Raw genomic sequence first — 144,179 nt, forward strand, 5'->3', positions numbered from 1 at the left:
AGCCATCCAAGCAGCATATGAGAAAAAAAAATTCTACACAAGTGTTAAGGAAAAAAAAGTGATACATTTTAAAGTCCAATTAGAGATAATGAAGCATGACCTCAACATCTAAAACCCTTAGAAGTGATCAGAAGTCTCATTTGCCACTGTTTTGATTGCTGGAGATTTTTACTGCCATCAGGAAATAGAAATAAATTCTAAATTAAACTACCCACTGCTCTTTTACTTAGAGTGACTCTCATTTACCCATTTGAGTAATATTTTAAGGCTTTTCTGCCCTTGCTAGATCTGGGTCAGTGTAAAGTATTAAACAATAGCCTCTAATAGCTTTTCTGAGTCTTCTTAAGCTGCAATTAAAGGTTCAAAGCCATACTCCTGTCTCATACTTTCATTTATTTTCCTTTATTCCTCACTAAAACTTGTGTATCTTCTATTGTATCTTCCATTTCACTGTAAATTGCAAGGTTAACAATGTTTTCGTCATCTGAAGTTTTAGAGTCAATTTGTCCACAAGACCCAATTTATTGTATCAAGTGCTCTGTTCCAACTCATTACTATGTAAAGTATAGTGTTTTTCAATCTGATAAATCTTATATGCTTTAAAAAGGTCTTTTAAGCATGATCACACTATGCCTCTTAATATCGTTGATATGAAATATGTGATAAAAGCTCAGGTGGAGCAAGTCTCTTGGAAGAGAGTCTGATGAATGTGAAAGAACCAGATATTTATAATCTGAAATGTTCATCTTTTCTGAGCTTGAAGTCGTTTCACAGGATTGACCTGTCAAAGCATTTTATAAAATTGTGAAAAATGATACAGACCCTTTGTCCCTATCCCGTCCTGGGAACACTGTCCCTTGAGCAAACTGCACCTCAGTCCCACGGTTCGTTGAGCACAAATGAGATACTTCTCAGGATGCGAGCCCCAAGCTTCCGGATGAGATCAATCATCCCTTTGTTCAGGGGAGGTGTTCCCGAGGCCAGTCCTCACATTTGTATCATTCTTTGGCAGTTGGTTCCTTGTTTCTGTTTGTGGGTTGATTTCTCTGGTGACTTCAGAATAGTTCTTCAAGTGAAAAAGCAAAGCAGTCCACTAAAGCAACCGACATAGGTGGGTTGAGTCTTACTTCCATTTCTGTGGAAGAGCATTTGTCACTCAACAAATGCACCCACAAACAAAACTGACATCTTATTTCTGAGAACAAATATAAATTGCCAGCAAAATGAAAAAGAGCTGTAAACTTTCTAGAATGTTTATGTTGTACGTGTATGTGTGTATAAATGCAGATATGTATGTGTAAGCTACTATGGTGTCTGTCTGAAACAGCTTTAAGTATTTAAACTTCTTGAGCTATAATTCATAAAACAGGCCATATGACACCAGTTAAAACATGACATAAAGCAAATCTTTCTGGGGGCCTACTTGATGTCTTCTGGTTGGTATTTGATTTGGTTGGTAGTGGATCCAAAGAGGTATCTATGTCTGAAAAGACCATCAAATTATACCTAACACGGTTGAGCCGGGAACAACACAGGTTTGAACTGGGTGGGTCTACTTCCATACAGACTTTTTTCCACTAAATACCTACCACGGGATGTGCAGTTGGTTGAATCTGCAGTGTGTTGCATCCACAGATGTAGAAGGTACAGACAAGGAGGGCCAGTTATAAAGCTACATACGGATGTTTGCACTGTTCGCAACCACATTGTTCCAGGGTCAACTGTACATAAAATAAACACCTAAAACTCCGGGATTTAACTCTGAGGAATTTTTGGCCAATGAAACAGTTTTATCCTATCATGTAAGCCATTGTTTAATCGATCTGAATGATTCTGTTGAAATCTGAAAAAAGAATACAGGTATGACTCATCTTTATCCCCATCAGAACTGCTAGCATTCTTTTTTTTTCGCCCCTAGCTTTAAATGCCAACCTGTCAGGGTGTAGCAGCCCTATATTTCTTCTTTCTCAGATACACACTTATTATTAACTGGAAAAACCTAAATACATAAAACAAACCTCTTCCGTGAATATTGTTTGACAATTTAATGATGAAAGCAAAGAAATGTTTTTCATGTCGGCAGAATCTTGTTCCAAATTCTCAGTCTAATCATTTCCTTTCTTGTTAAGCTAACAACGTCTAGAAGCAGCATTCAACTATAGAAGGAAGGCAACTTTTATTTGCTGAGTATCTACTCTGGGCCAGAAACTTTGCACTTACTACCTTGTTTAATTCTTGTAACAACTGTGAAAGATGGATGTTTAATTTTCCTTTGTTTAGAAATTAAAAGAAATCCAGAGAATGAAATCCATGCTATACCGTAAGAAACCAGGAAGCCAAGATGCCAATCTGTTTCTGCCTTGTGTCCAAGACATGTTCTTCCTACCTCAGCCGGGTGAAGCATGCAGAGAGGAGCTGCTGAGGTTTACAGAATTATTTTCCTCAAGAGCCCAGTGAGAACCAAATCTGGACTGGGTAGTTCTCCTCAGGATTATTCAGGGAAATGGACATCCCTCCTGGAGCATGCAGATCTTTTCTTTTCTTTTCTTTTTTTTTTTAACATTTTTTATTGAGTTATAATCATTTTACAATGTTGTGTCAAATGCCAGTATAGAGCACAATTTTTCAGTTATACGTGAACATATATATATTCTTTGTCACATTTTTTTCTCTGTGAGCTACCGTAAGATCTTGTATATATTTCCCTGTGCCATATCTATTCTTGTTTATCTATTCTGCATTTTGAAATCCCAGTCTGTCCCTTCCCACCCCCCACCCCCTTGGCAACCACAAGTTTGTATTCTATGTCTATGAGTCTGTTTCTGTTTTGTATTTATGTTTTGGTTTTTTTTAGATTCCACATATGAGCGATCTCATATGGTATTTTTCTTTCTCTTTCTGGCTTACTTCGCTTAGAATGACAATCTCCAGGAACATCCATGTTGCTGCAAATGGCGTTATGTTGTCAGTTTTTATGGCTGAATAGTGTTCCATTGTATAAATATACCACAACTTCTTTATCCAGTCATCTGTTGATGGACATTTAGGCTGTTTCCATGTCTTGGCTACTGCTATGAACATTGGGGTGCAGGTGTCATTTTGAAGTAGGGTTCCTTCTGGATATTGGAGCATGCAGATCTTAAACCATCTTCTGAGTATGGGTGTCACACATGGACCAGTTCAGACTGAGTTCCAGAGATGATCAGGAAAGGGGATCTTTCATCTCATGGTCCTTCTGTGCTGTCTGGAGAGGGTTTGCTTCTTTTTCTTGTCCTTGACAGCAGCTATTACAAAGGTCCAACACTATAACTTTCTTTTCTCTTCTACTTCAAAGAAAACAGAGAATATGCAACATATACCTTTTCAACTTCCGTCTTCTAATCCTCCAACCTTATTCAGGTGCAGCTATGACTTCCTCTTGTCTCCTATCACAATGTCAAATTTGCCCACCATGCTTTTACATCTCTGCTGCCCAACTTCTCCTGCCTTCTCTGGGACCACCCTCATTTTTCTAGCCTATGTTCTGTGTTACCACCTCCCACAACAGCATTTAAACATTTGAATTTTCTCATAATAAAACAAATAACCAAAGTCACATCTTCCTCCATCTGCTGCCCAAATTTTTGCTTCTACTTTATAATCAAATTTCATGAAAGAGTCATTTACTTTCTCTTGCTGCGTTTCCTCCAGTAGGGTCTTCAAAATCTTGAAATCTGATTTGTAGCCATACTACTCCACTGAAGTTCTTCCCGTTAAAGCCACTGACGGGTTCATGTGGCTTTAGACCAGGTCTCCGCCAGCCATCACCTTCCGTGAGCTCTGGGCTGTGTCTGAGGACGCTGACCTCTCCTCCTTCTGCCACATGCTCTCGCCTTGCCTTCCCCGTGGCTGAACACTCTGCATCCTCCTCGCAGCTTTCTAGTGGCTGCTTCTCCTTTGCATTTATATCATGATTTTTCTTTACCTCTGAACACTACAAGTCCCTGGGAGAGATGACTATGGAAAGTAAAAATTAATATAATGCTTGTCTTTAGCTTTAGATTTAGGGGAATATATAAGATTGATATATACGTATGGAGAGAGAGATGTGAGGGGTTCTTAATGGCCACCCAGGATTAATCAAATATAGGAAGAAATATATAGACAAGGGCATTGTAGCTCAATAAAGTAATGGGCATTAGAGATAGCTCCTGAGATGCTTATCATTCTGTTACAGCCCATATTTCTTTCATGTTAGTTAGCTCATGTAATGGGTAAGCAGGAAAGGTGACACCAGTGTAATATGAAGTCGAGTAGTTTCATAAACAAATGTTCCTAGGCAAGGGAGGCTGCTAGAGCAGGAATAGAATGATAATATTTATTAGGAAAGGAAAAACTTTTATTTTGACTATTGCACAGGTAAGAATATTTTTAGCTGTATTGTAAGAAAATTAGTAACAAACTGCTTCCCTGGGACTCTCATCCCAGAACAGCACTCCTGAGCTTAGCTCTCTCTGCTGGTTTCTCTTCCTCCAAAGGGCAGAACTTCCCTTGTATCTGCATCGTCTCAGTGGCCCCCAGTCCCTGTTCCTACTTTGTTGTTTTTGTGCCTATTTGATATCCCCAAGATAGCATCCCTGGGCTGTTATTTTGTAACATAACAATTGTTGTTTTCATTGTTGCTTTGGTTATAAAATTGCATGGGTTTGGGGAAGTCTTTCCCCAAGCCCTATTTTCCCATAGGACTTAATATTTTTCTGTATGATTTTTCAGAACACAGAGATTTTCGGGAAGGCACACCTGCTGACATCCCAGATATGTCCTTATAAATTTAATGGGAATTAAATATGGAATATCCTGCACTTTGTGATCAGGCATATGCTTGAATATTATGCCTGTGTTTATTAAAAATTTAGAAAGTGTCATACTGTTTTCTCAATATAAAATTCCTTCAAACAAGGCCAAGCTCATATTCTTTATTACCTGTCTGTCAGGCCTGAAGCATGAAGAGAAAACTATTTTTTCATTACGTGAGTTATATGGTATGAATCTGATAAATCTCCTTCTGCCCATATTCAAAGATTGCAAAAATAGATGAGTGGATTTTAATCAAGAATGCAGAAAGGAATTCAATTTTGGCTAAATTCCAAATCCAAGAACAAGAAGTTTCACTCTCCCCTTTTTTTTTTTAAATGATAGAACTAAGGGGGTAAAAATAGGAGGTTGGAATGGAATGTAAATTTAATTTTAGCCACACTCTTCTAACATAATTTCTATGAATGAAAAATCAGCACTTGGGTTTAGCTCTTGGTGTTCAACCATTAAACTGCTGCTGATCCTTCCCTTAGAGGAGTTCTTCCCATAATCACTTGGCAGAATTTATATTCACTTCTTCTTCTCAGCTCTCTTTAACAAACATCACGTCTCCAGGTTTAATCTGCTTGTAAATTTTATTTAGACTCCAGCCCTTATTAATCCAGAGGCATTCACTGACTTCCCCAACGTGGTCTTATAAGATGTTGCCAACTGATGAATTACAGACATGCATATAATTTTAGCAGAGAAGGAAAACACTCTACTGAGATTTTTCTCTCAATTTTTTATGCTCCAAAACTGCTGATCCTGGGATTTGAAAAAGAGAACATCTCTTTTCCTTTATCACTCTCCCAGGCAGTACTAATTTCTCAAAAGAGAAAGGAAATGGGATTTTTGTTTTACTGCTAAATATTATGTAAAGAAGTTAATCACATTACTTTGAAGAAAGAATCTACCCTTGCCTGAATGGAAAGATTGCAGACAAAGGCTTGGCTACACAGGACAAAGCTTACTAGCAGTTGAAACAGGAGAAGGGATGACCATTGACAAGGAAGCAGGGAGTGAAAGTGGTAGAATTCACGTGGCCACGGAGAGATGTGGTTAAGCTGAGGTCCAGCATGTTCGGTGTTTATACGGTTTGAAGTAGGCATGTTTCACTTGAGAATTCCACTGATTCTTATAAAACTACATGCCTATGTTAATGTAACCAAGGTATTATTCACAGTAGATTTACAAAGACATAAAAATAGTTAATTTGGGGTTAGTGTGTTTTTAAATAAATTTTTTCTTTTTTCATAAATAACTTTGGCTAACCTTAGGTAAGCCCATAATAATAGTGCTTGTATCTTCTCAATTAAAGTTTGGGATGCATTGTCAAAACACCCCAGAAACAAACAAACAAAAAACTTCCCCAAATCAAATAAATGAAAAAAAAACAAAAACAAAAACAAAAACAAACAAAACCAGAGTGCACACATGAGGGCAGCAGGGCAGACGCTTTGAATCTATGCTGGCCCGCACAATCCAGCCCATGCTTTTTACTTCGCAGAACTGGTCTAACATCATGAGTTTAGAGTTGAAGCAATGCAACACAAACTTGTAAACAAACAGGATTTAAATGAGTTCGTTTTCACACACAGCTGCCACAACCTTTGGTTCCTGTCTCCCATTGTAAGGCATCACTTTGTGGGATTGTTAAATTGTCTGCTCCTCCTCCAGGATTTCCTTAAGAATTTAAAACATCTTATTAAGATTTCTAATGCAAATTAGTGCAAAATTAGCATTTGTGCACTGTGGATGCATTGTAATCTAAAAGTCATTCTGAATTTTGCCAACCATAGGTCTTCAGCCATGTTACAGTAACTGCCCTGTCATTAATCAGGTTACATATGTTTAAGGGAAAAAAAAAGACTAAGAATTTCCAGCAAGATGAAGTACCAGCCCACATTCATGACTCCTGCTAATTTCCAATGAACATAGGCTTGCTTTATTGATGTGTTAGTTGCTCAAACCTGCAAAACACAAATAAACTGTGGAGAAATCTGTTTGAAATATATTGCATCAACCTACTCCTAGCCACTCCTAGCCAGCCTGAGCTCTGGTGGTCAGTCCTAAAATGTGACGAACCAGGGTGATGATAAGCTGCTTCCGTCTTCAGGCACAGCATAACAAAGGCCCCAAGACTGCAAACTCCCATGGCCTCTAGAGGAGAAAAATCACAGAGTCACTTCTGTGATTCACCACTGGGGAAACCCAATTTTATGATCATTTGAAAGGGAATGTTGCTAAACCTAATATGTAACTTTCCTTTCATCTAAACTAACATCTATTATAATGTTTAATGTTAAGATTTTAAAAATATATGAATGCTAAAATTAGTCTGTATATTTTGGGGAGTATGGTATTATGGTGAGGAGGATGTGAGATTATGTGTGCAGAAGAACCATAAAGAAGATGCTAAAACACCTTCAATTCTCTGAGCAACACTACGTGGGCTTTTTGAAAATCATTATTGATTTTAATATTTTCTATTTCCTTTCATGTAACATTTAGCTCATGTGAGTCCACTATAGCAATCTTATCACTCGTTCTCTAGTTCAGTGGGAAATGCCATTTGTCCTGCTTTCACTGAGAGCCGTGTTCCCAGCAAAGAGAGTTTCCAGTACTGATGTCTGCCTAAGGGATAATGGTATCTCTTTACAATATCTTTGTTTTTTCTAAAATAAAAATATCTAAGTGTGATTTCCTTTTCATACAAAGTCCCTGGTTTATACACGGAGACAATTAGATCTTTTTAAAGACATTTAGATACTCAGAACTCTACTTGAACCATCAAATTGTACTTGGGAGAATTGCCATAGAAATATGAAAAAAGGCAAATTTATTTCCAGAACAAGACTGTTGAGCCCACCTTAACATAAATATTTACTATCAAAATAAAATCTTGAAAATGCTTTTTAAAAATCAAATTGAGTGAAAATTCTCCTAAACCTATATTTTCCCTCATAAGCCAATGCATTAGTGTCTCTTTTTGTCATGTAAACCTTGTCTTGACTCTTTCTAAATCCCAAGCTTAAATTAATACCACACATAGATTTTACAGAACCCCAACAGATTGTAGCCAAACTGACGGAATTTCGTTTGCTTGTCCCCAGGTTGCATGGCTCTGACCACTTGTTTAGAGAAGGATACTGCTCTGAGGTATCTCTAGAAATCCCAAAGCAGTTTATGATGTGCTGTTGTCTAGAAACCCGTCACCACAAATTCCAATCCTCCAGAACAAAATCGGGAACCCAAAGGACAATTAAATGTCTCTCAAAGAAACATAACCCTTGCAACTTGGAAGCATAGGTATGAGAGCTGTTTACTTAATCTGTTCATATCTCAGTTTCTTCAAGGGTAAAACGTGGATAAATCACAGCACCTAGTTCACAGGGTATCGTGAAGATTAAAACGCATTAACACATGAAACGTGCTTAAAGCACAGCTCCATGCATGCTAAGAACTCTTTAAGTGTTAGTGATGATAATACTGAAAAGGATGATTTACGGATGAGGAAACTGAGGCTTAAGGAGGCAGGAGGTTGGCTTAGGCCAAGTCATACAGCTGAGCCGTGAGTCTGACCCCTCAACTTTCTTACTGTAAATTTCATGCTCTGTCGATTGTGCCTCACTGAGAATCTCCAAGGAGAAGGAGGGATATGATGAGTGAGGAGCTATTGACATGAGAGTCATACGTATGACTTAGTAGCAGAGCAGGTCAGAAGCATTTAGATAGTAAAGGTAAAATTTAATTTGACCACTTTGATTACCTGATCATTTCCGACATATTTTATTGGGTAGTGAGGTACAGAAAACAGAAAAAGCAGAAGTACTGCCGTGACAGCTACTCGAAGCACACAGTCAGACAGGGAGTTACAGATAATGAGAAGGTATGAGGTGGAAGAATGGCAAGATAAGAAATAATTACACCATGGAGTCGCCTAATATAGGCGGAAATGCACGCTTTAAATCTCTCTGAATGCACCCCCCCCCAGTCTGGGGGAGCATTGTTCTCCTTTCTGTTCTAGGTGCAGCATCCTATAATTCAATAATGATGACTCACCGCCATTAGGAAAGAAATAGAGTGCATTTGGTGCGTTCTGCGTAAGAAGGCAAGGAAGTTGTTATGATGTTCAAATATTCCACAGCACTCATACATTGCTTTTATTATCAGCAAAAAAAACAAAAAAGCTCATAAACAAAAGACAGGGACGTTTATAAGCCTCTGTCTGGTATTTTTCTGTTCTGTTTTCTTTTGTTTGGGAAGATGTCTCTGCTTTGCTCTGACTATGTAATCAAATCTACAGATGTCACATTCAGTCAGACTCAATCTCTCCTCATTTTCTGAGTCACTATTTACCAAGATAGGGTCAAAATATCAATAATCCAGGTCCCTTCTCACTATCTATCTCATAGGGCTTGAAATTAATCTCCTTTCACAGGTTGAGTGGATACAAAGTCTCAGTTATGCCATTTTCTAGTCTGACACTCAGCAAACGCACCATAGTGCCATTGCCCAGCAGAAATTTCTTAAGTGATTAACTGAGCTGCACAGTATTGTAGCCAGGAGCCACACGTGGCCACTGAGCACAGGAAATGTGGCTACTGAACCTGAGAAACAGAATTGTTTACTGTATTTCATTTTAATTAGTTTAAATTTAAATAGTCACCGAGAGCTAGCAGCTACCACATCAGATAGCGCAGCACTAGAGATCCCTGATCCTGGTCCATATTCCCCAAGACGATCGTCTCCCTGCTCCAGTGCACTGGCTGCTGCATGTATTTTCTGTGACTGCATGTTTCTATCTTCTAGAAATCTCAGAGCCACTATCCCTGAATCATAATTAAGATGGCAAGACCAGATTTTCAGTGAATATTTTAAATGGACATGTTGCTGAAAAACACTTGAATCACAGAAAAGGTTTAGCAAAAATATAACATATTGAAACCATATTGTGTTCATCAAATTTTAGAGAAAAAAAATCTTCAGATGTCAGAAATGAAGAAAGAAACCAAAGTCAGAGATATGAACTGGTAGTAAATCTGAGTGGCTCATGAGGAGAGGTAAATTAGAGGGCAGGAGAAATTTTAAAGCTGTAATACAGAAAGTAAACAAGTCACCCAGGCTGCCATAGGATGGGAAGTTGTATTGGTCAACTCAGGCTTCCATAACAAAATATAGTAGACAGAGTGGCTTAACAAAAAAAGTATTTTCCTCAGAGTTCAGGAGGATGAACGTCTGAGATCGCGGTTGCCAGCATGGCTGGTTCTGGAGAGAGCTCTTTCTGTCTTGTAGGTGGTGTCATCTTACTGTCATGTGAGCTTTCCTTAGTGCAAGCTCTCTAATATCTCTTCTTAAAAGGGCATTAATCCCATCATGACATCATCTGACCTTAATGACTTTCCAAAAGCCCCACTCTAAAGACCATCATATTGGGGGTTAGGGCTTCACATACAAATGTGGGATGGGGACGCAATTCAGTCTATAATGGAAATTGTCTCTGGAGTCACAACTAAATGGAGATGAATACTATCAGAAATTGGTTTTACCCCTAAACCAATAGGAAGAGAATCAGAATCTTCAAGACATCTTCAAGAAATTAGAACTTCAAGCCTTCGTTCTTCTGAGGCCAAATTCACATAACCTACGGTACAAGGTACAAATGACCACAATACTTTGCAGCTCTTTCTACCAAGAGGTAGAGTATATTTCCCCATCCCTTGAAGTTAGGCTTGGATGGATAACTTACTTTGAATAATAAAACAATAGTTACCATGCTCACGTAGGGACTGAAAGACTGCTTATCCTTTGAGAACTGCTGTCTCTTTTCACGGAGTGATTACTCTGTTGAAGAAGTCAGTCTAGCCAGCAAGAATGAGAGACCATAACGGGCAGAGTTCATCCAACTCAGCTTAACCACCTCCCCAAACAATCAGAGTCCAGTTGACCTGGATTCTGACCACAGACGTGGGAATGAGTCCACCTGAGATCAGCAGAAAAACCACACAACTGAGCTCTGCCCACTTTACCAACCTATGGGACTGTGTAATACATTCATGGTTGCTGTTATTTTAAGTCACTAGGTTTTGAGGTGATTTCTGATGGAGCAGAGATAACTGATATACTACCCTTATCCAGCAGGAATATTGCAGTGAGAAGTTAATACAAAAGTTGATCTGGAACAGAGTCAAACTTAACAAACCAGCCTTTTGGGAAACCCAAGAGTCCTAGCTTGGAGGCACAGGAAACAGTCTCTGCTTAGATAACACTCAAAAAATCATAACCACTGAGATTAAAACACAAGGAAGTCAGCATAAACAACAACTGAAAGGTACAGAGAAATCTGAAGAACACTAGAAGGCAAAAGAGATGGAAGAAAGGAATAGAATAGAAGAACCAAGCATAAACTTAGAAAATAAAAAAAACACATAATCATTAAAATTACCAATAAAATTTTTAAACTCATGTAAAAGAGTGGACTAAGGAAAGTCACAGTAAGTAAATAACCCAAAATAAGATGATAAAAATAAGTCCAAATATCAGTAATCTCAACATATGTGAATGGATTAATCATAAAAATTAAAAGACACAAGTTAGAGACACAAATGACATTTTTTTACATTCAGAAATATGATGTTTACAAAAACAAACCTGAAAGTTATGAGGCTGAAATTTTAAAAATAGGAATAAGACAGACAGATTGAAAAACTGTTAACCAAAATTTACCTACTATCATGTTAAAAAAAAAATAGGATTTAAGAAGGAAATGGCTAAAGTTAATCACCTCTTTTTTCTCTCATGAACCTACTGAGAGCTGGATATAGAATCAGTAAGGCAGGAATAAATCGTCACCTTGATAACTCATAAGGACAATTAGGGAAAATGACTTCACTTTTGACAAAAATACTTGCTTCTATTTCTTTTAGATCAGAAACAGAACAAAACAAGACCATCAAAATCCCTCCACATCCCTGTCACAGATGGATGTGGACAAACACTGAGTAGAGCCACACTGACTAAACTCCCCATCTCCCAGAGAGAATATTAACATCACACTCTCTCCAGGAATCCCAAATCAGGGGCCAGAAGTGGTGGGGTTTGAATGACTAGCTCCTTTCCCAAATTCACTAATCAGAATAGTTCATTCTTCTTTCCTGGTTTCTATCTCTATCAATATGGCAGACTACATATTCAGAAAAATTCTCATGGCAAAGAATTATGGTGGGTATAAAATTAAATTATATACAAGAAAAGAAAACCAAACAGATGAGTGATGGAAATACTTTGAAGCCGGAAAGGACAGCATATCTGCTATTACTCTCTAATGCATGGCAGAAGCATATAGATACCCTCTATAGAGGAACACTTTAAATAGAGACCTCAAAGAGTTCTTACACATTAATTTCTAAATAATATAACCTAAAAGAAAAAAATCACAAAGCACACAAGGATACAAGTCACTATGACTGAAAGCATCAAAAACAACAAAACAATGGACAGTGACAAACTGATTCTCAAGTTTACATGGAGAGTAAAAGAGCCAGAATAGCCAATAAAACATTGAAAGGGAAGAACAAAGTTGGCAGACTGACACGACCCAGCCTCAAGACTAACTATAATTAAGACAAAATGTTATTGGAAAAAGAATAAACAAATAGATCAATGGAACAGAATAGAGAGCCCAGAAATAGACCCACATAAATATACTCAACTAATCTGACAAAAGACTAAAGGAAATACAATGGAGCAAAGATAGTCTTTTCAACAAATAGTGTTGAAAAAATTGGACATCCATCTGCAAAAAAATGAATCTAGACACAGAACTTCCACTCTTCACAAAAATTAACTCAAGATGAATCTTAGCCCTAAATGTAAAATGCAAAATGATAAAACTAGAAGGTGACATTTGAGAAATCCTAGATGACTTTGGGTATAGTAACGAGTTTTTAGATACAACACCAAAGGCAAGATCCCTGAGAGAAATAATTCAAGTCATCACCAGTGATCTTACGCTCCAGCTGCCATTATGGTTATAGATCTTTCTAAATCGCCTCTAATAAATACATCCTAGAGCTGGTCCTTTTCTAATACTGCTAAGCCCCCGGGGGTGTACACCTTTGCCCAGGGACGGTTTTGGCTTAATGATGTCACTCCCAGTATCAGAAATCTACAGCTAAATGTAGTGGAAGGTGGGGATTGGAGAGAAAGAAGAAGAATCGAAAGGACAGCATGCATACTAAAAACATTTGAAAGATGATTACATGAAAACATTTGGAACTTGAGATCTTTCATTCATATATTTAATGGCATTCTCTCCCTGTGTTGCTTTATGTGTTTATGTGCGTCCTGCTCAGTGAGATTTCTCAAAACCTTTATTTTCCAAAGCATTTTATTCCTGCTACACCTCATTAAAACCTAATCAGTATTAAACACACAGCATACTTCTGCAAAAACATTTGTCTTTCTCCCTTCTGGTAGCCAAGGCAGGCCTTTCAGTTGAACCCGCATGGGAGCAGCATAAGCCCGCCCGGCTCTCCTACCTGCCGAGCTGGGCTCCGATCTGACTGTCCTCTTCTCTCATGACATTGACTCGCAATGGTTGCTCTTCCAGTCCCGGCCCAGCCTCTGCAAAAGGAGAGTGTGATTACAGTAGGAAGTGTCACATGAGTGTAATTCAATCAGATTCTGGAGTGTCCCCATCCCCTGCTGGCAGTCGGTGCACAGACTCTCTGGCAACCTCCTGGATCCCTTACTCCACTCGGTTCAAGAGTGTTTATAGTCACCCTTGAGATACACTTGGCAGCTGCAGACTCAGCACCGAGCTGTGAAACGTGTGCCGCTGCAGCAACCGTGCCTGTCTGGCTTCCAGAGTGGACATTCTCCCCTCGGGTTTTTCTCTTGCTCTGTATGTGCTTTCATTTTATTTCGTGTGTTGGAAAGAGGAAGACGGACTAGAGAGAGGGGAAAAAGGGAGCTGCTCCAACTGCCACAAAGTCTTGAGTGGAGGTAGCATCATATGAAAATGTTTTCCTTTCTCCATCAACCATGTTGGGTCATAAGGTTTTTAATAAATCATTATAGTCCTTTCCATTCACTTTCCTAATCTCCCATTGCTATTTCCTTGTTATTTGGAAACATGCTCCCTGGTTGTATGGGTGGTTTTCTAGTTGTTTATTTTGCCCGTAACATTTGGCAAACTTTACACAAACCCTCAAACTATTGCTTTTAGATTTAAACACAGAAGAATAAAATCAAGCTAAGTTTTAAAGACACATCTACTACTTATCCAGGTTACAAGGTTGAGGCGCTGCGTATCCATTCGACCAGTATTTCCTTATGCCTCCCTCTAAAAACCAGTTGGAGCACCAGAAAATAGGAGACTCAAGAAATAAGCAAAGTGGGCCCCACCTCTTCTATCTGACTTCCTTCAGCGACTCACCAGTGTGCATTTCCAACTCTAACCACCCAAGTGGCCAGAACGCTTTCTGACATGCTCATTTTTGTTTCCAAATTACTGCTAATGTATTTTCTAATATTTAGCTATTTTTATTTTCCCAATTGATCATATTTAATTCAACCCATTTTTTTCAGATTTTTAAAAAACTTTTATTGAAGTATAGTTGATTTACAACATTAGTTTCAGGTGTACAGCAAAGTGATTCAGATATATATATATGCATACCTATATACTTTCTTTTCAGATTTTTTCCATTATATGTTATTACAAGAAATTGAATATAGTTCCCTGTGCTCTACAGTAGGTCCTTGTTGTTTACCTACCTAATATATAGTAATGTGTGTCTGTTAATCCCCAACCCTTAATTTATCCCTCCCTGCCCTTTCCCGTTTGGTAACCATAATTTATGTTGCTAATGCACTTTAACTTTGATCTCCTAACTCACATCAACTGTCAAAGAACAAAAAGCCCATTCATCATTACCTTTGTCCTTTATCATGTCTGTCCATATTAGCCTCTTCATGTTCAGTGTCAGCTCATGAACTGGTAGTCCAACGAAATCTTCCTTGAATGGTCTTTGCTATATAATACGGATCATCCCTAAGCACTGAATTATTGGCTCATTGGCTAGTAATCCAAAAGCATTTTAAATTTTTATTTTGCTCAGAGGCATAGTTTATAATGGAAAGCATTGTGCTCCTGGATCAATGATTCCACCACGACTAATATGGTACAGATGCACTCATAAGTCTCTTACTACTCTCAGACTCCTTTGCTCAGCTGTAAAAGGTACTATTTCTTAGAATGTTGGATACAAAAAGAGTTGGGAGGTGGAGGTTGCAATTTCTGCTAAATTCCATGCAGTATTTATTACTTGTGGTTATTCCATCACTACAGCCTTAACCACTGGTGTAGGCAGAATGCTTTGGGAAGCTGCCCATGGATAACTAACTGAGTTATGTGAGCAGACGCTCTTGAACTTTATGCATGCCTGCACCTTGGTGCACCTGTTAATGCATTGTCACGGTACTACTTGTGCCATGACAATGTCTGGTCTCTCTTTTCCCTTCCTTTCCACCAAGATCCTGCCCTATTCACAGAGGAGGAGCTGAAAAGAGTTCAGTTCCAGTGAAGGAAGCACCCTGCTATGTGAGCATAAGTGAGGCCCTCTGTAACAGACATACAATGCCAAGATGATTATGTGCTTCCCAGAGAGAGAGCCTCCTTAAAGCAATTTAGCTGGTATGACAAAACAGTCCTGATTAAGCTCATATAAATCAAGCTAGACAGCACCTTTAGATTTGATCTTTTAAAATAAAGCATTTGCATGTTGTATGGAAATGTGGCATTTCATACTATCAGAAAGGAACACAGCATTCCTTTTATATTCAGCATAAAAAGGTAGACATATATTGGGTCTAGGAGATAAAGTCCTTCTTGAAAAACTTATTTCAAATATAAAAGTCTGAATACTTGTATTTATATATATAATTTCTATGATCATACTAAATTAATGCATAATAAAATTCTTTGAAGAAAGTTTAGCCTTATAATTAATATGTATTAAGTGTTTCCTATGTGTTAAGCCCCAAGTCTTTTAAATGTGTTAAATTGTTATTTCCATTTGAGGACACTGTGACACAGAAAAGTTAATTTACCCCTAGTGAGACAAAATTAATAAACAAGAGACCTTGATTTTTAATCCAAAGGTTTAGCTCTAGAGTTCACACTCCTTTATGCTATGTTTGTGTGAAATAAAAACTTAAGATACAATCCTTGTTCTGGAACTTACAAATCTTATCTTCTTAAACTCCAGATGCATTAGTTTCTTCATTTCTAAAAGGGGATAATAACAAAGATACTGTCTATCTCAAGAGCTTGCTTTGTAAATTAAATAAGAAAATGCATGAAAAACTTCCTAAAATTTGCCTGCCTTTTAGATGTACCTAATAAATGATATTTTGCCTAACCTTATATCACAAAATCCTCTGGGCCATGAAGAAACACAATGAAAAGAAGCAGAATCCTTAAATTACTCCTCGTCAAATCTTCCAGATGCCAAGAAGTGTAGGTAAGAAACTTGCTCCAAAACTGACCATAAATGCATAGACTGCAGTAGGCAAATTCTCCCAATACCAAGCTTCTTTGAATGCTGTCCCTTGTAAGCCCTGCCTTTGGTATGACCTGGCATCCTGAATACGTGAATACCCTGCCTTGAGGAAAATTATCTCTAGATGTTACATTCCTGATGATCTTGATTCTCTCCATCAACGTGCTTCTGATTCTGTACACCCCAAGGAGAAAAAAAAAATGACAGTGTTAAGAAGTGAATTTAGCTGAGAAATGGAAAAAAAATTCTTTGATAGTTCAATGATGGTGTACTGGCAGAACAGGGCTTTCTCATATTATCTTTTTTTCTGAAATGAAATCACCTTTGCTAGCAACTGTAGAAAGAGGTAATGATAATGTCATTGACATTGACATTTTGACAAGCCTCATCTATTCTTTGTTGAGTAAAGTCATCTTTATCATCAAAAACAAGCTAAAAGGGCTTGTTTATTTTCTACACAATATCTCATCATATATCATCATCTCATGCTTTCCTTAAAAAGCAAACTTTCATTCTCACAAATGACCTAACATTCTATAACAAAATTGTGTCTTCAGAAATAACTCTCTATTATAATATAGCATTATATATTTTAGCACTATGTCACTATAGTGATTACATATCATTGTATTATAAATTGTATCAATTATCCACACTCTACAAAAGCATATAGCTATGAGTAGACAGCTTATAAATAAAATATGTTTCATTGAATAAAGAAAAGCAACTTTGTGAGACATATATATATTGACCCACACAACCAGTTAATGACCAGATTGTATGGAAATGTATGTTGTGAGAATTACACAAATGCTCTGTGCAAAAGGATAAAACTACTAATTCATATGCGTGTTTCTATCAGGAGGTTGTAGTGTTGCAGGAATCAGAAATCAATGGCAGTGGGATAGGCAGACCGATGGCCTCTGTGTGGAAGGACAAAGCATTTGCCTTGACAACAAATCAGCGAGAAGTAAAACCAAAAATGACTGAGATTTACCAAGATAGAGTATATGACAAGCTCCCCAGGAAACTAACTGCTTATTGAAGATCTGAAATCCATGAGTAGAGATTTGAGGTGATTTAGAAAGATCTATAGCCATAAAGGCAGCTGGAGCTTAAGATCACTGGTGATGACATGGCTTAGCCTACTTCCAGCACCTACTGGAGTACAACATGGTCCAAAAGTCATGGACTGGATTCCTTTTTTACTTGACTATGTGTTGGCCTTTGTTAACAACTGCGTTATAACTGAAAGGGAGAAGGATCTTTTTTCTTAAAAAAAACTTACAGGAGACACATTTTTCCCTTCCACTGCCAATGATGATAAAAAGACTATCTCATACAGACCGTAGCAGAGTCACATCTGTCAGAAGCACCTCTATGACTTGTGATGTTGATGTTCTACTTGCCTTAAAGTCTCATGGGTCAAAAAAGAAAATCTAACTCAAGCTTGTAAAGTTGGACGATGTGCCCTGTTAAGTCTGGTCCACAGATATTTCATCCAAGTGGTTTGTACTCTTTGTAAATATAGAGCATATCTCATAAGGTATCAATTGATAAATCTGTTTAAAGTTTATTGTTAAACATTTCAAATAAAAAAAAATTAAACAGTGAACTGAACATGGCTGTATGGGATCAAAAAATCAGTAGAAATGAAAGCATTATTGCCTATACAACAAGGTTGGAGGGCTCTCTCTCACAAGGATTTCATTTGCTTTTTTTGGCCCTAGTAGAACTTTGTCTTTAATTCTTTGGACATCAGAAACAGTCAGTATCAACACAAACATTTTTCTCTCAATGGTTGCATAGTGGTTCAGAACAATGGAAATAAATATATATACATACATATTTTCTTAACAATCCTCATATAGATTACTTTTCCTAAATTGTTTCTACTGATTCCTAAAATAGAAACAGGTCCTAACATAATGATATCTAAAAAGACTTAGAAGCATAAAGAATGTCAAAACGTTTCAGGTATTTTATCTAAGAATTTGGGGGTATAAAAACAGTTTAGAAAAAGCAAAAACAAAACCAAAAATAACTGTGAGCAAATCCTTAAAACAAGAAAGTCAAAAATTCACTTTCTTGCTCACTAAAAGCCAAAAAAGCCACTGAAGATGGAACAAAAATAGGATATTTCTGATTCGTGTCTCTTAGCTATTTTTTAATAATGCATATTTTCCTTGAAAATCAGCTGTAGTTGTTATTTTACTAATATCTATTGGAAATATTTTTTATGAAATGCTCATGCCTACTGAGTCATTTCCCCCATTTCGTGGGGCTAATTCCCATATGCTGTAGAAAAGTGTGTATATGCGGACCTGTGTGTGTCCTTGTGACAGATACAAGGAAAGGGAGAAAGCTACCCCCACCGGTGCCCCACTCCGCTCCTGGAGGACCATCTGGTTAGTGATGATTCGGGAGGTAGTTACTTTCCCCGACTCCACATAGTCAAAACTTGTTATTCTTGGGATTGTTTTGGTCTACAAAATATGTGAAATATTTTTAGAATGTGTAATAGTATCAATAGCATTGTTATTACTATAATACTGTTATAATAATTACTGAACAGAAATTGTGCTACAGTTTCAAATGAGATATTCAGTGTATGCCTATATTTTAGATGACAATCATGATAGAATAAATATACACAGAAAGAGCACTTAAAAAATCCAAGAAGGCATTTTTAAATGACTAATTGAGAGGTGCTATTTTGCTCGGTAGTAAAAGTCCTGAAGTTTACACATAGCACTGCCTGTATGAGGATCCAAGGAGGACCAGACTTTTAATTCATCAGGCAGTACCTAGGATTAGATATAGCTTTCCAAATGAAACCCAAATCCTTCACAAAACATTCTTGGTTTCAGATATCACTAGAAACCACCACACTGTAGGAAGGGTCACTGAGAGGTTTCCTGAGGTTCACAGAACTTTAAGCAAACTCAAGATGATTTTTTTCCAAGGACCAATGCCAAGTTTTTAGCCAGGCTTAGTTAAGTTTCATGAGAACTCTGCTGACATGCCAACCCTGGACCAATTAGTAATTCTGAGGAAACACTGGGCAAAACGTAGAGGCTTCAGCTGAAGTCTTGCTATTTTTCAGGTCTCAAATTGTAAATATCATACAACTGGCACAAAGATTGCTATAGTAGCCAGAAAGTTGCAATATAAAGTTTACATTTTTTCATTTTCTCTGTAATTGATGACATCTTGGTCAACATTTTCAAGAGATCACTAGACATTATCTTCCAAAGATACATTGTTGCTGTATAAACCAATTAAATACAGTGCATTCTCACTAACTGTTCCCAAATGTCTCTCTCCCTTGTACAATATCCACAGATACTCTAGACTAAGAAGGAGGAGACCACAGTCCCTGGGACAGGAGCTCAGGCAGCCTGCACAAATGCAAAAAAATTTCTAGAATTCAGCCCCCTTGGCAGGCAGAGGGCCTGGGGTCATGTGAGTTCAGCCTTTACCCTCAAAGTGGTCAGGCCTCCATCAGGCACCCGTCATCAGTTTTTATAAGTCTGTCAAAATTCTTGGTGGGTAAAATAAGCACTGATAGATCTACATTAACAAATACAACAAGATTTCTCTTTTTTAAAATAACAATGAAGAACAACGTTCCAAACTGAATGGCTTTTACCATGATATTTGGCTGACTAATCACAAATACATCAGAGTAAACTATGGTATTTACCTCTTTCCAAGCACTGTTATCCTTTGTCTTTTTCATTTAGAATAAAAATTAAAGTGGTATAACAAAAAGAATATGAAGATGACAAATTAACCTTTCGGAAGCCTGTTACCGCAACTCAATCATTTGGTGGATTTCTACTTTCTCTTTTCATTAAACACTTATCATGTAGTTTATAATCATTAGGTCCTCATAATTTTGCTTGAGCACAGGTTCTATTTTCAGAAGACATTTTCTTCTACTTTAAAAATTGTTTTTTACTCCTTAAGTATTATTCCAAAGCTAATAAAAATACGCTTTTCACTCACCACAAGTATAATAATTATTCAGAAATGCTTAAATTGGATTCATTTTTATTTAGTTATGGAGTCATACAAATGCCAGATTATAAAATGTATTGCAGCGTATTAGAGCCCAGGGGCCTCTGAAATCAAAGAATTCTATTTGAACCACTTTTAGAGATGAGAACATGGAAGATTCTCTGTGCCTACTTGAATTGAGGTCTCGACTCAGTACGAAATGCTGTCTACCATACCATATGAACTGTATTTATTCCTTATCAGTAGCAAAATGCAAAGGGCATTTATTGCATCACGCGTATGTGCAGCTTAGTGGCCAACCTTTAACGTGAATGCTCTTATGGTGTTATATGTACGGGTATACACATATATTTCTATTTATATAAAAATATACACAGTTACCCCTTGAACAACACAGGTTTGAACTGCATGGGTCCACTTATATGGGGACTTTTTTCAATAAATACAGTACCTAGCTTTTCATTTTACAGATCTTTAGATTAAGTTTGGGGAAATTTGTGTTGCATTAGAGATCACAATATGTGGAATCAAAAGAACTAGGGTTTGAGTCTCAATTCTATTCAGACTGGTACACCTTCTTATCCTTAGGTGAGTCATTAGTCAGTTCTTTCATTTTTGAGGCAGAGACAGCAGTATGTGGATTTTTGACTGAGTAGAGGGTGTGGGTGCCCCCAACCATCCTCCCAAAATTGTTCAAGGATCAATTGCACTTATATATTTTATATAAATTGTAAATTTTGTTTTTCTATATTTTTGTTTCACATTTCTGTGAAAGGTAGAAATGTCTTTTCCCTAATAAAATAAAATAAAAATTATATTTAAAAATTGTCCAATGTCTAATGAACATCCCCTATACTTATATTTTAATTGTAGACCCAAGTTTGCAAAGGTGATACAAACAGTGAAGACCAAATCAATCTGGTCCTACTCTAAATGGTCTGTTCTGTTTAAGAGCATCCTACTTAATAATCACATACCATGTCTGGCCAAGTAGCTACTAGTTTAGTTACCCTGAACTAGGTTTGCAGCAAGAGAATCACTGAAAAGTACAATAAATGCTCTGTGAAGGGGAGCTTTGTTCTAAGACACTGATACTGATTTCCTAAGTGCTTTGTAGGTGGTAAATTTCCAGCTGAACTGAGTTATTAGAAGGGTATTGTCTGAAAACAATGTAGAAATATCAAGCCCTTGTGTCCATGTGCCTTGGTGAGAGCACCAAAGATCTTCACTGAGGAGTTTATTTAGGAAAATGATGTGCTTTTTACCCCAGGTCAAACTATCTTCAGCTTATTTAATTTTTTTGTTATTTCAAAGGTTTTACAATTTTTTATTTATATACGCTATTGAGTGCTATTTTTTGCTCACCTCTGTTTATCAAACAGATATTGGTTAGGACATGTAAGATTTTTCTTATAATTTGTCTATCTAAAATAACCAATTTGGGAGTATCAACAGGGAATCAAGCTCTTTTATAGGGCACTTCTTGGCATGACTTGCCCTCTCCAAAAGGAGATGTGGGTATAAAGTGGTGGTGGTGGTGCGGGGTTAGTATTCAGAGGAGAAAGAAGAATTAGCAATGGCTGAATGATAGAAAAATAAACTGGTACATGTGCTTACTGTCCCCTCTTATAGAACAGCCAATTTAAGAAAGCGTCAACGTTGCCACCTACTTACTCGTGTGGCCCTGGGAAGTCCGTGTTTCCATTGACCAGTTTAGAGACTGTGAAAGGCCCCCAGCCCTCCTGCAAGCCTAACCCACTGGTTTTAGCTGCATGAAGTCCAAGCATTACAGAGTAGTTCCTCATTAGCTGGCTTAATCCTTTATTGCTTATTGAAAGACAAATAAATTACCTTGCAAGGGGATACACATTAAACCTTATCGATGCTCTGGGGGTTACCGTGCTTTCCCAAGAGCCAGACTGAAGCCTCTGCACAGCATGCCAATCAGAGACGCTCCCTCCCGTCCTTGTTATGGGGGACATCAAAACAGACCCAGGCACTGATCATCTGATTCAGCCCAGTGATCAGGAAGTCGGCACTATCCATCTACTCTTAGGTTTATCCCTAGAAAAAGTCCTGGTTGTGATCCTTGGATCAGAGCTTTATAATCACCTTCAAAGATGAGTTTCTTTGAACAAATGCCACACTATGGATAAATTAAAGATTTAATAAGCAGCTAAATATAAACATTCTAACAAATGTGACCTAACTTTTGAATAATATCTCCACAATAAGGACTACAATAATATCCTAAGAAAGACGAAGTGCAAAAAGCAAGACAGAGAGAGAATATACTCCTTTCCCACTGGGTGGGTAACATTTGTATTCCTGACTGTGTAAATTTCCCATCGGTGTCATTTGTTTACTTTCTGAGCAGGAGCTATATTAATGTGTCAGATTTTTTAATATGAATGATCTGAATCCTTGTTTTTCACCAGTGTGTCCAACATTTTAAAAGAAGTTCCTCTAGTATTTTAGTGTTGCCTTTATGATTCCTGACTTGGTATCATAGCTCAAAAATTCTACCTCAAAATTATGAAAAATATTCTTCAAGGTCTTCATTTTTGTGTTTTTAAATGTCTGCTATATGAATTTAAGTCATCTTCAATTTATTTTCCTAAGTATAGAGAGAAACTAAATATTCAGCACTATTTCTTGAATATTCCATCTCTTTTCATCACACTCAACTACGATAGGCCTAGAATGTGGAGAGAGTTTGCAGATAGTTTTTAATATTTATTAAATGTTTTGATTCTCACTAGAATTTAGAAATTTTGTATTTCTAAAACTCCAAAACATTCTTTCTTCTCTTTTTTTCTGTCAAGCTTTTTTATTTTTACTGATTTTCCATAATCAGTCGTTTCTGTGCCCACTGTGGTCTGTCTTCTACTGTAACATGTTTCATTTACTTTCTTTTTAATTCTTATTTTTTATCAAAGTGTAGTTGATTTACAATGTTAGCTTCATTTGTACAGCAAAGGGATTCAGATATACATATACATACTTTTTTTTCCAGATTCTTTTTATCGAAGTTTAGAAACAGCACTGTAATTAGATCCAGCCTAGACTGAGCTTGCTCTGAATTCTGGCTTTTTCATGACTAGCAAAATGAACTTGAAGAATTACCTAATTTCCTCATCTCTGAAGCTCATCCACTCCACCCATCTCAGACATTTATAAAAATTAAATTACATGGAATAGGCCTCGGTACATATTAGCTACTCAACAAAGATTATCTCCTTCAATTTTCCATTTTCCCTGCATCATTCCTCTCCTTACTGATACAAACTTTGCTCTTTATTCTGAAACGACCCTGTCTAATAGAGACAGACTGTTCTCTAATATTTTCAGGGCCCAGGACAAGAACAGAAATGTAGGTGCACACACCGTGTGTGTGTGTGTGTGTGTGTGTGTGTGTGTGTGTGTGTGTGTATGTGTGTAGTGTAACAACAAATTTTTAAAATATGTGCAGAGGTGTGTTTTTTATATGATTGAAAATTGACAAAGTATTGAGTAGTCTAAAATCAATTATTATTGTGCATGTCTGTGTGTTCTGTTGTCAGGTCTGAAATATTTTGATAAGTGAAATAATAAAGACTAACATAATTTGAATTAGTATATAGTTATCCCACAAAGTCACTTTTCTTGCCTTCATTTCTAGTAAAATCACCATCTATGAGGGGAGAGGGTAGAGCTCAGTGGTAGTGTGTGTGCTTAGCATGCACAAGGTCCTGGGTTCAATCCCCAGTACCTCCACTAAAAATAAATAAATAAGTAAACAAACCTAATCCCCCCCTAAAAAAGCCAAACTAATTATGCTATTATTAGCAAGGATTGTTTAATATAGCTTGTGTTTTATTGGCAGAAATACCAAATTAGACATTTGTTGGGTGTACTTTTATTAATTAGTTTATTTATTAATTTCAAAATTTAAAAAAAGATGTGTTCTACTGAGGTAACAGCAATTAGAAATATCAACAAAATTCTTAAATCAATGCTTTGATTCAGGAATAAGCTGTGACTTATACAAGTCATGTAAATAGGATTCCAATGATAAATTATTATCATCCCTTGTAAGCTGAAAAATACTTTAACTTCATCATTTAAATTGCTACTGCTTAGTATCACTAGTTTTACTATCTCTTATAACAATACCTGGATGCAAACAGTACTTCTTAAGTTTTTCTTCTCCAAAATTTTAAAAGCTCAGATAATATAAAAAGACAAAAATAGTAATATGTTGCTCAATCACTAATTGTTAACTATATTCAATAGTTATAATATTATTACTAATTACTAATATTGTAATTCTTAATAATTATATATTAATCCCATGGTAATAATATTATTAATTATTATAAATAGTTATGATTAATAATGATTATTCCTTGAATGATATTGGTTATAATATAATGTCTAGAAAAGACACTGGAGATTACTTGTATGTGAATGTTCTCCTTCTTGGTCATGCAAACATTTTAGTTTCCTTATACCAAATTTGTTACATGTTTTTAATGAAATGTTTGCCTTTGCTGCATATTTTACATGCAGTCTATTTTCACTTAGAGACAACAAAAAATAGTCTAAAACATTTTAAATATTTAATCCCTTTAAAACTAATGTAGCCAAATTTACATGAGTTTTCCATGGACTTTTAGTAAACTAAAATTATAACAATTCATGCCAAAAAATGTGGTTAATGCATGTTGAAAATTAATTTTATTTTCTAACAAAAAGCATGACTTCTTTAGTTGAACATCTGTTTTTTCACCTGTTTTCATGCATCTTGTATCTCGGTTGCTATAATTATATTTAGATGATATTTCAACCATAAATCCAAAGGTCAAATTTTATATGGGTTTCATTAAGATTTATTTCTTTGAACAGGTCCAGAAAAATATAGATTATAAACTTGGAATTATTGCAAAAATACAATCAATTCTGGCACAATTGAGGAAATGTTTTCTAGCAAAAATTCTAACTGTGCACATAAAATGCTCTGGCCCACTGGCCAAATTTTGGCTTCTATTCTGCTTTATTAACTATGCTAGCATCATTATCATAGGTTTGCTATCAATGACCTTTTACTAAAAAGCTAAAATTTTAATAAAAAATTTTAAATTAATCAATAATATTAAAAAGCTCTATGAGGCAAAACTATTCTCAATTCTTGCATTTAATATCTATACCAATATACAGAATTGGTATTATACTTTACATTATTGTATATTTGCAAATTTAGTAGAAATATGAACTGTTTAATGATGCAAAATGCACCTCAGTTGCTTATACACACCAGTTTTTCGGTAACACAGATTTGTGAGAGTCTCCAGAACCATTCTTAGATTATAAAGACAAACAAGAAAATAAATATTCAGCACCACTGAGAAAAATAGGTTTTAATATGAGAAGAAAACTATACCCTGTATGCTATTTCATAGGCCACATTTGACAATTTTATTGATTTTTGTTTTTTCTTACTTAAATAACTTTGGTTTCACTGCTCAAAAACCCTCTGGTCTCCAAAGTAGTGTCATTCTCAGAACTGGCGTTGGTACAATCTGAAATCCTTCATGGGATTTAGATACGGTCGCCTTTTGTTTTAAGGATCTAAGTCAAGAGATTTGGAGAAGTGTTACCATGGGGCTTTTATGGATCTGTTTTACCTGGTCTAAGGGCAGTAATGAATCCAAAAACTACTAATATTATGGAAACCTTAAGATTGTGTTTAGCTCCGATTTAATTGGAACTCTGCGAAATGGCAACTTACAAAGTAAAGGGCTTATTTCATCACATAAATAGAAGTTCAGGGGAAGACTGAGCTATTTTTTTAATAAACAAATTATTTATTTAATTAACAAATTATGGTGCATTTATTTGAGGGATTATGCAGCAATTTAAACGATGCTTACCAAAACGTTTTAATGAAAAGATACCATTATTAAGGGACATATGCAGAAAATAAAATTCACGGTGCTCTAAAATTATACAAGGTATAAAATGATACAGGAAAAACAAATGAGGGGCATGAGGAGGGCCGTGTCCCAGGTTTCGGTGGAGCCTCTGGGACGTGCGCCGCCAGATGTGGGTCCTTGGCTCCACGCAGAGACCCAGCTATTAAAAGATATTTTAAAAAAACAATCTCCCCTTTATCGTTTTGCTTTTCTCTTATGTGTGCCTCTTCTAATGGCTGCAAGATGACTATTAATCCTCCAAGTATTACATTCACATTCTAAGCAATAAGAATAAGCAACGAGGAGGAAAAGACAGAAGAGATGAGAAAAGAAAAACTATGGGAAAATGTATCGCTCAAGTGGTAGAGCGCATGCTCAGCACGCAAGAGGTCCTGGGTTCAATCCCTGGTACCTCCTCCAAGCAGAAATCAATGAGGAAACCTAATTACCTCCCCTTCAGAAAACTATAAAAATAAAATACTTAAAAAGAAAAGAAAAGAAAAGAAAAACTATCCCAGACCTCCACAATATACATCTCACTTGCTAATGCTGTGCCACTTGGAAAGGAGGATGGAAAATAGAGTTTTCAACAAGACACCCTAACACCTTGAAAAAAATCTGATCCCATTTGTGAAAAAGGAAAAGAAGAATAGATATTTATTATGCAGCTAGCAGTATCCACTTCCTAATCACAGTAGAAGAATTACAGATGCTTTCCAAGATATTCCAGTGCTTCCCTATTAAATCATTCCCTGTCATTTTATACATCAAAAGCTATAAGAAAGGAGATCCCTTTTTTTCACTTTTTGATTTTTATCATTCTTTGATTTCTAATTAAAGCTTGTTGCTATAAATTTATTACATTTTTATTTAAGAATTAGAAAATGCAAAGAAGTTAAAAGAAAGAAACTAAAAATATCTAAAAATCTACTTATCATAGTGTTATTCAGACATTTAAATGCAAAGATATAGGGATAAAAACATATTGGCTTTATTCCTTTGATAACTATGTGAGTTTAAGAAGCTAAAGATCTAATCTATTCCTAGAAACAATAATTAGTATATATATGTAAACTAAAAAAAAAAGTTCAGTATACTGTATGTATGTATTTACATGCAATATAATGTGTATGTGCAGTCAAACTGTAATAATTCTACCTAATAAAACTGAAAAAGTAGAAAAAAAGATACAAAAATCTCAAAAAATATTACATATGGCTATAGCCATCCCCCCTAAATTTTTTTTCATTTAGTGAAAATCCAGGGAAATACTCCCATATTGTTAAGGAGATAAAAATAATATTTCTGATGCACTTAACTACTTAAATGACTAACCTTACTTGAGAAGATAAAGAATATTCCCCGATTAATAACATAAAAGTCTAAAGAATAAAAATAAGATAAATAAATCAATACTTTCAATACATTATCCTATTTGTTTATATACACAGTTTTCCCTAAAAATAAATAGCTTTATGTTTTAATAATGTAGAAAGTATATGTTATTTTAAAATACTTACATTTTACCAAAACGCAGTATAAAGAAAGTTTATAGACAAATCAAAACTCTTCAACAATTCCATCATTCAACAACAATCACACAGATAACATTTTTGAAGTCAATTTTTTGCTAAGAAATGTTTTTTTAAAACATCTTAAGAATTACAATAAAAATTTGCAACACATACTATAACCATAATTTATCTTTTTAATTAAAGCAAAGTAATGTTTTATAAACTCTTTCCTTCCTCAAATAAAAATATTTTTTCTTATATCACTCTCACTTTCTCACAGGACTCATAATAATTCTTTCATACTCTCAAACTCCTCAGATTCTCTTCAGCATTGTTTTGATAGATAAGAAGCCTGTCTTGAAAGCATTAAATAGCCAATGCAAATAGTCTTTTTTGATAAGTGAATATTACTCATTTTAATGGCTCTCATCACCACTTATCCTTAATCCTTCTGACAAAAGCCTGAATACCTATAATTCTCATCTTCTTTCCCTTTCAAAGAGAACATGATAATATAGTCTAGGTCCTATCAAGGTTCTCTTGATAGGAATTATTTGATGAATAAATTCTCATATTATGATGCCTGTACATGGCTGACTGTGTATAGATGTATAATTTTGCATTTGAGTAAGAAACCAATGTCTTCCCCACTCAATTCTCTTTTTTGTACAATTATCTCATAAGTACATTTAGAGTTTTCAGGCTTTGGAGATACTAATAGAAGTAGATTCTCACTTATTCTTATCCTTTCACTTCTCTCCTTTCAATGACAATGAAAAAAGCTGGTGAACCACTAGAGTTCTTCATTAATTAGGAAAAATGAATCAGACTTTCCCATTAGGAGTGTGGCAAAATGTTGTAAAATCCCTAAGGAATCAGAGGTATGTTGCTCTAGAGACAGTTGATACCTTGAGATAAGCCTATCCTTGGCTTATAGATTGCATAAAAGTGTTCTAAGAAATGTATTCCTCAGGATGTAGAAGGACAAAGAAAATTAGCAGAATTGACTAAAAGGAAAGGTTTCTTGAAGTATATGCCCACAGGGATGTGTTTGAAGATAAGGCAGTGTGCATTCCATCTCATTTTTCTAAAGAGATTTGAAATAGGAATAAAAGCCAAGATGACTAAAGAAAATCCCTGCACCAGCGTTTGTAAGGGTATAGAAGATTTGAACACCATTATCAACTTGACTTAACATACATAGAACAAGGCACTCAATAACTGCAGAATATAAATTTTTAAAAAAATACTCCAGCCACGTTCAATGAAATAGGCCATTCGCTATAAGAACAGTTACTGATTTATTTTTTATTTATTTATTTATTTTAGCTATGATCATCAGCAGAAATGCCTACAGACTTCCTTTACAGTTTTCTGAAATTCTCTCTATATAGATACTTACATAAGATACAATTTTCAACACAACATAAAAACCTCTATTATTCTAATCAAAGATACCTGAAATTTCTATTTTCGTGTTTTCTTTCTTCTATCTTTTTTAGGAGAGTGGATACAAATAAATTCAACATTGATGGAGTTTATGAGTCTTTGGTTGATAGCGAAATGCTCACTTTTTGAAACCAAACCACAATATGATAAAGGGGGAAAAAAACACCAAGGATCCCTAAGAGTCAGAGAAGGTGAAATACTAACTTAATTGCACCTTAATGCGAAGTGGGCAAGTTACATGAACACAGCCTAGAAAGGGCCTGTATATTATTTTTACCCCTGACTAAGCCTGGCAAATTCTGCTCTAAGAACTTTCTGCTCCAATTTTCCATATGAATAAACTTACATACTCCAAAGAAATATATAAAGAATGAAGAGCTGAGGATCAAATTCTTGGAGAATTCATTAAAAATTCCTCCTGTGAATTAGACCATTCCAGTCATTTCCTGATGCTATTCATTTTTTCCACGATCGTTCTGATTGAAAAAAAAATTGTATTCACCATGTGTGAAGGCCATTTAAGGCTGTCAAGTAGCAAGCAAATACAAAAATCACTTCCCTATTGATTCTGGGGTTTTTCTCTCATACAGTTTCTCTGGCTTTGTCCATATCATAAAATAGATAAGTGATGTGAGGAAATTAAGCCAGCTAGATCTCATGGGGAAAAAAAACAATTGAGAGGAAAGAGAAATAAACTGGCATGTTTGTGGATTTAAAGATTTAGAGGGGAAAACTACAGTAAGAATAAATGTAGTATAATATACTGCATGACACTAATGATTCTTATGACCATTCACCAGAAAGAAAAAAAAAAAAAAGGTGCTCAAGAAGAGAAAATATCCAATGTCATAAACACAAGGAATGGAAAATTTATTTAAAATCACTTAGTGTCTCTATATGACAACAATTATCCCAGAATGTAAGAATATATAGTCTCTCCTCTCCTCTCCCCTGTTAGTCCCCTCATCCAAACTTTAGGTCTTTTACTTATATTCATTTCCCTCAAACAAAAAAAAAAAGCTGTTCTAAGGGAGGAACTGAATTTATACATAATCTCAGTGTGACATATAGTGAATGCCTTCCCTACATTTAAGATTCCTGCAGCTGAAGCATCACCTTGCAACTGATGCCAGATTCTCCTTGTAGTTACATTCATTTTCTTGGTGTTCAAAATAAAATACCCTAATGCCCAGACTCACATCAAGTCCACTCATCCTTGCATTTCCTTCCACAAGAAATGTCTTAATATCTTTGAGGAATTCTTCCCTAGTCTATGAATTCTGCCAGGTGGGTGATTCTTTCTCCCACTCCCACTGTCCCAACAGAGTACAAGCTTCAGAAGAGCAAGGCTGTTTTCTGTCTTATTTATCGTCATATCCCTGCAATTCCAATGGTGATTGGCACATAGAAAGTACAAAAATCAATATATGAATGGAAGAGTGAACCAGTGAAACATTGCTGCTCATGAGCTCTCCAGATTGCTTAACACATCTGTGTGACCTACAGGAAGTTGTCTCATCTCTCTTTCCCTTTGTTTCTCTACCTGTAAATCAGAGATAATACCACCTCCCTCACAGGATTATTGACAGGATACAATGAGTTGTCCTTGTTGTTAAACTCAGTTCTTCATTGATGTTTACTCCGAGCATGGACAGAGTTGTAGCCCTTAAAGCTTCGAAGCAAAGATGAGGGCAGACTATGTGCATAACTTGTATTTCCAGAATATCTGCGGTATAGAGGGTGACAGAAATAAAGTTCTTATGTCACTTCCATCAATATCACAAGGTACTCCTACGCCCCACAGAAACCCGACTTAGTCTCAAGATCCCTGCCTAGTTCTTCACGGCTGCCACCAAGCATCTCTAGGTCATTTAAAAGTGGAATCCAACAATGCCTTACTCTTAAATTGCAAAACAAGAAGAACTTGCCTTCTCCATAGTTTAAGGTGATTTCAATGAAGATATCAACCTCAAAAATAATAAATAAACAAATCAGTTATTTTTTGCCAACAAAATGTTGTTGTTGTTGTTGTTGTTATTTTTTGTTTTGTTTTTGCAAATAGCAGAGAATTGTATTCAGTACAGGCAAGCTATGGTGAATCACAGGCAAATCTGGAGAACAAGGAGAGAGGCTTACTCTCATTAGATTTTTAAGAGGAAATTGGGGAGGGGTGTTTTCAACAAAGGTTTGTTGGAGAAGAATAGGAGTTCAAGGTTGTGGCAGTGAACATTGGTTAGTGTGTTGTTGCTTGGCAGGGAGGGAATAATTCTTCTTATTATTATTTTCTTCTTCTTTTTCATTCTTCTTCCTCTTCTTCCTCTTCTTCCCCTTCCCCTTCCCCTCCTCCTCCACCTTCTTCCTCCTCCTCCTCTTCCTCCACCTTCTTCCTCCTCCTCCTCCTCCTCCACCTTCTTCCTCCTCCTCCTCCTCCTCCTCCTCCTCCTCCTCCTCCTCCTTCTTCTTCTTCTTCTTCTTCTTCTTCTTCTTCTTCTTCTTCTTCTTCTTCTTCTTCTTCTTCTTCTTCTTCTTCTTCTTCTTCTTCTTCTTCTTCTTCTTCTTCTTCTTCTTCTTCTTCTTCTTCTTCTTCTTCTTCTTCTTCTTCTTCTTCTTCTTCTTCTTCTTCTTCTTCTTCTTCTTCTTCTTCTTCTTCTTCTTCTTCTTCTTCTTCTTCTTCTTCTTCTTCTTCTTTTTTCTTAAGAGCAAGAGACAAAATTCCCATGTGATTAATGCTTCCTCGCATCAGAAGAAAAGTAACATTCTTATCTTCCTTCTTCCTGCTGGTTATGTGGGCCTCAAGAGATGTATGTGAGTGAGAGGTCCCCCTTCAGGACTTCCCAAATCCATTTAAAATGAGGTTTCTTTTGTTTTTACCAAAAAAACAAAACAAAACAAAAACAGTAGAGACATCCATTTCCTTCAGAGAATACTCTCATTTCCAATTTCCTCTTCCTATCCAATCCCTAGGAGATGATCTGATCTCTACAACCCACTAAAGGAATAAAAAGAATGATTATTTCCCCAAATCTGGCTTATTAAATCATACACCAGTTATTAAATCTTACAGCACTGTAGAACCCCCAATAATCCAGTAAAATTTAGTTATTAGGAGAGGAAAAAAATACCTTAACTGATAGATAGGTTGGTAGATTTTAAAACTCTACTGATACTAAATTGAACACTTAAAATTTTAGTCTCTAAAATCTTCATTCAAATGTGTAAATTATTGTATGTTTTCTCTAAGAGCAAGAGATGACTACGATGACCACTGGCTTTACTTTTGTGAACACAGCAGACCCAGCCCAGTAATTTTCCCAAAAGAAAGGGTGTGTGTGACAAAAATAAATGGAATTTCTACCTTCAGGAAATGAAAACTGACAGCAACCCTCAAAGGAAGCTCCCTCACAGAAACAATAATAACAATAATGAATGATTATTCTTCCACACTGGGTACCAGAACACTCATTGCAACTCTGCCTTCTCCATGGTCAGAAATGAAAGCATATTTCAAGACATACAGATTCTAGGAACTATTGAAAACATCTTTTCCCCTAGGATGGGTAACCATCATGATTAACACGTCTCAGTGAGAATCAACTTATCTTTTCAAACTCTGTCTCATGAGGAAATTACAGCATAAGAGGGGATATTCGTTAGCTCAAAGAAAACTGATAAAAATTCTGTGGACGAAAGGAAACATTGTTCCTTATTTGAAGGACATGGAAATGACATCAGCTCGTGTTAAGGTCTCAGCTAATTTGTGTCAATAGGGCAGGTGCCATTTCACTTCTGTAGCTAGAGGCAGAAGGGCTCTAAGCTTGGAAGGGGTGGGGCACTACAATGACTCAAAAGAGTGGTTTCTATACAGTGGTTAAGTTGAGAGTAAAATAGCCTCAAGTTAGAAATTCCTGTTATAAAATGTATTGCTAGAGCTACTGGAAAATTATAACCCACACATAGATCTGGTAAAAACATATCAAAGACTTCTTGTGAAATATACACCACAAGGATTCTTAGCCACACTGATACAATATAAACGTTTCCCACATGTGCTGACAAGTTTAGATCAATAGTTAAAGTAATATTTTCTAATACTGTTTAACTACATGGACCAGGTGATGCAGGAATGATGGGTACAACTGCTGTGTGAACAGGGTACTGGTCAAACTAGTGCTGATGATAGGGCATGTGTTTACTGAAACTCTCAAGAATTTAATTTCCTGACACGTAGGAGGCTAGAGTCAAGAAAGTGTAAAATTCTATGCAAACTGCAGCTCAATGCTATGAGTGACTGCAGGTTTCCAAACATTCTGGTAAATAAGGGTTTTTTTTTTCCTTTTCAATTTTCTGAAACATTTTAAAAGCTGATGTGGAACTTTCTTCAGATAAAATACCTAAATTCTTGCAATTGAAAACAGGCCTCAATCACATTTAAACATTGCTGATATGGAAAAAAAAAAAAAAGGAGCAGGTCATGTTGGCAGTAGGCTAATGCCAGGCGCACTACCTCAGAGTTTGTGCTAGTGACTCACAGAGGATTTTACCAAGGAAGCTGCACGTTAGTAACACTGAGCAAAAACCCTGCGGGGCTCTATGTAACGGAACTTACCATTTGAAAGATGCGTAACAGCATTTGAATTTTGTCTATTTCACTAAAGCTTCACACAGACATATCATCACTGCCATATGCTTGCACGTACAGAAAATGGTGGGAGTCCAGAGGGGAGCACGGTGGAAAGATTTTCTGAGTGTTCTGGGTGGCAGCCAAAGCCAAGAGAAATTTGACACCCCATAAAGTAACCTGGGCCGCCGTGCTTGGAACTCTCTGGCAGAGGCGTTTCCTAAGTCATATTTCTAATTATAAATCGAAAGCTTTTGTTCCCTCTTAAAGGAATGTCCTCAGTTGGTGAGCAGGTGTGGAAAGCAGATTTTGGAATGGGGCAAGGAAGGGGGAGGAATCAGGGCTTCTGAAATCATACCGCTCAACAGCTGTCTGTTCCACCTAAATAGAAACCCAGCCCTTTGTGGTCACTGAAAACATACTTGGGACTTCTTGAGGCATGAACTGATTTTCAATGTTTGAAAAAAAAACACTCTACAAAAGTAAGTATATTGTCAAAACGTAAGAGGAGTTTTGACAATAACCAAGAACGCTGGTCACCAACATGATATTCTGAAGAGTAGAATGCTTACAACTCCAGGTCAAAGAGAAAGGGAAGCTCACACATATGCATAAGGATGTGGACGAGGAGTCCGGGCTCAGGTCGGCAATGAGCTCCTGGAAAATGGGAAATCCAGTTACTATCGCTCAGGTTTAGCTCCTTATCTGGGACCAAGATGGCTGGAGAACTTGTGTTTCTTCTTTTTTCTTTCCATTGTATTGCAAATCTATTAATTCACTTGATACACAGAATCAAAAGGGAAATAAAAGAGGGGAAAATCCTGTGATATGTACTCTTTACTTTGCCTCGATGGTAAATGGGACGTGGCTTGAGAATCCAAGTCTATCACATCTATTCAACCTCAGTCCTCTCTTGGCTCCTCAGTAGTATCATTCTAATGAATAAATATGCTCAGTGGTCACTGTTTTTACAGAAATAATAGGCAAACATAGATTTTTAAATGATGGCAACAATGAAAGGATAATTAATAGACTACCACATCATTGTATGATTATAATCTAAAACAAAACCGATGAGAGCATTTGTGTCCCTTGAATTGCTACAAAACTGACATACTAACCTCCACAATAAAAAGAAATCCAAAAACTTTATAAAATCATGCCTTTTATCTTACCACAGCTGAATGAGTCCATTCAAAACAGAAATAATTTACCATGTGTTTGAATATTGTACAATATTAGCTTTTGTTAGATGCCAAGAGTTGTTTCTTAATATGTAATGTGATGTATGCCCCATGGAAGGACCAAAGTGAATTCTACTGCATTCCCTTTGAATATTAAAAGCAAATGCCTCCTCCCTGAAAACAAAGCTTGTTTATTTATTACAGCTGGTGGTTGCTGATTTTGTTTTTCCTCCACCCCAAATGCCCCTGGCCCGTTATTGTCTGTGTCTTGGTAGACCAAATCGAAAGCTTTAACACAAGCACGGGTCGTCCACGGTGCCCATGGTCTTGGCCAGAGCAGTCAATGCCACACAGCTTGAGACCCATTAAATATTGAACAGTCATTGCTGTAGGGAGTAAAGACAGTACAGACAGTACATATTGATCACCTCATTTCACCTTGGATGGATGGAGATTTTTCTCATATGACTCTCAAAATGAACACGATGTATTCCTTCGTCTGGGAAAACAGAAGGATACGGTGCCAGACATAGCGCGCCATCATGAGACCACAGCTCGCTGGTCTTGATTCCCATGCTGAGAAGGTGGCTCCTGGCAGCAGCACTCAGCGCTGTTTGAAACATTTCCCAGACCATCTCTGGCAGCTGTGTTGATAACGAGTGTTCAAGGAAGGCAAACACAAACTTCGACATCCACTGAGGGCCTGTAAATAGTACACCGTTAATGCGCTAACATCTGCTTGGTAAACAAGAGCACTCTTTACAATTCACCTTAAAATGTTGCAGCGAAGAGTGGGAGACCTCTGTGTTTACAGACGGAGAGACTGGGCTGGGGAACTATTTATTATTCCGCTGGGTAACTAAGCAGCTGTTCTGATTAGTTCTTGACCTTTGAGAGAGGTCTTAACCTGCGACGTTTGAGGCAGTTGCTCTGAATTATTGAACCTGCTTCTCTGCCACAGAGTGTCCTCCTGAGAAACAGCAACAACCTTCACCACAGGAGAGGAGCATGAAGTTCCGCTGGGAAACCAGCAAAACGTCATCGTTTGTTGGCAGACAAGGGTGTTAGAACCATATCATTGGCAGTTTGACCAGCTGGCCCACATAATTTCTTATACTCATATTCAAAGTCATCTTTCCTTTATCCAGGAAAGGACAAGTACCCATTCAGCATGTATGGTTTGTCCTCAAGTCTATTTAATTTCAATACACAAGAGAAAATTAAAATATATTTATAGACCAACTCAGCATTTTCTTATATCTCATGCACAAACTGTATATAATACTTACACATACATATGTATATATGTTATATATAACACAATATATGTATATATGTTATATATAATACAATATAAACTGACTGCAAATATGATAAGGAAAGTGGTAAGGAAATACTATGTTTTAATATAATTCCTGACAGGAGATTCCCAAGTATGTATTGAGAACATAGTTAAATATCAATTCTTTCACATGAGGTACTTTTCTTTTCCTTTAATGCGTTATCTTAGAAGGAACAGAAAAGTGAATGGTTCAGAAGTGCATGTCCTGTAGCTGGAGCAACAGAACACGAACATTCCCCAACTCTGATACCTCGCACAGAGACTGACTTTTGCTCTCCAAGAATTTCATCTGTAAAATTGGATGAATATACACACTTGTTTGCTAGATTGTCGTGAGGATTAAATGGGTTAATAGATGTGAGGCATTTAGCCCAGTGCCCAGCACAGAGTCCAGTACTCAGTGCCCATTAGTGGCATTAGCTTCCTTCATTTTGAATTAAATTGCTATCAATATGCTCTTTTTCAAGAAAAGATAGCAGTGTCTAGTCCACTAAGTACTGCATTTATACATACAAGAAAATTGAATTTTAAATTCTTTTTTTTTTTTTTTTGATTCCACATATGAGTGATATCATATGGTATTTTTCTTTCTCTTTCTGGCTTACTTCACTTAGAATGATGATCTCTAGATCCATCTATGTTGCTGTAAATGGCATTATTTTATTCTTTTTTATGGCATAAATATACCACAACTTCTTTATCCAGTCACCTGTTGATGGACGTTTAGGTTGCTTCCACGTCTTGGCTATTGTATATAGTGATGCTGTAAACATTGGGGTGCATGTATGTTTTCGAATTAGAGTTCCCTCCGGATATATAACTATCTTATTGTTGTCAGGGGAAAGGGGATGGGAAAGGATAATTTGGGAGTTTGAGATTAGCAAATGTTAGTCACTATATATAAAAATAGATCTAAAAAAATCAAATTTCTTCTGTATAGCACAGGGAACTATATTCAATATCTTGAAATAACCTTTAATGAAAAAGAGTATGAAAACAAATATATGTATGTATATGCATGACTGGGACATTGTGCTGTACACCAGAAATTGACACATTGTAACTGACTAGACTTCAATTAAAATAAACAAATAAACAAAAAAACTCTTGACTAAGGCTCCTTCTAACACACAGGTTAACTTAATACTGAATTGAAAGTACATAATATTTTTCAGCTCATCAACCTAAATGAACTAAATGATAAATCATGGCATTGCTATCAAATGATATTTTTAAAATGATAAAAGATAACCCTTCATTATTACAGCAATATTTTATATGTTTTGAGGAAACCTGGAAAGATTAAGCAGAACTGAAAAGCCAAAGACAGCAACTGGCAGTTTTTGGATCTTTAAGTGTTGCTTTACATATAAATATATGTATGTATGTATTCATATAATACCCCATCTTAATTGCCACCTAGTTTAAAGTAGCTATTCAATAATAATTTATTTTTCTTCAGTTTTTCTACATGAATAAACAATGGTAAGTTCAGAAAGTACTTTTCAAATTAATTCTGCATGATAACACATTGTGCTTTAAGGAGAGAAGCATCAGGGAGTTAATAATGTGAATCCAAAATCAGTGGAGTAAAAAACCAAAAAGTTAGTGCATGCAATTGATTATACAGTGTCCCAGTTCCTGGAGTTAGATTCAATATAGTATTAAAAATGTAAAGATTATAAATTATTTTTATTCCTGACTAATTTATTGTTTTGATTTCTGGTATCATTCTATCAATAAAATGTTTTCGGACTCCAGAACAATCATGATTTGTAGATAATTTTCTCCTTTTACTTTGTTATCTCAAGAAACATTAGAGACCAATTTCTGCCTTCTCTGGCACAAAATTTATTTGATCATTATACCTTCCAAACAGTGTGAGAAGTAGTTGACTAAAAGTGCATTACTATTCTAAAACAGTATTCGTGTTTATTTTGTAATGGTTTTATGCTATTTTAAATGATTTTTGTTGTGACATCTTATTAACTTTCAAAACAAAGCAAAGCAGATGATAAGCATTTTACTCTACAAAGTTCACAATAAGAAAAAACATAATTTAGAGTTTATTTATGCTTGAGATTTGTGGATTTAATCCTCATATGGAAGGATCCTGAAGTCTGTTCCATCCAACCACCTCATTTTGCTGAGAAACAGTTTCTGCTCCTTTCTAAACACATCCTTTACTTAAAAAGATGACCCAGAAGCATGCCAATTGCTCTGTCTTACCTCAAACCCACTAGGACTCCATTTTGGTGTGGTGTGTGGCATTCCCCCCAAGGTAGATTGGATTTGGAAAGAATTCTCCATTATGTCATGCCAGAAGGCTAAACCCTCACTGCCTGCACAGCCTGCTCATCTGTACCCTCCTTAGGCCGGGCACGGCTCTGTGTCTAGTCCTTCCTCTTGGCCCTCTTGGGTGCCAGGTCCCTTAGCAGTAGGGCCAACCTGTTCCCGCTAACCTAGCGGGGCCTCATGTCTCAACCATTCTTTCCAATCCTGACTCCCAGCAGCTCCAGCTTTTACCCCTACTTCCAGTGGGTCCCCAAAGATAAGTCTTGGATGTCCAGCAAAGTAGCTCTGCCTTCCAAATGATTAATTTTCAGCCTATAGCCCCCTCTTTCGATTATATTCAGTAAACATGTTGGACTTTGCCACACTCCTGGAACTCACCTTGATCCTCTCTGCCAGGAGGTAGAGTGAAAACTCGAGATGCTTCTGCCTCAGCATGTTCTTGGACTGCACTTGTGTTTCTCCTGCACTTAACTCCTCTCCTTTCAAGGATGCTGTGTTGCCAAAGAGATATCACAATTTGTGGCTGTCCCTGTCTATCTGCTGCTGAGAGAACCCTAGATCAGGAAAAATAAATTAACTTACACAGATTAGTTGGTAATCATGAATATGAGTGATAATTGTAGGTTACATATCAATTTGATCTATTTTAATAATAATGATGCGGTTGACTACAGGGGAAGTTAAGGTACAAGTCACATAACCAGATAATCTGCAGCCACACTCAGCATTGGATTAATTAATTAAATTTTTATTTTGAGATAATTATAGATTCGTATGCATTTGTAGAAGAATAATGCAGAGAAATCCCATGTACCTTTTATGCTGTGTCCCCAGTGGTAACATCTTACAAAACTATAGTACAACTTGGCAACCAGGATATTGGCATCGATGCAGTTAAGATACAGGATAGTTCGGGCACAAGGCTCAGTGGTGTTTCACTCTTTTCGAGCCACACTAAGCCCCTTTTGTCCCCCTCCTCATGGGCCCTCCTGTCCTTAATTGCTGTAACCATTTGATCAGTATTCCTTTTAAGTTTTTTTATTTCAAGAATGGCATACTAATGGAATCATACTTTATTTTTTAACATTTCTCTTAAACCCATTTTATTTATTAATGCACTTACTTAAAATCATGTTCCAAATAACTTTTTTGGATTGCATTTTTTTTTCACACAGCATAAATCTCTGGAGACTTATCCAGGTTGTTGCATGTATCAATAATTTTTTAAAATTATTATTGCTGAATAGTACTCCACGATATGTATGTTCCATGTGATGCCCACCTAATCATCCAAAATGGAACATCTGGGCTGTTTCCAGTTTCTAGCTATTATGAATAAGGTCACTATGAACATTCCTGTAAAGGGTTCTGTGTGAATTTAAGCTTTCATTTCTCCAGAATAAAGGCCCAGAAGGACAATTACTGGGTGGTATGTTTAGTTGTGTTTGTTTTTTTTTCTTTTTTTTTTTTCTGAAGAAAATGCCAGTTCTCCAATGTGGCTGTCTTATTTTACATTCCCCCCCATCAAGACAGGAGTGATTCCACTTTTCTATATTCACACAAGAGTTTCGTGTTGTCATTTTTTAAAATTTATTTTTGCAATTACGACGTGTGTAGTGATATCCCATTGTGGTTTTAATTTTCATCTCCCTAATGCCGAGTGATATTGAACATCTTTTCATGTGCTTTTTTACCATTTATCTGTACCCTCTGGTAAATGTCTGCTTTAAAATATTTGTCAGGTATATTCTTTGCCATTTTGCTGATGGCATCAGTTGATTGCCATTTCTCACCTGAGGTATTCCAGCTTCTTGGTATGATGAATGATTTTTCTACTGAAACCTGCGTATTGCTGGACTCCAGGTCTACTTTGATCCTCCTCTGGCTTCCTCTGACACTGCTCCAGTGAGCTGGGGAAGGTGGAGCCTCCTTCCTGCCAGGTGGTGGGAGAAATCAAGTTTCCCTATCAACCTACATTGACACCCAATGGGGAGAAAGAATCATTCTTCTGGACAGGGATGGGGGTTCTAGATCCCCAGTAGACCTCCCCTGACACTACCCTGAGGGGCAGGTGTGCCTCTTTCCTGCACCCCACCTGACCTCCATCACAACCATAGAAGGTGGCCCCTATTGGTAGGTTACTGGTGAAGGTCCTGACTTTCAGGTGTCCTCTGAAACCATGCCAGCAGACAGATGAAGGAGTGCCACCTTATTTCTGGGTGGGGATGAAAGTCTACGCTCCCCAAGTGGTTTCCAAGGACACTGTGTGGTGGAGCGTCTCATTGTCTGGTTCCCTACTTGGTCTTCATTAACACCTAGGAGGGAAAGGATGGAAAGGCTGGAGACCCTGGGCAAGGCTAGACTTGCTGCTAGACCTTTGTTGATTTGGATGGCAGTGGGGACTCTATTTTTCCCAAGGTGTTTGGCTGGAGTAGAGTTATTGTCTAAAAGTTTATCTCTTGCTAGACTGTCACTTTTCCAGTACTTTAGCTAAAGAAAACAGGTACTATTTGGGGGGGGGGGTTACTGGCTTCTGGAATATGTAAGGCAGAAAGAAAACCCAGGGAACTCATTCCCATTTTATTTTTGAGTCCCAGAGTCCCTGGCCAGTCCAGCCTGCAACCACGGCTCCACCTTTCATTCTTCTTACGTTTATTTTATATGCATATAAATACACTTATATGTATATGTATGTAAAACAAACATAAGAATTATATACAATATAAAATTATATGTAATTGTATTATATACTTGAATTATTTCTATATTTATGTTTGAACTATTTAATTATATTTAGATACGTAAATTTTACGTAGATATAATTTTCCAGAGCTTCTAGTCGCATTTAGTGGGAGGTATAGAGAAAAGTACACCTACTCTATGTCCCCAGAGGCAGAAGTTTCACCATGGAATTTGAAGTTTTTTTTTTTCCTCTCCAGATCTTTCTTCTGGAGATGACAAAAGTTTTCTGTAATAAATAATAATGATCCATTTATTTCTGAGCAAATTATATTCAATATGAAATATTTTTTGATTATTTGTGAAAATACTTCAAAGTAGAAAACTAGATGAGTAAATTAATCAACAACATGCATTTTATAATATTATATCATTACATTATACAAGTAGATTAAACAATAAAGATAATTCAAAGCCCCCGAAATAAGGAAAATAATGGTACAATTCCAGTACAATCTTCAGATGGATTTCAAAGTTTATCTTTTTGGTGAAACTTGTCCCAAGGGTAATTTATCACCCTTGTCTTCCTCAGTGTGCCCACTGAACATTTAATATGCCTCAAATTGTGCCCTGGCAGCCTCAAACATCTTCTGGAGTTAAGTAGGAATTGTGCGAAGTAGTAAGACAGGAGGGAGTCACAGAAACTATGATGAACTGCAGCTTCTGCCACCCAGAGCCCAGAGGCATTTAAAATCAAATAAAAAACACAATGGGCAAAGACTACCTACCCCTTTATGTTCTCTGCTCTCATTATACTTCATAAAAAAAGTAGCATTGATTGCAGACTGAATATTTTGAATTCAAAATGATTTCCCTATTCTACTTTGTATGTCTCTCAAGACCAAGAATGTCATTAAAAGCAAAAATCTTATTCCAGAGAGGAAACCAAGCTTGCCACTAAGGAATGCAAAGAAATAGTGTGACTTATGACTAGAGCAAGTTTTATGCAGAAACTTTGTTAAAATGCCTGTTTTTCTTTAGTTTGGATTCATAAATAAGGTAAAAAGCAGCTCTTCTGCTTCCTGAGAGAAAAAAAGGACTTGTGGAAGTATTGTTATTGTTTTCATTGTTATTACTTGGTGATTAAGTTATAGAAATAGACTCACTTAAATAACTCAAATTATTTTTCAAAGAGTAAGCCTCAGTAGTAACTGTAACATATTATTGATAATAGTGTATCATATATAAATTCAATCTATTTTGATAATGATGTATTGAACAAAATGATAGTTAAGGAGCAAGTTACACAACTGTGTTTTATTCACCATCGGATTTTAAGTTTATTTTCCCCTGGATCTTTTTGGAGATGATATACTCACTGACCAAATAAGTAATATTGGTTCCCTTTATATTTGAGCAGGATTCACACAGGAGTTAAGTCACCATCAAACCATACATGGACCTTGAAGATTCACTTGGTTAGATTCCCATCTCACTCTAGACCCTTCCGCCCAGGGCTTGTAGGTTTTCCTAGTGCTTTAGTGAGCCAGGTCAGTGCCAGGAGGGAAATTACTCTGAAGCAGTAGTAGCTCCCAGGTACACTACCAGGTAAGCTATCCCAGAAGCCAAAGAACTGAAATGCTTACAGACCCAATTAAAATGCTCAAATCCCACACTGTATTAAATTAATGTAATCACACAGCAAGACACAGAGGTGAGAGATGGGGTAGGATACCACCTGTAGGACAGCTTGCAAGTGATGGCAAGTCCACACTATCTCGATCTGGGATTACACGAAGTTCTATATCTTGTTCCCTCTCTGTTGCATTAACTTCTCCTGCGGCAGGTGTGATTACAAACACCAGAGTCAAGGTTTGAGCAAGGGGCCCACAGATAAGAAGTTCACCAGGCCAGTGATACACACTCACTCTGTCAGAGAGATGCAGGGACAGGTGCGCCGCCTACAGCAGGAACTTGCGATTAGCCTGCTAAACATCCATGGGTTTTACTTACATTTCCTGGTGGAGCATGTTTGGGGTCAGACTAGAACACACTGAGTGTCATCAGTGCGTGACTGACGTAGGGGTGAGACAGCTCTCAGCCCAGAAGTGGAGGGACCAGCACTTGTCTTTCCCATCAATTTCTATCTATAGCCCACCCTTTCCTTTGTCTTGCTGGATTCTCTATTGACTCTATTTTTGGCATGTTTCACATATTACTGACTTACTTTTTATACTTTATACATTAATTCTGCTCTTATTTTACAAGTTACTAGCTTTTTTATTGTGTATGTCTATCATTTATTACACTTTTTGTCTAGAACGCATGAGCTACTATCTTATACACTATCCATACTTTGTATTCCTTATACATCTACCACACTGTGTTTTTCTTGTCTTTACAGAAGAATTGAAAATTCTAAAACAATACAGCAAACTTAGATCATAGTAGTGACCTTTCTCCAGTCACAACAGGTCACACCACAGACACCCATCCAAAGGGTCACATTTCAAGAAAAGCACATGTCAATCTAAGAATGAGAATTCAAAGATGCTAACATGTACACCACATAAGATGTGCTCAGATTGAAATATATTTCTGATGTGTACTTAATTTTTGTAGTAAAATGCTAGTATAATGGGATATTTTGGAGGCATTTTGTTAAACATGGACAAAGACACTGAAGTGAAATCTAATCCTGAAGAAATAATGCCTTAGTTTTTTGAAATACTCATGTATTAAACTATGCTCCTTTTCAAAAAAAGGCGAGAAACCTAGATTGGCAAACAAATGTATCATGTTTAAAAGAAGATATCTAGAAATAAAAGTCTGCAATCAATAAGAGATATCAGTGGTAAAAATCTGGACTTCGATGGTGTTTGACTTCCAACCTCATAACAGAATTTAAAAACAACCGTTTTCTTTTCATCTTGACCATTTAAATTTGACTGCAAGAGTTAAGCTAATAATAGATGGCCTAACTTACTGTATTTCAACTTTGGCTACAGGGTATGTATATGATATTTTAAATATTTAGCTGAATAACCATGAGCTTATTTTTAAAATGAAGTAACACTGTTTTTCTCAACCATTACTATCATTTACATAATTATGAGAAATTACTACTGGAAAATGTTAACATAACATTTCTTTTCTATCCATGACTATTTTATCTCTATGTAAAATATGGTGCTGGGTAGTGTATTAGCTAGTTATGACAATTGAAACTGTCATCCAAATTGTAGATTATGTAAACTGGAATTGAAAAATTAGGAACTGTCTACTGAGAACAGAATAGCAAGCAAGAAGCTTAAATAGAAAAATAATGGGAAGAGCATTTTAGAGCAAAGGAACTTCCTGAATAATATAAAACTTTGGAAAGAATTTCAAAGACAGACTCTATTTCAATTCTAGCAGATTCTTATCAAGATTTGACAGTGCAATTACACTTCAAAATTCTGTAAAGAACTAGACCATTCTCCACTAGAGACTTCTCAGGAAAAAAAAAAAATCAGCAAATGAGTAAATGGCTCTGTGCTTGGTGAACACTGGCCAAAGGAGAACCTTCCAGAGAGACAGGACATCGTGGGATGGGACGCACTGTGCAGTCATTCCTTCCTGCGTCCTGACCTCAGTTCCACCATGTGAGAGGTGTCAATAGGAGAACTTACTGAAATTTTCTGAGCTTTAGGTTTCTCATCTTTAAAATACATATACATTTTTATGCCCCCCTCACAATTTTGGTAGAGGTCTCACTTAAATAATATGCAAAGAAATTCATTCTGGTCCTGAGCACATACCTTGGAGCTAAATAAAAATATTGTCAGTAAGTAAACATGTAAAAGGTGAAAGAGAAAAGCCAGGTCTCTACTTCTCCTTCCCAACAAGGTACTTAGAATGGAAAAATGACAGAAATATTCATGGTTCCCCTGAAATACTGTTTCTTATGTAATTAGCATGAGGATGGGCACCAGCAGATCCTTGGGTAAATCCACAAGATAAACGATTTATATTTTGCTGGTAAAGGAAGAGAATTTTCACTTTAGACTTCTCAGACATGCATTTACTTAATTAATACATACCTATGCTATGCCAAGTACTCTGCTGGGTTTTTGAGGTAAAATGTGGAGAGAAGAGAACTCTCAGTTCCTGGTAAGATGGGTTTTTCAGCCAAATTGGGAATCCACATCTAATGGAGCTTCAGAACTTTCATTGGTGAACTACCAAGATGATACTGAATCTAAAGGGGCTCCTGGAGTTAAAGATGGAGACAGAGAATGGGCCAAGGGGCCCAGAGCCACGTGTTAACTGGAGAGTCACACAGGCTGGCTACCCTCTCCCTTGGCGCTCTCAGGGGAGCCCAGGCTTTGTCTTGTCACCACTTCCATCTGGCCGAGGGAAGTTGGGGAGGTGTGGTCTCCCTGAACGCTGAACTATTTCACTATGAGCCATAGTCTCTATAGTTTCCTGAACGGATGAAATACTTCAAACTAAACTAAAAATAAAAAAGGAATATGTCTTCTAAGTTAAAAGATGTACAATTTCATTTTACTTGTTATTAACTGTGAATTTGCTGACCTTTGTATTCCATTCAATGTCTTCAAGGGGTCTCTGAAATTTACACACGAGACTGCATTAAAGCACAAGCTGACCTTCGGAGTAAAGAGAGATTCCAGCAGGAAGTGCGTCTACCCTCGAGGGAGGCAGTGAATAAGGCAAATGTACCTTAAATTCTTTGGTTATTTAGAGTCAGAGCTAGTAACTGGAGAAAATCCTTGACTTCAGATGTACACACTTGAAAAACCATTCATTGCTCTGGCACTCAGTGTGTTCTCTCTCTCTCTCCCTCACCTTCCTCTCAGCCCCAGGCATTTCCCCCTAAGTCTGAAATAAGCACGTTGATAAAAACCTATTTGTATTAGAAATAGTAGGGAACTATTGACCATTGCCTGCTTAACAATATATTTTTTTAAAGTTTCATGTTATCATATCTAAATAAATCAGAAGTGGTTAACTGTATTATCAACTTGGAAATGGTAAATACACTTTTAAAAGTTTCAGTTGTAAAATAACTGTAAATAAATCTAACTTTAAGTGAGCTATAAATGTTCAATTTTCTAGGCCTTATCTGCCCCCAAAAATCTCTCTAAGGGTGGTTGGGAGAATCAAAAGACTCATTTTTAGAAAAATAAGAAATAACACTTCCATGATACTCAGGTGTATCATATAAGAACAAAAAACATCATTTATTTTGATCTCTTCCAGCTAGCTTGGAGCCTAAATGGTGCCATAAGAATAACTTGATTCACTTTTTCAAAACATGCATGCCTGTATCCCATTCTCCAGTGATTGTCCTTCATTAAGGCATGTATATTTTGGAAAAAATAAAATGGTATCTAGATAATTCTGATAAACACTCCTGATTAAAAGGCACTGCTGGTGAAAACATAATTCGGAGAATGGCTAAATAACTTAAGTGAAAATTAAAGGCCTATAAAAATTACATTTGGTAAGGAGGTCTATGTTTTTTATAATGCCACTCAACATGTCAGTGCTATACACAGATTGATTTATTCCTCACATTCCCCTTATGACGTAGATACCATTCTAATCTCCTTTGTACCAACGAAGATGTTGAAGGCTAGAATGCACGCTGCCTTGTACAGCGGCACACAGCCAGTGAGTCCTGGGGCTGAGATTCGCTTGCAGCCATTTCCCTGCTGGAGGAGCTACGCTTTTAGCTGCTGTGAACTACAGCTTCCCACTTCCATGCTAGCATTTCTCAATTTACCAAATTTTAATCGCATTTAACTTTCCAGGAAATAATGACTTAAAAAAAGTAGATAATAAAAGTTATCACATAAGAGAAATTCAATAAATATCCATTGCTATAAAAACATGATTGAGTTGGACGTGATGCAAACATTTGAAATAATGAAAGTGGCATTAAAAAATCATAGTTTTTTAAAGACAAGAAATACTTTGAAAACTCTGAAGTCTGATTCTTTGAAATACCAGTACCCTATAGTTTATTTGATATGCCAATTTGCCTGGGTCGCAGGGTTCTCACTTATTTGGTAAAACATTATTTCTGAGTGTGTCCATGAGGATGTTTCCAGAAGAGATTAGCATTTGGACCTGTTGACTAAGAAGGTGGCATCTCCCCATCCACTAAAGACCTGAACAGAACTAAAAGACTGAGGAAAGGAGAATTCCCTCTCTCTCTCTCTCCCTCCTCCCTCCCTCTCTCTGCCTGATTGCTGAGCTGGGACATCAGTCTTCTCCTGTCCCCAGACTCCAACTTACCCTGCAGCACTCCTGGTTCTCACATCTTCACTCAGACTTGGAAACTACACCTCTGACTTTCCTGGGTTTGTGATTTGCAGATGGCAGATCATGGGACTTCTCAGTCTCCATAATCATGTGAGCTGACTCCTTACCATAAATATTCTCAATATATTCTATTACTTCTCTCTCTCTGGAGAAATCTGGCTAATACACAGGATCATAATTTTTAGGCATAAGCTAAACTTGGCAAAATAGTTCTCTTCCGTAAGAAAGATCCAGTCTCCAGAGATAACAGTATATGACCCACAAGTGTTCTATTTTCTAGATGTTACCTCTGCTGCCAAAAAATATCTCTTGGAGGATGTTTAGGGGAATCAAAGACTCGTTTTTAGAGAAGGATGAAAAAAAAACAGCACTTCTGTGATACACAGGTATATTGTACAAAGATGAAACAGTCCATTATCTTGGATCAGCTAGTTTGGATCCTAAATAGTTGCCCTTCAACTGCTAATATTCCCATGGAAACTTTTAGTTTTCTCTAGCAGGAATGGATTTCTGATTCTAAAATTATTTATAAAAATAAAAAGTTCTATAAAAATTTGATTTTCATTTTTGAAAAGGCTTGCACAAAAAATGGGAAAAAACAATGTTCAAAACCAATTGCAACTGGAGTATCAAATTAGTACCCATAAACCCAATGACTCAGTACTAAGTTTAAGAAATTCTCAAGGGTTAAAGTGGTCGACATTGTACAGTATATGAATAAAGTACACGTACATTTAATTTCAATAAACAATAAAATTTAGACAGACTTCCATGTTTGCAGAAAGGCTACCAGAAGTAAGGTTATTGGCTAGTCTGACTGATACATACACTGAGATATTAAAAACATATTTACATGCTTAAATAATCGCTAAGTATCCCTTGCACATTGTATTACTCTTGCTTGCACAGAATGATTTGGCTTTGAAGACTCCCAACTGAAATTGTTTCCTAAATTTACAAGCCAACTGATACCTAATTCAACACAATGGTTGGAAATTGAGGCATTAATGTGTCTCATGCGTCTAGTGTACTTGGAATTCTTTCTCTGATACTGCCAAGGAGCTATAAAGGGTGCAGTAACTCGGGCTCTTCTCTTTCTCTTAGTGCTCTTCTGCCTAATTTAAGGTGGTGTCCATATTTTAACTGGTGCACAGTAAGGGCTGGACATATTGAAATACCAAGAGAAAGATGGAGAAAAAAATTTGGGGAGATGGTGAAACAAATTGTAGACCAAAAAGAACAGTTAAAGAATGTTCTGAAAATGTACCTTAGAGTGTTGGTTGGATGTTCAAAGCAAAATAAATTCATGAAACTAATGACTCTGTCCTCCTGCTTTGCTGTAGAGGACTTGCAGTAATTCAAAAGTCAAAATGATATACAATTAGCAACCATCCCTCTTGCACCAATGCTTTGAAAGTCAACTTTTCCCAACTCAATATAATTCAAGTAATAAATGTTACAATTAAAAGATTTATACATTCCACCAGCTGGCAATATAAATCTATTCGGCTTTGCAGGCTGATGATCCCCTGTCTGTGCTAAGAGTGCTGGCTTAAGCAATTGTATGATACCATGTGTAAAAGTGCTTAAAGCATGACCTAATTAATTTTATATTTCTACACATCCCTATCGTCTCATTTTATTTGATTTAGATATTCTCCATTACATCATGGAACATGTGCAAATTGTAAGTGATAGTAATTAAGTTCCTATAAATAATAGTAAATCTATCAATAGTATTAAATAGATCAATACAAGTTCCTTTAAAATCTCATCAATTAAACAATGAAAAGATTTTCTACTGTCACTTGTTGGTGTTAAGTGGGGCATTTTTGTGGAGTTTTTTTGGTTTTCTGCTTGTAGATGTGTGATGTTAATAAGAATGAGCCATAAAAACAAAGTAATTCAGGCTTTTTGTAATTAAAAGAAAATCTTATTGTAATTAAAAGTCATTACGTTTTAAAGAAAAAAATCAAGCTTTCAATTAAATACAGAATTTTCTATATACATTTAAATACAAAAGCAAAATATCAGACTGAGGAGCCTAAAAGTCGTTTTTCTCCAACCTGCCCTTTCTGTTTAATCTCTGGCAGCCCTTGCTGAGGGAGGGAGCCTCTGCTTTAACCCTTTCCTGACAAGTAAGTAGCTACAAGGCACCCATTCCTCCTTACGGTGTGGCAGGTAGCAGGTCATTTGTGATAGCAGCAAGGTAAGAAGGGGTGGAATTAATGCCAGGTCTCCCCCGAGGCCTTTCTCTCATTGTTACCAACTACATTTCAATTGATTTTTCTCTTTCTGACACGATGAAGAATTAACAGCACCGATGACCTTTCAGAAGACAACATAAAATTCTTTATCTATTTGTGAGGTCTAAGGAAATTGTTTCTTTTCCTGCTAAAATTAACCCAGATCTTCCAAGCCTGGCAAAGAAATGTCCGCACATTTTGGGGTGTCTCACCTCTGAGTCCAGCATCCGTGAATCACAAGGTTCACTTTCCCCTTCATAACCTCCTGCTAATATTCTTCTGTCATTGATGTGTAAGCCTTGGAGGGGAATAAGGTTTAATTATTTACAGGCATCTGAAGTGAGGAGCATATTTTACTGAAACTTAGGTCTTGAATTTCTGATTAAAGGGTGATGTATCGATTGATAATATGACTTCCAAGACGTGACTGTCCCTAACCTTGGCCTGCTTCAATAAGGTGGAAACTTTCTACAATGTGCACAGACAGCATTTTCTTGAAATGGAACTCGGACAGCATGGTCTGTAGACAGAAATTATTTTTCAGGCCAGTCTATGATCCAGTGTAACAAGTTCTGGTTTCCTCCAATAGGATTTATTTCCACCATGGGTGGTTATCAGCAGGGATAACCATCACCACAGGGTTTACCATCTATATAAATAAGGAGTAATTTTGACATATTATGTTCTTTCTAACATTGCTTTCCTGACTTTGATACCTTTGCCATTTTTTCTTAATAAGAAACTAAAGATTTAGATTTAAATTCTCCATATCATACTATGACACCAAGAGACATTTAGAGACTAACCTTTTAAAATCAGTGCTCATAGACATTGCTGCAAGTAGGAAGTAATAAAATAGATGCTAATTTTCTCCAGCTGTTTTTTTCTATTCTTTCACATGGATAAATGGTCCACAGATACGTGATATTCTGGTGTCAAGGGATGAGAGAATTCTTTTGTTGCAAATTGGAAGGGGAAAAACAATAAAATGACAAAATATAAGCAGAATTTCAACAACAGAGTTGTATATGGTTATAAACTACCTCAGTCAGTTCTACCCTAAAGGGTGTCACCATTCAGCTCTGGGGACAACACACTGAGATTGAACGACAGCACTCCTAGGAATGTATCAATAGCCACACTTCCCAAATAGCTTTACGTGCTTCCTGGGGAGGATGGAGAGGTAGGAGCTCTACATGAAATTCTCCTATAGTCATCAGGTAGTCGAGCTCAGAAGCAATTCCTCCAAGACTGTGGGAATATTTGATATCCAGCTCTTGTGAGTGAAACGCAGTAAGTTGTACAACAGCCATGCTGCTGCTTTTCAGCCAATTTCATTTCACTAAGAATGTCCCACTAGGTTACAGGTTGGCATCATATCAGATCATCAGTTTTTCTACGGTACCAGAAAAAGCAGTTACTGATCTAGACAAGGGTCTACTCAGTGAGGAAACAGGGTCAGCAGCGCTGGACTTCTGGTCTACAAGAGGCTCTGTTTTTGCGGGGACCTTTGTGAGGGGTGATCGCTGTAGCTATGCATTATATGAGCTTTGCAGCCGTAAACGCTTTAGTGGTAACAGTGCTAATAACAACATGTGCACTGTATATAAAGTGCTAAAGACAACCAGTTAAAAGTACTGGGGAGCTCATTGTGCTCTCCTTGTAGCTTTACTGTAACTTTGAAATTATTTCAAAATAAAAGGTTTCTGGTCAAACAATGCTATTAAGGAAATAGTGAAAAGACAAGCTACATTTAATCAACAAAAAATAAAGAGCCCCAGCATACATCAAAAATCTTTACCATTTGATTATTAAAAAGGTAAAGAATAGAGAAATGGGGAAAAGACAAGAAAAGGTATTTGACAAAAGATGAAGCATAATTGAAAATACCTTTTTTATCAAAGGTGAGTATAGGGTCACTTCTCATATGGCTGGCGATATATATCCATATATATATATATATATATATATATATATATATATATATATATATATATATATCTCCATCTAATTCCTATGTTATAAAACTTACCCCAAACCTGGAAATAGGGCAAGAAGATTCTGTGTTGTTTTCAATATCCAGCATTCTCTAGCAATGCCACCTGAGGGTCATCAGATGCTCTAAGAAAATGCAACTTAGTATGACTTACTACTTGACTATTTTTAGAGCTCAGATTTTGTGACGTTAGATTTTTAACTTGTAGAGAATGGATAAGTTGCAAATAAATGTTAACAAATATAGAGCTGCAGCTGCTTTCTATCCAGTAGGAAAAAACAAAAACCCCAAAGGTTGTGGTTGTGTTGCCCTGTAGAGCAGTAACCAGTTTTGAATCTATTTTAGATGACTTATGACTAATTTCAGCCATTTCTCTTTTACTGGCTGTATGTTTTACTCTCTTGTAGCCTCTCTGAACTGACTCTGTTATCCTACTGCTCCCTTCATTAGTCTATGATATAAATGTTTGACATATGCTCACTATATCTTGTTATTAGAACTTTTCCCCAAGATTATCATTTAATACCCATAACAAGTTTCAAAGAACTGCAACTTGCATGAAAATTAACAAATGATCTTCCTTCATGTGCCCTAATGAAATCCAGGTATCACAATGTCCTCAGTATGCTTTAGTGACTGTCGAAACTGTAAGGAATTCTGACTGAGATAGCAAGTCCACTGTGAAATAGGAAGTTCTAATTCGAAAAGCATTATTTCTAAATTTGATTGAAGCAAAGGAGGGGCAAACTGTCATTACTAAGGGGAAAATAAAGATTCAAAACACATGGTAAAAATCAGAGATGAGTTTTTATTTTGGTTGCTGTTTTTTCTCAAGAGCATAAAAAGCAGCCAGTTGCATTCCAGTCTGAACCCAGGTATTCTGAAGTAATAGGATCAAAAGAGTATAAACACTCCACTGAAAGTGTAACATTCTCTAAAGTATTACTCTAGATTTTTTGGAATGCAAATATTTTTCTCATGAGACTTTGTAATTTTTGTGAGTCGATGTTTGTGTGTTTTCCGCCTCCCAATGATATTGTGCTTATATCTTCCAAAGCAGTAGTAAGTAAATATTGTATTTTCTTTTCTTTTAAAATATTACAGAAGAACTAGCTGAAGTTAAAGCAGCACAGCTTTCTCTCACTGTTTCAAGACTTGGAGACCTGGAAGAATGTTACTCTATAAAAAAGTTGACCACAGTATGAAACATCTTATTACTTGCTTGATGATTTGTAACCTACTCCTTTCATTCACTCATTTATTCACTCTTTAAAACAAATGTATTGAGTACTTAATATTCTAGATATGGAGAAGTAGAGCTAATACAAAGATTACAAAATAGTCTTACCTAGAAAGAGCTTAGGTCTATTGAGGGAAATTGAAAACCCAATCATTTTATTGAACAGTAAGGAGGATCAGGGATGAGTTGCTTTGGACAATGGTAAGAATAAAAATGAAAACAGTGAAATGAAAGAAAACACTGCATCAAAAATCACCCTTCTTTATAAAAAATCAAGGTTAACCATCACTATCCCATAACAAAAAAAAAAAGTGTTTTTTTTTTTTTTTTAGTTTTATTAATAATAATACGCAATAGCCTGGGAGGATGTGGTAAGACAAGAAAAATCACAACCTATTGGTGGTAATAGAAAGTGATACAACTTTTCCAGAAATAAATTTTGTAATGTGTGTCAAGATTCTTAAATTTTTCATCATGCTTTCTCAGTAAGTCTAATTTAAAATATTTCCTAAGTAGATATTCATAACTGCATGCACACATGTATGCGCAAATATACTAATCATAGTATTATTTATAATAATTCATATGTCCAACATGAAAGGAATGGTTAGGTAAATGGTAAAATATTCATCCTATGAAATATGAGATGTTAAATTAATGGTTTTGCTGTTTTTGACGTCATGTGAAATGCCCATGCCAAAATGCTAAGTTACAATTATACATTCATTTGAATTACAAGCTTAATTCTAAAAACATTTCAAAGTCTACCAGGCAGCATCATGAAGTGTTAGCAGGGGAGTTTGTTTTTATATTCTCAAATCCTTTCTGTGTTTCCCAGATATTTTCCAGTTGGAGCAAATACTAGTCTAAGAACTGAAGAAATATTTTATATATATAATAAATCAGAAAAAGTAGGCTATTAATATAAAAAAAAACACAACAACAACATTGAAGAGACATTCATGCTCTTCTCAAAGTATGGTGACTGCATGAATAGTTGCAGGAACAAATGCATCCTTGAATGAATGAATGATCAAATATATACAAATATATACAGTAACACTTTCTAACAGAGAAACTAAAATTTCTATGTTGCTTTTTTTTATATTACATAGCAAAAAAAAAAAAAAAAGACTAATAATCTTAAAAAGAATACGCATAGTTATAGAGAATGGTTTTATTCAACCTAAGTAAATAAACTCCTTCAAGGACTTCAGTGCTCGAAAACAAATGAGGGTTTCAACTTTAGAGATTCCTCCTTATCTACGACCAGAGGAGAATACCAGCAAGGATTATGTAAACAGTGAAGTCAAGGGAGAGCTGATACTCAACCACTGGCCACAGATAAGGCCAAAACACTTAAAATATTTGAGTACTTTCATTCTGGTTGCCTAGAGCCCCCATGTTTTCCTTTGCCCTTTTCTGATACCGTTTCTTCTCTAGGGCTTTCCAGACATTTTCCTAAACAACTCAAAAATCATTGCCTAGCAGAGCAGGGAACTCACAGAACCTGCCCCAGTTATAGCTAGCATCCATCCTGAGTGGCTGGTTCTGAGTGGCTGATGAAAAATCAGTCAGTCCATCTAAGAAAGAAATGGAAAATTTTATTTGAGCCAAATTTGAGGATTATAACCTGGGAAGAGCATCTCAGAAAGCTCTGAGAACTGCTCCACCATTTAGAAATCAAGGCACAGTATTTTTCTTTTTTAAAGTTTTAAAGTTTTATTTATTCTATTAAGTTTTTTGAGACGAAGTACTGCACATCAAATGATGTATTATCATTTATTTGTATATATATATATATATATTTTGAAGTGTAGTCAGTTTACGATGTTGTTTCAATTTCTGGTGCACAGCACAATGCTTCAGTCATACACAAACATATGTATATGCATTTTCATATTCTTTTTCACCATAAATTACTACAAGATATTGAATATAGTTCTCTGTGCTATACAGTATAAACTTGCTGTTTATCAGATTTTGTGAGAATCCTCTTGTATTTCTAAGTGAGAGACACTCAGCCAGAGTTCAGTAGGAGTTCTATGCGATTCAGTGGGTTTATAGATGCAATTTGGTGTGTTTGTGGGACAGAGTGAGCTGTGAGTCTGTCTACTCCTCCATCTTGGCACCTCTCATCCAAATGACATATTATTGACAGTTTACATAAACCAGATCTAAGCGTCCTCCTGGTGGGTCATGTGACCCCTTACAAGATCAGGAAGGAATGCTACCTTTTAAGGAGCTGTCTTGTTGATGCTGGGAGGATGCTGCTCTTTACGGCTGAGCAGGTGTTCCTGCTGATGGGGGAGGTCTGGTCCATGCACAACGCAGACACACAGCGCACAGTGAGGGGAGAGAGGGGGCCAAAGGGCAGAGGAGAAATTTTTATGTTCAAATTTTTCTTGTCTTGCCATAATTATTTCACATTTCCATGTGTTACCAATTGTTGGTTAATCTTAATTTCATCTCTGATTTGATTGTACCTGGAAAAAAATGTCTACTTTTAAAATTCTGTAATTAAGATTTTTCCTTAATTCACACTAGCGCCCCTTTCTAATTGGTCAAATGTAGTGTTTTTAAACACTATTATCAGAGAGAAAGTCTCTTGATAAAAAAATAATATCCATTAAATTTACTGACACCTTTCCATTCAATACAGATGTCTAAGTCTTCTCTACTGTGGATTTTTTTTAGTTTATTTTAATTTTTAAAGAATTTTCCAAATGTGGGAATTCATTCTTTAAAAAGCAATAATTTTCCTTTTTAAAAAATTACATTCAGCCCTTCCTTTGCAGTTCAAGTCTTTATTCTGTTCAAGTGATTTCATTCACCTCACCTCAACCCTGACTATGGACCACTGTATTTCAACTTTGCATAAAAGATGTTTCCTGAAAGAACCAATATGTGTTTTAATTTTGACTCATTCTGTCTTTCTAATTTGTCCTATACTGAACTATAATTTTTATGTTTTTCTTTAGAAAAATAATTTCTTCTCTATTCCAATTTGGTAATTCTGTGTTAATATTGTTTAGGAAATCATTTTGATGTTGTAGCTTACAGTGTATTACTAGCCAATCTAATAGTATATGTAGTCTTCCAAAAAATTTCAACCCTTCTATCAGTCAGGGTTCTCCAGAGAAGCCTGTAGAAGCTAAGAAGGATGGTGGGGGTGGGTCCTGAAGAGATGTGGCATTGGAATTTGCATGGCAACTGCCTCAGTGGAGACCATTACAGCTTCTGTAGACAATGCATTGTTGACCCCCTGGGATTGGAGGTGTGTAGAGAGCCCCCTTCCACTGGCATAAAAGACTCATCAGAACTTAGGGGCCCAATTTGCTAGCCTCATCAGAGTCTTCCCATATGTTCCCATTTCAACTTTTAGAATCCTATTTCTTCCCAATCAATGCCCTCACTTTTACAGTAGACACTCTACAAGGATAGGCATTCAAGTTGTGTTCAACCAGTCACAGGATGAGATTCTGGATTTGATTTTCAATAATTTCAGTCCTGAAGCTACAGGACCTAAGGAGCTCCTTCATGGCACACATAGAAGCTTTCAGACCATTTGTGCATTGTTGTAGCAGAGAATTCAAATCCCTGAGCTTATTCTTTTCTTTCCTTATTTTATCCAGTAACATTAAAAGCAACCAGCCAATCTCATTATCTTCATTATATGCTCTACACAAGCAGCCAGATGCTTGCTTCTCGTAAGTGGTTGATTAGGTAATGTTTGGTATGTCTCCATTGCCACGCTGTGCCACGTACTCTCTTTACTACCAGAGAGTCATTAGTGTCTTTAAATCTAATCAGTTTAGTGAGCCAATACCAGAAACCCCAGAATCAATTTAGAAACCTCCAGCGTTAAATTCTGTTCCTCTAGAACCATTCTCAGTACCAGAATTTGTATTAGTCAGGGTTCTCTAGGTAAACAGAACCAACAGAATGTGTATGTGGAGATGGAGACAGAGGAGAGAGGGAGAGAGAGAGAGAGATTAAAAGGAATTGTCTGACAAGATTAAAGAGGCTAAGGAGTCCCAGAGCTCCAGTAGGTAAGTTGGAGACCCAAGAGAGCTGATGGTGTCATTCTAGTCCAGAGAGCCGGGAGGCTTGAGCTCCAAGAAGGGCCGATGTTTCAGTTTGAATCTGAAGGTAAAAAAGGCCTACGTCTGATCAAATCATCAGGCAGAAGTTCTCATTCACTCACAGGAGGGTCAGCCTTTTTGAGCTATTCAGGCCTGCACTGACTGAATGAGGTCCAACCGCACTAGGGAGGGTGAGCTGCTTTACTCAGCCTACCAATTCAAATGTTCAACGTACTCATGATCACCCTCACAGACATTCCCAGAATGTTTGACCAAATATCTGAGAATCCCTATGGCCCATCCAAGCTGACACATAAAATTAACCATCACAACCACCTCAGCTTTGTTCAGATTTTCCTTATATAAGCACTCGATCACAGTAAGTTTCAGCTAATTGAGAACTTGTAATGATTCAGCCTGTGCCAAGCTGAAGCCTTAGGTGATCTTTCCAGAATTTTGATGTAATTGATGCTTAGATGTTTTTATTCTGCAATATGGGCTTGAGACAGGGGTGGGTAGGTGCATGCGAGGGTCTCAAGCAGTTTTTCTTTCTATTAACGGTTACAAAGTGAGGTTACTATCAATTTCCTCTTACAGCTAAATGCACAGTCTTTCTGTAGTGGTTTTGTGACTCACATTTGACGCTTTCAGAAAAATTAGAATAGTGTATTTAAGTTCAGTTACATTTTAAAACTGGGGCAGATGATGGCTCTTAAAGATCATCTAACAGACATAATACTAAGCAAATAATACCAGACATAGAAGAATACTGACAGTATGATTCAATTCGTATAAAATTCAAACGCAGGCAGAACAATTTCACGAAGGCTGAGATCAGAGAGCAGTTATTTTCTGGGAACACTGACCGTGAGGACGCTCAAGGGAACTTCAGGATTTGTGGATGCATTATCTTGATCTGGGTGGTGGTTACATAGTTGTAACAATTCATAAAGGTGGCCCACTCTACTCTATTAGTTATACCTTAATTTAAAGGTTGTTGTCACCATTGTTTAAATCATGGTGTTTTCTTAATACAGTCCTTCACAGGTAATCTGAAATACGTGCTAAGGATGGGGGGAAGGCAAGTGAGCTGGGACAGATTCTAGAGAAAAGTAAATCAACACGTCTCAGCCAGATAAGGTGAGCTCTGCAGACTAGCACCTGGACGTCAGTCAGCACATGGTCTTCAGAGCTATCACTGTAGGGGGATTCGCGTTGGCCTTCCTGCTTTCTCATCAATAGCTGTCTTTCTCACCTACTCTCTTTGGTAAGTGCTAAGGCTTTTAGAATAAGACACACTACATCAAAACTATGCGTCCAGTGCAATGTACTAAATTAAGACACGATGTGAAGGGGAGAGTGTAGCTCAGTGGAAGAGTGGGTGCTTAACATGCACAGGGTCCTGGGTTCGATCCCCAGTATCTCCACTGAAACTAAAAAAATAGAAAATTTTAAAAAATATATAAAATGTATGAAACTAATTACTCCTCAAAAAAGACTAAATTTTTAAAAAGAGGGTTTTTTTAAAAAGACACATGATATATAAAAACTGTTTTTCATTAAAATTAATATTAACGTTAAAGATGAGGTTGGCTCTCTCTACTATATTTAAGACTTGAAGCATTTGTTACACCAAGAAAGAGAAACAGAGAGAGAAAGAAAAATAAAATACAGTTTCCCCAAATCTAAATATATGGACTAATGCTAAAAAACAAACACACAAACAACAACAAATGTATTTGCAGATTCTTTACTTAAATTTTACATTATCATCCACCCAAATTCTCAAAAAACGATCTTAATCTACTGAGCATTTAACTTGTCATTTGTTTACTTCTCTTTCACCATGTGACACACTGAATAATTTCCATTTTCAATTCTGTCTCTTAAACATATCATTACTTTATGACAGCCACAGGAATAATCAGATGTCATGCTTTTGAGGGAATAAAGACAATGTGACTTTCCATTGGCTTATAAAGACAGAGAGTTGAAGGTGAGAAATTCCAAATAAGCAAAACTCCCCTCCAGATTCCCCAGTTCTCTCTTGGACTGGCTTGCACTTACAAGTCCTGAAGAATTTGATTTGCATTTTAAAATGTTTGCTGTCTCTTTGTAAATATGTAAATAGACTGGTACTGAGGCTAGCGGAAGGGTCACTGAAAGAGGGTCAGGAGATTTGCTCTCTCATATTATTCATTAATTATGAGAACCTGAATAAGAATGAAAGCAATAAAATGTCATGTAAAAAAAACACTAACGGCTTTAATGGCGCTCATAAATGCTTGACAAAGACTCTAGGAGTTTATTTGCTAATGAACTTACTCTCCTCATCACATGCAAGCTGCCTGCACATCCCACATCTTTCTAACCAGAAGGGGAGGTAGCTATCCACATGGGCATGCCTTGCTCCCAGCTCTGTGTTTTCCCTCTAGTTACACTGCCCTTCCAAATAAATAAAACCTTCATTGGATGCCTCTTTGGTAAAAGCTGGTATGTTTAAGGATGCCTATGCTTTGCTCTTCAGAGCATGTGCTTTCCAAGTTATTATGTGGGAAAGCTGCCGGAGTTCAGCAGGGAGAGCTGTGGAGCCCGGGGTTCCCCGCCGATGTCATGTGTTTGGAGGAACATGTGTGGTTTGGAATCACAACTTTCAGACACGTGCAACGCATGCCTTAACCACCTCCCTTCCCTGTGTAGAGAAACAGGTGACAGATTACAGGTGATTCTTTTCAGGTCCTGGAATAATAAAGCCTCAACCCTTCCAGCCTTTAATGTTATGATTATTATTTTCTACTGCACCTACATATCGATACATAATTCATAGTGATTTCTTTTAAGCTGAGGTTAGACTGAAAGTAAACTAGCGGTCCTGTTTCCCTTCCATGCTCTGATATGGCATCAGTTCAGATACCAGGCTATTACTAGTTAACAGTAGATGATATTTTTATATAACTATACACACTTCATGCATGAAAAGCAAGTCAGCCTGAGTCTACAGCATATTACTGAGGTGGCCGTGCAAAGGAGGAGACCAATGAGATGACTTCTTTAGGGGGTAGACAAGAGGCCAACACCTGAAACATTATGAATTCCAGGAAAAGACTGTTACGTTCAATCTTCTTCTGCAAGTGTCCAGACCTGTAAGACTCAAATTGTGCCAGGTACATTGTGAAGACATGGAAGTGAGTACTGCCCTTTGCTGTTGTCAGGTAGAAAGAGATCTCCAAGCCTCTGCTCCAACTAAGCAAGAAAGTAGAGAGCCCTGTGGAACTGCTGAGAGGGCATCAGGACACAGCATAGAAGCTCGTTCTATGTATCTCCCTGGTTGGAAATGATCAAACTTCTCTATCAAATAGTCAAGAATCATCTGAAAGTGATGAGTGCAGGGAAGATGCATGACTCAGGTTGTCTCGTGCACTCATCTCTTATTAACCTGAGCCTAGAATCAGAACAGAAAAGGAAGGAAAAGCTCATTTCATGTATTCTGTGAAATTTCTCACTTCTGGAAGTGACTGACAGAATGTTCTATCATCTTCTACAGTGAGATTGATTTAGACGGCCACACTATGATTTCTCAGGGAGTTTTGTGTGTGTTTTGGAAACTGCTGATAAGGTAATACATAGTCTTTACAAGAGTAAAAAGATTTTTTCCCCCAAGATAGTGGTGCCTATGTCTCTATTCTTCATACAAAACTTTTTGCCACATTTTACCTTCTAAATGATATTAAGTGTGAACAGACTGTACTTTCCAAGTAAAGTCTCTTTTGGGTAGAGGGCCTGATTAAACACTCTTAATTATGCACAAAAATACATGTGTGCATATATGTGGGGCCTCAGAGATTACTTCATAATAGTTTTAAAAGTTTCCTTCCTCTACTCTAACTTTCCTTCTCTCCAATTGTCTAAATGACAGCTTCTATTGGCTCAAATATATATGTATTTTTTAAGCAATCAGATTAATATTTTTCTAGACTGGTCAAGGTGAAAAAAAATCTCAGAACTGAAAGTTTTTTTCCAGAATACTTAAGGCCAAATTCTGATTTTTGTAGGGCATAAAAAATGCCCCGTGAATATTGACATACATCTAGGAAGAAATTAGTCTTGTTAAAGCAAATTTTCTATAAAAATTGCTGATGACTGGGTTTACAGGTTCTGAGTACCAGACTCTTGATCTCATGGGATTTCCCTCACCCACCGTGTCTTAATTCAAGACGTGAAAACTACCACAATGCTTTTGCACGTGACCAGGTTCTCCTCTGTCACACCCTCTTGTAGCACTGGGTGTTCTCATTTCTATTTACTACATCAACCATATCCTCTTTCCTTCTGGATCCTAGTGGGGTTTATGCAATAGGAGGCACAGGAAAGAGATGGGAGGAAGAGAGACCCATTGGATATTTATTCCGTAGTCTGCCTCCCTGTCAACACTTGGTCCGGCACCAGCTGATTTTTTTCTAATTAGAGTCATGCCTCCTGCTGGGTAGCCACTCTCCGACAACTACTCTTCTCAATGGGTCTGGTAACTGCCCAGCTGGTACCAGTACTGGGGCGCTTAACCATGCAGTGTCGGTTCCCCTGGTCCTTACCACACTTCATAAATAGTCCCTTTATAAAACTCTCTTCAGTTATCCCTTCTGAGTGTGCCATCTGAATATCATCTGGCCCCTGAGCAGCACACAATGAAAAGAGAACTACATAGATTTTACTGCACAGTTAACATAAGAAAAATTATATACCACAAACTTCAGCTAATATGGTGTGGGGTTCTGATTTCTAATTTCTTCTTTAGTAAGTTAAAATTAAGTGTCTCTCTCTCTCTCTCTTCCTGGTGTTGCTAGGTGAATGATCTCTGAGCAAGATTCTTCATTTTCTGAAGTTTTACAAGTTTTTCAATTGTGTCTATTAATAACATATTTTATTAATTCTATTCTCAAGGGTGGGCGGGGAGTGGCTTCTAATTTTCTCAGCAAAATGCCTGCCACTAAATACTTGTAACCACAGAACTCACTATTTCCTTTCTATTTGTGTGGTCCTCAAGTTTTCCATCTTTCTCTAATTTTCAGGCTTTAAGTTTCTTCAGCAACTGCTTCTGTGTCATTCCAAGATGCTGTGATGAGAATCTTTGCATCAGAACAATGACTTTACAACTGAGAAGCAAGCAGAAAATAGTTTCCTCTCCTGTAGCACCACACTTTTGCCCCCTCTTTCTAACCACCCCCTCCCGCACCTGCTTCCGCTGGTGAGCAATGTGGATGGTGTACTCATTTGCTCAGAATTATGATTTCCATTTTCACATTAAGTATTTCTGGATCACATTTGTTTCATCTGTAGACACTTTATTTTTAATATTATGAAATAAACATGTTTCATATTTCCCAGGAAACAATTTTCAGAAGTTGGTACATATATGTCCTGCCCTTTTCTTCTTTCAATTCCAAGGAAAACTAAAAGGATTTCTTTCTGCTATTTTGAGAAGTTGTATTGATTGAGGAAAATAGGGAATTTGCTTCTCAAAAAATACAATGAATATTATATGTTGAACAATATTATATATGCTTTGGCATCATTAGTTTGCTGGAGTTGTAACTGCAGAATTATCCAGACATCATTCACCTGATACGTGAGGCCATTTCCATAAAGTAACTGGTTCATGTTGACTTCCATATGAATAAATCATTTTTTTCAATCCAGAGATGTTTTTTGAAATAGTTCAGCCTATGGTTTCATATATAACATGATTGCTGAGAGCGTGGAATATTCAGCAAGGTTGGAAATTATGTCGTTTTCTGGTAAGGATCCAAGAGCTCATGGATTCAGACTATAGTCCTTGGAACCAAAACACTCAAATGTGATATATTCATGAGAATGAAGTTTCTGTCACAGAATTTCCCCATAAAAGTTAATTGGAAAACATTGTATTGCATTATCTATATAAGTGACTGGGTGCCAGTATACATTTGTACAGTGTATTATGTATGTGTGGTAAGATGTAGGGCAACTCATCAGAAATCGTTCCCGCTGGCCCATAAACAGTTGCAGATAACAAAATTCTGTCAAGATTAGCACCAAGATGCTAGTTTGTCTCCATAATTTTTAATTTTCTCTCAGCTAATCCTATTCTTTCAAGATTTAACACTTACTTTGAAGGGACATTTCTCTCTATAGACAGTACTTCCCTATGTAAATATTCTAGAATGACGAATTCTCAGTACAGCTCACCACATTCTCGGTTGTCTTCGTTAACCAGGAAAACTGAGAGTCACTCTCTTTTTCACGCTGTTCAGAAATAAAGAAGCTTTACAGATTGTTTGACAGCAATTTTCTCCTTATAGTGTGCAAAACTAAGGGGAAACATGTTAGCTTTCAAAGGTGATGAACGCAGTAAGAGCCCTAACAATCGTGGCCGCGTGACACGCAGCGGCTGTCCTCTGACAGGCAGAGTGCACGCTGGTTCAAAGTGTGGACTGCGGCACTGATCTGCCCGCTTCAAATGCTACCTTGCCAGTTCCCGACAGCAGGCCCTGGGCAAGTTACTTAACTGCTTTGAGTAGCAGCAGCTTCCTCCTGTCTAAAACAGCGATAGGAGTAACTAATTCATAGGGTTGTTATGAGTTAATATTTTAAACTACTTAAAACAGTTCTATGTAAGTGATGTAAGCAGTAAAGTCTGATTTAGAAGTGATCATCTCTCTTCTACATTAATAAGACTTGAATCCTGACAATTTCTACCCAACCATCAAGGCTAGAGTGTTTCTACATGTAAACATCTAGGCTTTTAGGTTAGCAACAGAAAACACGATCGGTATTTCCATCATGTTTTGACAAATTTCTATGTTTCTTTTATGATTCAAAATGGAGACCTTCATTAAGCAATCAGAAAGACTCTTGACTTTTGCAGTAATTCTTGTTGGCGTAAAATTTTTTAAGTTCCTCCCTTGGCCAAAGTGGAGCCTAAATCCTGAGCATACCTGAAGTACAAAATCAGTAACATTCTTTCTGTAGTGCAGTCATGTAGAACTTCGGAATGTCTCAGCCATCAGAAAAATGCTACTACTAAGAAAACGTGCATGGCTTCTTTTCAGTTGCTCTGTGTGTGTGTGTGTGTGTGTGTGTGTGTGTGTGTGTGTTTTAAATAACATTAAAGGGAAAAAAAAGGAAGAAAAAGGAAAATGTTTTCTTTGCCCCACAAAGGAGGAAAAACAAATTCCACAGTGTTCAGAATCTTCCTTTGGAAATTAGTGTTTCATAGAGTTAAAATGTTTCGGTGATGTTGTTTTGAGATCATTTGGCTTGTTTCTCATCCTATGTCACACACAAAGAATTCTCCCACATAGGATGAGAAATTGCCATCAGTTTTTCAAACATCTGCTTTCGGGCATGGCTTAAGCACTTGTTTCTCACTGGTTTAAAACAACCCAAACAGATTCCCAGACTGTGTGAAAATAGGATAATTTCTAGAGGATTATGGAGAAGCAGAATCTGGTCTCTCTGGGTCTAGCAACATTTCAATTGCCCTGATGGCTAGTTATAAATTTCGGAAATTTGGAGAAAAATACATGTAATCCTCAAGAAGTTTTCACTGTTTGGAGACTGTATTAATAGGAAGAAACATTTTTGGAAATTGTTGTCTAATTTAATATGTGAAAAAAACTTAGTAAAATGTTTGAATTAGGAATTCTAAATACCTGGATCCTGCATAACTTACTTATTTTTTAGAGTTTATAGCTTAGAATTATTTCTTCGCTATGTATAATAATTCTGTCAGAAATACCTTTTTTCCCCAAAAGCAAAATTAATATATATTCAATCACAGGCACATTATTGAACTTTAACTAATTTAGCTTACGTGGTATTGTCAGCAACATTTATTTTATCTTTATGTATAGATACTGCAGCATTTGTCAAGATTCCTGAAATCTTAATGTGGAAATTGCTCTGTTTCGATCCAATATCATGAAAATTAAAAAAAAATTTTTTACATTGATTGTCATATGTTGCCTGTATATATGCTAGTTCCTTTGTCAGCCTAGCAAAATCTGCCTGGGGTTAGTTGCTTGCTTCTTAATTCATTCTGTGCTATCAAGTTCACAGGAAGCACTTTTAAGATGATATTATTTTGCATTAAGTATTTTATATAAAGCTAACACTGTGCTTTTGAGCTTCGAACCATAGCAACAAAGATCATAAAATGCCATGACCCGAGAAGAAAATATTCATTTTTTTTAGCATTTCTGAACTCAAATACAAATTCATGTAAGCACAGCCTATTTCTGGATACTCATGCTGACAATAAATCTAGTCTTGATTTAAAAGGGATCAAAAGTTTTCAAAAGCAGTAACTACAGTGACTAGACGTCACAGTGCACACATATAACCTAAAACCTTTAAAGGAACTAATAAAAAAAGATTATCTCCCAGAGTAAGTTCTTATTTGTTCTTCAGATCAGGCTGAAGTCGATTCTGTAGCTGAAAGTTAAGCCCCTTAAAGCTGGGTAAAGGAGCAAGTATAAATTGTAAGAATCCCTATATTTTGGCAATCTCTTTTCTCCTTTATCTGCATGGTAGCCTTTTTTTTTTAAATACTGAAACTCTAAAGCCTGTCAGTGATGAATCTAACAACATAATTACAAACTTGGCAAGGCTCTTACCTTTGCTAAGTATCACATAAGTGATTCACCAAAACTTTGGGTTGCCTATCTACTGAATATGAACCACACCGACGGAATAAATGGACTGTTTGTAAATAAATCTGCATTTTCAGTCCTAACCTCCCATATGAGCCATAGAATCATAACTGCATTCCAGAGATCACCATGAAATGCCCTTCCACCCCTAAAACCTATAGTTCAATCTGCCATCTACTCCTGCAGACAGACACCATCTTCATCTCCCAGATGTGTGACCTTGATTCTGCTTTGATTTACTTTCTTAAACTTGCCGTCCTCCAAACTTTCTCATGTATAGTAAAAATGTTCTGTTCATATTGCCTTTGGTCAATCATTCTCAAGTTTATATCATTCCACTATCAATACCCAAATTGTGTTTTTTATTTCACATTTTTTTTATTATTGTAATTGTTTCTTAGCCTACTTCTCCAATTTAAAATCATCCTAAATGTGACTACTGGAGTAATCATCATTGAAATGACTACCATTCCATGTGGCATTCATATCTAAAATCACCTAAGTTGTCTTCAAGAAAGCAAGAGTTGAATTCTTCAAACTGAAATGATAAGTTTTATATTAACTGATACTCCTTTACCTGCTGTAATTTACATCTTATTTCTTCTCCCATAAAATGTTCTTTCCACCTGCTCTTCACCTGCACACCCAAGCAAAACGCCCTTGTTGGTTCTATCACATTGATACACTCTGCCAGCACTCTGCCTCTGCACTTCAGATGAGAATGTCTTCCTCCAAAATTTTCAGTTTACACCTTAGCACGCTTTCAAAAGCTCAGCTTAAACACTCACATGCTTTAAGATTTTCTAAGCACTCAACACGCATTTCTTGAATAACTACTGTATTAGTCAGGGTAAGATAAATTTTGCCGCATAACATGAAAATCTCAGCGGATTAAAATAATATAGGTAGATAACTCAATTAAGCTATATGCCCATCTCCAGTCTGTAGGAAGATCTGCCCTCCATTCAGGCACCAGGCTCTCAGACCCTAAACTATTTGCAATACACCTGCTTCTGTGGTGGGAAGAAAGGAACACAGAGTCTCATTCATGCACCAACTCTTCTAGTCTTCAATCTGGAATTGAAACACGGCACTTCTCACATTCCAGCCCTAAGTGCAAGAGAGCAAGGTTATGAAATCCTACCACTTGTCCAGAAGGAGGAAAACCCCAAATACTGCTACTTTTCCTCATGTGCCTTGAGATGAAGTGAGGGCTGATCTTAAGTGGGGGATATGTTCTTTCTCTCTCTTCACACTCCGCTACGTGTATAAATGATACATAATCAGCTTCTTCCTGGCTTCATCAAGGGCCCTCTCATTATGCCCAGATCTCATACATAATAGGTTTCTAACCTATTATGAAACTGGAGTTATCAGAGATCCAGTCAACAAACAAGCAAGCATCTTGGTGGCGACATGGTTCTTGACGTTTTATGCTTCCTCTTAGAACTTTAAATAAAGAGCTTATGGCGTTCATTAGTGGAGCTAACCCTCTTTCCAGGCACGTCATAGAACTGCACTTCCTGAAGCCGAGTGACTAATATCAGACAATAACTTTTGGCCCGAAGTGATAGGCTTCCCTACCAGATCAGAGCATAGTGTCACTGACACAAGACCTCCTAGGGCCCTCTTTCACTTGACCTGGATGCCAGCACATATGAAAGTGGATGCTTCTTTGTCAGCCTATGTCTAGAACGGCATACAATGTCATGCGCACAGGCTCCTATCAGCCTACAGTGCACATGTAGCCAAGCAGAAATAAGCTTTCATTGTTTTAGACCAGATCTTGTAAAAGCCAGAGCTCAGAGGTGCGGTAAGAGGTTTCTTCTGTTCCTCGTGGAATGTTGCAGCAACTGCGGGTTCCCTGCTTTCAGAGCTGAGCCCGGCTCTGGTCCCTGGCCAGGCAGAGGGCTCTGGGGATCCTGTTCCCCTGCAGAATTGAACTCCAGCTGCCTTTGTTTGCTTTTGGAGCCAGATCCCCGCCAGCCCAGGCTACAGCTGTGTGTTCCTATTCCATTTCTGGTCCATAAAGATTCTTATCTTGTTTACGGACACTTCTTTTGATGTTTTAGAATTAGTTTACCTGTCATTGCTCTGTGCTTGGCATGGAAAGGGTGCTTTTTAAAGCAGGCTTTCACAGTGTCACTTTCTCCTCAAATGATTTTCATGGTTTTCAAATATCGAATCCTCATTTCCAGCCAAGCATGTGCCAACGCTATGATAGAAGAATATGATTCAGGATCTAAATCGGGGTTTTCCACCTGAGTATCATTGACAATATTTTTTGCCAAAAAATTCTTTGTTGGGGGGGATGTCTTGTACTCTGTAGGATGTTTAGCAGCTTCCCTGGCCACTACTCACTAAATTCCAGTGGCCACCCTATCACCCCCCCCCACACACACACATGAGTTGTGACAACCACAGATTTCTCCAGACATTGACAGATGTCCTTCGGAGGAAGGGGGCAAAATCAGTACCAGTTGAGAATCAAAGGCATGAAAGTAACTCCAAAAGGAAAGTGACAAAAATGCACTGAATAAATTATCTGGGTAACTATTAAGGTTAAAATCTTTTCAGCTAATAATTAGGGATGGGGTGCAAATTTAGATTACAGATCAGGTGTGTGGGTTTTTTGGAAAAACAAACAAAAAAATACTATACTACCTTTTCTCCCATACTTTACAAAGAGAATGACAACTAACAATTCAAGATATTGTGTGTTAGGTGCCACGTGTGTGCCAGAGAGTGTGTCTGTGGCCCAGGGATGTAGGTTAGTTGCTTTCTGCCCTTTGTGAGAGTGGATGAGCCATCTCACTGTGCCCAGGACTTTTCAGCTCTGACTGTCCCTATCCCAGGAAAGCCTTCAGTGCTGGGCAAACTGAGATGACTGGTCATCTGACGGGAAGCTTGAGCAAAACTCCTCGTTTATCGCTTGGAGAAAATCCATGCCATCCCTAAGAATTCTGCTAAATCCTAAGGAAAAGCTATTTCTCTCGCCACCTCTCGCTCCTATCTCCTGCTCACTCTGAAGTTTAATTTTTTGCCCTAAGTCTTGAGGCTCTTCACTCATCTTCTCGCTGACATTGAAACAGATGTGGACTTTATAGTCTTTCTCCTACTTCAAAAGAAAAGACAAAGAAAATGCTCAAAAAGCTTTTTGTGCGTGGCAGAATCTACCAAAGACTTGAGTGATTAGAATAGCACAGAAACACTGTCTAAACTGGAACATCATGTATTTTGGCTTCTACAATGTCCAAAGTAAATCTACCACGTTGCACATCTGTTTATTTTGTCACCGCCCCTCCCACCACCACCACCACTCCCACACACACCCATCTCATGTCTCTCTCCCTCTTCCTGTTTATACTCGATCAGAGTATTTTAGCTCTTGGCTTTATTTCCACCACTTTAGGGTTTCACCTCTTTCCTCGGGAATTTTATCAAAGTTTGTTTCTTTTTATGCAGAGACAGTTATCTTCTTCAGTTGAATTCTGGACTATGTAGTAAGATAACAGGAGATGGGGATTTGGAGGAGAAAGAAGACTGTCTTCCGGCTGGGACGTGGCAGAAGACCTTCTTGCCAAGAGAGGAGACAGGAGAAGCAAAGGAGGGGAAAGGACGTGTTGGGCAATTTGGGGGAAGGACAAGCAGACCTGTACGGCCCTACAGAAGGATCTGTGGAGGAAGAGGAATGTGGAAGGTCAGATCGGGAGTACACTAGAGAGACACTTAAATGCCCAGATGCACACTTGGAAACTTATCCCATAGGCAGTAGAAGCTATCAAGTGATTTCAAACAATGGAGTGATATCATTAAAAAGAAAATTTCATGTATTAAGCCAATAAACAATTATTTTCCTTTATTTTAATTATTTCAGTCTTAAACCACTCTTTCATTCATTAAGCTAAAATAGAATCTCAATACTTAATTTTGTAACAGTGCAAAAGTCTCCATGTTAGAATTTGTATTGTACCTTCTTTTTTCTTTTCATAGTTTAGTTTTAAACTGACAGGAAATGTAAATTAAATTTCTTGAGTGATTTTTGCATGATTCTCTTATTATCAGGAAATTTACTGTCCACTTAGTTTTTATTTTATTAGTTTTTGTTTTCTCCCTACAGATAACCAGAATTTCTTTCCATTTTAAATAAAATGAATAAAATATAAGATTGAAATATTTAGAAAAATTCACATAGGATATACTCTTAAGCTTTGGGGGCAATATTCAGTGACATTTGAGTTTCTTCACTTGCCATGTCAGAGCTCACATGGGGATTCATTCAGAAAAATAACTGAAACCTTTTTCTGTTTGTAAATTTCCAGGTACACTGTGGAGAAGCTACTTGTAGTCTGGTGAATCATCAATGAACAAGAGTTGTTCTTCCTCTTTGATTTTAGTTCTTTGCAAGTGTTAAGATGAGAATAGCTCCTGTTGATTTTAATATCATTTATATGAACATATATATCACACACTCAAGAATAAGTGAGTGTTTTTTATATTCCTGCTACTTTTATTCTCTTTTCTGTCTTTTACTAGTTTACATATGCAATTTTGGGCTAGATCTCCAGAAATATTATACTCATTTTCAGCTGAATTTTGTCTTATGAATTTTACTAAGCAGCCAGTATTTTCCATATGTATCAGATATTTTCTGACAATAAATGAGACAGAATAAAGTTAAAAATACAATATTGCATAATGTACCCAAAAGTTGACCAAGATCTTGGGCTTGTATCTGTATGGCTCATTCATTTACATAAAAACCTGCTAACGAATTTCCATTTAAGTGAAGTTCAACTGAGAATGTAAATGACAGAGTTTGCATTATTTGGTGTCACTAAACTACACAAAATTACTATAATGTACCCACACTGCATTTGAGTGTTGAAGCATTTTTTTGTAATCATTGGTTTATTTTAATGGGTAAAAGAGAATGAAAAAAAATTCCATTATCTCACTAATATAATCACCATGCATTTGCAAAGGCTTCAAGCTGCAAGCAATAAAATTATGACCAACATATACAGATACATGTAGCCAAGTTGCTTGAGATACCCATTATCCCCAATTTTTTGTTTCTTTATGTAGGTCTAACTCAAATAATAGGACAAGAAGGATTGTTCTGAACACTAATGGGTTTGTTTCATAAACCAGCTTATGATCAGGCTAAAGCTTTTATTCTTTGAGTCAATTACCCTTTAAGAGTACTCAGAACCATTTCATATGATATTTCTAAAGTGATTTTTCTTAGAAGAAGACTGCCATTCTGATGAATCATCTGAACCTACACCCACCTGTAGGAAAGGATACAGGCATATTTGCATCCAGGCCTGGCTCATTTTCTCAATTCCTCCTTCAGTTCTTCTGTCCTTTGTGTGTTATCATCACAAGTTGGTTCCCATCATTGTTAGAAGTTGGTTACTAGCAGCCACTGAAGGCAATATGGTTCACATCTAGGCAGAGAGCAGCATGAATTCCTATCATCACCCAAGTCTTGAAATTCACAGTGATGGAACTGTCCCTGAGTAATTCCCTAGGCAGGTGACTGTCATGTACTAATTTGCTAGCCCTGGATTATCTGAACCTTTGACTGTGGCAAGTTAGATAGGAATACCCTGACTGTCTTAGATAAAGCACTCATCCCACCGCTGAGTGCTAAGCTAATTCCACCAAATGAAATATTGCAACATAGTGGGACAAGGAAAGAGTAGATGTTGGTGAGAAAACTCACAGTGTCTGCTGTCACAGACTGGGTTCCCTGAATGTAAATTCTGAGAGGAGATTTAGTATTCAGGGTGTTTTTTAGAGAGCACCCTTGGGATCAATACCTGCATAGGGAGGGTAAGTCAGCAAAAGTGGGCAGAGCTGCTGGGCCAGTGACAGGTTTTGCTGATCCCATGAGGAGTTAAGAAGCAAGAATGGCCCTTCAGATTTGTTCTCAACTGGATGGAAATAACCAGGCAGTGTCTCTCCCATACAGATCTGCCACTGGACGTGGCTGCAGGGAAAGAGGTGTGACTTTGATGGTTCTCTGCAGGGGAGACAGTTTCTGAAGATGCTGAAGGCGCCTGATGACAAGACTCCAGACAGCTGAGGCCACAGTTCCTTCACTTAAGGGGGATCTGGGCAGTACATCAGGATATCTGTGACATTCACTCCAGCCTCTAGAAAGTAACATGTGAAACTTGATTCATGAATATACTGCGTGTATTGGTGGAACCCTGAAAGTGAAGTATTTTCCAAGTTGACAACAGAGCTCAAAGATTGGTTTGATTAAGTCTATACTCTTCCAGCTGATCAGAGTTAGACTGAAACAAAATGTAAACTTCTTCCTCCTTTACTTGTCCAAGCATTCCATATCGATCTCAACCCTGTGGAGGCAAAACACAGGGCTAACATTCTTTGGAAATGTTAATTGACTTCACATTTTAGCTTTATAAACCAAACAGGAGTTTGGGGGTTACCAGAAGAGTTACACAGCAGCATGAAATCACCCTCCCCCATCCTTATAAAATGAACAGAAATAGGTTTTAAATAAGAGAGAAAGAAAGAAAAGAATCCCTTCAGAAGCCGAAACCAAATAAGGAAATAAGAACAAATGAAAGCCATTAACCACAAAAAGGACAGAAACAGAATTCTGATGTGACAGGTGGCATGGTGCAGGCCCAGAGCCAGCTTCCCTGATCCCAGAATCAACCCTGAAAAAAGAAAATGACTCTACAAAATTCCCTAAATGCTCACTAAAATCTTCCATTTGGAACAACGTGGACTGAGGAGAAGTAGGCAATGCTTTTGGGTATTTTTCCTCTCTACTCTCTAGGTAGTTTGATTTTTTTTTTAATAATGAGTGAGCATATATTATTTTTATTTAAATAAGAATTATTTATGTGAATAATCAGAATAAGAAGTAAAAAACTGCTCTATGTGTCACATAAACAGTACCTCCTTAGGAGCATCCGCACAATCCATGGAAGAGGGTTGAACTTGGCCAATGTACTTCTTGTTCATCTGATCTTCAGCAGACTACTTCCAAAAGAGAATTGTTTGATTTAAAGCAAGTAATTAAAATTATGTCACTTTCTGTATGAATTTATTCTAAAAATATGAGAATATTTCTTATATATCACCTTATTTTGTTTTATATAAGCAGTAAACATTGAAATCATAGCTTTCCTCTCTCTAAGACTTTTGTTACACCTCTTTTTCTGTAGATTTATAGTCTAGGTAGCATTAATGACAAATGAAAAACATATATATGTTTAATTCTCACTGCCCTGTATTCTTACTCTCCCAATCTTATAGACAGTAAAAACACCACTCACTCTTATCCCTCATTTTTAATTTCCAGTAGCTTAGCAAAAAATTATTTTGCTTAGCACTGTGCAAGGCGCTGTGGGAGATCCTTGGAACAGGCTTGCTCCCAGCCAGCTCAGAGCTGCTGTCCACAAAGTAGTCCCTAGAAGGTAGTGTGTCTGCCAGTGGCAGATGACCCTTGGGCAACCGCTAGCCAGTGTCTCTCCTAAGGCCGCCCCCTTGGGACTCATACTATACTACTGAAGCCCAACTGTCATGTCTCAAAATAATGGTCCAAGAAGCCTGCTTGGTTCTCAAGGGATATGAGGATGTTGAAATTCAGCAGATGATTCTTCCTCCTCTACCCCACCCCTCCCACCATGCTTTAAATAGCTAAAGCTAAAAGAAGAGAAGGGGGAGGGGGAGGGGGTGGGGAAAAGAAAACGTGGCTAAAAATAAAATAGAATGCATACAAGTACATCTAGCCCTGAAAGAATGTTCCATGTTAAATCATTCCCTCTTCATCACTGACTTTCTGTAGGGTGCCAGGAGGCCTGAGCTGAAGCTGCAGATGCACCATGTGTTAGTCAGTGTTCTCCCAGGAGACAGAACCCATAGGATAGACATGGATATAGATAGAAAATATTTATTGTAGCAATTGGCATACATGGTTTTGGAGACCATGAAGTCCCACAGTCTGCCATCTATGAACTGGAGAACCAGTGGTGTAATTCAGTGAGTCTGAAGGCCTGAAATTTGGGGGCTGATGTTGCAAGTCCTGGTCAGAGCTCATAAGCCCAAGAACCAAGGGCCCTGATGACTGAGGGCAGGAGCAGGAGATGATGACTATCTCAGCTCAAGAAGAGAGAGAGAATTTGCCCTCCCTCCATGTCTTTGCTCTATTCAGGCCTTCAGCAGGCTGGATGATGCCCAGTGCATTGGTCAGGGCGATCTTCTTTGCTTAGTTGTAAAGGCTAATCTCCCCCAGAAACATCTTCACAGATATGCCCAGAAATAATATTTTACCAGTTAGCTGGGCATCCTTTAGCTCAGCCAAGCTGACACATGAAATTAACCTTCACACACCTTTAACTCCTTCTGTGACCCTGGCAATCTTCTTGGCCTCAGTTTTCTAATCTAAACTGGAGATAGATAAGAACCTAGCATTCTGAGGGTTAATAAGAGAACTGAGTATGTGATAGCACTTTATAAATGGTAGTATGCTATAAAAGCAGAAGTGCAACAGGATGTCCCAGTTGTACCCAGCTCAAACTAATTTGGAAACTGTTTGCCAAATCAGAGAGATGATGACTGCTCCAGAAATCTATTTGCATGCATTACCGTGCAGGAGGAGTTTTATTTTCAGGCTGAAGGAGAAAAGAGAATGTGTCTCTGTGTGTGTGTGTTGAGCACTAGCACTTCTAGGATGGAAGTAAAAACAAAATAATTGAGTGAATAACTTAGTCTCTGTTCCTACTCAGTATAAGGATATTTACAACCCCAATGGGGTAGGGATTAAAGCAAATACTGAATAAAATGTTTACACGACATTCTGTGCATCTCTAAGTGCTAGCATGGTTTCTTGGCTCAAGTGACAAAATGTGACAGAATTAGGGAGCAGGCTCACTCTCTGTTTTATTGAGAAATGAACTATAACCAATGCTGGGGAATTCTCCACTTCCCTTGCTCCTACAGGAGAGTTGGTTTGTGTGTTGGTTGGAGCCAAGCATAAGTGTAATGCTTGTTACGTGTTCCTAAGACAATCTGGGAAGGAAAAAAGGAGAGAGGAGACCTACTGTGTTCATACATGCTTGGGTTCTGTGGCTTTTTTAATTGTATTAATCAATGAAACTTACAATCACATGGAAGTCAGAATTACCATACAGATTCTCAAGAGCCAAGAGACAGAGATGGCCCTGGGAATTTTCAAAAATACGTACCAGGTTTTAAATGACCAGAGTGTCTTGATTTGGTGTGGGCTTGAGCCAATTTCATGTAGGTTTTGAGTGGGAGGTGAGCCTAAACTAACATCCAAAATACTTAGTGAAAGCTGACCTTTTTGGAAATAAATGTGGGGACCTGGGCGTCTATCCGTTGTCAGGCTCAGTCCATCTGGGTGGCCCCTGAACCGTCTTCAGGGATCCTATGGGGAAAATAATGTGAAAAACAGTAAATTAAAAAACTTTAAAGTTATTTCCATAAAGAAGAGTTGACCTAAATTTTAAAAAATTTAGTGTAAAACTTTAATTTCTATGTTGTGTTTCTTTGTTGTGGTTTATGCCAAATTCAAGAATTGTGCTCTTGGGCTGTTTTCACACCCATGAACACACTGAAACTGAATGAAATCTGGTATATCATCACGCACTTTCTGTTCTCTGTTCTTTTCCCAGCCCTAATACTATGCAGGGAAGAGCTATCGTTACTATGTATTATCATGAACCTAAGCATTTTCCTACAGATTTGCAGAACTAGGCTTTGATAAGACGTGCAAACTATCACTGTGAAAGAAGTCGTTCACTTCATCATCACTTTGAGTGCTGGCAAATTCAAGATGATACGAAAAAGTCAGGGAATGGCATGGCTTTTACCTTTGAGAAATTTCCAGTCTAGTGAGGAAGAAAGGCAAAAAGGAGAGAGCTATTGTAGCATGATATGACACGTATTTCAAAAGAGGTGTAAAGATGCTATGAAAACACAGTGGAGGGAAAAAAAAAAAAAACGAAGCCTGCAAAAGGCATCACCTACCAGAAGCAACTTTCTAGATTGACCTCCAAGGGTAGTGGAGTTAGTCACCCTGTGAACAGAGAGATGATGGAGGATGGAGGGAGGCGTACAAAGTCAGCACGGACAGAGCAAGAAGAAGCGTGTCAGCCTAGCAATTGACAGTTGTCCGGGCTTTCAAGTGAGGAGAAAAATAAGGACCAATCACAAGTTTTTTGTTTTTTATTTTTAATCATCTTTACTAATAGAACCAACAAAAAAAGTGTCAACTTTTTGTTGTTGTTGTTAACTGTTAAATTCTATATTGTTTTCCTCCAGATAACACAACACACAGTCTCATGACATTTCCCTCTGTATCCTCAGGGACATCTTCTGGAATCAGGCAAATATCTTACTGAAATGTTGCCAACTTTTTGGCCAGCAAACAGCAAGAGTAGACATGACAACAGAAATCCGACACGGTAAAGTTTCCCGGCTATAGTCAAGAGAAATGGCATACATCAAGTCAGGTTTCAACGTGCTTCTACAAAGTCAGCCTTCAACCATTTAAAGTTTCACTCATCATGGCTAATTACAATTCTATATGTTTCTGAAGGCTTTATAGTTCAACCCTCACATTTTGCTCAGGGCTGACACTTGGGCTTTCCCTTCAAAACTTCATAAGTACTAGAATCAGGTAAAACCAGTTTAGCAGATTTTGTAGAGGGTGAGTTCCAACCTCCTACACTGTCCCATGCTCCAAACACTTACCCCCAAATTGATGGGTGCTGCTGCTGGAAGGCCAACATTCACAGAAATACTGTAAACAAAAGCAGGGCTGGTCTCCAAGATACTCAAAACAAGTAACTGAATAAGGTACTATTTTGAAATATGACTTCTTTATAGCTGATTTTGGGATTAGTGACCACATGTCATTTTATTTATCTGGGTTATCTCAGAGGGAAAGCCTCTCAGAGCTTTGTACACTGATAATGTATTATTTTTTTCTTAAATGATAGGTCATGAAACATTCTGAGGCAGTGGAATTGCCTGGAAAGTCACATAAAATTATAATCATTTGTAACTCTAAAAGTCAAAGAAAAAGAGTATTTGTAAAAACCCACAGGCAATCATGAAATTAAAAACTGGAAAAACATAAGGCATTTCATTTCTATTCATTTGAAAGTGCCGATAGAAAGTGGTCCTTTACAAGACTGTGTAAACTCAAATATATCATCACAGAGGCATAGTACTTTAATTCTGGGAAGGACTTCAAACATTATCTACACAAACCTCTTCATTTTATAGATGAGTAACTAAAGTCCATAAAAAATAAGTGCCAAGCCTAAACTCACTAGGAAAGCTGCAATTAGACACTGGGGCTCTTGGCTACTACTACTGACTTTTGATAGATATTATGTAGAGGAATATTTTTCGGCAGTATTAAACTATGTATATTTTTTAACCTTTCCTATCCTTTTAAGTAAAACACTCCATTCAAATTGAAACACATGAAGCAACCTTATTTTCAAGTAACTGAAGTCCAAGGGGAGCAAATTCTTAGGTTTTACTCAAAAGTCACAGTCCAGATGAAAGAAAGAATAGATTACAGAAAATTCTGAATTAGGGAGAACTAGTTCATTACCCCATTCCTTCTTCTGCCTTTATACATAAAGAGCAAAAACTCTTTCAAGATGAGGAAGAAAGGAGAGCATTGGAGAGGAGGAAAATTGAAAAGAAACTGTTCAATATTCACTCCAAGAGGAAGATGATAAATGGGCAGACAAGTCCAGGAATTTTAAGGCAAAAGGATCTGGTACCTGCTCACAGGAAGGCAGCCTTAAAGGAGCTCCCTGGGTTGAAGGGCTGCAAAGGCTACCTGGAGAATTGCAGAAAGAGAAAAACCAAGGCAGAGTCAGTGGCTTTCCTGTAGCCCATCCGTAGGAGAAGATTCAAACCTCCCCTCAAATCCCAGAAGGATGTAGAAGTTAACTGAGATGGAGAGTCCACAGACCCAGACCCAACAGTCTCATGGTGAGACAAGATGTCAGCAGAAAAGCATGTGGATCAACTGGTGTTCAAAGAGTGGCTGATGGCCAGGCCTGACAACATACACCTCAAAGCATGCCAGAGAGCCCAGAAGCCAACCAAGACCCAACATTGCCAACCAATGCTGTGGCCTCCACAAGTACTCCCCTCCTGCTATGGGTTGAAATGTTGAAGTCCTAACCTCCATTACCTCAGAGTGTGACTGTATTTAGAGACAGGGTTTCTAAGAGGTAATTAAACTAAAATGAAGTCATTGGAGTGAGCCCTAACCCAATATGACAGATGTCTTTATAAGAAGAGGAAATTTGGACACAGACATAGAGGAATTGCACCTTGTGAACATGAAGACAGTTACCTGGGAGCTAAGGAGAGAGGCCTCATAAGAAACTCACCCCTCCAGCACCTTGATCTCAGACTTCTAGCCTCTAGGACAGAGAAAATAAATGTCTGTGGTTTACAACACCCAGTCTGTGACACTTCATTAAGGTAGCCCTCGCACACTAATAAGCCACCCTAAACACAGGGTGCCGCCCAGAGGAGGAGACTAGTGCTGAGTTATAAACTGACTGTGGTTAAACCTCTCAAAGATGAACCTCTTGGAAATTAGATTGTATGTTCTGTCATCAGTTCAAATCACAATAGAAATTCAATTAAAGAATATTTAAAAAACAAAAACACCCCTGCTCTTTCTATTATCCTTCTGCACCTCAGAGCCTACACATTCTGCAGGGAATTTACTTTGCATGCACTGTATAAAGTCAAAGGCATGAACTAAACAGCTGTTTACTGAACTCTGTAACTTTAAAAACAGTGTATCAATACCTATTTATAAACTTACTTTCCATATTGGTTAGTTTATTGAAAGACTATCAGAATGGATTGATTTGGTTAGTTTGGATAAAAAGCTAAATGAATTAATAAGTTGGGGGGAGGTATTTTTACAGCTTAATATTTTTGTTTATTGGTTGGACTACAGATCCATTTCTAAGTCAGTCATATTTATCAAACATGGAAGGCAATATGAATAAAAATTTGGAGTGATGAAGAATGGTAGACATCCCAGTTCTGCCACTAGAAAAAAATGTGTAGCCTCAGGCAAATTACTGAACCTCTCTAAGCCTTTTCCACCCTGTCTGTAAAATGTAGATAATAAAATCTAATTCAGAGGGTTGTGGTGAGGATAAAATTGATGGCACTAAGAATATACAGTAAGTGGCTGAGATAAATGAGGAATTAGTTGGAGAGTCAATTGGGACCAGACTATAGAGAGTTTGGGGTGTCTGAACTATGGAAGTTTGCATTTGATTTTTTGGTAAGCAAGAACTTTAATACAGAAATGCTCTGGCCCAGAGGGCCCAGTGTTCTATATTTTATTGTAATTATAGTTTGAGGATAATTGTTCATTGTTAATCTCTTGAGTTGGAAGCTTAGTGGGGCAAAGCATTAAGACACCTGTCATTTTAGGATAAAACATAGTCAAATTTTCTACCTTCTTATTCTGGGAAATTATTATCCTAGTTGCAAATATATATTATATCTTAGCCACCTAGATCTCTCTTCAAGAATGAAGGATTTATTTCCCCAGCTGTGGGAGTGCTGATGGCAGACATTCATCAGATATTTGCCATTTTGGGGAATTGCCTCAGTTTGAGCCACTTTGCCCAAATACAGGCCCAGAGGCAGCTTATATTTAATGACTGATGAAGGGGTTCCCTTGTGAGAAGCTGAGAGAGGAAGCAGAAAGCAATCATGAATCATGGATGGCTTGGCTCAGTTAAGGATGCAAGTTGGAAATGGCTAGAGGTTGCACTTGAAACAAGATAATCATGAAAGAAAGTGATGAGAAAAAATATTTTCAAAAGACAGAGCTCTAGGTGGTACAGCTGGTCATCCACACTGTGGAAAGAAAACAGGCATTAAAAAAATGAGTAGACAAAACTACCAACCAGTGACCTTAGCTATCCCTGGTCACCAGCCATCCCAGCGATTGAACAACAGGTGCATGACTAGAATAATCACAGTGGCAGGGATGGAGCCCACAAAGGGTCAAATCGCCCTGGCTCCCACTTACAGTGGTGTAGGAACCACTGCCACTGCTGAATGGTCAGACACCAGTGATGGAGACCAATGAGGAGTCCTCATGCAGCACAGACCTTCAAGGTCACCAATTAGCCACATGGTGGGTAACTGAGTACACTGAATACTTTCTAGGAAGGAAGCAGCAGAGATTGATTTTTGGTAAGAATAAACTCATATTCTCATAATGGATTTGCATTTTCTAACTACAGTTTCTCAGTCAACAATATTTTCCCAGGATTTAAAGACTGTAATTTACCAGCACAGGGTACAACTTCATAGCAAAGGAAGTGTTGGTATGAGCTCAGCCATGAGGTTTACTGGTTCTATTATATACCATACTACCCAGAAACTTCTGGCCTATGAAAATAACAGAAAGAGATAGTAAAAACACAGGTGAAGCACCAGCTTGGAGAAAGTAATTTGGGAGGATTTCTTGTCTTCCAGCAAGCAGAGCGCATTCTAAATCAATGACTTTCACGTGGTGCTGTGTCTTCAACTGGTGGGATACCTGAACCCAGAATCTAAATGGCAGGAAGAAGAGACCCTGTTGGGAATTTGTGCTTTCCATTCCTACAGCTCTGAACTGTGAGGGTTTAGAAGTTCCGGTTCCCAAAGAGAGAATGTTGCAACTGGGGGACACAAAAATGGTTCCATTTAACTATAAAGATCAGTTGCAATGGGGTCACTTTGGACTCCTTGTGCCAAGAGACCAGGAACCAAGAAGAGGACGACTCACCATCTTAGAAAGGATACTTGACACTGATCACCAGGTAGGGATGTTGTTACACAATGGGACCAGGGAGAAATATGTTTCAGCCAAGGTAACCCACCTGGGTACCTCATTGCAATCTGCCCACAGCTTTTACGGTAAATAGGAAACATGCAGCGGTCATGATTCAGAAAGCACGTTGTTTACCAGGCGCAGACTTTTCGAGGATAAGAATCTGGGTCATATCACCATGTAAGCCACCAAGAACAGGAGAAATGCTAGCCTAAGATCAAAGAAATCTAAAAAGATTAGTAGATAAGGGAGACAGTGAGCAACCAAAGACCAACTACAGTGGTGGGAGCTACAGTTCCTCTCACCAATTTTGCAGGGTGAAGAGCTCCCAGAAACCTGAAAAAGCTGCTCCCAAGTTTCATACAAAGATGTGATTCTGAGTGGTGTGATTCTTATGCATGCTGTGACTGTTAGCTACCCCCCTTTTAGAAAGAAGGACTTACTCTTCACCTTCTGGGAGTGCGCCATGCAGAGACCCCTCAACTGTCAGCCCTAATCTGGAGGTGCTTTGTTAAAGAGATCTGCTTCACCCAAGGCAAGCTCACTTCCCCGGGTGGCTCACATTCAAAGATTAATCAATGTGGGAATATAAAGCTGAATATCTCTCTCCAATTCATGACAACTCTGAAGGATGATGGTTCAAAATTCAGATCTCTCCATGGGATTCGCTGAGGATTTTGTCGAGACCACAGCACAGTCCGCTTTCTCCTCTGTCCAATCCTCTTTCCTCCTCCTCCTTTCCACAACGGTTGGTTCCAGGAGCACCTTTAATACATCTCCTCTTGTATGATAACCTCCATTTCAGAATTCACTTCTGGAGAACTCATCCTACAACAGATACTAACTGCGGGTCAGAAAAACCCAGCCAGTCTCAGGGAAACAGGAAAAAGAAGGGGGAAAAAAAGTGGAACCTAAAGTTAATAATCTACTAGAGGAAGAAAGTAGAGTAGCCAAATATATAAATCAAGCTGGGAGTTGTTCTTTTACATTATAACAGTGCAACATTTATGCCAAGGTAGATTCTACCTAAAATCCAAAAATAATAAAGAAATATTTTTTCATTTTCTCCCTCCTTGTTACACTGAATAAAGAGTTTATTGAGAGTGTTGGGAAAATAATGGAGACTTTTCTCACACCTGATTGCTCATATATTCATCTAACTATCTGCCTGGGAGTCCTTCTATAAAACAAAACAAAACACAACAAAACACTAATTCTATGCTGTCCCAACAGGCAAAAGAATGCACAATCCAACACTGTGCTATTAAAAAATAATTAGAAATATTTCAGTCAGTTTTTTCTAACCATGTGTTTAAAAAAAAAAAACAGCAACTAAACTAAAACAGATCATATCGTGAGGCACTATTAAATGTATAAACATAATAAATTTTCCAATTTCTCTGTAGGTGAAAATAATTCTAACTATCCTACAGAAAGCTCTCATTTGATGCACATTAATCTCAAATAAGCAATAATGATCTGAGCCGTAGGGAACTCTGGCCATCATAAATGTGTTTGCTCATTAAATTCCCACAAATGCTCTGAAGTTTATTTTAGATTGCATTTTAATTCCAATGAAATAAATTGTAAAACATTAACTGAATTCGTCTTCTTCAAAAAGTTTACTTGTCTGATATAAAAAATAAGTGTTTTACAATTCAGTTAACAAAGTTTTATTGTAAACTATAGACTAAGAATTTTAAGGAGAGGTTTTTTTTCTTGTTATTTACCATTTGGTATTCAAAATTACTTTGTCAAGATAGTAATACTTTATTTTACTAACAAGGTAATTGAATCTGAAATTCATAAAATAATTAAGGATTGAATTAGTTTCCCATGTGAGAATCTGAGGAAAACACTGTATAAATTTGATTTGCATTTCTTATGGCATGTTAGGAGATGTTACATATAAAATGTATATATGGGAGAATTTGTATCCGTGGCGTTCAAGCCCAGGAGATGTATTTGCATCTCCTTTGTATTTCTAGTCTTGCAGGAAATGATTCTTGGCCAATGGTAGAGATACTATAAGGATGCAAATAAAGATGATATTACACTGTAAACTTGCATCATCGGGTATCAGAAGTAATTAAAGGAGAGATTATATAGAAAATGCCTGACACAGGTCAATACTCAGTAAAGAGTAGGTGGTATTATTATGGCCAAAGTGAGAAACATTTTTAGCTGGAGAAGAGGGTTTCTTTTTCTTACAAGAACACATTAGATCTAATTAAAAAAAAATCCTTGAGTTTGGACACTTGGCTTCTGCTTGGGATTTAGAAAGGTGGAAAGAGCAACATTCCCACTATTTCAACAAAACTAATAACAAATAACCTTCAAATTTACAACTTTTCTCAAAGAGCTTAGGTCAGAAGTCAACAAACTAAGCTAAAATCTTAAGAAAGACAAGTGTCTCAAATGAGCAATGAGACATGAGCCCTTGCTTACCTAAGGCATATAGCACTGGACCCAGAGTGAAGAATTTAGCTAAAATTTTAATAAAATACTAATGGCAAAGTGCAAGTGATTGAGAGAATATTGAACTTCTAGAAACAGTAGATAAAAGAGGAATTTGCACTCACTGCTGAAGTTCTCACTGGACACTCACAGGAAGAGCTGGGGGTGGGTGACTATCCTGAGAAGCATCTTGTGATGCAGGCTTAGGGGAGAGGAGCAAACGGCCACTTCAGGAAAGGCACAAGCTCGTCTGCGTCTTTGTCTACCCCTGCTATAGATCAAAGGCCTTCAACCACTGGGAGAAGGACAAATACACTCTCCCTTAGGCCCCTGGTGAAAAAACACTGCAGCTCAGGAAAAGGAAGAGTCAAGTCCTCTTTATCCCTGGGGGAGGGGCAGGAATATATGTTGGACCAAGACTTGCAGTTTGAGATGGGGTAGAATCACCGAGAAGGCTCACCATCAATGCCAGGTACATGGTGCCTGTCTAACGCTTAAGTTAGTCAGAACCACAGAGAACAACGCATCTACCACCACCATTCATACAAACTCTCTGGCACAAGTTAACAGGAGTCAAATATCAAGTAACAGTAGTTTACTACTGGGAGGGGAGCAAAAGCATCTAGAGAAAATTTCTCTGAAGCATGAAGTAAAGGAAAGACTTAAAGATGTGAATGGAAAAGATATCAAGAAAATATCTCAGAAAACCAGTCCCACTTCAAACATAAGGTAATGCTAGAGAAATTTGAAGTGTGTGGTACACTGAGAATAACCATAGAAGCAAAAAAAGGAAACCACAACCCAGCTCAACTGATTAGATTTCCTAAATACTCCAAGAATGGTCCACAGAAGAAAGGGGATTACAAATTAGTTACCTCCATCTCTACTGTCTTGCATTAAACTCCAGGTTTCATCAAAAAGTTACAAGATAGGCAAAGAATCAAGAAAGCAAAGACACATTGTTGAGAGGCAAAGCAATTATCAAGACCAGATTCTGCTATGCCACAGATACTGGAAACATTAGACACAGAATTTAAAATAACTGCTAATAAGATAAGGCCTGCTATTAATATAGTAGAAAAGATGGACAAAATGGATGATTAAGTGAGTAATTTCAGCAGAGATGAAAACTGTAAGAAAGTATCAAATGAAAATGCTAGAATAAAAAAACAAAGTAAGAAAGATGAAAGCTGCTTTTGACAGGCACATCAGTAGATTGGCTTAGCTGAGGAATTAATAAACTTGAAAATAGGTCAACAAATCTACTCAAAGCAAAGCATACACACACATACAAAACAGTGAAATTTAAAAAAAGAAGAAGAGATCATCCAAGACCAGTGGGATATCAAGTGACCTAATATATGTGGAGTCTCAGAAGGAGAAGACAGAGAGAACAAGGTGGGAAAATAATATTTGAAAAAATTATGGCTGTCAATTTTCCAAAAATTAATGACAGATACTACACCCCAGATCCCAGGATTTCAGACGATACAAATAGGATAAATATCAAAACAAACAAGAATGACAAAAAGAAATCTAGGTGTATCTTCTCCAAACCAAAGAGAAATAAAAAAAACTTATAAATGTCAGAGAAAAAAGACTTCCGAATATGTTAAATATTTGAAAATAACACAATACAGTACTATAATATTTTTTATACTAAAGCTTAGGAAATAAATGGAGAAAGGAGACTCATAAAATATGATGCACTACTATCTCGGACTGTCAAAACTAGTCATGGCAAAGGTAAAACTTGTCCTTCACTTCAGCAAAATTGGAACTCCAAGTGAATTTCAAAGTTCAGTAGCAATGTATTATGCCTCCTTCTGGTATATAAGCAGGAGCACATGGTAGAACGCACACACACACACACACACACACATACATAAACACACACACACACATAAACACACACATACACACACACATAAACACACACATAAACACAGACACACAGACACACAAACACACACACACAGACACACACACACACACACACACACACACACACACACATACACATCAGAATATTTCACTCTTTGGAATCTCAAATTGTGATTCATAGCAGCTGAGTGATTTTATTCCTGACAGCAATTCAATTTATATTCCATTCGGCGGAATTCATTTTGAAGCATGGAAACAAAGCCAATTTCAGTTTGGACTGCTTCTAAGCGAAGGGAAAGAAATCATAGCTATTCATAAAGCACATAAGATTGAGAAACAATGAACAACACTATTTTGCAAGTTTAAAGAGAATTGTTTTGTGAACAATCTGTAAAGCTGGTTCTATTGCAATAACTCCCATGTATAGCACATTTACACTATTTTATTTTATTTCATCTCTAATCCTGCCAATAATAATAAAACAGAAATACTATAATTTCATGCTCTATTTGGAACGCTACTGATGAAGTACACAAACAGTGGCAACATTTCAAAGGTACATGTGAATTAAAGTCATGTGTTTCCACAGAAAAAAAATATAAAACTTTAAGATGTGCTGTTGTTTACGTGCCTTAGCACAAGCTGGAAAGACACACGACATAATTTTTTATGGGAAACAGTTGTTTACATTATCTAGATTTCAATTTGGTATTAAATCTTGTGGAAACATAAAGAAGGAATACTAAAGAACAAAACTAGAGACAATCTAACATATAGCCTTTTAACCCGGGTTCATTCATGTCCCTTCAATAGACAGACAGATTTTTGGTCTCTAGTGTTACGGCCATTCATTGTCATCAAACATTACCGTTCTTAGGAAAAATGAAAGCCATCAAAGACAATGAACAGCATAGAATTTTATTCTCTGGAGAGCAATGTCATCAAAGGATTATAATAACATCTTTTTCAAGTGTAAAATAAATATGTACTATTAAGATTGAACCATATTAATCTTTAGCACTGTTGAGCAATATGACAATGAAAAGGGATTTTTTTTTTAATAACATACTATTGGAGAAGATGACCTCCACAAGGTTATAAGTCTTTAGCCTTGGACCTCATGTCCCCCAGTTCTCCCTTTCATGTCACCAGATTAAAGACAACAGATTTAGGAACATTGATTGCCCATTTGCCTCAGCAGATGGGACTTTGGAAGTTCAAAATCTCAATGTCAGGAAAGAGTCTGGGGCATTTTGAATTCAGCAGGCTAGAATTACTATTAACAAATTAATCCAGTTTCCAGATTTTATGCTTTTATTTATGCTTCAGTTAACTAAAAACATATGAATTCAGATTATATCTTCAGTGTTCCCCAAATTATTGCTAAAAATCAACTGACAGTTCTAAGACAGATTTCTTCACTGTTGTTCAAGGCTATGCTTGTATTTCTAGAATTGTTTGCTATTGTTTTAAGGTTTTTTCACTGATCTTCTCTACACGAAGACATTATTAAGTACCATTCAAGCATATAATGCTCTTGTACATGATCTATAAATAAGTTATGCTTAAATGGTTCTGATTATGCCTTTGTATATAATATATAAAGTATACATGAAACACCTCTTAATTCTCTATATAATATACTGAAATATATTACCAAATACATTTTTATCTGGATCTAGAATATTTCTAAAAGTCACAAATGAAATTATGTCTATAAAGACAAGTAAGACAAATAAAAATAAAATAAGTAACATAGAATATTTTTCCAGCCAAAGACTTTAAACACCAATATATAGCTCAATAAAATAATTAATTATCTTAAAGTTCAGCATAAGGACAACAAATAAGACTGCTTCAAGGAATTTGGTTCAATGATTTATCAAATAAAACAACTCACATTGAATTTCCTATGGAACAGTATTTAAGAAGCAACGGTATATTAAATATGCAATAAAGTTAGAAGATATTATCTACCATTGAGACTTTTTAAAAGATAATTTTATTACATCAAATTTAAGAAGATTTGGTATTTTTGTTTTAATAAGATTATGATTTATCTAAGGTATTTTAATTTAATTTAAAATAAAGTACTCACTTTACAACTAGCAATATATAGACTTTCTGAGACACATGAGAATTTATGGCATAGTACTGTCTATTAAGCTGCCTAATACCAAATAGAGAAAGCCTTGGGTTCTTGAGTCCTTGATTGGATAATAGATATGTTTACTCATCCCCTCCCACCAAAAAAAGAAAAAAAATATATATATATATAAAATTGAATACTGTATACAGTGACAAATATCCTTAAATATGCAGCAAATATTAAAATAATGATTTCAAGCTCTTATGTATAACTACATCACAATTAACAGTTCATAAATTTTCTTCTCTATAATCTAACATGCCTCACTGTTCAATAATATGTTTAAAAATGAAAATACTTTTGGAATAGAGCTAAGAATCAATTAATTAAACTTAACACATTTAATTTATGTATATAATTCAGAAATTTACTTAATCAAAAATTAAACACTTTCCCTCAAAGGATCTTTTTATTAAATTAACAGCATGATGATTTCAACTCATTTTATTGATTTAGAAGACAAATTGACTAACTGTATTTGATTCAGTATTATCATTTAGCAAATTTTCACTCCCACTGAATGACTTTCATGGGAGAAGTACACGTTCCCATTACATTCATATTGGGCTAGACCATGTGCTTTGGCCAATAAAATATGGGCAGATGTGACAGTGTGTGTGTGACAGTGTCTGTAACAGTTGTGAGCATTGCTTGTTTCTACTTACCCATCTGGGAGCTTCTAACTCCCACCAAACGAAGCCTGCAACCTAGGGAGCCCCTGCCCCACCACTGAGTGAGTCACTCAAGCCAATCAACATACACACGAGTAAAAATACTTACCGCTATATGCGCTAAGATATTTTTTAGTTGTCTCTGATGTAGCAAACGCTGACCAGTTCACTAACCAGAAAGTGTAGTAATAATTAAGATATTGTTCACAATAACAACAAAATACATTGTTTTTACAAATTAACTTACAGAAAGATATATGAAAACTCCATCAGAAAGATCTTTTTAATGTAAAATCAAAGATGGTGCTCTGAATAAATGAATGGCATTGCACACTCTTTTTTTTTTTCATTGCACGCTCTTGACTTAAAAATTGTAAAGATAACAATTCCGCCCAAATTAAAATGCACATTCAGTATAATCTAAATAAGAATTTGAGTTAGTTTTTAAACAACAAGATACTTATTGAAATTGAAATTACCATTCTGTCAATAACTAAATCAACCTTTTTAAAAACTAGAATAAAGAACAGAAAGGTATATTATTGGAAGAGAGTCATTTAGAAATACATCATTGTATATATAACAACTTACTGTAAGAGAAAAATGACATCGCACATCAATGCAAGAAGGACACATCATGTAGAAGAGTCTGGGGGGTGGGAAGAGAGGAGGGAAAGCGCTCCCTACACAAAGAAAAATAAAATAAGAATCCAATCTAACACTACATGTGAGGGAGCATTCTAGGCAAAAGAAATATTGAAGTGAGAAAAGGAAATAAACACAAGAAATTCAGATAAATGTCCTTATGACTTAGCAGCAGTGAAAGTATTCTTAAATAAAATTTCAAAAGCACATAAGGCAAGAAAGCAATTATTTCATTAGACTTAAATAAAGTTATCCTTTCAAGGAAAGACACCAGGAAAAATGAACACACCAACGAAAGAATGGATCAAGATATTTTTAATATCTGAAACAAACAAGTGACTAATTTCCAGATATACAAGGAGCTTCTGAAAAACAAGAAAAGGCAGTAAACCTCATAGAAAAGTAGTAACAGCTATAAACAGGTAATTCACAATCAAGGGAACACAAAAGGGCAACATGCAAAAAAGTGCCCTTCAAAATCAGTTGCAATCAGAAACATGTATATTAAAAATAGCTGTCATTTAAAAATAGTACACAGGAAAAAACAGAGAGCTGGATAATTTCAACTATTGGAGAAATGTGGTGATATAAGAACCTCATACATTGCTAGTGGGAGGATGGGCTGGCACAGCCTTGCTGGAGAGAATCTGTCGATACTTAGGCCAATAAAGTGTAGACATAACCTATGATAAAGTCTTTCTCCTCCTATAAACTCAAAGAAATTCTCACACAAGTAGGCAAAGACAATCTGCCAGGATGTTTATCACAGCATTATGTATAGCAGCTGGGAGTTAGAGGCAACCTGGGTGTCTGTCACTAGGAGAAAAAAAACAAACAAAATGTCTGGATGAACAGGCGTTTACACAACAAATAGAAGTAACAGATCAATGTGTAGATTGCAACAGGAATGACTATCAAAAACATTGTGCTTAGATGAAAAGAAAATGAGATCTATCTTATGATAACGTTCAAAAAAATCAAAATACCTGCACACAAAACAAACACACATATTCTGTAAAAACATACATGGGGAAAAGAAAAAAGATGTACGTTAAACACAATAATATGGTGGTTGTTTCAGCTGTCTTTTGCTGAGTAACAAAACTGCTCTAAAATTTAATCAACAACAATTCCTCATTTTGCTCACAAATCTGAGTCAGGAGCTCAGCTACGGCTTGAGTAGGTGACCCCTGTGCCTACTTCTTACACATGGAAGGTGTTAGAAGTATTATATTAATAGCTGGGTTGTTCTCTAGGGCCAAGACCTATCCTTTCACATTTTCAACACCTTGGCCAAGACACCAGAAGGTGTGGCTCCACTGGGATGCTCTCCTGTTCAATTGTACACTCAGGCCTGTCTACATGGTTTCTCCAGCAAGGTAGATGGATCATAAGAGCAAGACAGATGCTGCCAGTACTCTTAAAGCTAGTCCAGGAGTTTGTGTTGCATCACTTTCGTCATAGTTGCAGTCACTTAGTTGGGATCACATAGTTGCTCTTGGACCAGGTAAGGAGAAGGAGACCCCATCTTTTGATGGGAGACGTGCCACAGTATTTATAATCATCTTTATTCAGTCATTGTTGCTCACAGAGGAAGAGAAATGGGAGTACGATATGGAGATAAAAGGGAATATAACCATTAAATAAAAGGGGTCTGCAAAAAAAAAATGATAATGTGCCATGAACTGATGGATTTCTATCCGATATTTTAAAAAATCAGACTCAGATTTTAAAGGATGTAGAGTCCTATAATGCTGTGTTTGTCTGCAGTCTAATCATTTATTTCAGTCCATTCTCTTCTACTAAATATTATGACCAGTACTTCCCTGGTAATTGTAATATATGTTTTAATAGGCTAGCCCTGGTCAGGATGACAATGTCTCCTTAAATTTTTCAGATTGGAGCAAATATTGCAAAATCTCCATTTATGTTAGACCTGAGTGGTGATTATATGGGCATAGGTGATATGATTTTAATATTTTCCTATGAATTAGAGATATTTCATAATTTAAAAAGTAACACCTATCATTAGAAATAGTCACCTGGGAAAAAATACCAATGTTTTGAATGGGTAAACAACTTCAAAATTCTGAAGGAAAAACGGTTAATTCAGTTAAAACTGTCTCTAAATCTAAATAGAGGTGCAGCTACAGTTTATTTAAAAAAAGCAATTTGCGCACTCATTTTCCTCTGCTTAACACGGATTATAAAAACAAACCATTGTTTTAGATTTTTTTTTGAGAAATAAAAACATAACTCTTTTTTAGAAGGGTATAATCTATAGATAACACTATAAAACATGATTTCATTGTTGAATCTAGAATTTTGCATTTAAATGTTAAGAAATAGCAACAAAGTCTAAAGAAGGCATTTATTACAATGATAGACATTTTTTTAGTCAGTCATTTTGTGTGTATCCAACACCTACTATATTCAAGGCAATTAAAAAAGCCTCTGGAATCTGTAATCAACTAGCGATATGAAGTTAGGGGATCCTTTCCAAGTCTCTACATAATGGGAGTTGGACTGAAAATTTCCTAGGGTCTTTTCCACAAAAAAAGTTTCATCTTTGATAAGAAATCTTATCAGAACTAACAGTAAAATTAAAGGTAGTATATGATAAAGTCACAAATTAGACCATCTGGTAATAAATATATGTTATCCCAGTGGAGGCTGATATTGGAGCAGGAGAGATAGGAGAGAGGAGGTGAAAATTGACCTAGAACTTGAAAAATGGCATATTTGAGTAGGTACAGAGGAAGAAGTACTTAAAGTTAAATAAACGTCATGAGAAGGCTAAGGAATCAGTAATGAAGAGTTACCTGGGGCAGAGTCAACAAATCAATTTTGAGTAGACAGACATTGCAACTGGAGGCTGAGTCCTACCTTTGGTTTTGTTTGGCAAGCAGAGTAGTTTTCAAATATTTGCTAGTTGCCCACATCTCTAAAAAAAAAAAACGAGAGAGAGAGAGACTTTACCTAGACAATCTCTGTCTAAAAATTATCTGACAAAATTGGCCCTATTTCCCACATGATAAAAATCTGCTGAAACTTAGCAGATTAGATGGAACATTCACTCTGCAGTTGCCCACAGTTCCTACTGACTTTTATTACACTCAACAGGTTTTATTTATCTATAAACCATGAGTGGCCTTATAGAAATTTCAGTATGTCAAAGCCATAGAAAAGTTTCATTTTTAAGAAGTTATAGATGTTACAATTGCCAGGCTGTAAAATTTGAATTTCATCTTATGAAATTTTACTACACACAGTTTTAAACCAGAGTTTAAAGAGTCTCTGTTTTTGAAACACTTCTTTGAATATTAAAATTAGCTCCAGTTAGGTACCTGAAAATGCTAGAATCAAAGAGAAGTCTGCTCAGGAACTGGGAAAAGACTAAGCCATGAGCCAAGAAGGAAGCTGGTTTTAAAGGATCATTGTTTTCTTAAGAGGTGGGAGAAAAATATGACACTAGGGTAGTAAAGTGCAAATTTGGGTTGAGGCTGAATTTGAGAGTAGATATAAAGACTGTCTACTCATATTGCTAGGTTAGAGATTGGGTTCTCCACACACTATTACTCTGATTATCGGCCTGTCACTGTCAACTGTTGGCTCCTCAAAAGACCACCAGCAAAGGAAAGGTCGTTGTCCTTACCTTGTCATGGGGAGGGGGGACCATGGTGACAGTCTCTTAGAAGGTCTTAATGTGGAAAATTAGGACATTAGCCTTGGTGATGTTAAGGTGAGCCTCACAAGGAGAGAACTGGTTGAGCTTGTGTACATTTTATAATTTAATAGCTTTGGATCGGTGGCACAGGAAGCAAGCATTTTTTAAGCAATTCTGATAAGAAAGATGACATCATAGGGGGGAGGATATAGCTTAAGTGGTAGAGTACATGCTTAGCATGCACGAGGTCCTGGGATCAATCCCCAGTACCTCTTCCAAAAAGTAAATAAATAAGTAAACCTAATTACCCCCAATTAATTAATTAATTAATTAAAAGAAAGATGACATCTTGATAAGTAAAATCTTTAGTTGGTTTGTAGTTTTTTCTTCTAGGAGTAGGTACCTTCTGGAGTAAGTGCGTGCATTATCTTTTCTTGGTGTCGGTATTGTTAACATGAGAAAGGAAAATATATTCCTGGTATCGCTTATAATAGGAAGAAGGAAAGTATATCCATTGGTTTCCTTATAAATGTTGGTTTCAGTTCTCATCACTCACCCCATCAGAACTTCATTTCTCTCACCTATAAAGAAATGATGATAAATAATATATCTGGAAAGACCTTGCCTGACCACTCTACATAAAACAAGTCCTCACTCCCCAGCTTTGTTACTCTGTCTATGTTTGCCCCTGTTATTGGCTTCATGATACTTGGCCTGTGACATTTTAAATTAACAATTTATTGTTAATTCTTAACACTATTTTCTTCACTGAACTATAAGCTCTATGAAGTCAGGGTTCCTGTCTATCTTGTTCACTTTTTACCACCAAAATTTAGCACTGTGTCTAATTCACAGTAGAAATGCATTGTGTTGATTGAATTCATTAAGAAAGGAATAGAGATTGATCAAATGGGCATTTGAAGTTAGAGAGTTCCAGAGGAGACATGACATTTATACACATAAAGAAAAATTGTAAAGTTTGAGGGAGAAGTTTATAGATGACTTGATTTATTTGAACAAATTGAGAAAATGTCAATTTTTGAGAAAACGTTTGAGATAATTCAGATATAAAGAAAACAAGAAAGGAAAAAAGCAAAAATTGATTATTATAAATTCAAGGAAAAGCAAAAATTTGTACAGGAATACAAAAATAGTCATTACATAGCTCAGCATTGAACCATAGGCCTAATAATAAATGTATTAAATCAATAATAAAAAATAATGAAATAACTGTACTGAGATATGAGAAAGGACAATTGGCAGAAGGCATGTGAGGGATATAGTTGCAAGGCTATTGCTATAGTCTGAACATTTGTGTCACCCCCAAATTCATGTGTTGAAATCCTAATGCCTAATGTAGTCATCTTAGTAGATGGGGTACTGAGGAGATGAGTAGGGTTATTAGTGCCCTTATGAAAAAAGATCTGAGAGAGCTTCCTTGCCCCTTCTGCGAAGTGAGGATACAACAGGAAATGGGGACCTAGAAGAGGACCCTTGCTGGACTATGCTGATGCCCTAATCTTGGACTTCCAACCCCCAGAACTGTGAGAAGTAAATGTTAATTGCTTATAAGCCACCCAGTCTGTGGTGTTTTTGTTATAACAGACTGAACAAATTAAGACAACTATTAAATTTTCATCTTCTATAGTGTAAATCAAAAGCTAATATATAAAACTAATTTTTAAAATGAACATAATCACATTACTTAGGAATTTGGAGCATACAGCAAATACAAGAAGAAACAGTTGAGAGTTGAAGATGGTTACCTCCAGGGTTACTTCCAGGGAATCGTAGGGAGGGGAGGGGAAAGGAAGAGTGGAGAACAATGGAAAAAAGAAAAACCTGTTTATCACCAAAAGCTTTATAGAAATATTGCCATTAGAAAGCATTTATATATGTAACTTTAATAAAATAATAAAGTCATAAAAGAAAGTTTTAGAAGCGTATCATGTAAGCACCTACATAACTTGGCTAAAAGCTCTTACTATCTTCCTGATGCTGCATGAGCAAGTATAACCTTAACAAGTCTGCACTGCTTTCCCAGCACCCTCCATCCCAGAGACCCTCAACTACAGCCAACTTTCTTTTGTTAAGAAACAAAATTCAACTGAGTAAATTTGAAGATCCAACTGGTTTTATTGAATGATTTGTGAATCAGGCAACATCCCATCCAGCAACTAGAAGGGTGCTCTTAGGGGTTATACAAAATACAAGATTTTTATAGGAAGACGGGCGGGGTAAGGGATCTATTAGCAAACGAAAAGAAAGGATCATTTTCAGGCCAGGGCATCTTCTGACTGGGGAGGGAGGGCCGGCAGGAGTTTAATCATGCAGATGGCATCTTCGCCCTCAGGGATGAAGAGGGCTCATGTGACCGATTACCACATCAGTGCTGAGCAGAAAACTCCAAAATGGTTAATATTACATTTCTGAGGAAGGTCAAAGCTCCAATTAGGTTAGCTGTTAAATCCGATTTGGTATCATGGGCTTTTAGCACAAGTGATGCCGTTTTGGGCCCATGGTTTTCTTCTTTAACAGGTTAAACACAGAATGCGCTTTCATGATTTCATGCCACTGCAACATGCTTTTTGTCTCTTATGTCCTTCCCTGATATGCCTACTGGAGACTTGTTCAATCCTGAAGACCCTAGAGTTTCTTTTTTATGAATTCCTTTCCTCCTTCCTGACAATTTCTAGGGGCCACCTTTTTAATGTACCTTGGGCCCTTTGAACTTGTAGGAGAGGTTAAACTTTTTTCCCTCTACCCTCTTAGATTCAATGGCTGAGAGCTGACAATCAAACTGATAAAAGAGAGACTGACAGGAGAAGAAAACTTGTAACTCTGTGTATACGCGTGGGAGTTTCCAAAAGAAAGAAGACTGATGGAGGAGGCCAGATGATTGAGACTTGTAGAATATTTTAGGCTACACAAAGGAAAAGGGTTTTGGGCTTCTGGGTAGGGGAGGCAAGCTATGGGGAGGGGAGGGGAGGAAACTGTGGCAAATAAGAGTTGTCTTCTTAGGCAGGAAAGAGTCTCTCGGGTGGTCAGGATTGTCTGCAGGAATAGCTCTCTTCCTGGTACAGAGACAGATTTACAAATGGAAATTTATGTTATTAACGTAAATTTTCTTTACAAAAGAGGAAATGTACGCCTTTTTGTAGGCAGTTAGTGGGGTGGTAAAGAGCTTTCCTTGCACCTGTGGTTTTCAATGATCTTTAGTTCAATGTAGAGGGAGAGGAATATATATAGCTCAAGCGGTAGAGTGCATGCAGCATGCACAAAGTCCCAAGTTCAATCCCTCGTACCTCCTCAAGAAAAAAAAAAAAATCTAATCACCCCCGCTCCAGACACGCACAAAAGAGAACCGATGTTTAGTTCAACATAATCCTTATGTCAAAGTGGCATATTTGGGGGGGTATATTCTGGTCCTCATCAGACCCTTGATGCTCTCCCTTATTTAGGAGCAGATTTTCCCCAAAGCCAGTGCTCTTTAAAATGAAGGAAATGAGTTGATACTGGGGATGCTTAATGTAAATTCATCACCCCTACCAGACAAACAATGGGAAAAGCATTTCTACTGAGAGAATCAAAGCATCCTTTTTACTGGTAAAAGCAACATTTGCTTATTTTAATAGATAGATAAAGGACCTGAGCTTTGTTGAAATGTAGGAAAATTATTCTCGTTCTTTGACTACTACAATTTTAAATCTCTTATTTCCCTACCTGAATTTATTCCATGCTAGGGATAACTTTTTTTTTGATTAATCAAAACCCAATTATATTACTTAGAAGTACATTTATCAAGATTACTAAAAGAAAAAAAAATGTTATTTTAAATTCAGCTACTTTCATTCTTAGCCTGCTGAGTCTGAATGTTAACGCACCTCGTTTGGGCCCCTAAAAGACTTTGTTTCAGCAATGTGTTGATGACAGCTATTTACTGGTTCAAATTTAAATTTTCTTTGCCTGGGCTATTTAAATTATAATTGGTACTAACAGTCCGAGGTCACAAAGAGACCGTAGTTACACAATGTGTATTCTTAGCAATAGAAAAATAATGGGGAAAAAAATCACTATAGCAGGAACACCAGGAAACAAACTTAGTACGGTCTGATGAACATTTAGAATACGCATTTAATAAGACAAAAATTATACTTTGTCTCAGTAGCAATATTCATCAATCTCATTACTCCTACTGGTAAGATCACGGTTAAAAACTGCAGTAATAGCCACTTCCGAAGGGTCATTCTTCTCTGTGATGATCTAAATATAATTTATTGATTTTGTTTTTATTTATATGGTTTTTGCCAATACTCTCTAAGCACCGAGGCTGCTCTGAATATTTCACATAAGATAAACTTGCAATATTGCAACAGAAACTCTCAAATTTTCACTTTCCTTTCTCTTTGTCACATACCTTTATTTAGTATCATTAGTCATTTTAGCTAAGTATTCAGCTGCAGTTAGGTATATGCAATTAGCTATACAGAATCAGAATTTCTCTATTCACTTTAAAGTGATTCAGATAAATTTAATGGATACAACACATAAGTAAAATGAAATTGAGATAAAAAAAGCCTTTACCTCTCATGAAAATAAAAGTGAAAAAAAGGTGAATTGAACTCTAACTGGTCAATTGTGTTTGGGCCAAAGTTATGACCCTTCATTGCAAAGTAGGGATCAACTCCACCAGAATATGTTATCCCCAAACATGCCTCTTTGACATCTGGATTTTCTGAGCTAAAGGCCATTAAGAACCAGTGGCTGCAGACAGTCTAATTTACAAGGTCCTAGCCAGAGAACCTAAACTGGGTACAGGAAAAGGTATTTTTTCCCTCCTATATGCATATTCCTAGTTGCTAAAACACACCTCCCTCCAATATTTGTCCGTGCCTTTACCTACCCTAGATGCCAAATTGTACATCATTCCCAGTGAGAATTTACCTTTTCATATTTGGATTCAGATTAAAGACAGATACACTTTAACAGAATAAACCTTGCAAGCTCTTTACAGTCAGGAAACAGACCTTTAGTTGTCCTCTAAATGCCTAGCACAATGCAGCAAGAACCTGTGACTGACTGTGGGAGCAGTTGTCTGAAACATTGCAAGATGCATCTGTTAATAAGACTTTGAGGAATGGTTAAGATAATTTTACAACTAGCTATATTTTTCTTACTACAGTACTCCTCTCTTACCTGCAGTTTCACTCTCCAAGGTTTCAGTTACCCTTGGTCAACCACAATCTGAAAATATTAAATGGAAAACTCCAGAAGTCAGCATTTCATATGTTTTAAACACTGTGTCATCCTGAGTGGTATGATGAAATCTTGCACCATCCCATTCATCCTTCCTGGGACGTGAATCATCCTTTGTCTAGAGCATCCCACCCACTCTTCGCTTAATAACCATCTCAGTTATCAGATCGACCATCCAGGTAGCACAATGCTTATCATCCTTATTTTACTTAGTAATGGCCCAACTTGCAAAAGTAGTGATGTTGGCAGTTCGGATATGCAAAAGAGAAGCCATAAAGTGCTCCCTTTAAGTGAAAAGGTAGAAATTCTCTATCTAATAAGGAAAGGAAAAAAAATTCCTATGTTGAGGTTGCTAAGGTCTACAGTAAGAACAATTTTTCTCTCTGTGAAATTGTGAAGAAAGAAAAAGAAATGTGTGCTCATTTTGCTGTCACATCTCAAACTACAAATGTTACAGTGCACAAGTGCTTAGTTAAGATGGAAAAGATGGAAAGACGTTAAATAAGATGTACATTAAGATACATTGAGAGTGAGAGACACCACATTCACAAAACTTCTATTACAGTGTATTGTTAAAATTGTTCTACTTTATTATCGGTCATTGCTCTCAGTCTCTTAGTGCACCTAATTTATAAATTAAGCTTTATCGTAGGTATGTCTATGTAGGATAAAACAGTGTGTCTAGGGTTCAGTAGTAACTGCATTTTCAGGCATCCACTGGGGTTTTAGAGCGTATGCCTTGTGGATAAGGGGGGACTGCTGGATTTATTAAATAATTTCTAGATTGAGAGATGTGAATATTTCTAAGATCAATTACTTGTAGAATGAGATGATACTAAAGATTTTTTTTAATACAGGCCAACTTATAAAGCCATTTCAGTAGCACAGAAGAAGGTAGGTGTGTCTAAGACAATAGCTAGCAGGACATTTCAGGAAGCCAGGACTGAGGATTCAGTCCTGAGTTGATACATGGTTCCTGGAAATACAGGAAAGAAGCTTGAGAAAAAGGCATGCCGACAGGTTTTATCTGCTAACAGATGCAGACATTAAGCTATATATTGAATGTTAAAGAAAAACAGATTCTTCATTTTGGCTAAAATAATATGTGAATTTATCTTATCTATTTCCTTCTTGTTAGCATTTTCAAGGACCTAAAAGCTCCAGGTGTTGCACATATAAATGTGGCCCTTTGAATTCTCTCTTTACGTGAGATTTTTAAGTGAATGTGACACTATTTGGACATTGTAAGTTCACTCCATCCTGACAATATACTATTGCTATATTTTGTTTCAGTGAAAGCAGTACTAAGTTAATGTACTATTACCTGAGACGTGTGAGACATGTGGTTCAGTAACCACAACATTTCCAACTTCAAGTCTTTGTTGTAGACAAAAATGAATAAAATAGCCATAGCACAGCCTTATGTTTAGATATGTTCTGAGATGCAAAGTCATAAATAAGGTAATTTCAATACAATAAGAAATAAAAAGCCGTAACTATTAGAAGTCTGGGAGCACACCTAAAGAGATATGATCTCTCTAATTTCCCATGTTAGTGATTATATAGAAAATTTTCTACAAATGTATCACACAAAAAAGTTGTTCCATTCATCTTTCTTCTTTTGTAGCCATTACCTTCAAATGAGGCATCCACTTTGAATTACAGGTTAGGTTTTGTTTCCTTTCAATCCATTTTGATGGTGTAATATCCAGGGGGAAAAAAAACTGGAAAGGCCAATAGATGAAGCAGAGAGAAGATAAAAGACATATATGCTTTCCCATAATCTGCTTTTGACTAAGGATTTAACAGAGGTTATTTAATTAAATTGGATCAGAGCCTTTGTTTTAAGCAACATATAGGGACTTTTAAGATAGATTTGAATTTGGTGATTTTAAAAAATCCCCTTTTCCCTTGCCAAAATGTTTCCCTCACTCACATTTCTCCATTGCATTCACACTCACAAACCCCAATTGGCTGAGTCTTAGTTTGTCTTTCATAATGTATTTTTTATCTTACTTAAATGTAAGTACTCTTTTTTCAAAGACATGGCAGAGTTTATCTCCTATGATCACACTCAGGCATAACTCTTCTGAATAAGGTCTCATAAGAAATGATATTATCACACCAAGGAATAGCCTTAAGCCAATTTATACTCAGTCTCAATCTGTGATCACTTACGTCACAAGCGTTACACACCCCCAGCCTCTCCAACTCTTGGTGATTCTATATAGCAACAGCAAGCTGTTTTCAGGAAGACAAAAGTTCATTTTATGGATTTCATAATTAAAAATTGCCTCTGAGAGTTTCATTCATACATGACAAAATTATCCATCCTTGGGAGTATCAGTCACTGCCATGACATTTTACCCTATCTCTGTAGAAGGAAAAGAAAATCTGGTTTGTTTATTCATTTAATTAAGATTTATTGGGCACTTACTCTGTGTCAGGTACTCTGCTGGGCAAAAGAGAAGAAAATGCACATACTAATACATGGAGCCCAATAGATCTAGGGTTAAATCTTGGTTCTGATATTTATTAACTGAGTGTGTAATAAAGAATGTGGCTGTCCTTTGTCTCTGGTTCCTGGAAGGCAGCCTCTAAACCCTTGGAATTTCCTGAGTCTTTGTTATTTATGGTGGATCCCCAGGAACCACATCATCTGATAGTTTTCACTGAGCAGGGCTCCTAAAAAGTGTATGCCCATGGATGTCTCAGGATAGGGGCTGGCCACACCAAAAAACAAACAAACAAAAACAAAAACAACCATGTGATTAGAGAGTTGGGGCTTTGAACCACTGTGTATCAGCTTGACCTTCAGAATTTCTGGATATTGAGTTCAACCATTTGGACAAAGATTCAATCCATCCTGTCTATATAATGAAGCTTCAATAAAAACTCTAGACACCAAAGTTCAAGTGAGCTTCTTGGGTTGGCAATATTCCATGCATGTATTGCTACACATTGATGCCAGGAGGAAAAATCATCCCTGATGACACAGGAGCTTCACATTTGGACACGTCTTAGTCCCAGATTGCACCCTATGCATCTGCCTTATGTGTATCCTTTGTTTGTAGTAAACTGGGCTACGTAGTCAGTTTTAGTGATTTCTGTGAGTGTTTGTAGCAAATTGTAGAAACTGACTGTGGTTTTAGGAAACTGCCTTACTTGCAGCTGGCATCAGAAGTCTTGGGAAGACTTGGTGGTCTGGAGGACTGTGCCCTCAACCCCAGGTTTGGCTACTCCAAGTACTAAGCAACTTTCTTTGGCAAATTATTTATGTTTTAAAAATATTAGTCTTCATATCATTAAAATAGGTAAAATAATAATATCTAAGTTACTGCGTAGTTGTGAAGATAAAATAGTTCTATAAAATATGTATCATCTGCTTTGCACTTAAAAGGTGTTCACTTAATGCTTTATTATTATTGGCTAGGAATTTAAAAAATCAAGTCTAACACATTATCTTATGAATGAAAGACTCTTACTAAAAATCTCTCTTAGAGCACACAAGTAAAGGATGTAGCATAAGTAAACTTGCTTATGTTGTCTGTTTTCAGATATGAGAACTGTATCTGTACACATCTCATCACCAGGGCCAGTGTCATGAATATCATTAGTCTTAGACCTATGACTAATGCTTTTTTCTTAATCTTTGAGAATTTTTTTTAAAAGCATGAGAATTACAGGGTAGTGCTCCATTATCAATACCCAAGACTTAACAAAAAGCTAAATTACTCTGGAAAGTCATAGCTGAGAATAGAAAACTCAGCAGATCAGAAACAGATCTTGCTCAGAGCCTTGATTCAGATGGCACACCTTCATTACTTCCAGCTCTGTGGCACTGCAAATCGCCCTTGCCCATCTGAAAGTACAATTGTGATGCCTATTATCAGAGCTGAAGTAAATATTAGCTAAAGTGATGCACATAAAAGAACATCAGAAACTCTAATTATGGTTTTTTTGGAGTATATAATTATTGATTTGGACACACAATGATATTCTCGTAGGGAGATAAAAATACTTTTGAGCAGTAAGAAACCTAGTTGCCTGATTCAATAAGAGTAAGAGAATTGGCTAAAATAATGTTGGCATTGAGACATAAATCCTTACTGTTGTATTGATGTAATTCGAGGATTAACCCCAGAGTATCAAATTAAAAAGAAAAAAAAGAAAAGCAGGCTACAGGCCAAATGTGCCCACAAATATGTTTTAATTAGTCTGCAGAGTTAAAAAAAAATACTCTTTTTTAATTGTGGCTATATTTGGCCCATTTTCCCCAGTGGCAACTATCAGTCGGCAATAAATGAAGTCATGACCCCTCCAGTTTTCTGCTGTTTCCACTCAAGGTGAATTTCTTGTTTTGCTTTTTTTTTTTCAGGGGAGCAGGGAGTAATTAGGTTTATTTATTTATTTATTCATTTACTTAGTGGAGGTACTGAGAACTGAACCTAGGACCTTGTGCATGCTACGCATACACTCTACCACTGAACTATACGCTACCTAACCCTGCCCCCAATTTTTTTATTTATATCACCAACCTAGTGCCTCTAGGCATACAAGCCTCTGACTCATTTCATAGAGTTGAGTAACTTGTAGAATCAGGGTGTTTATGATGGTGAAAACCAGGAGATAGATGTGAACAAGGAGGATGGAGAGCAGAACAGGAGATCAAAGGACCTTTGTTAAGAACAAAATGACTCATAGGTCAGGGAAAGGCAAAGCAGGCAGGAGAAGGAATTAGAGGGCAAGCACCTAGAAAGCCTTGCCACGCAGTGCCTGTTGGCCCAAGGCACTTACCATTCCTGCAGGAGAGTCCAACAGCCATGAGCTTAGCCCAGCCTTCCATGAAGCCCCCTGGGAAGACAAGGACCTGCAGGAAGCTGCAGCTGTGGTGGGCAGGTCTTGATTACCCCCAACACCCCACCCCCAGCTGTGAAATGTAACATTTCTGATTTTGCATTTGTTAACACATCTCTCTGCAAAGCCTCCTCCTCAATTCTTCCTGAAATATAGACAATAATTCCTAAATTACTCTGATGATGTGTGCTGTGACAATCATGACAATTTTGAGAATCCGAATGAATGCATTAATACTATAAAGGACAGTGGGAAATCTTTCTTTTTATGCAGGATACTGAGTGCTACTGAATTCCTGCTCCTGCTTTAGGAAATATTCTAGCCCTACATCATCTTTGGAAATTATAAGCAAGAGCTCATACTATGATAGAGAAATGAAGACATGTCAGGTGGGAATAATGGAGGCTTTAAACCTGACTGTTAGGGCTGTCTGAGGACATGCAGGGAGCGGGGTGAGTCACTGAGATGCTTCTGCCTCTCCCTTGCTCACAGCCAGGGAAATGTGGGGAAGGCAAAGTTGAGCCTACAGTGTGTGTGTAGACCCAGGTTGGCAGATCTGCTTAACAGCCATATTTCTGAGGCAGGTAATTCATATCCATAAGGTTATAGTATATTGTAAGAAAAAGAAACAGCTGAAGCCAACACTTGAGTTCCTTTCCTCATTTATTCATTAAGTAATTTATCCAAGAAATATCACTTGATCAACTAATATGAATTTGCTATCCATTTTAAGAATTATAAACTTTAAGGAAATTCACTAAGAAAAACAGGACAGATATCTCTAAAATCTATGTAAGTTTTTTGTAATTAAATATCTAAAGAGCATTACTGACAACAGTGTTATAAATTTGCAGATAAGGAAAACGCTGTAGACTTTTGCAGGTGCACCCTAGAGAAAGGGAAACTTGACTAATGAAGTGCTTGGGGATCAAATGGAAGCAGAGGAAGTGATAATGCAAGCCTTTGCTTAAAAACTCCAAGATTTCCCATGGTGAAGCAAGGGCTTCATAAGGAAGCCGTTGTTTTCATTATTTGATCTAAATCTTAATGAAGAAGCAAGAATTTCCAATGTAGAGGTAGAGAGAATTTTAAGTAGAAAAAATATAAATACATGATGCTTCATTAACTTGTACTAGAATAAGGAAGTTAGATTTGAGAGACGACTACGTAAAGGAGACTCTGAGTTATTTGTAATACAGGGAAGAACAAAAGATCAGAGACTGAACTACAAGGATTGGCAGCTGAAGCATGGAGATAGAAAATAACCTAGAAAAAAATTCAAAATTAATATCAAGTGTAGCAGGATGATTTGAGGAGAATGAGAACTGAGAAGGTCATTGTTACTCATGAGGATTTGGGTGACGGCCAAGAACACATTGAGTGGTGAGGAAGAACATCAGACTGGTTTTCAGAAGTGAATTGGTTGTGGACAAATAGAATCAGAAGGTATAGGCATACATTTGAGCAGTTTGGGTATTAAAAAAGAGAGGAAATGAGTGATAAGATTGTATCACTAATTCAATACTTATTGAGCAGTGACAGGTTGAGTCCTGAGAGGTGAGGATATAGTCGGTGAACAAGACAGAGAAAGCCCTTGATACAGTGGTGCTTAAATCTGGTGGAAGCCCTCTGCTGCATGACAACAGGGAATTGTACCTCTTGGGGAGTGATGAAATGTTAGTGACCTTGTTTGTGGTGGCGGTTTCATGGGTGCATACACCTATTCAAATTCATCAAATTGTACATCTGAAATATATGTAGTTTACTGCTCAGGAAACGTGTTAAAAAAAAAAAAAGGAAAAGAAAACAGGGAAACTACTCATGTTAACAGTCGAAGGGAGAGGAACAAAAAGGGGAAGAGTTAGTATCTTAAATAAGGCCTGACCAGGGGGATAGGTTTCCTGAGACGGGCACCATGGGAAGCATGAAGGAGGCACCCTCGGGGGGATTCGTCCTGATAAGATGAGGTATCTCTGAGGTATACCTGTAAATCAAGATCCTTCTTCTTGGGTCTAAAACCTAAGTTTAGTCCCTTTCTTTGTGATAATTCCCACTACTTATTATACCTTATTCTATTTCTTGAACATTGTAGTATATTTATTCCAACTCTTGTTATTGTGTACTATTATTCTTCAGGACTTGTGCAAGGCATGCCTCATTTTTATTGTGCTTTATTGAACTTCGCAGATATTGCATTTTTTCACAGATTGAAAGTATGTGGCCGCCATCAAGTAAGCCTATTGGCACCGTTTTTCCAGCAGCATTTGCTCACTTTGTGTTTCATGTCACATTTTGGTCATTCTCACATTACTTCAAGCTTTTCACTATTATTTGTTATGGTGATCTGTGATCAGCGATCTTCAATATTACTACTGCAAAAAGGTTAAAACTCATTGAAGATTCAGATGATGGTCAGCAATTTTTAGCAATAAAGTACTTTTTAAGTAAGGTTTATTCATTGTTTTCTTAGGCATAATATTATTGCATGCTTAGTAGACAGCAGCTAGTGTAAACATAACTTTTTTTAAAACATACCTTTAAATTCACTGGGAAACCAAAGAATTCAGGTACTTGCTTTATTGTAATATTCACTATTTTGCGGCATTCTGGAACTGAACCCACAGTATCTCTGAGGTGTACTTGTAAATAGAGATCCTGTAATTACAGTTGTTACTGTGTTAAATAAAAGTCCAAATTGTTTACCTTATTTAATCACTTTACATGTTGAGAATGTTGAGAATAAAAAATATGCATATTAACTTCTAGAATAATTTGACTTATCTAGATTAGTTTCTCCCTATGTCTCTGTTTTATCAGATTTTTCATGATGAGCTCCTGGTAGACTGTAATAGCAGATTATGATCCTTAAATTTCAAAGTAAAAAGTTTATCTGAATGTAGAATACATCCTTTTAAGTTTTCACTGCGCTTATTAGATATTTTCAGAATTATACATACATATATTTTTAGGGTTGTACTTAATTCTTAAGTCTTAAGTGATACAAGATCTCATTTCCCTGATTTTTTTCTAATTAGACTATTTTCTGTTGAACTATTAATTTTCCACATTTTCTTTCTTATTATTTTTCTATATGTCATTTCATCTTTTTATAGTTTCACCTTATTTTGCCATTAGAGTTGAGTTAACTTAGATAGAAAGCATAATGATGTATTTTATTATTTAAGAGCCTCCATTTTTGTCTGAAATGTTGCCAAATGACTCCTTTTCATACTAAAAACAAGCATGGTAATGGATAGCTTTTAAAGACAGACTTAGGAACATCTATGAATGAGAGTAAAACATAGTCACAAAAGTTAATTATAACCTATTATAACCTATCCTTTATTTTAAAATTGGATACAGAATTATAAAATGTACCTTTAACAGTGATTTTCTTTGGTTATCTTAGAGCTAAAGGAGTAATTGTAATGTTTCTAGAAAATTTATTCTATAAAAGCTTTCTTCTGCCCAGTTGACATAAAACAACTTATTTTGGATTCCATATGTAAGGAGGGCTTGTAGTCTCCCAGGTGACCATTTTCTTTCCTACTTACCCATTGTACTTATGGTACACAATATGAAACAAAGAATATCAAATAGATTTCCTAAATATTTTAATTAAAAATGGCATCCAGGGAGAAAAATATGTTAAAATGAATTACAAGTTTTCTACGCAAACTTCTAACACTATAACATGAAGTAACAGCTTCTAAAGAGAGAAGGAAAATGACCAATATTCTTTTTAGCGGATTGCTAGTTTTTCCCAAAGTTTATTGCCCCCTATTCCCCGTAATTACCTAATCACAGGCAAAATATTTTCAAGTCTCTTTTGAAGGTGTGGCCATGTGACTAAGTCCTTGACAATGGAATGGGAAAGAAAGTGATATCTACAATCTTCACATTGTTTGCTTAAAAAGAACTGACTTCTGTTGGAGGTGCATTTTTGTTCCCCTCTTCTTGCTGAGGGGATGGAGATGCCATGGCCTAGGTGTAGACAGAAGCAATGCAATGGAACAATCTTGTGATCCGAAATGACCTTGTAGAGCAGAGTTGCTCCAGAAGCCTGAGATGCCAAACTGTTACATCAGAGGAAATAAATGTCCACTTTTTGTTAATCCATTATTCTTTGGAATCTCTTTACAGCAACTAATACTCTACCTTGCTTTATAGCACCATAGATTTTAATGATTTATTGGAAAATGCTATCTTCTTTAAAATAATTATATTTCTGGTTTTTCCTCTGTTCAAAAGCAGTAATCTATAGTAATTCAAAATTACAGTTGATAATTCATAAACATTCAAAATATTAATTTTAAGATTATATACAAAGTATTGTAGTTAAATTTTTCATCACAATTTATTATTTTTTAAATTTTTTTATTAAAGTATAGTTGATTTACAATGTTGGTTTCAGGTATACAGCAAAACAATTCAGTTATACATATATGTGTGTATATATATATATATATATATTTCAGATTCTTTTCCATTATAGCTTATTATAAGAAGTTGAATATATTCAATTTATTATATGGGATAATATATATTATATATTTATATAATATAATCATTATAAAGCTGCCATCACTGTCATTACAAAAATAATTATATTGTGAAAAATACTCTATAGTTGCATGAAAATATGTAGAAAAAACACAAAGACTTAAATAGTCTTCTCTGTAGAGTCATTTTATCTGCTTCAATTAGTGCCACCTCCCCCTTCCTCAACTCTGCAATATCATTTATAGCTTTCAGTTGGAGTACTGAAGGACCAAAATTATAAATCCTATATAGTTTCATATAATCTAAGTAAAAAATTCTAGAGAATGATTTACTTCTCAATGATTAACTCTCTTTCTCTCCATACAGTTATCTGCCTTTGTTTTCAGTGTAATTTTTTTAGCTTCTTCTGGGTTAAAAGACTCTTTCCTGGATAGACAGCATTTTTCAGAACTCTGACCACAAGAAATGCATTATGTACAGAACAATTTCCTTGTCCTGAAGGGGCTAACAGTACACAATACAATGTAACATATAAAAGCTCTACGACAACCCACTTGATTCCTGAAGTTCCTTCTTCAAGAAACAATTCTGATTAGACAAAGTTATTTCAAAGTTATACTTCTTCATTCAGTATGATTAAAAATAGTTCCTAACAATTTGGTAGCACAGTCCAGGCAAAGAACTAAAGAAAGTAGAGGGTAAAAAAAAAAGAAAGAAAGAAAGAAAAGGATTAAAAAACCTGGGTCAGAATTTCCTGAAAATAGGAGGGTTTAAAATGACACTAGCAAAAAAAGGAGAAAGGTAGGAAATAATTTCTCATAAGGAAAATAGCATGGACTTTAAGAAAAACATTTTCAGAATTGATGGAAAAATAACATGAACCCAGAACATAACTTAGAACTGGAAAATATATAATGAATTTTAGCAAACACTTTACAAATTTCACAATGTATTTTTGTGCTGAACATCTAAGCTAGTCCAACTTATGTACACATAAAATAGATCTTTGAATACGAATTTTTTTTAGGTTTGGATTACATAATCCCAGTCATTAACAAGAAATCATTTTTAAGACTGACAGAAGTAAAAATTTGAGTTGTATTTATGTGATATATGGACTATCATCAACTTTTACAAAGTGAATGCTAAATCACTCAGAATATTTCAAAGCAGATTTTGTTTTTTTTACATATGGTATATCATTTGCTATAAACAGGCTGATACAGAGAATTTCCCTGATGGTATGTGTGTGAAAATGATTTCAGTGTTATAGCACTCCTAAAATTATCTTGCTAGAAAGGAAACTCAACACAAGAGACAGGCAAATTAGCAGATGCCTGCATGTTCAGACCAACAAGAAACCTGGCTTTGGACAAGAAGGATTTTAGTTAAATTTTCAAAATGTAATCATAATTGTTTCTCTATTTCATCCATCTATGTTGACCTACTGTCATCACATATAGCTTCCAGGTTATTCTAAGATTCTTCATTTCTTATCCTGACTATTGCTTTACTTCCTGACTACTGTCCTCTTCTCCAAAAAAATTTGTTATAATCAGATCATGAGACTTTTGTGATCACTATATAAAATTAAAATCTGAATATTCTGCATTATAAATCTAAGATAACAAACTTTAAAACCTATTTAAAGTTTTAACTGTAAGATTTTATTATTAAAGTATTTGTTTAAAACTTAAATTTTAGGTCAATGTTAAAAAAATTAATACACCTGGACCCCAGGATCTATTAATAAGCATAAGTTTGTCAACAATTCATAAATTCACATTTCAAGGGGTTTCTTGGGCTACTTCAAAGAACAAGAGTCTTAGAGACGAAAAGACCTGAGTTTCAGTCTTGACTCCAATTACTCATACAGCTTACAAGAACCCATACAACCATCTAAGAGCTCAGTGGTAAAATGGAAGTAAATTACCTTTTGTAAATAAAAGAAAAGGCACTCATAAAGCAAACAGAACACTAGGATCATGGACATAACAGACACACAATAAATATTAGCTATACTTCTCTTCCATAGAGAAAAACTTGTTTAAATTGTTTACTTTTCAAAATAGACTATTTTGGTGTCCTATCACACAAATAACAAGTTGGAAATCAACAGGTTTAGTTTTCTTTAACTACTTTTATTTATCCATAAACAGGTAATAAAACTCAACACACACACAAACACCTGTTCAATCTACCTAAAGTTATCACATTAGGACATTAATCAAATATAGGTTTCCCCAGCTATTCGAAAGTAGAGTGTTCCCATGAAAACTTTAGTAAGCCGAAATAACATAGAGCAAAGGAGCCATTACCTTAGGACACGTCTTGCTAAAGGATGCACGAAATAAATCAAGATAAAGTACAAATGCTCACAGACACAGTTCAAAGTATGGCGGCAAGATGCTGACATGCCGAGTGTCGTTCCTGGAGAAGGAGCGTGGCGGGGCCATCCTCACCGCTGCTGGGGGTGTGCGCTCCCTCTATGCTGGCTCGCTGCAAAACAAACACCGAGCCCTTCCACTTTTCGCCTTTTTTCAAAAAAGCAAAAATCCTCTTTGAATTTCTTTTGGTTAGCAAAACAGTTAACTAATACAGGTCTTTTGTGAAAACAAAATGATGTAAAGTGAACTTTCAAAAAGCAGGGGATACCTATATTCCAATGACATTGACATTTGCGAATAACTTTGAGAATTCTCATTTGGAATTTACTTCACAGTATTTTTTGAAATTTTCCAATGGTGTTAAATATTCACATTTATGAGTGGATTTTTTTTAAACAAGAAATAGCCAGAAGTCATTTAGATGAAAGAATTTGATGAAAAAAGTCATACTAATTTTGTTAAATATAAGGTATCTAAAGTAATAAAGTTGAGCTATATGGACAATAAATTCACTTCACTTACTAACTATATTGATAACTATTTTTTTAAATCATATGAGATGTAATTGCTTTTATAAAAGGACTGATCTAATGATGTGAAATTTATTTCATGAATCATATATTTACCTTAGAAACAAATGGGGATATATTATTTATGTGCTAATTGGAGGGATGTAGACGATCTGAGTGGCCCTTCAGTCTCTGAACACCCCGTAATTTTGGTGTATGCTTATGCGGTAACTATGGCTGTAGCCAAGTGAAAACAGACGATAGAGGAGGTAAAACACAGTCGTTGGGACCACGTTGGGGAAACGTCTCCTTGTCAATGTAAGAGGGATTATTTGCAGTCAGTTTCAGCAAGTATTTATGGAGCATCTGCTCAGTGTTCAGAACTGTGCTATTTGGCAATATTTCTTTTTCTAAACTTGGATATTCCAGTTAAAAATCTTTAACTGTCAAGGAGAAATATTTAGTCTTTGCTTGGGAGTATCGAGATGTTGCCAAATTGCTTCAAATGGTATTTGAACTTTAGGACAGTTTTATTTCTACTAAGTTTGAGTAAACTTCTACTTTAAAAACCAGCCAATTATTGATTTTTAAAAGCTCTTTCTACACTACTCGTAAGTCATGAAATTATAGCAAATAAGTCATAAACATTTCTATAACTTGATATGTAACATGTTCAATGGGATAGTTTTAAAAACATTCAATTAAAAACTTTTCAGATAGTAATAGGAGAGACTTTCTCTTTCTAGTGTATATCCCATGCCTTGAATAATATCTGGTACATAAATAAAGGCATTTAATAAATATTCCTTGAACCGACCTCAACTTACTATCAATTCAGAATGAGTTTGAAGTAAATGATAATTCTAGGAAAACCAAATGCTGTATTCACAATTAATATTTTAAGTGGGGGGATAAGAGAAACATTGCTAGCCAGGATACTGTGTGTATGATGGAAAAGGTCATGTGTATACACAAAAAAGAGAGGTTTTATTTCTCATTTGCTATAGGAATCGTTCAAGAAAAGCCTTTCCGCTTCCTCAGATTGTGCCTTTACAAAATAGTTATTATATTCATAGGGTTTGGGGAATTGTAGTTTTTTTGGATATAGCTTGGTTTGCTTTTTATGAAACATTTCTCCAAGTTGTGCTTTTTAGAGAGCAAAAAAAAAAAAAAAATCACACAGGCATTGTTTTGAGAAAATCCACTGAAAATCTGAACAGACCTATGTAACTCTATTGATATATTCAATAATTTTCAGCAAGGAAATCAATTTCAAATTTTATGTTATACAATCTTGAATATAGAATAAGGTGCAACACCCAGGGTGAGAAAAGGAGATTATCACACTGGCCAGCAAATCAGTAAATTTAGTAAGGGACAGTAAGTTCAACGGGCACTCAAAAGATGACTAAGTAATGAATGTAGTGAGAAGACTGACACACAGTTGGCCACCGTTTGTCCTCTCTTATCAGAGGGGAAAGGACTACCTTTAACCATGTGCCGCAGCTTGATTTACATAGAGATTAAATTCATGAAATCATATTTGCTTTAGGGAATTTAATCCCAGGAGGCATGAGAAACCTTCTATGTCCTTGCATCCGAATGAAGGGTAAACTTGTTATTTTTGTGCCATCTAATGGAAAATGAGACTCAAGTGCAAACGACCAACAAATAATATTTCTGCTTTTAAAAAGATACATTAAGAAGCATCATCCTGCTATTTCCTACACAGGACCATTCCACGTTTGGGTTACAACACAGCTTAATATAGCTTGACCTGAATTTAGAAAGGGGTGGTGATCACTGTGAAACTAAACTCTTGTGTTTGCTGTATTGATTCCTTCTAAGATTCAATCTTTTTGAAAAGCACTTGTGAGTAGTGAATCCCATTTTTTTTTCCTACTGCAATATATATGACACACGTATATTCACAATGAGAAAATGCAATCCAGTGAGCATTCCAAGCTTTTAATAGAACACCCAAAATACTTTGGCCAGTAATATAATAATTAGTTATCACACGGTAAGCAACTGTCAATACGACTGATATATTAACAGCTGTAGCATAAATAGGACAAGCTGCGGGTGGCACTATGTTCTGTCTGTTTCTGTTGCTAGTCCTTTCACTCTCAAGAAAGTCAGAGTGACATTATTTTGTGGGAAAGCTTTAAGTTGTTTTTGAATAGTATCTGTCAGTATTTTAATTTCTATTAATAACATTATTTGTGACACCCGTCACAGAAGAGACAAACACACAAGAACAGTCTGCTGTAATGCAAAAGTTGAAAGCCAATGCATTTCAGTCAGAAATATTTTCCATTAGATAGACGTCATTACAACAAATTACATACAGCTTGGAGAAAAGTGTCATTATGTGTGTGAATATTAGATGGTCCATGCTTTGCTTAAAACAATTTTGATCATTGCACTATAGGACACTGGTCAAATTTTCTATCAGGAAGAAAATTCTACACAATATTAGTCCATATTGGTCTAAATTAGCCCAAATTTGCTTTTTAAATTATTTTAAACATAAAGAAGAAGCTGATTTAACACATTTGGCCTTGTGTTATCAAATACCATTTCTAATACTGAGATTTCCAATTGCATAACTTCGGTTAATGTAGGGTCTAGATTGGTTAACTTTGGATGGTCGAGTTATGTCTGACTTTTTTGTTTATCATTAGATTTATTTATTTATTTTTTTAATGAAGGTACTAGGGACTGAACCCAGGACCTCAAGCATGCTAGGCAATGTATGGCTTCTATTCTATCTGTCATACTTTTCTAGACTTTTTGAGTTTTCTACAAAAATATTAAGTATTTATTGCATATAATATATTAAAATAGATTCATCTATATGCATACACCTACATATGCACATATGTGCACACATATTTATACATATACATAAACACAGAAATGTCTGTATATATGTAGGTATATGCATATATGTACATAAACAAATTATATATTTATAAATAAATACATATGTATGTATATAACTTATAATCCGATGAAACACTAAACAAGAGCATTTTTTAAATATTGAAGATAAATAATATAGGTTGAATGCTGATAACTATTCTTACATTTATTCAAGTGGAACAAGCATATTTTATTCCCCTCGGAGATTGAGGCTACTGATGTTGGTGAAACAATTGAATACAATGAATTAGCAAAGGCTAAAGACCAAGAAAAGTTGAATAGCAATCATAGCTTCTATATCTAGCTTGAATGAGTGCAATTTATTTGTTTTTTAAGAAGTTGTAATACTGAGGTTAGGAGCAATGTATGATACCTTGGATATAATAGGAATTCAGGAAATAAACAATTGATAAGTATTTTAGTTTTCATACGATTGCTTAAAAATTGGGAAGCATGAGTTCTGAAATCAAGAGAAGTACATAGAAAATGATCGTGACCAAATAACTTTCTAGTCTTGGAAAGTATTCCTGCAGTGTAACTTGTTAAGAACCATGCTCTTTTCTGCTTGATAGACTGCACACAGTCCAACCATACTTGCTTGAGTAAACTTTTTATCTAAAGGCTTACAGCATTATAATTAGACTAAGGCACACTGCATTCTCCACCATTGTGCTTCATAGGTAATGCTGATTCCAGTTGGCATTCACTAAGCAGGGAGAAAATTGTGGCAATTACTGAAAATTATTGGGTTTTAAGCACAGTGTATTCAGCTCCCTCTTCTCACCCTCCCCAACCACATGCAAATTCTTTTTATTAGGAAAATAACAAATTATGCTGCTTCAGCACCAAGGAAGCTAGATTTTAGAAAATAATGATTTATATATATTTTTATTGCTGTTTGTCCCCAGCAAAGAATACACATGCATTTGGGTTTCTTCCCAATCTGAATCATAGTTTTCACTCTTTTTCAATTTCCTTCTGCTTAACATACTCCATATCTGACTATCCTTACAGTATTATAACTCAAATCCTACCTCCCTCAAGAAGTATTTTCTAGTTTCCCTAAAATAACTTCATATTTCTCTCTGTCTCATTTTCACAGTATTTTTTATGGCTCCATCAAGCCCTTTCAGTCTACCTGTATTAACACAGATATGTGTATGTACGTATCCTTCCTGTAGTGTGAGCACTTGGTGGAACTGAGGCATGTTCATCTGTCTCCAACAACACCCACCCCAGCAACCTACACATGATTGAAATTCACTGAAAAGACAAAGATGCCTTAAGCTTAATGACTCTTAAACAAAAATACCTTCCTCTCCTCATTAACTCCACAAAAAAGTCTTTTTTGTTGTTTATTTGCTCTGTTTTGTTTTGTTTGAGTCAGACACAAAGATATAGGGAGAGATGAGTAAAAATGTTAAGCTGAAAGAATATTAAACTATCACACAATTGTAAATAAACTTTTATCTTTTTTTTCATATTTTTGAAGGCAAATTATCCTTTGAAATGACTTGGTAAGTCATTCCCAAAAAATAACAATTCTAAGTGAATTCTGTCTACTGAATATGACTAATCATAATCATATGCTATTTGAAACATAATACAACATATTTATAATAATAAATGAAATAATCTAATGAAATTAGATTTTTAAAATCTTAAATAAATTAAAAGCAGAAAAATAAGCTTGTGTTGCAGCAGATTTAAAGTTTTTTTATAAGCAAATGTCATGTTTATAATAAAGATTATTAATTCCAGAGAACATGTTTTCCAATTTATGTTACTGTGAAATGAATGATTATATACATTAGTCTACTGAAAATTCATCAAAGATTTTTATTGCCAATATTGAGCTCTCATCCAGTATAATAATTTACAAAACTCAATTTTTAGAGAATCTCTCAGCTGCTCTCTTGAAGTAGACGTAAAGGAAATCTAAAATTTCAAAGTGAGCCTTTGAAATTGAGTGACCTAAGTAAGCAGAAAACATTAAAGGACCTTATTTGTAAAACCAAGACTTGAACTTGTGTCTAAAAAGGTTTCTCGCTAAATTACTTACTAATGACTCCATAATTACACATCACATTAGTAAGACAATTGCCAGCTTTGTCCTGGGCCTATATGGGCTCAGAAATATTATGAAATATGCTAAACATGTGTGACTCTAATAATTTGAATATTCAAATTAGGTGTCTACCATGTGGCAGGCCTTGTGCTTAGCATGGGCTTGAGTCACAAAGACAAAAAAGCTTTGAATCTTGTCCCAGGGGACATTACAATGTTAGCTAATAACATATAAGTTGATATTTCATAACTAAAATTATGTCTACTAAATTTATCAGTTTACCATAGTGGATATTCTAAGAACTGCAGATTCTCAGTCAATGTAATCTCATAAATAATATCTTCTCCAAATAGGAACAATGAGCAAAGGGGAAAAGATAGCAACTAATTTTGTATTAGTTGCATTTACTAAAAGGGAGATGGCAGTAAAGGTAGACTTTAATCTATTTACTTAATGTAAGTTGAAATCTGAATCTTTACAATAAAAAAATCTCAGGCAAAATTATGGATCATAACATACATTATATTGTAATGTTTCCAGAAGATTCTATTTCCTAATTAGATTGAACACTTTCTGAATCTTATTGCTTTCACATGAAAAGAGCTTGTTGAGGATGAATGTGCCATTTGGCAAATATGCATATTCCTAGATCACTGTAAAATATTACTGATCCTAATTAGGTTTAAATATAAACATGGACTCATGGACCTGAAGTCAATTAATTTAATTTCCACTAAGTTGAAGGGAGTTATTCACTAGATGATTTGAAAGTAGTTTATTAATTTTTTGTCATGCCAGATTGAGTTGTTTATTTCCTTATCTGAAAAACACATGAATCCTAAAGCCAAGTATTTCCTAGAAAAATTAGGATGGGAAAAAGTAGAAGACACTGTCAGGTATAGGTTGTAAAATTACTGCTTAGAGAAATGTAAGCCTCATTTTTGACAAATTAATACTACGTAGAGCATGACAACTAGAGCATGACAAATTAATACTATGTAGCATACAATAATCTGCAGTAGACTTTGCTAAAAAAGCATAGTAGATGTAAAATACTAGTTAAAAATGGAATTTTAAACAAATTATTTTTTCTAAAATTTAAAAATCTCAGTTTGGGTAGGTATGTACGCACAAATACTACATCCATCTTCATAACTTAATATAAACCAAATAGGAACTTTATATTATTATGAATACTTCCTGATTATACAGAATTTACTATAAAATGGCTGTTCTACATCAAATGGTTTTAAAACACACAAACCACGAACATTAACATTCAATGGCTCATTCTGCATTTGCATATCCCTTTAGTTTTAACAAGGCAGTTTACATGATGTTCTAATATTGTTCTTTTCCTGTGAGACAGCAAGGAAGCTGCAATGTGGAAGAAGGAAGAAGGAAATGGTGTCGGTTACAGTGCCATCCTTCTGCTTGATAACTGGATATTTTCCAGTCCTGTAAGTATAGCCAATGATCTTTGCTAACTTCCTGTCTCATCCTGATATTTATTACTCTGCTTTACAAGGGACTCAGCAGCACAGATATCAGTTAGGGTATTCATTTTAACTCAGCAACATTAGGGGTCAGAAAGCCCCTTGGGATCTCCAGAGTAACAGATTTCAAAACAGCTGTCCAGTTGGCGAACATTTTGGTTTGCCTACAACAACAAAGCTGGGGGTATTAGACCTTGGTATTAGTCTGATTCTGTCAAAGATTTGGGATGTGAATTCAGAATTGAGTTTTGGGTTCCAAATTATTCACTTCTAAATGCCCAGTCTATAGATTATTGCATTTTTATTGCTATTTCTATAATTGTGCCTAAGTATACATTTTAAACAAAAATAAGGATTTTTTTTACCTTGTAGAAAGCATGGCTTTCTTTTGAATAACCCTCAGGAAGTACGGGCCATCAGGCCATCAACATGGGCTTTTCTGTTTTTGCATTGGGATAAGTCTTTGTCCATTATATTTAAATTATTCATTTAAATGCTGCTGCAGAGCAGAGAACTTGTGTGTCAGCTAGTTAATGAAATCCCACCATTCCATAGCATTTTCCACCTCTATGTCTTAGTCTTAGCCTTTCTCTTTGCCTAGAATTGTCACTGTACTCCCAGAGTTACCACTGAAGTCCCACCCCTTCTCTTAAGGTGCCATGAAAGTTCAGATTATCATTGATCCAGTGCACCTTCTGAATTGTCACAGTGAGATGCATTCCTTCTCTTCTGTACACATAGTTTAAACTACTCAAGAGGTAGAAACCACCTTTCCTCAGAGTCATTTTACTACTTCTCTAGATTATAAATTCCATCAATGCTTGAATTGTGCCTGATACAACTTGGGATCTGCAATATGTAGCAGCATGTCTGGTATAAAATATGTGCTCAATGAATATATAAAAATAAAACATTATTTGAAATTTTGCTTTAAAAATAAATCACAACAATTTAAAAAATGAATTTCACGCTAGTAGGGTTTTTGTTTTCTTTGATGCTAGGTAATGAACATACATGCAGATTATAATAGTAACAATCAATACTAAGCATATTTCCTGCAAATCTCAACTGAGGGTATTTGAATTTTCTGAGGAAAAAATGGTAATGTGGAGAATAAGTCAATAAGCTATTTAATATCCATTACTAAGACATGATATGGGTATTTGAATCTTCTGAGGAAAAAATGGTAATGTGGAGAATAAGTCAATAAGCTATTTAATATCCATTACTAAGACATGATATATTAAATTTAGCATGTGATTTAAGGAGCCTGACTCACATGATTTATTTTCAAAGCAGAAAATTAGAGGTTCTCACACTTAACCCTTTTTTATTTAAAAATATAATTCTCATAGTCTGGTCAAGGCATATTTATATTTATATATATAAATCATGGCACAGAAGACCCTTCATATTAAAGGCAAGGTAAGATATACATCTCTATATTTAACTACTGAAGCAGGAAAGAAGAAAACACAATATCTTACTGGCTAGACTATCATGTTTTTAAGTGTCAAAAAGAAAAATAATATTCAAAGATGTCATCAGTAAATAATGACAGCCATCAAAACAAGATATGTAATTTTTATTTTGGAGTCTGAAACTCTTGACATTTTAGAAGATTAAGATAATCTTTTTTCAAATCTTACAAAGATAGCATGTAGGGAAGGGAATTATGTGTAATGAGGTTTTTATTTATTTCTGGTTTAACATGTCCTTCCCAGCCCTGACTGATTGTAACCACCACAGTTAGTTACCAGTGGAGAATAGTTCATTCAGCTCAAATAACAAAGAATGTGATTTTCCCCTTTATATTTTCTAGAAGAGTATGTCTTCTAATATGAATTAATCACTTAATTAATTTAATAGCCCTTTAATTTCTAACCACTGAGGGGAAAATTATTAGCTTGACTTAGTATTTCTATCTGTCCCTAATCATGCTAGTTAATGTCTGTATTCTTTAATATAATTTCATCATTACAATATCATTGAAATATAACTAAAGAATTCAAAGCTTATTCAAAGAATTCTAAGTACATTCTGATCATATAGGCCATTTCCAATAAATTTTTGCAGTAATTCCAGGAAATGGTCAAGACAAACTATTCAAAAGGATTGTTCTGGGTAAGTAGCGGTCCTGATAAAACAAAGACCTTCAGAGATCCAAATTATTGGATTAAGATTAAAAAGTCACTTATTGATCTATCTTGATTTCTTATTGTAAAGACAAGGGGAAAAAAATCAGTATAACTTCATCTTTGAGGTCAGCAAATAGGATGGATATTTCATTGAGTCTTTTCTCTAGAATAGACCCAAAAGTTAGAAGTCCAGAGAAGACTAAAAGGGAAACTTCTCGAATTTCTAGTTATTATTTCAAAAAGGAATTAGTAAATTTTGATGGTGGATTATAACTGTACAAATTATGTAAACTGACGATTTAAGCTTTATAACTTCCCAGGTTTTATTACTATTGATAATTGCCTTTTTTAAAGAAAAAGATGAATGGACATTCATTTGGGAGTGAAGTGGAAACTTTCTTTGTGGGAAGAACACTAAAGATCAGAGTGGATGTTAGGAGCTTTAGAGGGAAGGACAAGAGGTAGCTGAGGCTGCAGGGAAAGACAGGAGGATGGGAAACTGGCCTGAGCCTTAGGTGCTACATTAGGACTGCATAAATAGAAGCCTTTGTGACCCTCCCTTAGGACAGTGGCCTGTGGTTCTAATTTTTGGGTCTACATGTGATATTTGTCCACTTTAGTCTCTATTTTGTAGTAAGTCATTCATTCATTCGTGAAACAGATAACTAGCGAGCCCTAACTCTGGGCCAGATACAGAAGATATGCTATGTATGATCTAGACAGATATGATCTTTTCTGTCATGGTTCATTGACTCTAGTGAGAAGAATAGACGATTAAACCAGCAATTACAATGATGTATGGAAGGCATGATAATAGTAAAAACAGGGAGACGGTGCCCCCAACTTCTTGGGTCAGAGGAAGCTTCCAGAAATAGTCAAATCTAAACCAGAATTGAAGAGGAGGAATTAGTTAATAAAAGAAGGGAGTGTGTTAGGGAAAGAGAAGCAGCCAGAGGAGAAGAGTCTAAGTATTAAGAGGAATATGTGCAGAGATCCAGAGACGAGAAGGAGGACACCCCACATGAAAAGCTAGCCGACACTCAGCATTCATAGAAATCTGCGTCAGGGTCCAGGAGTGAAGGGTCTTGTTAAGAGTTTTGGCTTAGTCTTGAGGGAAATGATAAGTCATTAATAGATTTTTTTCTGCTTAGGAGTAACCTGATCTCATATTTTATGTAAGAAATATGTATTAGCTCTCTATTGCTATATAACAAATTTTTACAAACTTAGCAGTTTTAAACAAGGCACATTATTATCTCACAGTTCTGTGGCTCAGAAATACAGATATGGCTTAGATGTGCCCCTGCTTAGGGTCTCACAAGGCTTCAACCAGGATATCTCCCAAGACTGTGTTTTCATGAGAGGCTTGGTTGGGGAAAGATCCTTTCCCAAGCTTTCCAAAGTTGTTGGCAGAATCCATTTCCATGTGGCTGTAGGATACATGGCAGCTTGCTTCTTCAAAGCCAGTAATGAAGAGAGAGAGTGAGTTGTGAGTCTGAAAGACATTCTTGCCTAATGGAACATCATCACAGTAGTGACGTCCCACCACATTTTCCATATTCTTGTTATTCATATTATTCCCCATATTTTGTGAAACAAGTCACAGATCCTACCAAACTCAAAGGGAGGGAACTAAGCAAGGTGTGAACACCAAGTGGTGGAAACCATGAGGCAACCCTAGCTTGTGCCTACTACCCTCAACTGGAGAGAAATGGAGACATGGAGTTGCCATGTATAGTTGATACTAACCTACACTAAGACAGGGGAGATGGGAAAACTTTCTCAGATTCCAGAAATTTCTACCAAGTGGAAAAGACAAAATACAATTATTGAATTTCAGGACTGACTGAGAGGGAAGAATGCGAGATGATGCCCAGATTATAAATCTGAACAACTAGGTGGGTGCTGATCACTGAAATATGAGACAAAAAGGGAGGAAAAGGTTTTAAAGGTCTTTACGATGAGTTGTTTTTAACATCTTGAATTTCAGTCTTTAACATTGTCAATTTAGGATAACTATAGGGCTTCAAAGGGGTGAAGTCTAGAGGCAGTTGCAAATATGAAAATAACAGGCAAAGAGAAACTACTTAGTATTAACAAGACTCATCACAGCTGTATGTGCTTTCTAAAAAGAGCAGCAAAAATTTATCTCCGAAAGAGGTAATTCTCTTAAGAGGCAAAATCTTGGTCTTGCTTATAAGTTAAGAAAGACAAGGACCATTTGATACAGCCATATAGGTGCTATTTAGATGACTAATAATAATAGAAAGTTTGAAGTTGTCTGCTGCTACCTAGAAAAAGGAGCAATGCGCTGGCCTAGAAGATAAGACAAAAAATCCCAGCAACATAACTGGGGTCTGAGTCCAAGATAAATTCTAAAGAAAAAAAATACATTTAAAGAATCTGTAATATGTTATTTTCTATTTTAATTGATTTCCTTTACCTCAAAAATTTCATTAAAACTTCTTTTATGTATATAAGCCTTGTTTCAGTAGTGCTTTTGTGTAAGAAACAGCAGAGAGAACTTTACCTTTCATACATGGAGAGAAGGAAATAATCTCAAAAGCCACAAGCAACCAGGTGACAACAGAAAAGTTGCAACAGCATGAAACGAAGTTAATAATGTGGGCACTGTAACAGTGTATGACCTTTCATCTGGAAGGAAAGGAAGACTTTTGCAGCTCTGATCTAGTGTGTGGAATGGGATTTGGAAACTTTTTTTTCCCTACCGAAGGAAAAGGTGACTAATCAAAGTGTAAGACTGTGGAAAAAGCAACTAGCAGACATTTATATGTATGTAATCAATGCCAAGTGCAGCCAAACTACCTCTTGCTTAATAGTTTTTTCCAGCCATACTGAGATACAAATGACATATGACATTGTGTAAGTTTAGGATATACAATGTGTTGATTTCTACAAATACACTTATCTATTGTAAAGTTTAAAACCACAGTAGCTTTACTTAATACCTCCATCACCTCACATAATTACTTGTGTGTGTGTGTGTGTGTGTGTGTGTGTGTGTGTATAAACAGTATTGTCAATAATAATTGCTATGCTGTACATTCGATTTCTAGAACTTATTCATCTTATAACTGGAAGTTTGTACCTTTGACCATCGTCTCCCCATTTCTCCCACCCCAAAGCCCCTGGCAACCATCATTCCGCTCTGTATGAGTTCAGCTTTCTTAGATTCCACATACAAGTGATAAACATGTGATATATACATATACAATGGAATATTATTCAGCAGTGAGAGAGAAGGAGATCCTGCCATTTGTGACAACACAGATGAAACCTGAGGGCATTATGCTAAGTGTAATACAGTTTGAAATCAGGAAGTGTGATGCTTCCAGCTTTGTTCTTCTTTCTCGGGATTGCTTTGGCTATTTAGGGTCTTTTGTGGTCCCATACAAATTTTGGGATTTTTTTTTTTTTCTGTTTCTGTGAAAAATGACTGGGAATTTTGATAGGCATTGCGTTGAATCTATAGATGACTTTGTATAGTATGGACATTTTAACAATATCAATCCTTCTGATCCATGAACGTAGAATATTTTTCCATTTATTTGTGTCTTCTTTGAGTTCTTTCATCAAAATCTTATAGCTTCCTATGCATAAATCTTTGGTTGAATTTCTATGTATTTTACTGTTTTTATGATATTGAATGGAATTGTTTTCTTTCTTTTTCAGATAGCTCATTGTTAGTGCATAGAAACACAACTGGTTTCTGCTTGTTGATTTTGCATCCTGCAACTTTACTCAATTTATTTATTAGTTCCAACAGTTCTTCAGTGAAGTTTTTAGAATTTTCTATGTATAAGATTATATCATCTACAAAAAAGACAATTTTACATCTTCCTTTCTGATTTGAATGTTTTTCTTTCTTTTTCTTGCCTAGTAATTGCGCTGGCTGGGACTTCCAGAACGACACTGAATGGGGGTAGTGAGAGTGGACACCCTTGTCTAGTCCCTTAACTCTTAGGAAAAGTCTAATTTTTCACTTCTGAGTATGATGGTAGCTGTGGGTTTGTCACATACAGCTTTTACTATATTGAGATATTTTTCTTTTATACCCAGTTTGTTGAGAGTTTTTGTCATAAAATAGTTGTATTTTGTCAGGCGCTTTTCCTACATCTGTTTTTCTGCATCATATGGTTTTTATCTTTTATTCTATTAATGTGGTATATATCACATTTGTTGATTTGCATAGGTTGAACCAAACTTGCATCCCAGGGATAAATCTCACTTGATTGTGATGTGTGATCCTTTCAATGTTCTGTCAATTCAGGTTACTAACATTTTGTTGGGAATTTTGATATCTGTATTCATCTGGGATGTTGGCCTATAGTTTTCCTTCTTGTAGTGTCCTTATCTGATTTCAGGATCAGGATAATGATGGCCTTATAAAATGATTTTGGGAGTGTTTCCTCCTCTTCAGTTTCCTGGAAGAGTTTGAGAAGGGTTGGTATTAATTTGTCTTTAAATGTTTGGTGGAACTCACCAGGGAAAGCCTCTAGCCCTGGCTTTTCTTCGCTGGGCGAATTCTGATTACTGATGCAATCTCCTTACTTACCACTTGTTTGCTCAGATTTTCTATGTCTTCATGAATCAGTCTTGGTAGGTTGTATATTTCTAGGAATTTATCCATTTCTGGTCAATAGTAATTGTAAGATGCCACTGATATAAGATATCCTGATATCAGAAGCATGGAGGGAAAAAAAAAAGAATTGCTTTAGAATCAGTGAATTGGTAAATAGTAATCTGCTCACTACTAGAAAGAATGGAAGAGATAAGAGCTAGTTGGCATTCATTTCTCTAACCCATCTTTTTGTACAGCTCCCACCATTCTCAGTTTTATCTGGCTTCTTTGGATACAGGCAACAAAGCCATCAGTGCACTTAACGTCTTGTGAAGAGATGCCAGGGGAACATGGGGAGTGCACTGCATGCCTCTTCTCCAAAACTAACAGAGAAATTTGAAAAGCTAAGAATTATAAAAATTCAGAGGCCTTCTAGTTAAATGAACTTTTTGCCCTCACTGTCATAACCAGAGGAAGCCTTACATAAAATAATTGCTCTGATCATCCAGGAATAGCTGAAGGTAGAAAGACAAGTTAGGAAACCTATATTTTAATTAATTTTGTGCTTGACTTTTGCTATATAATTTTGGTAGTTTATTAAATAGAAGATGGCTTTCAAAGCTCAAAATTTCCCAAAAGGGGTAGCAAACTAGAACAAGGGTGACCCTAAACAATCCCTTACCTCTGTCTAGCTTTAGAGTAAGTGAGGAGGTGACCTGGAGTCATTAAGAGATTTTTTTCCTGCTTTTGGTCAAATCCTAATTATTATAGTATGCATTAATAAAAGCCACATGGCACAAATTTGAGGTTATTAAATCTTGTCTTGTGCATTATCTCAGTTTTTGCCATTTCAAATTGTATACTATCTTTAATAACACAAGCTTGTATAATTAAAAGAATGAATGGAGCCTTAGCCTAAGTCATCGGAAGTATAAATAGAAACAGATGCACAGGATGTGCTTTAAATTTTAAAAAGGAGGAAAAAAGAAGATAGTTTTAAAGAAATAAATTTCCAGCTCACTTAAAAGTATACACTGACGTGCAATAGCTGAAAAAAATGCCCCTTTCACCTCCTTCCCAAAGTGCACACCAAGTGTCTCACAATGCTAAATGAATCATTTTAAAAGAAAAAGACTTAAAAAATCATGATCAAAACAAGATAAGTATCTTTGTAATTAGGAAGAGGAATGGAAGTGTCAAGTAATAAACAAGGCTGGAGTGTTGTGCAGGGTCAGGGAAGTAAGGAAGAAGCATCAGATATCGGGTAGCCTTAGGTTAAGTGGACTGAAGAGGCGACCCAGATGCAGGGACTGAAAACACGCTCACTGCCTGGAGCTAGAGATCAGATACAAGTCCCCTCTTATGAAAAGATTCTTAACAATTGCTGCTGGGCTGTCAGGCTGTTGCTTAGAACAAGTACAATGTCTAGAAAGCTGGGAGATCAAAAACAGAGCCCTTCTGCCAGTGAAGGAGCCAAGCCGCCTGCTGACTTGGTAACCAAATCTGTGAGAGTTCCAAAATCACCCAGGGCAGAAGTTCCCGTGCTGCCACGCTAAGACTTGGTCTTTGACAACTATTTAAAAAGTCTATATTGTTAGACTGAGGCAAGTGAAACAACATCATTTTAAAAATGAACACTAACATAGAAACAAAACCAAGTGGAAATTTTTAAAAAGAGGTGGATATTATATTAAAACAGTAAATTAGAAATCTAGGCAAAGAAAAAAATATATTCATTGAAGTAAAAGATCATACTTAAAATTATAAACATTAGGTAGGAAACATTACTTTGTATTAATTTTCTTTTGCTGTGTAACCAATTATCATAAATCTAGCCACTGAAAATGGCACACAATTATTATCTCGCTGTTTCCGTGGGTCAGGAGTCTGGGTAGGACCTAGCTAAGTCTTCTGCTCAGAACTCGTAAGACAGCTAACAAGGTATTGGCTGGGCTAAGTCCTCTCTGGATTTGGGGGGTTGTCTTCTAAGCTCACATGCTTGCTGGCAGAATGTTCTTGCAGTTGTACGTCTGAGGCCCTCAAATCCCAGAGGTTGCCCATAGTTCCTAACCATGTGTTTCTCTCCATAGGCACTCAGTAGCATGGCAGTCCTCTTCTTCGAGGCCACCAGGAGAGCCTTGCACTCTAATCTGCTAAGACAGAGTTTATATAATATAACCTCATCAAAGGAGTGATGCCCCCTCACTTTTGCCATATTCAGCTGGGTAAGAGCTAGTCATAGATTCAGTCCACATTTAAGGGAAGTGGACTATACAGCATGAGCCATCAGGGTTACCTTAGATTATTTCCATCACATATTGATATTAAAAATCAATGAATTAGAGCATACTACTCTAGAATTTTGCCAGAGAGAAAAACTACAATGTGTTAAGAAACAGAAAAAAGGTAGGATAAAGAACCTCCAACATAATTCTAAGTTCAAGATGAAGATAATAGAAATGACAGAAGAAACATTTAAAAAGTGGCAGAAAATTTTAAAGAATTAAAATAAGGCAACATAATAAAAAGTAGTCCTTGCTTGACAAATTCTTATCAGTAACAATAGGTTTCATAAGACATTGGGCTAAAATCATCAAAGTACAGAGAGGGGAAAAACTATTAACCTAGAGTTATACAAACAGTTAAACTATCCTTTAAGAATATGAGGAAAGAGATTTTCAGGCAAATACTATAAAATCTCCACCTAAAAAATTGCTTAAAGGATATAGTTTAACAATAAAATAAGCGGATATGTAAAATGGTTATACCTACAACAAAACTGAGCCTAAAAATTGAGAAATATATGATGGTGAATTTAATTACTGTCAACAAAACATGACTAAAACAGAAAATAAACATACAAAGAATGAATCAGAGAACGTTTCTGCGTTCACAATACTAAAATATCTGTTCCCTTACTAAATATTTCTCCGTCTCCTGCCATCATCTCACACTTTTCTCCCTCCCATTCTTCTTTCTTTCCTCTTCAACTACAAAACTCACTGCTGCTGGTAGGAAGCAAACCTGGGGTTTTTTGACAGTCAAGACATGAAGATAAAGGCGAGGATATCTGACTTCCTCTGCTCTGAGACTTAATATTCATATTTAGACCTTTGATCTGAGTGAGCAAAACTTGCCCCGACTATAGGATAATGAGACACTATCCAAAGAGATTAAGACCAAGAGCAAAGATAGTTCTGTTTTGGCCACAGCAGGTGAGCCTTCCCTCGTATTCCCAATGCAAACAGAATTTAATGCCCATGCTTTACAGAAATGGGCCAATCAGAACATACTTTCCAGACAAGAGAATTTTTTACCTGACAAATACTTTTCATAGTTATATTATAATGCATAGCTTTGTTTTAGGCTTTGCTTTAGTTTCATTCCTTTTGTAAAAAATGAGCTAAAATATGGTATCTTTAAAACTGGTACTTACTGATGTCCATCAACTATTTCAGTCCACACTGGACTGGCTTTATTGATACAGCATCATCCTTAAGGGAATTCAGTTTCAGGGCAAATCACTCACTTATTTATACCCTAAATAAGGGCATAAGATTATGAACCAAATTTTCAAACTCTTTACTCAAAATTGGAATTCACTAATAACTGGGACTCATTAGCTCCAGATCCAAATCACTGGTCTACTGGACTAATGTTGAATTTATCTTCTTTCTCCTAATATCAATGATTATAAAACAGATATATTCCAACATCTTCTAAGTTGCAATAAATAAATGTACAGTTGACATAAAATACAATATGATGACAGAGACTCCAAAACCAATTGTTGAACTGAACCTGGGAATGACAAATTAATAAATAGCCTGTTGTGCTGATACTAAAATACTGATGGTGAGAGATCCTCCTAAGTGTCAGCAAGAATAAAGGTGCATTTTAAAAAGCAGATTCAATTTATACATCATTTGAATGGGATTCATGTTAAGTTATCTTCAAAATGAACAGTAAAATGAAAAAGTGAAGAATGCATCATTGCAGTAAGGTTTTGCATGTGGTTATGGCTCTGTGAGAAAAAGGTGCATATTCAGCTAGCATGAGCCGTTTATGACTTTATCAGAGAACATGTACAAACACCTCAGAAATTAACTCTCTGTATCATTCCCAATAGCCTTTTAGAGGGTATGATTCACCAGTTACACAGATGCGTCATTCATTTTTACAATATTTACCTATTAAAGAAAATCATAACCTCCTTTATTATTGCTTTAATTCCCCTTATCTCTTTAACGCTGTATCTCTTTATACCCATGTCTGTAAGTTATCTTACAGACATGGGTATAAAATTTGCAATATTTAGTTCACTGAAGAACTAGTTGCAGATATACTCAAAACCTATTGTCCATTAATTGCAACAAGACACCAAGAGCACCTTAAAGGAAAATAAATGTAAATAAACAGAGTCTTAACATACAACTGAGAAATACAATGGAAGTCAGATTAAGCTAATAACACAGAGAAAGTTAAGTGCCAATAATTCATTCTAATTGATCAAAACTTCCCACTCAAAACATCTGACACATCCTTCACAGGGCACCAAAGTGACAGGGTCATATGGGAAACAGAATAAGAAATTAACAATGCTCTGTGTGCTCAAAGAGGTAGATGAATGGTGCAATTACTAGCAAAGCTGGCGAGCTCGGAAAAAGAAAAAAGACACAATGAGTTCTTTTGGCTTCTTTATGTGCAAGTGCTTTTTAGGAGCACTAAACCGTCACAGCATCATTCGTCTTTCCCCCGAAGGGGAACGTTCCGAAGTCCCTCAAGTACAGAGTATAAGCATACCAATAGATCCTATGTCATATAGAATATGAAGTATTTACACTTTAGTGAAACTGGCTTACTGTAGTGCTCAGTAGACTATTTGAGTTAGCAAAATAGTGATGAAATAGGCCTGGTCTCTGTAGATAATAACAACATCAAGAAAATTTAAAAATAAAAATGGTATGCATTTAAAAGAGGCCATTGAATAGAATGTCCATCAGGGGTTTGAGATCTCTTGGCTCTCGTTGCAAGAGGCCTCAATCTTCAAATGAGGATTTTGTGACTTAATTGCACACACGGAGAGGTCTGGCTGGATGTACATACAAGGAAAGCGAAACAAGCTTTGTTGCTGGGCATTTTTCTTTCCCAAAGACTCTGAGTAGTTTGTTGTTTTGCTCCATTTTCTCCATTTGTTATATGGTTTTAAGCGTGTGGATGGACACACACCTGTATTCAATTTGAGTACCACGAACACACGGCTCTGTTGGCAGAAGAAGTAAGAGAAACTGGAATGCACAGAAGGGTTTTCTCTTCTCGCTGATGCCAGTTGCCTTTTTTTTTTTTTTTTTTTTGACTGTCTTCTCTGTTTTGGAACTAAAGAATACTTAAGATTACAGAGCAAAGCAAGAGAGACAAGATTTTTTTTTTCTTGCAAGTTCAACTAAAACCTGAAAATAGCAATTATAATAATGATTTATATTTACATAGCTGTCATCCAGCCTCCTAAATCTGTAAATGTTAAATCAAATGACTCAGATTTCAAAACAGTCTGACATGCCAGCTCTTATTTTATAATAGCAAACTAATGCACTATTTATATGTATATATTTATCCATCCCCTGGTATAACATTTAATCAAAATTTTAATTTTCCAACATTTCAGAAATCAATAATAGCCAAAAATTGAGGACTATTAAATGGTTCAATATATCTTTTTCAAATAAAGCCCCCTAAAAATCTTCTAGTTTACCACTAGTGAATGTAAGTTGATACTTGGAAAATGTATGCTTATAATCTGGAATATGAAAACCATGGATAGATAATACGTTGTGAAATAGGGTAATATACTATCATTATCTATTATTGATCAGACTTCATTTTTAATTCAATTTTAGTTCAAGTTTAATTCAGTTCAACATGTTTCTGGAGTGTCAAGCTCTGAATCTCATATTGGACATAGCAAATGTGAGCCATAGATAGTTACATAGATAGATACATAGATACATAGATAGATAGAATATATATTTACATAAATATATGTATTTCTCCCTTCCATTCTCACATAGCAATTGTGAGCCTTCAAAAAATAACTGTACAGAAAACTGCAGAACTTCAAGCAACTAAAAAGATTTTGACTTCTATGTGATTCTATTTTGTAGAATTTTTAATCTCTAGGACCTTAAGTCTTTCATGGTCTGGCTGTATAACTGGTATATGTCTGTGATTATAAAATTTTTATAAGGTTAAACTATAAAAATCAGTTGTGTATGAATTTTTCACATCTAACTTTTTATCATTTTAGTAAAAATTAACAAAAATTATTACCTAATTAAATTATCAGCATAAAAATCATTATCATATATTCGGGGAAAAGAGACAATACTGACTTAGCCTAGTAATAGTTTCATAATATGGAGACAGTTCAATCCATTGTTAGTCTCCTGATAAGAACGTCATGGAGGCAGCCTGGTTTGGGTTCATTGCAGATTTCACCACATAGAATAGAGTAGTCAAATTCTTTTAGCCTGTTTCCTCTGCAATAAAACAGACACAAGTGTGTCACAGGATAATTGTGAAGACCAACTGACAGAACATGTAAGAAGCATTTCTTGTATATATAGAAAATGTATAGGGAGAATGTATATATTTAAATATACAGAATATAAATATATAAAGACTATACATAAATATATATAATAGAATATATAATATATATTACATATATAAATATGTGTATGATATAAATGTACACACATAAAATATGTACTTGTTTGTATATCTAAATGTGGATATATAGATATTCCTCTTTTATTCTCAAATGCATTGTTGGAACTCCTCCAAAATCCATTTTACCTTCCAAATCCAGTAAGAATTTATGAAGTCCCTACTTACATCATTCCAGATATTATAAGGATGGAAAAGAAATATTATTTATGTTCTCAGTTTTCCAGGATTATAGAAGCAGCAAAGCATATACACATGAAATATTTAGAGAACCCCATGTAGCCCCATTACAATTTTTAAACTCAACAGGTGTGGTGAGGAAACACATGACTATCAGAAAGGGAGGAAAATCAGAAAGAACTGGAAGCCTGCTGGGAAATTCTAAGGCAGGATTGGCTAGACACTTGAGAAACAACTTTATTTTTCAATCTCATCTCACCACAAGGCTGAATTCCTTCACTTCTAGATTATTACACTAGTTATTACTATTTCCTTGCCTTATGAAAGCCATCATGATCTCCAGAGAGCTTGAGTTTCCTCCAATTATTTCTCTGCTTAAGAGCCTGATCTCCTAGCTGTGTGCCTAACTAAATTACTGTTTACTGTTAGCAAAAACTAACAGCAAAAACACAATTTGGGGCGATGGCTTGAACTTATAAAATCAGCTCCATTTCTAACAATGATGTGGCATTATAGTCTTGGCTTTATCAGCCAGTAGAATCAAAATAAAGAAGTATTAATAAGAAACGCTACCCCCCTCTCCCCCCCAGTAGGGCTGGCGGTGGCGTGATCAACCAGCTTAGCATCCGTCTCCAGCTGGACACAGAGCTAATGAAACCTGCTGAGGTGGCTCTGCATCACAGCTGTACTGCCAGCCTCGGGGCCGAGCCAGTAAAAGAGTTCTTTTTAACGTGCTTCTCCTTTTTTACAGTGTAAACTGTTTCAATTATACGAAGGAAAAAAGCGTCTCTTGTGATCAAATTCTAGACACGAATTGATCTAAAATTAGAAAGGAGGCAAAAAAAGTGCAAATGGAATGTGAACTAAAATCATTAATACCTGAGATGCCACGGTAGGCCCTAAAGGATTTTCAAAGGTGAGTAAGACTCAAATCTCTGTCCACTTTGCAGTAAGGAGTCACCATTGTAAGCTTGTGATCACAATTTAAACCACACTTTGATAAATACGTGGTACTGGGGCACACAAAATGTTGAAGAGAAAGAATAGAAAAGTATTCATTCTTGCTTTAGGGAAAAGTAGAGGAGTCTAAGTAGTTAATTGCCTCCTCTTCGCCCTGTTGGTGAGGGGCGATTCCTGCCCTAGGGTCATGGAGGTGGCCAAACACACAACACCTAACACTAGACACAGGAGATGAACAGCAGTTTCTTAGTCACACACACACACACACACACACACAACCGTGAAAGGTGGAGCCCACACAGCACACAGGGCCACATGGGAGTGGCACTCAGGCACGCAGTAACATCCACGGGCTGTGGGAGGCAGGCTCCATGGTATCAGTAGGGTGAGATGCCCCATGGTTCCCGTGCGAGGATATTATTGGCTTGTCTGAATAATTTCATGAGTTCTCAGGGAACCGAAACCAGCTACCCAGGGATAAGCGGGAACTGTGCCTGGTGCCCCTGACAAGGAGTGGGGTTTGGTGAGGGGACCGCCTCTGTGGGAGCAAGGTGGGGAGTGGGACTTGCAGTTAGGCTATTTGAGGCCCTCTCAGTTTCCCCAGATGTTAAGGCAGCACATAATACTAGGCTTTAATTTTAGACTTGACACCACAATCTAGAGGGTAGAATCAGAGAAGGCTGCATTCAGGGGTTACCTTTGAATTCGTAAGATGGAGCTTGATGGACAGATAGTAATTTAACAGGTAGAGATGGGAGAAAGTGAGAAACTACCTTAATCATATATGTTGAGAATGGAGTTAAAAATGTTCAAGAAAGTTAATTTTTTATGAATGTACATTTCACCCTAGTAGCAGGAACTCTGATAACATTCTGTGTGTTCTTCCCATTTTAGTAGATGTGTTGCTTATAGAAAGATCTACTTTTTATGAAATATGAGTCTAAGATAGAAGGGGATAAAATCATACATGATTTAAAGCCAGTATTTGAGGTATAGCACAAGTCCTTATGAAGGCAAAATATTTTACCTGGGAAGCATGAAATGAAAGCTAATGTCTGGTAAAAAATTCTTCCAGCCATGACTGTCTCTTCCAGCTGAGCCCCAGATCTTTATGATTATGGCAACTTTGTGGATTGGACCTAAAAGCATAAACTCAGATCTGGAGACATTTATTCCAATCCTCTTACCAAGGATCTCATCCTCTTACCAAAGGATCTTGACTTGCAGATAATTCCAGTAGTGGAAAATACACAGTTTGGGAGACAATTTATTTTATTCTTAGGTGCCAAGTTGTGTCTTGTATTGAACTAGAGTGTTCCTTTTTATAACTTCATCAATTTATTCACACGTGCTTTTGGGATCAACCTAGTCTGTCCTATACATGACTGAGAAAATGAAAAATGGCTCTGGCAGCTGACAGCTAAGCTCTGATGTTCCCTAATGAACATAAATATGATCACCAGAGATGAACAACATAAATGATGACCAAATGAGGCAGGCTATGACTGGGATGGAACAAGACAGGGATCCTGCCACTCGGGGACCATGTCTGAAGTAAGATAGAGACAAGGACCCTGCAGCCACAAGACTAAGTAAACATACCTTTCCTTTTTACTCACATGAGTAACTACTGCCTCTTTACCAAAGACAACTCTAACCCCACTTCAGTCCCCCTTTCTTCTAGTTAAAAGTTACCAAGATGTCCCCACTTGCAGACAGCACCCAATACAGAATGAACTCAGCTTCCTTTAACCCTCTTTAGAATCAGCAGCATAACCTCAAATCCTGTATTAATAATCCCCTCTTCTGCCTCTTAACTTGGCATCCCACAGTCTCCATGGTATACTTTCTCTTTTGCTGCAGACACCTCCTTGACTACCGGTGTACTCCTGATGGTCTTGACCGGGGAGGGGGTGGGCTTTACCATCACATTACACCATTTGACTCTCCATCAAGAATGAGAATGTCTATGGTGTTGCAGTGGAATTAGCACATTCTTAGGAGTCAAAAAGACCTAGGTTCTAGCCCAATTAGATGGGCTAAGTTGGGTACATTACTAAACCTACCCCTGCCTCAGTATTCACAAACACAAAATGAGAGGGTTAGGGTAGATCTCTGACCTTTGAGGTTTGAACCATAGGGACCTAGACACTTTCTGTGAGAGGAGAGGAAGGTGGAGTATCGCTAGTAGCCTAAGTACCTGTTAGAAAGCATCAAGCAACCTGAGACGAAACTAATGATGCCACGCCCATGGGAGTCTGAGACCCTGCCTCGCTGCATATGGTACAGAACTTCACTTGTTGCCCAGTTATGCCTGGGGATGACAACGACTGAGACGAGCGCGCGGGTGAGTTCTGTGGTTGAATGCAAAATTCTGCCCTGGATTGCTAGCAAAGGGAAATCTCCCTCAGAGGAGTTTATTCAGAACAGCAATGAGTTGTAAGGTTTTCTGATTATAGACAAATTTTAACTCACTAAGGTTTAAATGTAAAAATTCCTATTTTAGCCTTGAATTAACCATCACAAACAAAACCCTATTTTTTCTTCAGATTCTCAAGCTTTCAGCCATTCTTTTTCATGCACTACATTATGAACCTAAAAATTGTCTCCTGAATACGGTTTTTGTGCTATATTTAGCAGAAGGATGCTTCCTGTTTCTCCTCTATAGATATCCCTCAATGAGTGCAGTCTTCACTCACTGACACTATAAATAGTCTTTCTTCAAACACAGCATCAGATAAAGCTTCTCATTCTGTTAGGGGAAATGGAAATTTATTTGATTTATGTGAATATATTAAAGAGAACTTGAATATAAGCATCTGTCTCGTAGACCATTATGAGTTTACCCTGATTATTGTTAATAATTTAAGTGCTTTTGCAGTGGAATCTATGCTGGCCATAATCTCAACTTGATTAAATACAAAATATGTACGATTTTAACTATTTCGATAGAAATGTGCTTGAGGTTTAAAAAATATATTCATTCACTACTTTCATAAAAATTCAAGAAATTGGCCTGAGCTTAGGTCTATTTTTCATACTGAAAACATGATTAATAATAATAATAAATTATCATTTTTTCAAGAAATTATGACAAAGATTAATGAATTGATATTTGCAAAGCATTTTGAATATAAAAATGTTATTAGATAATTTGATTGAATATTTTAAAAATCAAATTATTAAATTGGTTTACCAGGTTGAGTATCACATGTAGACATATATATTATGTATGTATAATATGGTATACATGTGTATGTATCTGTGTGTTTCTATGTATGTATAACATTGAAGAGGATGCACTGAATTGCAATCTGACAAGAAGCCTACCAGAAATATCATTATATCATCAATTAATCATTAGATATATGTAAATTAGTTTTATTCTTATCTGAGACTTATGCTCAGCACTATTCTTAGGATTTATTAGCAAGAAAAATGTATGAGTGAGTAAATGAACCCCCCTCTTATCTTGTCATATCTCTTTCTTAAACTTCACATTGAAGAAAAGTTTACATTCAGTAAATGCCTTCTAATGTAAATTTTGCTTCTCTCATTATTTTATTGAAATTGTTTTGAAGCTCCCTATCCACATTTCAGTTACCAAATTCAAAGATCTTTTATCATTACTCTTCAGGCTGTCCCCCTGGAATAGCTGGACTAATTTACCATTATTTTCTTTAAAAAATATCTTGTCCTTCAAACCATGATATCTGTTCTCACATTGTCTTGTAAAAGTTATAGCCTTTTAAATTTCTTCTCTTAGCTTCCTGTCTTCTGAATGTACCATTTTCTCGCTCATGTGTTTTTGTCTCCAATATTTATCTCCTTTCCCTTGAAGGGGACATCTGCCATAAACTTATATCCTGATAACTTCAAATCTATTTCTGTGGCAACAATCTCCCTTTGGAATTTTTGTCAATGTCCCTCTGTTTTCCCATTCCATCATTTGGATGATTTCCCAGCATTTCAAATTTGATTTATCCAGATTAAATGTATCATCTTTACCCTAAAACTTGTTACTTGGTGACTTACATATATTTATTAATAGCACTACAATCATCATAATCACATTCAGGCTTAAACACTATAATGTAAGATGACAAAATCACATACCTATTCTACTGTCTTCATGTAGGCTCATGGACCACTCCCAATCTATGCCGCACCCTGTTATCTTCTTGATGCACAACTCTAACTGACCTCCCAGCTACTCAAAAATGTTCAGTGGCTTACATTACCACTGAGTGATGTACAGATCCTTTTGTTGGTCCTCCTTGACATGACCACAAACCAGTTTTCTTTCTTTTTTTCAATTTCCAGTATGATTCACAATTACTTTCTTTCAAACACCTCACACAACAACTTGATGGCACTACCTGGTGGACCCTAAGAATGTTCTATGTGTGCATTTTCTTTCTCTGTGCATTTTTTCATATGGAATTAAATTATTACAAGTAGAGCTGAAACTGGAAGAAATTATCTTTGTATATTTTAGGCACAAATTCTAAAAAATGTGGAACAGCTGAATCTTGTTATCTCTTCTCTTAATGTATCCAGTAATTTGGCTCTATGTTAAATTAATTAAATGCATGTAGCATTATTTTACATTAAAATGTATGCTGTATAACAAATGACCACAAACTTACCAGCATAAAAAAGCACAAATTTGTTATCTCATAGTTTCTGTAGGTCAGAGTCCTGTACACCATGAATGAATTCTCTGCCCAGAATCTCATCAGACTGAAATCAAGGTGTTGGTTGGGGCTATGGTTCTTGTCTGAAGTGTGGGTCCTCCTCCAAGCTCAGTGGGCAGAATTCATTTCCTTGTGGTTGTAGGACTGAGGTCCCTATTTTCCTTTTAGCTGTTGACCACGTTCACTCTCTTCCCTAGATATCTCCTGCAGTTTCTTGCCACGTGGCTGCCATAGCCCATCACAGTGTAGATGTTTGTTTTCTTCCAGGCCAGCTAAAATATGGTTCAGGCTCTTCCTAATATGACCAACTATCTAAAGAAAACTCTCTATTTTAAAGATCTTGTATGATTTAATTAGGCCCATATGGATAATCGTCCTATAATAAAATCAATATTATAAAATCAATATTCTTAGCATTTAACTGAATAACTAGGAGAAGGTGTGTAAACACCATGAGCTGGGAATCTTAGGGAGCCCTTGAGGATCTGTCTACCACACATGCCTACTTCTTTTTTCAGTGCCATTGACATATTTCACTGTTATAAGCCAGTAGTCCTTCAGAAGCAGTCAAATCTGTTGACTATTTGCTGTCAAAAGGGACAGCAACAAAAATTGTTGACTTTGGCTCCATATTCTCCAAATTTCAAGTATAAATGTTAATTCTCAACCCAGTAATTCAAGTCAAATGTGGACATATGTGCTCCTACTAACTTATTTGAGTAAGATCATTACTATGTGATATTATTTCAAAGAAAATTACTTTGGGGGCCACACTGAGGATTCCAATGATTGAAATGGCCAATTGACAACACCTACTTTTAAATTTCTAGGCCAACTTTTCTCTTTTGTTCTGTATGGAACAGATCTTGGGATCAAAATCAAGAATTCAAGCAGTTTCATCTCTCTGTGGACAGTTTTGGACTCACAGGCATAGACCTCCATACAGAATTTGGACAGCCCTTTGAGTCTGGGTGAAATATACCTTAGGCTTGGATAACAAAATAGCAGATACACACTGTATACCCTTATCTTTAGTCAAACTTCCCCAGAATGTTAACATTTCAGAGCTTGTCAGAGAAGCCAATCCCAAGTTAGCTGCCTTATGAATTCCTGGAATGCAGGGACCAGATCTAAAACATTTAAATCTTCAATGCCTTAGCCAATCCTAATAGTAAACATTCAGCTGCAATACTATATTTGAGAAAGAGTTTCTAAGACCATGCTTAGCTCCTTAAAGAAATGGCTTTATCAAGATTAAATTCTACATATACTAGACATGAGAAACTACTATATGAAGAACATTTCTGCATCTTCTCAAACTGACATTGAAACATTTACCTATCATGTTTATTGGTGTCCTGTATGTCAGCAGCCATGCAGGATCTTTCTCTCTTAAGTATCACGTAAAGGATAGCTTTGGTGACAGTTCAGTTCATTTCAACAAACATGTATTTAAGGCCTAAGATTCAAGGCACTAGGCCAGGCCAAAGTGATACTAACATGGAAAAATAATTGGTTCCCTGTCTTAAAAGAGTTCAAAGATGAATATGTATTTTTTAATATGAGAGTATTATTAATAATATGACTCAGTGCTCCTTTATTTATTTATTTATTTATCTATCTATTTATGTATTTATTTTTACTTTAAGAAATACAGGGCTAAATTTTGTATTCTCTTCCAGTAACAAATTTCTGGGCATTTATGTATATTTCTCTAAGTAAATGATCTCTAATTTTGTTTTTAAATTTTTTAAATAATGTTTTTACTATTTATTTTTACTCTAAGCTGCTTCAATTTTTCATTTTTTTTGCAAAATAAGTGATATTTTAAACTTAACTAAAGATTTGTTATAGTTTAAATTTACGATAATATTTTTTCCAAATTGTTTATCAAATTATCTTTAGGCATTGAAAACATTCAGAAATATAATCATATAGAATGAATGACATTTTACAAAAATTCAGACAGTTTTCTAGTTTTTTTAAATAAATTTTATTGTAAAAAAATCTTTTCAAATTAAATAGAAGATCAAGCAGATTAGTGCTTCCATTTTTCCTTTATAACACAATTAAGATTATAAAAACTCGTAACACAAAATAACTGGCTCGGAAGTATACTATAAATCTTTTTTTATGATGTTCACGTCATTAAAAAAAAGCAGTATTTCTTCTAAAACAGCATCATGTAAAGATGAAAGGGAAAGGAAATTAACGTTTATTGTATTGTTTCTACGGACCAGATTCTGTACGAAGCATTTTACTGAGTTCACCTTACTTAAACAACTTCGTAGGTGATTAAACAGGATAGTAAAATTGCATTCTACCTACCAACTGCGGAGCTAGGCATTTATGATGTTTGAGTTATAATCAAAAATACATATTTGGTCTTATTCCACTATTCCTGGCATATAGCTGCTAAAACCCTTTTAATATTCTATATAAGAGGCATGGGAGCATCTTTTGCTGTAGTATTTAGTTCTGTTTCCAGTTTCTGAAATAGTTTCAGAGCATAAAGGTGAAATGGATGTCTTTGTTATTTATAACAAGCCCCTTTCAGTCACACCAGAGTTTATGTTAATGTGGTGATCTTGGAAAGCCCCTAAGGATCAAAATAGATTAAAGCACAAGGTAAGCCTGTATGAAAACCTCAGAGAAGTAAACTAAGTAAAGGTTACAGAGACAAAAGTAATGGAATTGAAGTGCGAAGCCAGGTGCAACAAGAATTTTGAGATGATCATCATTGACCCACCCCTTGTACAGTGTCGTCCTGAGTATGAGAGGGAACTACAACTGGCTTTTAATCAACAGAATGTGGCAAAGATGTTGAGAAATCATTGCTATGATTACATGTCAAAGGTGAAGGGCCTGGGCAGCTAGAGCTAGGATCCCAAGTCCATTCGTTGACTTCAAGTTAATAACGAGGGAGACACTTCTAAAGAGGGTCTAGAAGTAAGAGACACGAAAAAGGAGCACAGCTGCTCCCTTCTTAAGTCATAAAGAAGCAGATGCCATGTCCGGAGAGAGTTTGTGTGATGGGGAATTTCAGTCTTACAACCACAAGGATCAGAATTCTGCCCAAATTCCAAGTTTGGAAGAAGACCCTGGGCTGAGGACAATCCTGCCCCCTGGTGCCTGCCTTGATTTCAGCCTCAGGAAACCCTAAATAGGGGAACTGACTAAGCTGTGCTCACACTTCTGACCCATAGAAACTGTGAGATAAGCATATGTTGTTTAAGCCACCAAACTTGTGGTCATTTGTTCTGTAGTAATAATAAACGTATACACCCAGTCTGACTCATTTAGAATCCTCCACTTCTTCCATTACATTGTGGTGTAGTTTCTTCTGACACACAGCCACGGCTGCAGTTGCTTAACAAGAGCTCTCCTCCTGCCATTCTTTCTTGCTAGTGTAGCATTTTCCCAGCTTCTCTGGCAGGGAAGGCATGGGAGAGTGAATAAACTCCAGTTGCTAAGACATGAAGGGAAGAAATTTGGGAGGCATCTGTAAAAGATTGCCCTCCTTGATGAAAGAGACAGAGATGTGAGAAGCAGCCACTGCTGCTTCCAGCCCTTGACGCGGCTGTGTGAGGACCCAGTTGTTTGGAAGCGAAGTTGCTGGACTGTGACTAAGAAGAGAAGACCGAGGCCAGTAGAGAGGCTACTCAGGGGCCATCCTCCTTGAGCTGCTAAGCAAACGTGTTGCAGTATGAGGAAAAAAAAAACCCTAACGTTTTAGTCTCGGGTGATAGCTGGCATGGTAGAGACCAGATGGTACATCGTACTCGCAGCTGAAAGCATCTGTGTTAGCCAGGGTTCTCCAGAGAACAGAGACAATAGGATGTGTGTATACATATAGAAAGAGATTTATTTTTAAAAAATTGGCAGATGTGATTGTGGAGCCTTGGTGAACGCAAAGTACGATGGGTTAGGTCAGCAGCCCGGAGACTCGGCGAAGAGTTGCAGTTCAAGCCCAAAGGTGTTCTGCTGCAGAACCAGGAAGAGCCGGTGCTGCAGAGGAAGCCCAAGGGCAGTCAGCTGGAGAATTCCCTCTCATTAGGACGTTAGGTTTTTGTTTCAAGTCTTCAAACCCATTAAATGAGGGCCACCCACATTACAGATGGCAGTCTGCTTTACTGAAAGTCTATCGGTGTAAACGTAAATCTCACCCAAAATCACCCTCATGAAAACATCCAGAATCATGTTTGACCAATTTTCCAGACAAGTTGCTACAAAAAATTAATCATCACAGCATCCAGCTCCAGAAAAATAAGTGTCCTTTTTTTTATTTTATCCTGATAGTAACTACCCACTGCATGGGAAAATAAAATTTAGCTTTGACAATAAAATTAGCTGACATACATTAAATGTTAATTTTGTGCCAAGCATGATCACAGACACTTCTTATCAGTTATTTTATTTAACCCACATATCAGCCTTGCAAGAACTTAAAAATATTTCATTATTTATTCAACAACTAGTTAAGCACAACTAGTTAACCTACAGTTAAGCACCAGGCACTATTTGGGGGCTGTGCACTCAGCAGGAAACAAGACAAAGTCCCTGCCCTCATGGAAGTCAAATTCTAGGGACATAATGTCATGTGAGTGATAAGTGCTAGGAAGAAATTAAAGCAGGCAATGTAATGAAGGGTGAAGGCAGAGGTGGTGCGTTTTAAGGAAATGGCATTCTACCAGATGCAGAAATGATGTGAAGGCATGAGCTATACGAACATCTGGAAGAAAATGGTGCAGGTCAAGCCAAGAGTAAGTGCCCTAACGTAAGAATGAGTTCTAAGTGTTTACAGAACACGAAGAAGGCTAGAATTTATTAGAGTAGAATGAGTTTGTAGAGAGTTAGTAGATTGAGACAGTTAGGAGATGGTGGCAGACACAACCAAAACTAAATCACACATGAATGTATCCTTTGGAAAGTTTTGGACAGGAAACTAGAGTGATCTGATTACTGTTTTTAAAAGATCACTCTGTCCCCTGATTGCAGCCAGACTGCAAGGGGGCAAGGGTGGAAGTAAGGATGCCTTCAAAAGTCTAGGTCAGGAGAGAGATGCTTAAGGCAGGGGCTTGAGTGATAAAGGGGGGTGTGGGACAATGATTGTTATTAACCCGCTTTCATGAATGAGGTAATTGGCTTGGGAAGCTTGAGAAAATTGCATCTATAACCCATCTAGTAAGTGGAATAGACTTACTCAGAAACAAATCATCCTGGACTCGAACACTCATGCAATTTCCATGTGTTTTCTTTTCTTGCTTTAAAATAAATAATTGGTAAAATTTCTGTTGTACAGGATTAGTGACGTTGGGGGAAGTTGTGCTATAGGCTATTAAACTTGGGCGGGTAATGACAGGAAAAACCTTGGCAAAACTCAAAAGAGAAAAATATTCAAACAATAAAGATTCTCTTTTCAAAGCAAACTGATTAGAAAGAGAATTATATTTTTACATTTTCCTACAAATCCAATTGGTTGGAGAATAATAATGTTTTGTTTCTTCTTGACCAAGATCATTTAAATGACTTCATTTGAGGAAGAATTTAAATGTAGGTGGAGAAGGCATAATTGGTTCGCTTTTAAACACTTATGTTGTGTAAATAGAACATTACTGATCACCTTGTAAAACAAACATAGTACACTTGATCTTCACCACCCTCTTCCTCTTTCCAGTTTTATAATAGAGCTTCCAAACTTTTCTGAATATTACTCACAATGAGAAACACCTTTTAAATTATGAAAAAGTAAGCAAACTTAGGCACGAACACATGAACACGCATTCCCATGAAACAAGCACTTCAAAAAACAGTATTTATCTTTACTATTTATAATGAATTCTGGAATGTTTGATTCTATTTTATTTTTTTCCAGCCTCTTATTAGATATATGGTCCGTTTTTTAAATTTTTTTTATTGAAGTATAGTCAGTTTGCAATGTTGTGTCCATTTCTGGTGTACAGCATAATGTCTCAGTCATACATATACATACATATATTCATTTTCATATTCTTTTTCATTATAGGTTATTACAAGATATTGAATATAGTTCCCTGTGCTATACAGAAGAAGTTTGTTGTTTATAATCTGACTGTTTTATTTTTGAAAGCTGACTACAAACCACTTAATTGACTTCCATTGGCTAGTCAATGTCCCAGAGTTTCGAAAGCATCAGTATTAAGAAAGCAGGCCAGAGGAAGATTGTAAATATTTAAATCTGTTCCCATTCATGTCTTTGCCAAGGCGGATGGAGGACTATTATACAGTTATGCTGAGGCCAGCCCACCACCCAAGAGCAACAGGGTCCACAGTAATGGAAGCAGACACTGTCTCTAAGACACTCTTCTCAACCTTTTTGACCCCTTACCACCCCCTCTTTGCCCACACATGGCCATGTCACAGTGGGCAGACCTAGGGAGCCCTGACTGAAATCAGGGACAGGTGTGGAGGCAGAGGCTCTTCCGGCTGCGGAGGTCACTGCCCCACCAGCCCCCGGTGAGTGGTTAAGAGCATGGGCTCTGGAACCAGACGTCAACAAAATGAGTTGATGTGAGCATAGGGCTTAGAACTTGGCACAAATGGAGCATCCTTTGATAACTGCTATTATCATTATCATTCTCATCATTATTATTATGACTGGCTGAGCAAGGCATGATGTCAGAGGAAAATGGAAAAGAATAGAGTGACTGAAATACATTTCCTTATCCTTTAACTACTCCCAACTTTTGTTATCTATCAGAACCAAGTAACTCTGAAGAAGGATGGAGTTGAAAGAAGTCTTAGGATTTATCACTCTGACCCCTTACAGGAAAATGGCCTGGAGAGCTTCAGTGACTTCCCAGCTCACACAGCTGATCTGAGGCAGAGTTAGGACTGCACTGCAGTTTTTATGAATCTAAAGGCTTCACTCCCCATTTCATGGCATGGTCATTTCTGGCAAGGATTCACAAGCACATTACTCACAACATTTTTAATTTCAAAAATCACATAGCAACGAATGTTTTAGTGCAAAGAAGTATAGGTGAGCTCCTAGTAGATATTTTAAAAGACTAAGAGACTCCAGTTTTTCAGGTATATAAGTGGTTTAGTATATTTATGAGAGTTTTATATATGTTAATGTCTTATAAATACTATAACTGTCATATGCCCTTTGATTCATATATGTGAAGGGACCTACATATATTTGTGCTTATTATTAAGACTGCTTATTTAGAATTTTGAACCTTTTTCCTTTTTAGTAAAGATAGATTTACTTAGAGAGATACATACTGCATAGAGTGTAAGGCAAGAGAAAGGCAAGGAAAGAGGTGTGGGAGTTGGGTGCTCAGGTTAAAGTAAAAGTAGGTACACACTCCATAGACGAGTGCTGGCCATTTCCGAAGGGGAGGGAGCGAAAGAGGGTGGCCAGAATTTTGTACCCTTTTAAATTAAAGCATAATTGAAATAGAACATAATATTAATTTCAGGTATACAACATAATGATTTGATGTTTGCATATGATGCAAAATGACCACCGCAATAAATCTATTAACACCCATCATCATACGTAGCTATAGAATTTTTTTTCTTGAGATGAGAGCTTCTAAGATCTATCCTCTTAGCAACTTTCAAATATGCAGCACAGTATTACTAACTGTAGTTGCCTTGCTGTACACTACATCCCCATTACTTATTTACTTTACAACTGAAAGAGTCTGTTTTATGACTCCACCCATTTTGCCCACCACCCCACCACCACCACCTCTGGCAACTACCAGTCTGTTCTCTGCATCTGTGAGCCTGTGTATTTTCAAACTCCCCTTATAAGTGACTTCATATAGTATTTCTCTTTCACTGTTTGACTTATTTAACTTAGCATAATGCCTTCAAGGTCCATGCAAATGGCAAGATTTCATTCTTTTTTATGGACAGTTTAGGTTGTCCCATATCTTGACTATTATAAATAATTCTGCAATAAACATGGGGGTGCATGTATCTTTTTAAGTTAGTGTTTCTCCTTTCTTCGGATAACAGCAAAATTCTTCGTATGGAATTGATGGATCGTATGGTAGTTCTATTTTTACATTTTTCATCAACCTCCACACTGCTTTCCTAGTGGCTGCACCAATTTACATCCTCATTAACAGTGCACAAGGGTTCCCCTTTCTCCACATCCTCACCAGCTTTTGTTATCTCATCTCTTTGACAACAGCCATTCCAACAGGTGTGAGATGATATCTCAGTGGGGTTCTGATTTGCATTTTCCTGATTATTAGTGATATTGAGCATCTTTCCATGTACCTGTTGGCCATCTGTGTGTTTTCTTGGGAAAACTGTCTATTCAGGTCCTCTACCCATTTGTTAATTGGATTGTTTATTTTTAGTTACTGAGTTGTATGAGCTCTTTATATATATTGGATTTTAACCCCTGATCAGATATATGATTTGCCAATATATTCTCCCTTTCGGTAGGTTGTCTTTTCATTTTGT

Source organism: Camelus dromedarius, chromosome 1 (assembly GCF_036321535.1).
Source record: "Camelus dromedarius isolate mCamDro1 chromosome 1, mCamDro1.pat, whole genome shotgun sequence".
Lineage (NCBI taxonomy): Eukaryota > Metazoa > Chordata > Mammalia > Artiodactyla > Camelidae > Camelus > Camelus dromedarius.